The sequence below is a fragment of the Xenopus laevis genome, chromosome 7L (assembly GCF_017654675.1).
Source record: "Xenopus laevis strain J_2021 chromosome 7L, Xenopus_laevis_v10.1, whole genome shotgun sequence".
Taxonomy (NCBI): domain Eukaryota; kingdom Metazoa; phylum Chordata; class Amphibia; order Anura; family Pipidae; genus Xenopus; species Xenopus laevis.
The window spans coordinates 85,623,226-85,735,502 of record NC_054383.1 but is presented as its reverse complement, the minus strand read 5'-3'; the positions used below and the strand labels follow the sequence as shown (position 1 = coordinate 85,735,502).

General features: G+C 37.1%; 3 protein-coding genes and 2 long non-coding RNA genes across 6 annotated transcripts; 3 read left to right on the top strand and 2 right to left on the bottom strand.

Moving 5' to 3' along the window:
- Positions 1 to 3,980: 3,980 nt before the first annotated feature.
- On the top strand, positions 3,981 to 16,690 carry LOC121395547 (zona pellucida-like domain-containing protein 1). Its single transcript, XM_041569285.1, has 11 exons — positions 3,981 to 4,057; positions 4,395 to 4,527; positions 6,318 to 6,544; positions 7,088 to 7,275; positions 8,202 to 8,274; positions 8,795 to 8,892; positions 10,164 to 10,253; positions 11,681 to 11,852; positions 12,378 to 12,471; positions 12,577 to 12,603; positions 15,807 to 16,690. Exons 2-11 carry the CDS (start codon positions 4,428 to 4,430, stop codon positions 15,950 to 15,952), a joined length of 1,215 nt encoding a protein of 404 aa, XP_041425219.1. The 5' UTR covers positions 3,981 to 4,057; positions 4,395 to 4,427; the 3' UTR covers positions 15,953 to 16,690.
- A 10,733-nt stretch (positions 16,691 to 27,423) lies between these two features.
- LOC108696481 (zona pellucida-like domain-containing protein 1) lies at positions 27,424 to 35,700 on the top strand. Its single transcript, XM_018225906.2, has 12 exons — positions 27,424 to 27,483; positions 27,748 to 27,786; positions 28,194 to 28,292; positions 28,536 to 28,762; positions 29,276 to 29,463; positions 30,056 to 30,128; positions 30,907 to 31,004; positions 31,579 to 31,665; positions 31,970 to 32,141; positions 33,383 to 33,494; positions 34,645 to 34,671; positions 35,305 to 35,700. The coding sequence occupies exons 3-12, from the start codon at positions 28,199 to 28,201 to the stop codon at positions 35,484 to 35,486; spliced, it is 1,260 nt and encodes a 419-aa protein (XP_018081395.1). The 5' UTR covers positions 27,424 to 27,483; positions 27,748 to 27,786; positions 28,194 to 28,198; the 3' UTR covers positions 35,487 to 35,700.
- Positions 35,701 to 40,205: 4,505 nt separating this feature from the next.
- On the bottom strand, positions 40,206 to 100,518 carry LOC108696479. The gene is made up of 34 exons (XM_018225904.2): positions 100,339 to 100,518; positions 95,239 to 95,437; positions 91,744 to 91,880; positions 89,755 to 89,892; positions 86,702 to 86,922; positions 84,037 to 84,194; positions 82,224 to 82,451; positions 80,963 to 81,295; positions 78,717 to 79,127; positions 75,853 to 76,023; positions 75,225 to 75,373; positions 74,930 to 75,070; positions 74,656 to 74,794; positions 74,096 to 74,280; positions 73,186 to 73,311; positions 72,042 to 72,222; positions 70,170 to 70,314; positions 69,809 to 70,004; positions 67,355 to 67,633; positions 66,950 to 67,096; positions 66,252 to 66,488; positions 64,544 to 64,741; positions 62,807 to 62,962; positions 60,761 to 60,892; positions 59,543 to 59,722; positions 56,473 to 56,668; positions 54,229 to 54,318; positions 53,846 to 53,971; positions 49,262 to 49,413; positions 48,810 to 48,896; positions 48,230 to 48,376; positions 45,488 to 45,673; positions 42,491 to 42,618; positions 40,206 to 41,194 (listed from the first exon to the last, which is right to left on the bottom strand). Exons 1-34 carry the CDS (start codon positions 100,513 to 100,515, stop codon positions 40,963 to 40,965), a joined length of 6,108 nt encoding a protein of 2,035 aa, XP_018081393.1. The 5' UTR covers positions 100,516 to 100,518; the 3' UTR covers positions 40,206 to 40,962.
- Positions 76,939 to 81,153, top strand: LOC108696480. Of its 2 annotated transcripts, none has more exons than XR_005962544.1 (3): positions 76,939 to 77,147; positions 78,949 to 79,175; positions 81,014 to 81,153. It is a non-coding gene; the product is annotated as an uncharacterized LOC108696480 (long non-coding RNA). The 2 variants fall into 2 exon arrangements; XR_005962545.1 differs by lacking the exon at positions 76,939 to 77,147 and adding an exon at positions 78,141 to 78,220.
- Positions 100,519 to 101,130: 612 nt separating the features above from the next.
- LOC121395760 lies at positions 101,131 to 105,344 on the bottom strand. Its single transcript, XR_005962661.1, has 3 exons — positions 105,255 to 105,344; positions 104,121 to 104,241; positions 101,131 to 101,287 (listed from the first exon to the last, which is right to left on the bottom strand). It is a non-coding gene; the product is annotated as an uncharacterized LOC121395760 (long non-coding RNA).
- Positions 105,345 to 112,277: the final 6,933 nt, after the last annotated feature.

The following is a 112,277-nucleotide window of genomic DNA, read 5'->3' as shown; positions in this document are numbered from 1 at the left end:
CTGTTACATTTGCCATGCCTGTCTTTTGGAAACCCTAAGGGCTAAACTTCTCAAGCAGAATGCATCAGACAAGTAGATTGGGTCAAACTATAATGGGACTTATGCGTAAACTAATAGAAATTAAAATTTTTTTTTTCTTCCCCATGGAAGTATGTTGAATGTCTGTACTGCAGATGCATGATGAAACCACTCCGACATTCTAGCTATAGGGTTATTTGATTTCATAGCATCTTACAAATCTTTTGGTGTTGGTTGATAAAGATCTGACTCTCAAAATCTGACATCTAGTTTTAACCTAAGGGGAAAGCTGGGCTGCGCTGTTGGCCAATATATTTTTTGTTATTCATGCGGTTAGATGACAACTGGAAATGTGTTGTAAAAATGTTTCTGCAAAAGCTTTTGCTGGTCCCAACTATTCGCTTAAATAGGTCAATGGGTTCTCTTGATTATTACTAAAGGGAATGTGCACGTACAGATGCAGCCACTTTGGTTTGTCTGTTTGACACAGAATAACTAAACACAGATATCCCATTTATCTCATTTAACACAGAAAACTGTGACATAACATCCCATCTAATTAAAGCATTCACCATTGTGAACAATGGTGCTTTGGTATGCTAATGAAAAGGTTAAATGCATTAAATGAGTTAAGATAACTTTAGATAACACAGTTTCTTCAATTAACTCTGAGTCATGACGCATTTAACTCACAAATCCAAGTGGCTTCATCTGTAAGTTATAGGGAAAGTAAACTGATCTCAAAGATCATACTCTCTTTATATGCACACACACAGTTTTAGTACAAAATGTGGCCTTAGATACAGTGACAGTACATTCATTGTAACAGTTTGAAACTGATACCATTGTGTTGGCTATTATGGCCCTGCCACTTCAAAAAAGGAATAAAATACATAAATTGGCTATTGTTAAGCCAATATATTTCGGTGACTTTATCCAAGGGTGTGAACTGCAGGGATGATATGGTAATACTCAGTAAAATGCTGTATTGAATTAGGGACACCCATGGGAAAACATGTACATGGCATGCACCCAGGTCTGTATCATTGTAAACTTGTGTGATCCTTGTGCCAGTATACAGTACAGCCTTTTTTCTGAATAATGCTTCAGGCAGTTTTGGCGCAGTTTACTATTTGTAGTTCCATATAAAGTATCTTAAGTATTCTAGTTATAAGCAAAAGTCTAAACCCACATTGAATTTTTGTATATCTGCTATCAGTGACACATTTCTTGATCTGATACTTGATTCTTTAATATATAAAGGCAATATAACTTTATGAAAACAGAGAATTACAGCTGTGCCCTAAATGTGTGGTATGTCGGGGAAAAAAAGGCTATGGAATAATGTCTTCCTACTTCAGGAGCAAACACATACACACATTTGGTAATGCCTAATAAAGAAAATACTATTTTGGCAACTTCTAATTAATAATCTCTCAAGCCGTATCTCTACCCCAGTTATTTTCCAGTGAAAAGTAACACTTCTCTATGTATGTGTAAACACACCCAACCATTAAAGGCAAATGGTGCATCTGCTTTTTAAAGAACCTTTTGGTTAGAATGGTATGGCCTAATGGTGAACCAATGAGAGGTTAGATCTTGCAGCAACATGCTTGATTAATCCTTCAGGAGAACCTTGTTAACCTGGCCAGAGAACTTTAAGGACTCACTCAAAACCAAAAGGTACAATTATGCAAAGCACAGGAACGTTGGCTTGCTCTGTAGTTCATGCGGTCAGTGCCAAAATAATTTAATGACCATCTTTACAAATTCTCAGGCTGAAATGGTGCTTTAACCAAGGTACGAGTCCTCTTTTCCTTATTATGGCAGAAATTATTAATTGCCAGTCTACCATCCATACCACCCTTAATGACAAAATAGAAATGGGGCATGCGTATATATTTCTTAACTAAATCCAGACCTTCAGGTCACAGCCACTGAGAAATGAGGTGCTTAGTGTAATTTGCCTTAAAGGGGTTGTTCATCTTTGAGATAACTTTTAGTATGATGTACAGAGTGATATTCTGAGACAATTTGCAACTGGTTTTACTTTTTTTTTATTATTGAAGGTTTTTGATTTATTTAGCTTTTTATTCAGCAGCTCTTCAATTTGCATCTTAAGCAATCTGGTAACTAGGGTCCAAATTACCCTAGCAACTATATTCATTTGAATAAGAGACTGGGATATGAATAGGAGAGAGACTAAATAGAAGGATCAGTAATAAAAAGTAACAATACATTTGTAGCCTTACAGAGCATTTGTTTTTTAGAAGGGAGTCAGCGACACCCATTTGAAAGCTGGAAAGGGTCAGAAGAAAAAGGCAAATAACTGAAAATATAAAAAAAGAAATAATGAAAACCAATTGAAAAGTTGCTTAGAATTGGTCGTTCTATAACATAATAAAAGTTACCTTAAAGGTGAACCGCCCCTTTAACTGATCTATTCTATGAATGTAATTTTAAAGGAAGCTTTTACCCCAGTGATGCCCAGTAGGTAGTCCCTTTATATTTAGCTGGGGCTCCCATGATAGGACACCCACCAGTTATTGTTCTAACTTGTTTCCTACAGGCAAGAAAAGTCCTAAAGATTGAATATTAATTTTGATGACATACTTTTGTTGCTTGCTTGACAAGCATTGGTGAACCCTTGTAATAATGGTGTTCTACAGCCTCACTCAGTGAGACAGATGTAAAGAGTGCCACTTTTTCTCTGGTCCTGTAACCAGATCGTATTGTTCCTTCACCCCAATTAAGGTAAAGAAGAAACCACTGCCTTCTATGATGTCAATACCAGTACTTTGGTACAGCCTAGACATGCTTTTTACTACCGTTCTTGTGAAGACTCGCTATAGGTGGCAGAGACCACCCTGGAGGTGTACGTTAGCAGAAGGGATTCCCTCCATATATTAATAGCACATATATGCTACTAAACCAAAAAGTCATATTTGGGGGGGGGGTCATGGCTACATGTATTATACATTCTTCATGTACCACAGCCAGTTAGTAATTACATTTTTTCCATTACACTTAAATGTTTTAAGCCAGTTCAGTTTGTCTGGGAGAGAATTTCAAGTGTTGATTTTCCAATTGTAGAATCTGAAGAATATCTAGAAAACACACATTCACCCCAAAATTAACCCTAACTGACCTTCAAGCTGACCTTTCAAGTATATCTAGGAGATCAAATAGCATTCTCCCCCAATTCTCACCTTAACAGGATTTCAGGCTAGGCCACATCCCAAAAGTATGAAAAACACTGAATGTTGGTGTTTACCAAAGCTCAGTCTTAATTCTGTGCCTTACATATGTGTAATGAATTAAGCAAACACTCTGCACCACGCTCCCTAAGGGCTCTTACTGATGAGCGGTTGAAGCTGCGCTCCACCGCGTTCCGTTTTTCTGCTTTCAGCCGCAGGGGAGCGTAGGAATAGAAGCATTACGTTTTTTCCAATGGGGCTGTACTCACGCAGGTGTGTGTAGGAGCTGAACGCAGGTTGGGACGCAACATGCTGCATTTATACTGTGTTCGGCACCTACAGATGCCTGTGTGAGTACAGCCCCATCTATTATACAGGATGCTTGAAACCTGCGATTTTAGGATGCAAGTGTTTTTCAGTAATTCAGAGAATTATTCATTAAATCTACTAAAACCCATGTAAATGTTATAAAAAGGTGCATTCTTTGGCCATCAAAATGGATTTGTGTAAAGGATTTAAGTTATCAATGCAAGATACCTACTCATTATTACAGAGAAAAAGGAAATTTGTAAGAACATATGAAGAGTTCAGTTCTAAATGTAAATGTCAATGCACACATTTTTTCTTGGGTGTGGAAAGCTACCTGTGTGTTCTCATATAATATTTTTCCAGACAATAACGTCTGAAATTTAAACTGAAACTCAGAACTATCTTGCCTGCCAGTTAAATATCAGGTTTGATTTCTCATATTACCCAAGCCTTTATAAACTTTGCTGGGACCAGAATGCTACAGTGTATGTCAATATTTCAACCAGGATTTCATTAGATGTCTTCAGTTAATGGTACGTATTATGGTATATTTGTCTTGCCTTCCAAATGAAAAATATAGATGTGTTGGCCTTCCAAATGGTCAATACAGCTAAATTAAAAAAGGTGATTAGGCTGAAAAACTTCTTAAAGATGCATTTTTGTATAACTGACCCAAATTCATAGATGTGTTTCGTACTGGTATTGAATTTAAAGAACTTATTATCAGCATAACTTAATGTTAGAATTCAAAATCATCATTTCTGATATTCTGACTGCTCTTAAAACAAATTGGTGTCACCTTTTACAGATCACTGAACCTGAAATGCGATTTTTAATTGTTGTTTTTTTTTTATTTATTTTTTTTGACAGATCACTTGTAGATATTCTGTTCTGTGATTTAAAATGGGACTGAGACTTCTCCTGCTGCTGGTTTTCTCTGCTCAGAGGTGCATTGGACAGACCATTGGACAGAACTGTTCAGATGCATATAACAGGCTTCCAGGTACAAATACAATACAATTTCTTTCTCTAATGTTTGCTTTTACTATTAGTTTTGAAATAGTAGGTTCTCATCATTACTCTCAAAATATGCTGTTTAGTCGTAAACCCTCATGGATCCTTCTGGGTTTGATATAGTGTAGTTGCCTACCAGCACACGTTTATGCTATACAGTGCTTGGCTATCTATTTATTATAGCATCATCTGTATGACAGTTAATGTTTACAGGCTAAAATGTTCCAATTATACAGGCACTTTGTTTCCATACTGCCCCTAAGCTGTACTATACATACTGATAAACTCTGCTCTGACTGGTTGGCTTCTGGTGCTAAATCATAATGTCTCTGGGGCTGGAGGAGCTTCTGAATGATATACAAGACAAGAGGCTTTCAAGGGGATGGCTGTGTGCCTCCTCCAACCAGCTCCTCATGAATAAAGTGCTGAACAAGTAGTCATTCCAGTCAGCTTTTTCAATTGATCTTAATGTTAGTCTCCAGAAGAATGACTGTCATGAGTGCAGAAAGTGTTAATTGGTTTCCATTTGTTCTGTGGGTCTGTACCTACTGGAGGGAACACCAACACTAAACATAGACTTTTTGGTGTATTTTTATGCATTCAGCATTGGTAGCTGCCCAGTGGGTAAAGATCTACAGGGTAAAATTAAATTTAATATTCATGGTGGGAACCATAAAAATGCACTACAGAGCAAATGCTATTTTAAGCTCCCCTTGTGTGTACCCATATTGTTTAGACTAAAAATATGAATACAATTTAATTTTCATAAAAAGAGCACATATTTAACCTTTTACAAATATTCACTCAGAGGCACTCCAAGGGCTTTTACACATGGGTGTTTTGCCATGTGTTCCCCTGTTTTTTATTGCGTTTCACCCAGAGGACTGCAGGATGAAACACAATCTATTCTTTTAAATCATGCTATACTCACACAGACAAGTTCCACCTGCATTCAGTGCTTACACTTGTGTGTTTTCCTGCTTGCACATTGATGTTTGCCCTGCGTTCCCCTGTGGTCAGTTTTAATGCGTTTCACTGCAGGGGATTGCAGGACAAAACACAATCTATTGTTTTAAATAGCGCTTTACTCACGCATATCCCGATTTAGAACTATTGCATTTGTCCTGTGATCCCCTGCAGTTAAATGCATTAAAACTGACTGCAGGAGAGAGACCCAAGTTCTGGACAGTAGGAAAACATAATAAATTAAGGCATCATGTATGCTGAAATGCATACATGATGTTTTCCTGTTGTCGGGACTTCTAGCACCTCTAATTGTTTTCCAGTTGGGTAGCAGGGAAATACTGTCCAGATCTTAGAGCTCCTCAAATTGGACAGTTTGGGGTGATATGAATATGTTATATGACTAATAACTTTGTCAAGTCAAAAGACATTGAATGGGATAACACTCTGGTACTGGTGGGGGTATAGGTCAAAATTCAACTGGCGCATCCAACAACTGCCCAGTGCCATGGCTACTGGCACATCCAAAGGGAACCACAGTATGGTATTTGTGTTAGCAGGACTCTGTAACAGCCAAAATCTAACTCATATAAGGGTTATTCTTTCAGATAATAAATTGTCTAAGTTTATGTGATTTATGCTTCATTTGCATCTGTTTTTTTTCCCTTTTCTATGTAAGAGAAAAAAAATAGATTCATAATCCATCTATATATCACTTCAATATACACAGAAATTAATATATTATGTTGCTTTGTAAGGAGTTACCTGTGTACTTTTAATTTTCATTATGTTTTATTTTTTCCCTCTTTTAATAAGATAATAGTGATATTGCTACCGTGTGTGGAACCCAAGAGATTCAATTGTCAATAAAGGCTTGTCCTGTTTGGTATGCCCAATTTGAACCACAATCCCTGGCTCTCAGTGGTAAAGGGAACATCTCTAAATGCTTGGGAACTCTGGATACCTCGACAGAAACTCCAGTTGTAAGATTTACTCTTCCTATAAATGACACCAGTGGAAATGAATGTGGCAACACAATTGCAGTGAGTGCTCTCATTATCTTATTCAGAATATTTTATATGGTAAAATGAATTATTGATATTATGGCTCCTATTTATAAAACATTGAAATACTGACATCGTTGGAAGTTTGTACTTTTTATCCAGGGCAGCCCTGGTAACCTCACAAGTAGATTTCCTGTTAGCACTCATTTTCTGTTATAGGATACAGACAGGACCGGAACTAGGGGTAGGCAGAAGAGACACGTGCCTAGGGTGCAAAGCTTGGGGGTGCCAGGCATGTTCCCCATAAGCTGCCTACCCCTAGTCCGCCACTGGAAGGGGTTAAACCTGGGGTTTGTGGCTGGTATTACATGGCACTGCGTACAGAGAATTTTATTCTAGGCAGTTTATCTCCTCTGACCTCTCTGTCTGAACTCTGTGAAATGCCATTATATAAAGAAATGAGCTTGTTTTTGGGCAATACTAGAATGTGTGCACTAATGAGACCTTGGGGGCAAGTGTTTGTACATTTTGTGCACTCTTGTTAAATCAGAGAATGTAATTAAAACTATTGTTGTACTGCAGATTATAGAACAACCAGGTAGTGACAATTTTGGCGCTTATTCGCTCGTGCAGACAGTGGTTATATCTGGATTTGTGGACTCTATATCAGACACGGCTTCCGGAGTTGTCACATACACCACAAATATCCACTATAACTTTTCCTGCTACTACCCTCTCCTGTATTTGGTAAATAACACCCAACTTTTGACGTGAGTATGTTTATTTTTTATTTACCCATTGGCAGCAAAGGGTTTGCCAGCTAAAATTACTGTAAATTGTTGAATAGCCTTCATAGGGAATAGCATACATACTATTCCCAGTTGAACAAAAATATTTGACTGATTTTTTTATTAATTACCTATAAATGAGCATAGGTAGATCATCCTGTTTAGTAAAATTAAAGAATCTTGTTTTTTGAACCTACACATAAAATGTGTGGTTAGGGTTGCCACCTCACCCCTTTAAAACTGAACACATTGGAATCCACAGCCTGCATGGCTAAATAGCAATTTAACTTTTAGCCAAAAGTCCCCACTGGCCCCCTCCGCTGGACCGCATCCCCCTGCACAGTGCTACAGCTGATTATACTGTATTTCCCCTCTAGGAATAATGACCTGCACCTGCAGAAGAGCGCAGTGGAGCACAGGGTCGCCATGTTCGACAGCCTCGGCTTCTTTGTTAAGTGAGAGTCGACATGTCCATATATGGTGCATGTGCAGTTGGAGCCGGGAAAGCTCTGTAAATTACCAAGAGGCAAGAAGAGGATCCAGAAGAAGCCAAGGCTGGCAAACATGGCATCCCTGCGCTGTAGCACAGTGCAGGGGGGAGGTGTGGAGGTGGGCCAGTGGGGACTTTTGCCTAAAGGGGGGTTTAGTTCTCCTTTAAGACGTTTTATTACATCTACTGCACATTGACGCAAACTTTCTCCCCATCGGGAGTGGATGCTAAACAGTTTCTGGGTTTGCGAAAGCTATATAAAAATTCACGCAAATTTTTTTTCGCATTACGAATAGTATTTCCTTTACCGACTTTTATTACGTTCCACCAATAGTGTTTTAAGAAGTTTACTAAAATGTTTCATTACTCACAGAAGGTAAAATATAACAGAATCTGAGTTTTGCTTCTCTTTGTATAGATCCTTTGGAGCTGTAGCAGTGAACAGTAACAACGGCAGTTTTATCAGTACCCTGAGCATGAAGTTTTTCCTAGTGAGTACTCCACAGACTGTAGCAACATTAGTAGGGCACTACTAATTGAAATAGTAGCTTTTGGTTATGCAGAACTGTCAGATGATTTCTAATAAAACCAAATAAAGGAAAAAAATAGTCATATATTGCAATGTAGTTTTCTTAGACATACTGAACTCAATTAAAACTTACTACACCTGAACAGATAATTTTTGCCACATTTTGACATAATATTTGGCTGTGTGCATCTGTAGGAAAGACTCCGGTTTAGATTTGAATCTACGGAGTTCTATAATCTGATAGGACATACTTGTAAATCCATTTAGCCAATGATCATAGCAAAAAATGCATACTGTACAATCCCCAGCCATTCTGATACTATCGATTAGGAACTATAAAAGTTGGTTGATCATATATAGCCAAGCTCAAGTAGCTGTCTAGGCAAGGTATAGACAACTACATAAACCATTTGTTCTTTCTGTTCTAAAATACATCAATTAAAATATGTAAAACCAACTAAAATATAACTTTGACTTTTAAGGATGAAGGATTGATGAGCCCCATGCAGCTGAATGGGACAGTTTACAAATTAAATCAGAAAATCTTTGTTGAAGTCTTCCTCAATAACACATCAACAAGGTAAGAGTGACTAGGTGAAAAATAAGCGAAAAATAATCTATACAAATAAGGTGCTTCTTTAATTTTATATTATAAAATGGCCAATGCTGGAACATGTGGCAGATCTGCCTCTTACAGATGGAAGATTGACTAGATTGCTTATTAGTTATTTGATACTAGAGCAATGAATATCTGTCATACCAAACACATCTCCATCTTAATCTTACAGGTATAGGTATGCCTTTTAGGTATGACTTTGCTCATTGGTTTTAATTGTAGTTTGCTTGGAAATGCCGCAATAGGAATATGTTTTGGGCTTCTAAAAAATGCATCATTTAAGTCCCATGTGCATTAAGCCTTACAGGGTTATGTCCCTTGTTCTGCAGAAGGCAAATTGCTATAAAACAGCTGAACTCATATAGTGTGCCTAGCTTTGGAACCAACTGTGTCATGGAGGCACTCACATACATTTTGATATACATTCAAAATCTAAATAACCATAGTTGCTACACTGAAGATCTCTTTGTATAAAAATACATACGATTGCATGTAAAGATTGATGTGACAAATTTTTAGGTTCAAGCCCCATTTTATGGTTTAACATAGCTGATGGAAATACAACCATTGTATAAATTAACTAGCTTATCATTGCATTATTTGACTAATCTTACCATAAATGCCATTCAGGCTAGGGAACCAAACCACAGTTTTTTTTTTTTCTTAAAGGAGAAGGAAAGTCCTGTTACACTTGGGGGTGCCAAAAGTTAGGCATCCCAAAGTGATCGCATTTACTTACCTGAAACCCCGGGATGGTGCTCCTATCAGGAGAAAACTACACTGGCCCAGGATTTTTCCAGCAAGCACCACGGAGCGATCGTCTTTCGGCTTCTTCTCTCTTCTTGCGGCTGCGCATGCGCAGTAGAGCAAAAAGCCAAACTAAAAAGCCGACTATTCATTCTACTGTGCATGCGTCTGCCCCGGGAAATTTGAAGAAGCAGGAAAACGATCACTCAGTGGTTCTCGTTGGAAGAATACTGGGCCGGTGCAATTTTGTCCTGTTAGGTGCACCAGCCCGGGGTGTCAGGTAAGTAAATGCGATCACTTGGGCGTGCCTAACTTTTGGAACCCCCAAGTAAAAAGGACTTTCCTTCCACACATTGCAAACTGCTGATTTAGTATAACTGATAGAGGACAGGCATTGGAAAATGTCATAAAAGCACAAAACATACCCAGCAAACCGAATTAGCCATAATGCTACAGCAGTAACAAATCTTATTATTTTTTGTTTTTAGCTTCAATGTGCTTCTGGATCAGTGTTTTGCTACACCATCACCTCTGTTAACATCCACTTTACCAGATGAGAGACACAACTTCTTCACAGGGTAATTTTTTTTAAATGAATATACATTAGGGATAGCCTGGATTTCACTTATTTCCTGCTGATTCCAGATTGTATTATGATTGAATGGGTAAATGTTTAATGCAAAATGATTATGAACATTTTAAAATTAGGACTGAGTTTTCTTTTATCTTACAATATCAATATAGTGGATAGCCAGCTCCTCGTCAGCTCTTGGAGTCTAAACATTATCATAACTCATTATTGCTGAGGATTCATGCTACAATGCATAAGTCTAAAGCATAAAGTGCTTTTACAAAACTTGCATAACTAATTCTCCATCCCCATAATTCTGTTGCAGAAGGTCAACACAGTCCGTCTTCAGCTCAGTGGAGCACTATGAACTGAACCATAGAATATTGGAAGCTTCTTGACAGCATAGATAAAACCTGGCTTTAATGCAACTCATTTGCTTAGAGTCACATTCTCTTAAGCATTAAAAGTGTAATGTAATTAAAAGTCTAAAATTAATCTAACATCTAGTAACTAAAAGCAAGTGATTAGAGGTGTGCATTCAAACATGACCAGTAAATGTAACCTGCTGATTTCTACTAGACAAGAAGCAAATTTTACATTACCCCATAAGAATCAAGAAAATATTCCTGTAAGACAGGCGTTCCCAAGCTTTTATACCCATGGGCCACATTCAAATATAAAAAAGTTTGGGAGCAAAACAAGCATGGAAAAAGTTCCCGGGAATGTCAAATAAGGGCTGTGATTGACTATTTTGTAGTCCCTATATAAATCGGCAGTCTACAGGAGTCTCTGGCAGTACACCTTGTTTTTATGCAACCAAAACTTACATCTAAAATAAGCACCTGCTTTGAGGCCACTGAGAGCAACATCCAAGAGGTTGGTGTGCAACATGTTGATCCTGAGCCACTAGTTGGGGATCACTGCTGTAAGATCGCCGTCTAGTGTGGATAGAGTCTAGTTGTTTGAAATAAAGAATTTTTATTAAGAAGCTCTACTGCCCTGGAGAACAGTGTTACTGTGGGTAGAGACTAATCTGTTCCTCTTCTACCTTTGTATCAACTAGAGAATGAGAGTCATCTAAAACTATCTTTAGCACAGGTCTACCATTAAAACTCCCAAATTCCCACCCGGTTTCCATTCTTCTATTCTCTACAGGTGTACAACCAGTAGGTTCAAACTAATTGTGTGTACCAGCTTTGACTGCCATACTCTTCATAATATTATCAGCTGTTATCTTTTTATTTCTCAACTACTGCATGTGATATTATGCATTGACCCTTTACACTTCATTTACTCTTTTCAACTGTTGTAAAAGATCATGGCTGTTGTTGTTTGCTTGCTGATTAGTAAGTCTGAAATGATGTTCTTGCCAGATACTTGAATGCAATAATGTTATGATAATGTAATAACACAATGTGATTTTCTTTGCTTCAGCTGTAATGTGACAAGCAGGACAAATGTTACTGCCAATGGTTTAGGAAAATCGGCCAAGTTCAACTTTGACTCTTTCCGCTTCCTGCAGCACCAAGGACAGAAATCATCATCCATATATGTGCACTGTATTACAATCCTGTGCAAGCCAGAAACATGTCAGAAATATCTTTCTGTAAGTTGATGCAAATGTGCTAGTGGGTTATATCATCCCTTGATTGCACTGTCAGACTGGTCCTTGTAGTTCCCACCAGAGAATATGACCTAGAGGTCCACTCCCACAACAGATGTAGTAAATACTAGATCTAACAGGTGTCATATATACCTACTGATGGAAATAAGGACTGATGGAAATTGTCCTGGGATGGGGCGCACTAGAATATTATCTGGCATTCTGCCAGGCAAGTATGACTTATTATAATTTAGAAACATAACTGAGTTATTATGCTCTAAAAAGCACATGCTGGCCAAATGTGTTATTAAGGCCATCATAATGAAAACAAAATCAGTAAAATTCAGCAGGTAACTTCATATTCAGTAGTAAATGTCACCGACCCTCCTACAAGCTGAAGACCTAGACTACAGTTTCCACTTTCTGCAAAGTAAAAAAACCCCAGAAACAACTAGCACTACTCAACACTTTGTTTTAAGTTTAATAATAATTCACAATATTTACTATTATTATTTTTTGTTTTAATAGTCATGCACAAAGACACGAAGAAAACGAGATGCTACTTTAAGTGATAGTGCAACTCAACCAGTGACTGTGTCTTCAGGACCCTTCGAAATAGGAGGTGCTAATCATACTTTACATAATCCACGTATATTAACCTTTGCAGCATTTATGAATGCTTATTTTTGCTCTATTTTATTGACACTTTTCTTTTTTACATTTAAAGGCAGCACAGAGGATAACCTTCTAGAAGGTATGTATGTTCACCAAGCATGCGACAAACCCAGGTAGTTGTGCAAAAATTCCTCCATTCATTCTATTCTTTTGGGCAGTTACCAGGGCTTGACACATGTAGAACAGTGATTTAAATGTATGCAGAATGGCAGGCATTTTTGGGGGCTTTTTCACTCATGGGAGAGGAGATTTCCCATGGGTAATATAGCACCCTGTCTGTCATAGCCCTTATGTGGTAATATGTGATACAGCAAAGTGGAAGCTAGATATTCAGTACACAAGGGCTTTGTTAGGATAAACAAATATGATAAGAATAATATCCACCCAAGAACAGAGCTGCAGGATCCTTGAGACTAGACTAGACTGTTATGGACTCCCAATCATTGCCGTGAAGACTCTGGGCGAAGCTCCCTTTAAAAAAAGTCTCATAGCTCGGAGGGGTCAGCATTGCAACTTGAGTTAGTGGGGGACCTATAATAATGATAATAATCATTGTAGTTTGGATAAGTATAGGTTGGGGCTTTTATAGGGAAATATAATTATAGAAAATCTGTTTTAAAATGTATACAGTATTGCAAAAAATGCAATTACATTCCCGATCATCACACTGCAATTTCCTCTTAGTTTCTCCTTAATACACTGAAAGATGGTGTTCTGAGAAACTCAACCTGAACCCCTGTCAACTCACTTCTCTCCTTTCTGGTAGATTGTTTTAAAGGAGAGCTGAAGCCCCACTTCTTTTCTGCTGATTCACTGCACATGCTCTGTGATGCTGTCACTTACTGAGCTTAGGGACCCTCTCAAAATATACAGTACACATAGAATAGAAATGTCACAATATAAAGCTGATTAGTAATTAATACCGATAACTACTACATGGCAGCACAGAAACCAGTGCAATTAGCATCACAATTTAATAATCATATAACCTTGTAGCATCATCTTATATTACAGGCCAACCTCATTTTCTGCTTGATAATTTGTGACAACCCCTAAGCTTAACTTCTCAACAACTGCTCAGAGCCCACTGAGCATGTGAGTGTCAGACACTTTCCAAGATTGTGACCCCCTGCAGTGTCGGACAGGGGGTATGGGGCCCACCAGGGTTTCAATCTCAGGGCCCTGCCCAAGCCACATCCCCCATACACTTGTAACCTGGCTGGGTACCCAGCAAAGGTGCAGGCTCGATCCCTCTCATCCTCCCCTGTGGTTCAAGCAGTTTCCTTCCGTTTTTGTGCAGTTTTGGTGCCAGGATGATAGAATTTCGGGTTCCGCGTGTCCCCTGAGTCAGAGGATAAGTTGGGCCTTTGTGGTTCAGGTTGGGTAGCGGATTAGTGGCGGAAAATAGTGGTTTGTGGGTCAGGGGTCACACGTATGGGTCAGGTACAGGTCTAAGAAAATGGACCCACACAGGTCTCTACTATTGGTTCCTCAACTCACCCACTAAAATCCCTGCACTAGTGGCTTACACACCATGGGGTCCTAACCCCACTATTCCACCTCATTGGAGCGAAAGGCTGCTCTCTACCTTTCCTAAGCCTTCCTCTCACTCCTAGAGTGACTATAAGATAACTAGCTATCACTAGCTAACCCTATCTCAATTTAACACATCTGTAGCCTTGGGCTGTTACAACTTTCCAGAGAGGTGAGGTCACAGGAAAGACCCTGAGCACATGGTGCTATATCCTTTAATATCCGGACACATTGCCCACTACTGGGCAAACCATGAACTAAACTGGATTACAAAAGACCCAGGAAAAGGGACAATGCTAGAAGCAAGTCTGGACAACCTAGAGCCTATCCCCTGTACTAATATGGCCTATAGCCACCGTGCAGGAGGACATTCAGCAGGTAAAGCAGCAGTAGGTTATGGAGAGATGTGGGGCTCTTTGTGATTATGGAAAAGGGCAGAGAAGGTGCTTGCCTGGAATAGAATGTTTGCATCTGAATCAAGGCCAGTTAGCTATGCTAGAGTTATCATGGTTTACGTTAAAGGAAAACTATACCCCTCAAACAATGTAGGTTTCTATAAAATATATTGCATGAAACAGCTCATATTTAAAACTCTGCTTCATTTAAATAAACCATTTTCATAATAATATACCTTTTAGTAGTATGTGCCATTGGGTAATCATTTATAGAAAACTGCCATTTTAAAAAATAAGGGCCGTCCCCTAGGATCGTATGATTTACGGTGCACACAAGCACACCAAACAAACTATACTTGTTAGGTCACATTAACAGACATAGTTCTGTCTTTTGCTTCAACACTTCTTCCTATTACAGTTAAATTTGCAGTATTTCTGGTCAGGTGATCTCTGAGGCAGCACACAGACCATCACGAAATGGTGGCTCAAGGCAAGAGATGTAAAAGGGCAATATTTACTGTACTTAAGTATATAATGCAGTTTGATAAGATTCTTTAAAAAGCAACTTAATTTGATATAAACTATATGCTGCTCAAGTATTCATTTGGGGGTATAGTTTTCTTTTAAAGGGCACCTATTGGTGGGAAATTGTCAAGGTGAGGCGAACAATACCATTTTGTGCAAAAATGCTCCCAACAAGCGCTATGCCACCCAGTGAGGTCCACCAGTATCCAAGTTTTATTTGTTTAATGCCAAATATTTGACAGATATTCTTTAGAGTAATGGAGGAGGAAGGAAGCAAAACAAAGAGCAAAAAAGCTAAGTAGTGCTGCATAAAAATTAAATCTAGCCATGGACCTGCTAGAGAGTGAATACTTTTTTCAATCTGCTTGTGTGATGTTTTTTTTCTGCTTAAAAATTACAACTTTGAATGACTCACTTTACCCAGTGTTTTCCACTGTCTTTCATTTCTTGTTCATCTGTCTTTAAAATTGATATGTGCATGTCATTTTCATTGCTGAGACAAGTGTACCTGTCATAACATGTTTGTATCTGGGGGTTCTGGGAGCACATGACACCCAGTTTCTGGGCTGATCTAGTATGCTGATGGCAGCTTATAGAGGTTGGATAAGGACTAGGAATCACCAATTGATAATGCCCATTATACAGAAACTATGACATGATATATCACATTGGTTTATGCTTTCATTCCTATTTAAACTGCGTATGCCACAGGGCAAATATATTCTTCAATTAAATAGTAAACCTCTTAGATGATAAACTGCCATTTGTATTGTTACTTTGCTACACTGATAACATCTTGAATAAAAAAAATGTCATCTTCTTTCCTTAGTAATTCCAGAATTAAATCAGTTCTCAGACTCCATGACTGGCATCATCATTGGAATTGTCATCGCTGTTGTCATTGCAGCATGTCTTGTCTGCTGCAGCAGAATGCTGTGCAAAATGTACCACCTCAAAGCTCCTCAGGCCAAGTGATCCACATTTCATGCATGTTACTATTTGTATAATACTAAGAATTTAACTGGCTTGGGTGCCTTTATCATTTTAAGTGACTTCAGGGCAAATTCTTTTTTTTTTTTTTATGACAGTGTGTCCTACTTTTGCAATATACTTGATAAATGTGGTTGCCAAATAGTTTTTCTGTTTTTTCAGTGTGATCAAACGCTACATGCCTTTATAACAGTTTCACCTTGTTAGCAGATCTACTGGACTATGCCTAAAGCTTTATTTCCTATTCTTTACAGAAGATAATATAACAGTTTTATATTACGAATCACTAAATAGGCAATAAGCAGTCGTCTGTTTATTGTTATATGAAAAGGGTAGCCAAAATGACATTCTTTATTATCCAGTAAATAGGCACACCTTAGCGTGTCTAATATTCCTCTGAGAACTGCAAGGATCTAAGTCCCAAAGAGCACTAGAATAAAGTTGTATTTTGGATGACAGGTCTTTATTAGCAAGAGGACTTCTATGATGCTCTTTGGGAGAAAAAAAACATTATGCAATTAACATTTCTAAACCCAAATCAAATAAGTAAGACTGTGTCCATCATATTTGTTAGTTCTTTCTTCTTCTTGATAGAACAATTTCTGTAAATGAATGCATGATGCCTGTATTATTGAAAATCAACTTCTCTGTAACAAACATCATTAATTATGAATCAACTGATCAAAATAATTGTTGAAAAAATAAAATATTTTTGCCAAGTAATACCTGATTCCACTCAACAAGCTGCATTAAAAATGACGTATTTGATGATAAACTCCTCTCTTACAGTAAAGAACTTAAAATGACTAATTGTGTTCACATGGCACACAGTTTAAATGACCATTCATGCCTTTCTATATTTTTTTTATATTCAGGATACCCATATAAACAGTACAATAACAGTACAGTACAATTGCCTGATTTTTTTTAATAAGGTGTGGTTTCAGATATACAGATCTACTTATTTCCCTGACAGGACAGAATTTTTAATTTGCAACTCACAAGGCATACTACATATGAAGTGCTAAGAACTTGGTGAGCCAGAGCCACTAAATGTATCATGCTTACTTCTTGATAGATCTCTACCAGCCAGGCCACTTTAAGGTACCAGTGGGCTCAGGCTAAAGATCTTATCGTTACGCCCCCACTACACCAATGAATTTGGTTTAGCAGATGATAAAGCAATGCTCTGTGCTTACTGAAGTAGAGACATGGTTCTCAAGTGTGTACCTTCTTGGACCAACAGCCATGAGAGTAGAATAAACCTTAATATAAAAATGTGAAACCACAAGAAGGTCTCTGCTTAAGATACCAGTTTAGAATGAAAATGAGTAGAAAAGAGGTAAACAATCTTCCAACCATTTAAAATGAGGCATTTGCCATCTCTGAAGAATGTTTTTTGTCAAAGTTGGAACCAGATGAAATTTATAATCGTGGGCCCTGGGCAAATGCCCCTTTTATTCATTCATCAAAATGGTCCTGTATCTGGGTTGGACTGGGCAAGCTGCCACCAGGAAAAAACCCGATGGCCCCAGGCCCTTGTGGACCCCTATCAGCCCAGATCTGCCTGAAGATATGTACTGAAGCTTTGTGTGGCCCAGGCCAGATAAGGAAGGTATGCACCAGGGGGGCAGAGGGAGGTTATCGCAGGGGGCCTGCAGGGGTTGCAATTGGGGCAGGGGCCCAGGTGGGGTTTGCAGCAAAGTCCGTTGCTGCCCCGGTGTACTCAGACAAGTTATAGAAAAGCTTAGCAGCCTCTGAAACCCAAAGTCTGCATATCTTAACATTGAGTTGAGAGTCTCTGGTTATGCAACTACAATTATCTAAAATAATTTAAGCAAATGTCATTTTATAATTATTATAAGCAGTGGCCTATCACAATAGCAACAACATAACACAAATTTGGACACAAAAAGTAAAACAACAATGAAAAAAAACATGAAAATTGCTAATAAAAATGTTTTTGAAACAAGTTGACATTTCTGTATACAGTATTATAAGTAGAGTATATTCTTAAAACAGGGACTTTCCAGATGGATTTCTTTCCCTGTAGTTCTTGCCAAATTTTTATTGAAGGTGTTTGGAGTCCAAGGCATTCCTTATCAAGCCCAGGTTGGTCTGATGAGTGTTTCTGGAAACCTCACCAAAAGATAAGCCCTAAGTATTATTGCATCAGTTTCTTACTGTTTTGGTGGGTAACTAAAGTATCGAACAATCTTCATATAAATATGATCTATCCACGTGCTGGGCCAAAACTGGTAGGACATTTATATCCCTAGAGAAGCCTATGAGCACTGATATTATTAAAGAATTAAAAGTTGTAAATCCAAAACATACTAATTAAAACAGAACAGAGTAGTAATTTATGAAATTGAAACTTGGCGATGACCTTGCTGCTGATTGTGTTTTAACTTGAACATTTCTAATAGTTTTGTTTTTAATGTTAACATTTACTTTAGCAGGACCCTGATAAAGATCTTATAGTATAACCCATATGTGTGTTTGAGGGCTCTTCGGTTGTAGAGCTAACTGTATTGTACCTCTAGAGTTCAGCAGTAAGTTGATTCAACAGAAACTAGATTAATATACATGTTTAGTGCTTCCATAGTCATAAAAAATCAACAAAACATTATTAGATAAAAAAACAACTTAAGCACATGAGTAAATGCATATACTGTATATGAATACAAATTAGTTTCACATTTATAAATCAGGGGTTTTGGGGTCCTTAAAAATTTTAGGATTTCCCTGGGTGTGTAGGAGACCATGTTATCAGACCAACATTTGTCTAATGAAAACATACATTGATTAATGTAAATGTATATTCTGGAAAAGGCTTTCTATATGAATACTTTACTCCATAAAGATTTTTAACATATGCTATTAGTTGGGCTGGCCCTTGATTGGCAAGATCCGGAAAATATCCCTGGAATATTTTGATGCATGGTCAACGTTACCCTTGTGCAATTATCTTGAAAAAATCTTTGTGATATGTCTCAGTGATGAGAGGCATGACAAGTATGAAAAATATAATAAACTGCAGGTATACTGTATGGGGGAGCATCATGGCCCCTCCTGCTATGAGGCATAGTGAGAACCTTGGTTTAGGCAGCAGCAGGCAGTTACCAGGGGCAGCAAAAAGCGAGTCAATCTTCTGTTTTTTTAAATGGAAATCCAGCTCTTCTAGTGTCTAGCCTGCAATAGTGCATGTGTGCTGTACCCCTCATGGGCCCTGCCAATCCAGGTCTGCTGCCTGCCAAATACTGTGGTCGGGCCCCTACCCCTAAAATGTGTGCTAGCCGGTGAGCATGGGAGTGGAGGCAGTTTGGCCAGTCGGGTTTGATTTCAGTTGAACCTGGTGTCTGGGGTGTTGATAGCTCACAACTGGAGTGGGGAACCCATGGGGTGGCAGTGCCGGTGGACCCTACACATCCGAAGGATATGGAATGCCTTTGAGTTTGGCTTGGATGATTTCTTGAGCAAGTATAGTATTGTGATCCTAAGATCTACAGTTACTTTAGTATAGGTATCTCTATATAGTTTATATATGTAGTAGTATCATGTGACCAGACTGGAGTTCAGAAGAGATACAAGTAACATGTTTCAGGCTGTAGAGGTAGAGAATAATCAATTACTGAGGTCGTGGACGGCATTATGTGGACCTGGGGCTCTTCTTGCTCTTTCCTTAGTTGAGGTGAAAACTCCAGGGGGAGACAAGTGTCCTCTATGGATGCCTATGACTGGGACTCTTGGCAGTAGGACATTCAATGAGTCAAGCTGCATAATATACAAATATAGGTAGAGGAATTTTCTTTAATGATAGATGAAAACCAAAAATATTTAGGGGCAAATTCACTAAAGCGCGAAGCGCCGAACGCTAGCGTTAATTCGCTAGCGTTGGCCATTTTTGCTACTGCGCAAATTCACTAACGAACGCTGGCATAGTTTCGCTAGTGTTACTTCGCAACCTTACGCCAGGCGAATCTTCGCTAGCGACGAAACTACGCAAATTCACTAACTTGCGCAGTGTAGCGAACGCTACCTTTTACGCTAGACTTCCTTCGCCACCTCAGACCTGGCGAAGCGCAATAGAGTAGATAGGGATTGTTTCAAAAAAAGTCAAAATTTTTTCTAAGTCCCAAAAAACGGTGGCGTGTTTTCTACATGACGGTGATAGGCTGAAAAAGATCGAAAATTTTTTGGGGCTCCCCTTCCTCCCCCCTACATTTCCTGACTCATGGCAACTTACCTAGACAGTGGGCACATGTGTAGGGCAAAATAAAATTTTTATTGGCTGATTTGAAGGTTTTCTAGGCATTTGTAGTGCAGATACGTGATCCTCCATTGAAATTTGAATTTCGCGCCGTATGCAAATTAGCCTTCGCTAGCGCAACTTCGCTTTATATAGCGAAACAACGCTAGCGCAACTCCGCAACCTTTCGCTACCCCTGTGCGCAACTTCGCATTTTAGTGAATTTGCGTAGCGCTGGCGAAAATTCGCCCGGCGAAGTGCGGCGAAGAGCGGCGAAGTTGCGCCTGGCGCAAATTCGATTCTTAGTGAATTTGCCCCTTAGTCCTTTGACCAATACTGCAGTTTCAAGCACTGTCTTCTTATAATGATATCATGTTATGTACTACAATTTCTAGTTTCCAGCTGGGTATAATACAAAGGTTTTGGAATCCAACTGGGACACATTCGTAACCACTGAGTATGAGCTGTGAAGTTTAACTTTTTTACTTTTCCATGAACTCTTTGATTCTTGTTCTTCCATACTGCATTTCCAAACTTGAAACCATTCTTTCATATCTAGATTTTGAAAGAAGATCATTTCCTATACCTTCCAAATTAATGGGCAAACTGAATGAGGATTTATTAATAGCCTAGCTTAAGGAGAGCTCAAGCACTACAAAGTTTTATTCACTTTGCTTGTGCAAAACAGCATGTCTGGGAAGAAATATTGTGTTTTTGCAAAGGCTTCCCTGTACACAGCATCTTGTTTTTCTTATACACTTTCTGTCAAAGTATGCTGTCTCACATTGCTAATTGGATGAGCATAAAGCCTGATACAAGTGGCTTCATACCAGTTCTAATTTCTACAGTATCTATGACATGTATTTTTTTTAAATCCCTGGCCATATTTAGACTCATAGCTTTGAGTTTGACTATTTAAGAACTTTTATTTGCCACTAAGCCAACTAGCCTCAGAGAAATATTATTTTTGAGTTTTAATGGTCTTTCACTGCTATAGAAGGTACCTTGCTTGGTCTTTTCTTATCCTTTTTTATGAATGGTCCAATTTTTTAACTTATAGAATTGTGCCTACCCTTCATTACTGTATGTCATGAAGACGTGTGCCTATTTTGTGCCTAAATTCTGTAACCAAATAACTTCATTGTTCAAATGCCAATTTTTGTCACCAGTTTTGTCAATCGTGCTTGTGTTCAAGCATAAAAAACATGGGGAGCGTGTACAGGCAAAACACATGCTGTATAGAGAAACCTTTGAAATAAGACCATATTCCCTGCCAGAGAGGGGGTATAATATGGATTAGTAGATATGATATGATAAGAATGTATCTGTCTTTGAAACCACATGATGTTAAGTATGTTTTCTGACAGGGCTTTAGTAAGAATCTTGTATTGCTGTGCAAAAGGTATCATCTTGTACTAAACACAGTTTTTGATAGGAAACTGCAATCAAAGGATTGTTGACATTATATGTGCAATCACTGCATATTTTTCCTTTTATCCTATTTTGACAAGACATTGTTCGCGCAGGATTTCTTTATTTTGCACATGGGTTCAGAGTAAAATTTCAATTAAGAAAACAAAAAGTGCAAAATGTGCCTGCCTTACTCAAAAACATTCACTAAAAATACAATCCTACTGTACAAAACACTAGATGAAGGTTTATTAGAATAAAGTGCATATTTGTCACTTATTGTATTCCAAAACCCAGGACAAACCCCAAGGTCCCAGTCTTGGCTCAAGCTTCTGCCTATAGCAGCCACCTTTGGCTTCCGCTACTCAGATGCCATCAGGACTTAACGTGAGAGGACCAAGCGGGAAGTTCTGGGCAGGCAAGGGAACTGTAATGTATACAGGAGGAATGGGCAACAGAGAGAGTAGTTGTGAAACAGGCTGTGACAGTACCAGTCAGACAATGCAGTACAGGATCAGGAGTCATGAGCGTAGTCAGGATAAACAGGCCAGGATCAAAACAGTCTGTAACACGGTAATGAATCAGAATCCAGAAGCATAGTAAAATAGGCAAGGGTTGGTTCAGGCAGCGATATAGCAAAAGGTCAAAATGGGCAAATGTCAGGAACAGATGATAAGACAGGAATCACACTCAGGAAATAGGCCTATGTTGGGCCATGAGTCAGTGGAGTGTAGACGGATTTAAAGGCAGCCTAATGGCTTACACAGTGGCCAGAATGGCAACAGGTGAAACAAGCCAAGCCTACTAGCAATTACAAACGCAAGCAAACGGAGTGAACCACGGCCCTAGCTGTCTCCTCACACAGATCAGTGGAAACACCAGTTCAACTCCAGGCAGGTTATTACAATATTGGTTTGCTCCATGTCATATTTTTAAAAAGCTTCTTTTATATTGTTTCTTGCCCTGTATATATGTGATCTTTAACTGGATTCAGGATAACATGTGCAGAGGAAATTACACACTGTTTAACCACTGTTTAGCACTTTGCTCATTACAAGGTATGGAAGAACACATGCATGAGTGAGTAATACAAAGAGGACCAAAGCTTCATAGAAGAACTGTTGTTTTACAGGAAGCAGACAGAGCTGTGATTGGTTATCTTGTGTGCATGACTCATACAATATAGGTAGTGACTAGAATGAAAAAGCAGAGGTACAGTATAAGAAATTTGACTCAACATAGCAAAAAACTAATTAATAATGAAAATAATGGGTTAGAAAAATATTTCATTTTACCAACATTTTCAAATAAGCTAATATATAAATATTTTCCATTAGTCTGTCTTTAAGGAGAGGTTAAGACCCAAAGAAAAAATGTTAAACATTTGTAGGCCTCCGTAATCTGTAACTGAGAAAATACCTGAGTGGAGGCATTTTTACATTCATGAGAACAATACAGATCATGTTTTTATAAAGTTTAGGAATTTGAGCTGCCAGTTAAAGACACCCATTGTTTGGAATATGGGTGGTTACTGCTGCTCTGATTGTTAGGGACATGCAGTAGAAGTGTAATTGTATCTGGTAGACTAAGGAGAAAAATAAAGAATTACGTGAATATTTATGACTGTACATCTGGTCTGTGGGTTTTGAAAGAATTACATGACAGCCCCAAGGCGACCTGCTTTTTTTGGTCTAGTAGCATAGTCACCCAAGACCTTTACGTGGGCTATCTATGTCTTCTATAACATAACTAGAACAACCTACTTCTACATGTATTCCCTAGTCTAAGAGGAATATACCACTGCACGAAAGTTAACCTCATTATATCAGGAAATGGCAATACCACCAAGATTTACCTATAATCAATATAATTAGATCACAATATCCAGAAAAGTATAGAAACAACAAATCAACTTACATAGGCACAATGAGGCAACATAACCAAAATGAATTTGGGAACATTACAGAATTGTCAATATTGTGGGCACAGCATTTGAAGGAGCATAAAAAAATAAATGGGGGGGGTAGTGGTTGATGGTAAATAACAAAAATGCACCAGCCCTTGAAAGCTTTACTAAATAACATTTATTAAGATGACCTAAAATACTCATGATTTTCCTATGTCCAGTTGACTCCTGTTAATGTGGTAAGGTTATGAAAGAGATTAGCAATGATGTGAAATCTTGGTCAGTCTGGCCTTTTCACTGTGAGGGTCAGGGCACACAGGCAGATTCAGGGAGATTCGTCGCAACGATTCATTTGCCGAAGCCTCCTCGTGAGACAACTTTGGGCGACTTCGGAAAATTAATTGCTCCGAGTGCCATCAGTTCGGGAAAATTAGTTGCTCCAAAGCAGAGAACATTTGTCGCCTGGCGACTAATCTCGCCGGATCTGCCTCTGTGCCCTGTCCCTAAAAGAAGAGGGGCTGCTTTTCTTCCTCAGTAAATGGGAACTACGCACTTTGTTCTTTTGTTTCTAGACAGGAGTCTCTGTCCTTGAGCTTAAATTCTTTCAGGTTGTAAATTTTTTGCTGCTCATTTTGTACCATATGACAAAATTGCATACAGGAAGGGCTACACTCTTGACTTCATCTTGTCACACTATTAAAGTCATTTACATATGGGAATGGCTACAGTATGCCAGATATTCTTTATCAGCAGAGACTTAGGTCTCATTCCATCTCCCTCCATAACATAGGTATGAAATGAGAATTTATTATTTATTTTCTTCTTTGACTTGCTAATACAGCTTGGTCTTATAGTCTGCTCAGCAACTTACTGCTAACTAAAACAATCTATCTCATTCTTGTCATATAAAAGTAAACAATCCCTTTGCTTGTTTTCCTACTTTATACTTAAAGGGACTTCAGCACAGTGCGATCAGGAATCCCATAACAGTAATATTTGGGCACATTAGTGAAATGATCTGCCACTTGGTCTATACTGCTGGTCTACAGAGACGCGCTGTTTTCACATACTTCTTTAGGGCTGAAGGTGTAAATAGACATACTGACGTGCCAGTACAGTAAACTAAAGAAGTATGGCGTCTCTACGTTCCAGTAAGTGTCTATTGCCAACACCTTCAGCACACAGGCAGCAGTATAGACCAAGTGGCAGATCATTTCACTAATGTGCCCAAATATTGCTGCTACGATTACTCGATTCCTCTAAGTTAATGTTAATGGTTCAAAGAATGTTGAGCTGAATGGTCGGCCCCCACACATTTTCACCTCACCAAATCTGACCCTCTTTGCAAAAAGTTTGGGCACCCCTGCATTAAGGTATCAGAAAATACACAAGTCCTTATTACCAGGCTAATGGTCGGCGGCTAATAAACACAAAATGTTCCAGATATATGTCTTTTTAATAGTAAACATGTGCCCATTGTGCCTTAATCTGCCAGCCATCACCAGGCCATGATGTATGTTTTAGGAGGAGAATATCAAACTGCATCACATTTTTGCACTTTGCTCTCCTTTAGTATATGAACCCTTTGGGTAAAAGATCACACGTAAAAGATTTGTTCCCTGAACTTAGTTACTATGTAATGCATTACAGAAAAACAATACAAGTGGGTCAATACCACATGAAATACTATACTGTTTTTTTTGGTGTTGGGTTTTAAATAGACAAAATCTAGCCCTTTGGGCTTCCCCATCCATTTATGTGCATGGCGTGCAGATGTATATTGCTGATGTTATGCAGCTCAGTAATTAGCTGGAGGGCAAAGATGAGTAGAATTGAATTTTTGCTCATGTTGCTACCACACCAAGATAAGATAAAAAATTGAGAAATTGAGCATAGCATGCACACAGTTAATCCATATACACACCCAAGACAGTGTAGACTGGTGTGGGATTATCTGTTTTCCAGTAAGGCAGAACCATGCAATAGGCGGACATAGCAAATAGGTACAGTAATTGTGTATTAGACCCTTTTTATATGCCATACCCCACCCTGCTTTACTGCAGACTAGGCTTTCAACAGCTCTATACATGTTAAATCTCTGGCTACTTACTGTATATGTGGCTATTTGATTATGAAAATTGTCTTTTTCCTAAAATCACACATTATTCAATGTCAAGCAAGGAAGCAAATTCACTAACATTCACCAATGACGGTTTCGCTTACACCGCAACACTTCACCAGGAGTAGATTCACCAGGACAAAGATAATTCACTAAAATCCGAAGTTGCATCCAGGGCGCCGAACACTGGTGAAGTTACCATAGCATTACTGTGCCAATCAAAGCAAAATTGTGCTAACGTTGCCTAATTTGCATACAGCGGGAAGTTAAAATTGAATGGTCGTATATGTTGCAGCAAATACATTACACTACACAAGCCTGGGAACCTTAATAAAAGAAAAGTTGTTATATTGCCCTACACATGTGCCCAGTGTATAGTTTATGTGCAATATATTAGGAAATGTAAGGGGGAAGCCGGTTACCCCCAAAAAATTTTGCACTTTTTTTCAGCCTATCACCCTGAAAAAAGGAAAAGATGCTATCTTTTTTGGGAATTAGAAAAATTTTGCAACTATTTTTTTAGGAACTCCTATCTACTCTATTGCACTTCGTCTGGTCTGAGGTGGCGAAGGCAAGTCTGGCGCAAGAGGTAACGTTCAGTAAAATCCAGATCTAAGTGAATTTGCACAATTACATCCCTTCACCAGAGCGCAACTTCGTCTGGTGATTGAGTGAGAATGAGCGCCAGCGTCAGTCTCCTTCACTAGCGAAATTACGCCTGTGCCCGTTAGTAAATCGCTAAGTACTGAAATGATGTCACGCTGGCGAATTTTCGCCAACGTTAGTCACTTCGCCCTTCAGTAAATTTGCCCCCTAGAGTCTATCTACTCCTCTAGCGAAGTCACGCCAGAGACCGTTAGTAAATTGGCGAAGTTCCGAAATGACGTCACGCCAGCCTTAGTCACTTCACACAGTTGAACGTGACTCACGGGTAAAAAAAGGTTGGGGACCTTTGCCCTAAGCCCTAGAGGGCACTGTATAACTTTTATGGCTACATAGTAATGCATTTATCTACATTGTTTTGAAGCTTTTAAGCAAGCACATAAAGGCCTTATGCTGTAGGCCACTCTTGTTAAAGATAGACATCAAATACAAGGCTTTTTTGCATCACGTGTGCTGTGCAAGATTTTTTCTCTGGTACAAGTGGGCCTGGATTTGTGGGTAGGTGGCAAAGGCATGGGCCTAGAGCAGAAAAGTTCAGGGGGAGGCAGGCCGCCATTTGAAATGGGGAAAAGTGCCAGCAATCAGGAGGAATAGCACTGGGGGAGCAGCATAGAGTAGCTGAGGGCTTGCACCTACCATGGGTATTGAGGGAAATGCTCTGTGTACGCACCCCTAAGTGCACCAGCACTTGCATTAGTACCCATAGTAAATTAATATTTATTATAACTGTTACAAGTTACAAGGCAATTGCATTTTACTTAATTTTACATTTTAAAAAATAACTTTCTTTGGTTTTACTACCTCTCTTTTTACTGGTCTTTATTTTCAGCCTGGGAAGAAGCTTCTGAGAATTGTAGTTCAGCTGGGAAGATACAGATCCCTGATCAGAGATCTTTGCATTTTTCTGAAAAACAAAAGTAAATAGCGATATCCTTTGTCCTAACTAGTGATACTTATGTCAGAGATACAGTTGCTTTAAATCTGATATCTGGCCTTTATGCGAGAAGCTATGTTCAACAAAAATCTGGAAATTGAGACTGAAATGTAAACCTCTCTTAAGCCATGAACATAAGACTGAATGCCCCGTCCTCTCTATATAAATAGAGTTCCACTGCTTTTTAATTTTAGAGGAATCTCACAGCAGCTCCCAAAAAGATCTCTTCAAGGTAATGCTTGGAACAGAATCGGGGCTATTATTGGACGAAAGGCTCATTATTTTTTTCATATAATCTTAAAAAACTCTCCAGTATTTTTCTATTACAGTTGAGCTTTATCACACATTGAAACTGATCTAAGACTTTAGTTTTCTTATTTATATTCCATGTTGTGACCCTTTAGACGTATATCAGCTTTTTCGCTATCACTGGATTTCAAGTTTTCTATGCCAGAATAACAAAGTAACAGCTGAAGATCTTTTTCTTTTATTCTAGGTCTCCATTCGGTATAACCTTTCTGACGACTTTCAAAAAGTAGGTACAGTAACAACTTACCGGTTCTAGAATAGAACAATATCATACGATTTGCTCATATACCCATAACAGGGTTGAATAGAATTAGCCTAGTAGACTGATTTGATAGGATCATTTGATGCTGAAAGCTAACGTAATGATGTAGGTTTTGTTGTTGTCAGTGTAAATGAACATTCTGAAATAAACTGTTAAAACTGCTCCCTTTGTCCAATAATATCATCACCAGATTAATCTCTATTTGAGAGAGGAAAGGAGAGGATCAGAGAAAGACTGACAGTAAAAATGATGATTTATATATAAAAAATATAGGAATGCTGGTAATTTTAATAAAAAAGGTATCAGTCCTATTGTAGATATTAGAACATAAATCATTATTAAGATTCATATACTCAACTTTTCTTTTTTAGGTACAATGATAACGGTTGCCATTTTAGTGCTTGCAATAGCCGCAGAACAGTGTTTTGGACAAGGCTTAACTTGCTCATCTGCCTATGATAGGTTACCAGGTTTGTCATATAATCATAATACCTATAATTTCTTTGTGATTTAAAGTACATTACTAACACACTGCTTACATGACAACATTATCACAACTACACAGCATGCTGTGCCTAGATTATAACGTGTGACATCACTAAGCCCCATTTATAAGGATATCATTTACAGAATAGGAATGCCTCTTCAAATATATAAATGTAGATGAATATATCTGTCTCCGATTTATAAATTGTATCCATCTCATTCTCCAGAAAACAATGATATTAATGTCAACTGTGGCCCTACGATGATCACCTTAACCATCAATGTTTGTCCAGTGCAGTATGCAGTGATTGACCCTTCAACACTGGCCCTTAATAGCATGCACAATTTGACTCAGTGCAATGGAACACTGGATACATCCGTCGATCCTCCGGTCATTAAATTTGTCTTCCCCATAAATGATACATCAGAAAATGCATGTGGAAACAGCATTTCAGTAAGTATCATCTTGTATAATCATGAACATTTACAACTTTATTTGTAATTTAATAATAACAATAACTCCTCAAGTAATGCAAGCCCTCATCTACAGTAAGGCGCCTGTACTCAAGCAGAATTTGGCTGTTGGTTTGGCAGCAACTAACCAGCCTACTGGTATCTTGTTTTTACTTAAAGTGATTCTTTGTCTGTTCATTATCTGACTGGGGCTCAGATATCAATCAGACTGGTTGTTATATTGTATCAATCTTTGGAAAATAAATCTGAAGGCATCTCCTGCATGTTCAACTCAAGATCGTCTGATTGTGGCTCATTTTATGGGCGAACAAAATTTCATTTTGACATCTGCCATATATGTATCTAACAGAGGCAAGAGTTGAATATCCCTACCAATGCTACATTAATCATCTTGCTGTTATCTAATATAGGATATAAAGAGCAGCCCAGGCATAACAGCACCAGATGGGCATAAATAATAAATGAATTACAATGTTTGCAAATTTTCTCTCAGATAGAGCAAAGTGCAGGAAGCGGACTCTTTTCTCAGTACTCAAAAGTAGAAACAGTTGTCATCGGTGGATATGTAGACACTCCAGTATCATCGAATACAGGTCTCATAAGCTACAGTACAAACCTAAACTACAACTTCTCTTGCCGATACCCTCTGCAGTACCTTCTTAACAACACCGAGTTACTGACGTAAGTTTCATGTATTGCAGCCATTATTAATGTGTAAGGTGAGGAGTAAACTTGCTAAAGGTGATGTGGGTGAAAGCGACTGCAAGCTGGAGAAAAGTCTAGGAGATAAAATAGGAGCAGCTAGAGCAGAGTAGAACCAGCAATGCCATCTCTTCATTGGATGCTAGACTAGAGGGTGTATTTCATAATCTGAGTTGAGAAAAACTGAGCATGCTCAGTTGCCAAGAGCTAAAGTAAATTCCCAAGGGAGGGAGCCTAGTGGGTTATAGGAAGAGAATGAATCTGAAATTATGGAAATGGATGCTGCAGCCTTACTATTTACATCAGCCTGGATAATATGTTACAATAAGCTGAGAATACATTTTACTGACAAAAAAGTGTAATCAAATGTGATAAAAATGTAAAAACCTGGCATTCATTCAGTATTCCCTGGTTTGAATTTTCATCAGTCCCTATAAACAAGTTTTAATATAACCATGCCCCATCTTTGATCCAGGGAATATACATCTCAGACGATTTACAACTAGGCCTAAAGATAAAATAGAGGGTCTCCTGGAAATTGGTGAATTACTGTTAATTCTCTGTTTCTTAGATCATCAGCAACAGTTGCCATAAATACAAATAACGGGAGCTTCATTAGCACTTTGAGCATGCAGTTGTCCATGGTAAGTGCTTGTTTTTTTGTAATGTTATGTAATTAAAGGGTTATGGGCACACAGGCTGTTGTCAGCCTGAGTAGTTTTGCAGGCTGAGAGAAGTAGGACTGCTCAGTTCCCCTGCTCCATTGAATTGAATCTGAGCAGTCACACACAGGCCGAGGTCAGCCTAATAAGGCAGGCTAAAAAACAGCCGCTGACAACGGTGTGTCCATAGCCTAAAGAAAACTTTCTGCAGAAGGATAATGGCACTCAGAGCTATTTAATCACCCAATCACATCTTGGCAAGCAGGTGTGAGAATGCTCCGACTTGAGCCCATTCATTCTTCAGAATTATATTCCTAAATGTAAGGGAAGTTTTTAATAAGTTGACTCAATTATCAAAACACATCTGTGTCAATTCATAAAAACGCATTCACATTTTGTGGGACAAAAATGCTTACACATATTAGAAAGTTGCATAGAAATAAGTTTGCTTGCGCAAAAGTTACCATTTGGATTTACTACCCCTTTATAGCCAGGGGCAATCCTGGGGCTGCTGTCGCCCACTGCCACCCCCCTCTCCTGCTCCACACTTAAAATTTCATTACAGAGCAGGTCAAAGGGGGGCCTAATTGCTAGAACAATGATTGCTATAGTGCTCTCTGCACTAGCTGAGGGTTGAAAACCAGAAATTAATCTCTAAAAGTTACAAGAAGTGGCTTTTTGCCTCCCCTTGTAACTGCCTGCTCACTGCAGCCTGAGGTTAAGCTTTGTTGGCTTCATTTCTGCTATATTTTTATTCAAGGATTCAAACTTCTCATCTTCGTATCAGTTTAATGGAACTGCTCTTGCACTGAAGACGCCTATGTATGTTAAAGTTGCTGCCACAAACCTTACTGCTGAGTACGTATATTTTCTAAGTAATTTACTAATAGACCTGTAGTTCTGCATATTATTCTCCGACATTTAAGATCACAGCTTGTTCATCCCATAAACCCATCTAAACACAAATGCTCTGTAAGGCTACAAATGTATTGTTATTGCTCATCTTTCTATTCAAGGCCTCTCCCATTTATATTCCAATCTCTGGGACTTTAGACCCTAGCAACCATATTGCTGAATAGAAAGCTAAATAACTAAAAAACTACAAGTAGTAAAAAATGAAAATCCATTGGTGATTGTCTCAGAATATCTCTACATCATACTAAACGTTTATTTAAAGGTGAGCATTCCCTTTAAAGAACTAAATTACTTTGCTCACAGTATTTTTCATAGTAGTTTAATTGGACCAAACTTCAGCACACTCAGTTTCAGGTCTTTTTACATTCATCATTTTACACAGCGTTTATAAACTTAATTAACATTGTTTATCATTCACTTAATTCCATGGTAATTATATACAGATGCCAATAAAAGCCACTAAAAGTTGACATATCTACAGAATCATCCTAACCACTTTATTTTCTTTGTTTCTTAGCTTCTTTGTGGTGCTGGATGAATGCTTTGCTACACCAAATGCTCTGATAACAACTATACCTGCTGACAGATACAGCCTCTTTACAGGGTAAGGTTGTTAAACCATATTTTATATCTGCTAGGGGTTGCTAATGACCTAAATGCTGCAATATTATAACTTTACATGCATAAATACAATATCTTTTAAATCAAATTGTATGGAGTGGGTCTTTTAATGGAATCAACACTGACATTATTTTGCTCATATATGCTCTATCTTCTGATCTCTAGGGGAAGAATAAAGATTATTGTTAGTACATTTTTGTCTACTAGACATTAATCTATTTGTAGCATAGTTATAAAAGGAAATATTATGTTTTTTTCCAAACTTTTAACATTTGTCTTCTACTTAGGTGCGATGTTAAGAATAAGACAACCATCATATCCAATGGGCGTGGAAAATCTGCCCAATTCACATTTGAAACCTTTCGGTTTGTTGTGCACAATAGTCTGCCAACTTCCACAATCTTCCTACATTGTGTCACACGTTTGTGCCAGCCAGACAAGTGTGCCCAGTATTTGGCAGTAAGTTCATAAAATCCAGTGATATAAAACAAATACCTGTTTGCAAACATTGCATAAAAATATTGCATAAAACGGCTCTAATGCTCACATCGGTGTTGCTATATGAATGCAAGCTTTATAGTATTGTCAGCTTAGGGGTAAAATAACTCATACTACGTATAACAGTGTTGCCTCTAGGATTGGTACACATAGGGGCACATTTACTTAGCTCGAGTGAAGGATTAGAATGAAAAATACTTTGAATTTCGAAGTTTTTTTTGGGCTACTTCAACCTTCGATTACAACTTCGACTTCGAATCAAACGATTCAAACTAAAAATTGTTCGACTATTCGACCATTCGATAGTCTAAGTACTGTCTCTTAGAAAAAAACTTTGACTACCTTCTTCGCCACCTAAAACCTACCGAGCACCAATGTGAGCCTATGGGGACCTTCCCCATAGTCAAGAAAATTGGTTAGTCCAAGGCAAGAACAGGAAACTATTGTCTTTAATTTTTAAAAAAAAAAATCTGAAAAGTAACTGTGATTAAAAGTAATACATTTATCCCTTTATATTCTCTGCATTCATGGCTCTGACTTCGGAAACAGCGTAACAGAAGCTAGTTGATTAACAGACCTGAAGGAGAACTGACTCCTGTTACATCATTTTAAGAGGCAGTCTCACAGAACAGAGAGGGATAAACAAAACTACTTTCAATATAAGGACAAGGGCACATTGAGTGGATCATGCACATTCCTCACCCTGTGTTTTGTATGCAGGTGAAGAAAGCAAATCTGCTCTTATCTGCTCCTTCGCTTAGCCTTATTGACAGGCATGGCGCCGGCCGGTGGGCGTACACTGAGCAGATTTCAGTGCAAACATGCCAACTTTTCTGTTTCTGTGCCAAAATCCTCTTGGCGTTGCTCCACACAGGCTGACGCAGTGCCTGCCAATGAGATTACACAAAGGAACAGATTACAACAAATTTGTTTTCTTCGATCTGCATATAGAACAAAGGCTGGGGAAAGCAGATCATTCGCTCATTGGCCCTTGCCCTAAATTACATTTACCAGTAACATTAAAACTATTGAAAACATTTATTAATTATTGTATATTAGAAAGTTTTTTAGAATTATGTTTTCTTTCATTATGCAAACACGTTTTTTGTGTGCAGGACACCTTTAAATTTCTTAGCCTAAAATGTTGTGGGGGTTTAAGCACATTGTTTTTTACCAAATGTCATGATTTCTCTCAACACTAGAGCTGTAATAGCAGTAGTCCATCTTCAAGAAGAAGGAGAGCAGCAGATACCTCTTCTGGGACATCAGATCCAGTCACTGTGTCTTCTGGTGCTATATATACCGTGGATCCTGGTAATATTATAAGACGAATTAGCACACCAACCCAAAGCACATGAACTAGAATATATACTGGGACAACTCTGTTAAAAATCAGAACACATTATTATAGGGTTACCACCTTTCCCTGCTGGTAACTCCAGGCAGGGGGGGTGGGATGATGACATTGAGAGGCCGGGCCTGTGGGCGGAATTATGATGTGACGATTGGCAATTGGTCAATCTTAGAGAATCCTGACCGGTTTTTCAAATTAGGAATACTTGACAGTAGGGATGGGCGAATTTTTTCGCCTCGTTTCGTCGAAAAAATGACGCCCATAGACTTGTATGGAGACGTGCGTCAAAAAAAAAAGACGCGCAACAAAATAATTTTGCCGCGCGACAAATGTTTTTTGACGCCCATAGACTTTAATGGGCGTCTGCGACATTTCGCCAGCGGCGAATTTTTGGCGAAACGGGTCAAATTCGCCCATCCCTGCTTGACAGGCAGTTTTGACATGGATAGCCCGGTTTTCAAAACCAGCCAGGTGGCAAGCATAAGTTCTTAATGTTCTTCCATGTTTTTCTTAGCAGGAAAAAAAAACTTACTTTCCCACTGTTATTGGTGCAAATATTTTTCTTCCTGTAATCCAAAAAATATATTAAGAATTTATAATCATATAATAATCACACACAAGATGATAAAAAGTAGCATTTTACAATGTAATAGATAAATGTGGTAGACTGTTATTGCATTGTGTATTTAATTTAACATTGCACACATTTATGGCATACTTAAAGGGCTCCTGTCCCCTGAAATAGTTTCCCCCACAAGTGGCGTGGGCTAATAGATCCCCTTTTCTGCTTACTGGAAACAATAGATAAAAAAAAGCCCCTGCAAGCGCTTTGCTATCGTACCTTAGCAACCTGATAGCAGATGAAATCTCAAACCAGAGGACTTCTAAAACCAAAGCTTAATAATTTAAAAACAAATAATAAAAAAAGGAAGACCAATTGGAAATTGTCTCAGAACAGCAGAATAGATACATATTCCTACATTTATTTTTAAAAGTGAACAATCCCTTTAACATCATGAGGGATTCCACAGAATTAGGGAACAGTGTTGTATTTCCAAAGATAAAGTATTTTTCTCAGCAGTCTTGATTGTTCTATTCATTTTCTTTTAGATGCCATATCCCAGTCTTCCATCCAGGGTAAGTACTTGTGTCATATTATATATATTTTTATGTTGTACTGATATCCTTAGCTTCTGATTGATAAGTAAGGTTAGTCTCTATTATTTTCTGTTATTATTTAATGTCAAATCTAGAGGCAGACTCTTATTTTCATCACATAAGCAATTTATAGTTGAGCAGCAGCATCAATGATCCACACGACCAGCAATGCAACAGTTTTGCAGCACTGAATGTAGCTACATTGGACAGACCTTCAGTTTTCTAAATATATATATATATACAATTATGGGACCTGTTATCCAGAATGCTTGGGACCTGGGGTTTTCTGGATAATGGATCTTTCCGTTATTTGGATCTTCATACCTTAAGTCTATTAGAAAATCATGTAAACATTAAATAAACCCAATAGGCTGGTTTTGCTTCCAATAAAGATTAATTATATCTTAATTTGGAAGTACAAGGTACTGTTTTATTATTACAGAGAATAAGGAAATTTGTTAAAAATTTGGAATATTTGGATAAAATGCAGTCTATGGGAGATGGCATTTCCATAATTCTGAACTTTCTGTATAATGAGTTTTTGGATAATAGATCCCATACCTGTATAAATAAAAATATTAGATTTATGAATTTCGCTCTTGTCTTCCCAAGCTTTGACGGAAGTTAAAGAAATAAAGGGCACTTTGACTGGACTCATTGTTGGACTTGTAATCGCTGCCATCTTGGGAGCCGCGTTGGTAACTGGAAGTGTACTTCTATATAAAATGCACATCCTCAAGGCCCAGCAGGCACAGAAGAATGGAGCCGACAACTTTGCCTTCAGCGGGAAATAAGCATTTCTCTTTATTTCTAATTCGATAGAATTTTCTATACCCATAGTAATATATTACAACAATATTCTACTTTTTGCTTGATTGTTTATATATATCTTAGACAATAATTTCATTTTAATCTTCTTTCAAATGTATATAATGGAACAAGGAAATCAAGTAAATATGAATTGATTGGGATTTATATTAAAATGCATTGTTTAATAAAAATACATGGTGCCAAATGTGTTGCACAAGTGATTCATTTTATATTCTTAATATTTAGTCTCAACATTTTTTATATTCTATGTGCTAGTGTTAACACCTTTGTAATGTGCCTAACCATCCCTTGCATTAACCTTGGATTTTAGTTTGTTCAGTGCATTTACTCTCTAGGTATAACATAGTTGCTGCCCCATCCTTATTTACTGTATACTACACAAATGAATATCCTCTAAATCAGGGATCCCCGACCTTTTTCCCCTTAAGTAAACATTCAGAAGAGAAAGAAGTTGGGGAGCAAAACAAGCATGAAAAATGTTCTTGAGATGCCAAATAAGCTGTGATTGGCCATTTGGTAGCCCCTATGTGGATTGTCAACCTACATTGAGACTCTGTTTGGCAGTACACCTTGTTTTTATACAACCAAAACTTGCCCCCAAGCCAGGAATTTAAAAATATGCACCTGCTTTGAGGCCACTGGGAGCAACATCCAAGGGGTTGGAGAGCAACATGTTGCTCACGAGCTACTGGTTGGGGATCAGGCCCGGACTGGCAATCTGTGGATTCTGGCAAATGCCAGATGGGCTGCTGTAAGATGCCATAGGCAGTCACTATTTAGTGGGCTGGTGGGGGGCTATTTGGGCCTCTCTGTACTTGAAATGCCAGGGCCTGTTTTGAGTCCCAGTCCAGGCCTGTTGGGGATCACTGCTGTAAATGATATCCTTATAAATGGTGCTTACTGATGTCTTGTTATAATTGTGCTGCATGACTCACTGAAACTTGTGTATTATAACAAATAATGTACCCCTGTTGTAAAATATAAGGATCTTAAAAGACACCTCCATGAAATTCAGCTTTGTGCCATTATATGGACCTGAATCTCCTCTGTTATATCCTAATATTTTACAATAGGGGTGCATTATTCCCTATATATTGGATTAAGGACCCACTAATCAGCCTCCTTTAAACATCCATTCTAGCAGTAGAGGTCCAACTTCCTGTACGTTTATTTTATGTTCAGTTCTACAGCTGCTGTTGATGAATAAAACAGTATAGACTCATCTGCCCTCCTTTGTACAAACCACATTCTGCCTGGTATTGCTAACACTTTGATTCTCAGTTGAGAGGAGGTGTTTAACTTCTTCTCTATGTAATCAAAGCCACGTTTAATAGGGGAGGACATAAATTAGAGGCTGAGTCACAAAGTTGTGTGATTACAATGCACATGTGCTGCCCGGTATGATTAGCCATAAAGTAAAGGCTGTGAAACTCATGGGTGGCATTTATCATCACTGGGCATATTTGCCCACGGGCAGTAACCCATGGCAACTAATCAAATGGTTGCATTCATTATTCTATCTGCAGCTGGCTGAAAAAAGGTACTCACTGATTGGTTGCTTTGGGTTACTGCCCATGGGAAAATTTGCTCAGTGTTGATAAATAAGCCCCAAAAATTGTGACTATGGACTGAAAGTTGTGTCCAGGAAAAACATTCTACTTTGTAGATAAAACCATCTTTCTAACTTTTAGTGGATTTTGACGTTACTACACAGGCATCATGATTAGGTCTGTTACCCAAAACGTTATCAGTGCTGTTACACTAAGAAAACTTACCCTTAAAAACACAGATATGACTGTTAACTCTTTAAACACATTAAAATGAACAATTTCTGTTGCATGATTTATTCAAAATAAATGAAAAATTGCTTTTCAATCAAAATCAAGTTTTGTATAGCAATGTCCACTGTCCAGAACAGATAAACGATCAGAGAAACAGTGGCATATGGTCCCGCAAGCATCTGTGAATTCTAAAGCTATCAATTGTATATTTCTGTGGCAATGACATTTGACTGTAGAATGTCCCAGAAATACATGTCACCTAGTAGTGCTCTGTGACATACAGTATGTATTAAGGACAAAGTGCCACAGTGGGCAATATTAAGCCTTTAGGACTGGTAAAAAGATTCCTACACACCCATTGCTCCTATTGGCTGTACCAGCAGTCCATTGTATTTGTACTATAAAGAACACTTGTCTCATTGTATCTGCATTCTGTGCATGTGTAAGAAATCTTACAGTTCTAAGGCCAACAAACAGCTCAGAAGCACCACCCTTAATGAACACTATTTATTGACTGGACTCATGGGATCTTTTACATGACCAAAGCTGGATTCAAGCCAAGCCTTTTCCCATGGTAATAGGAGATGGGAGTGTCATGCTTTCTATTGAGTTTTAGGGGTTTGAAAAACAACAGCTTTGTCTCAATGTATTTGTCTAGTAGAATCTGCAGATGGTTGGTAAAAACAAAGTGTATCTTATTTGCAAGTATTTATTTAATCATATAAGATTAGATTGCAGGAGCTGAACTACCAGGGCTCGCCGGAGATTGATAAATCCTGCATAAAAATTGCATCTGGAGAAGATTAAAAATATATGCACACGTCCTAACTTTAGTACACCAAGGGGCAGATTTATCAAGGGTGGAAGTGAATTTGAGTAAAAAAATTCAAAATTCAAAGTAATTTTTTGGATACTTCGACCATCGAATAGGATACTACGACTTCGACTTCGATTAGAAGTAAAATAGTTTGAATATTCGGCCATTCCATAATCGAAAAACTGTCTCTTTAAAAAAAAACTTCAATACTTGGCCAAATTAAACCTGCCGATAGTGCTGTGTTAGCCTATGGGGACCTTCTAGAGCAGTTTTCTAAGTTTTTTGAAGTCGAAGAAAAATCGCTTGATCGATCACTAAAATCTTTCGAATCGTTCCATTCTTCTTCGATATTCGAAGTCGAAGTAATTCAATTCGATGGTCGAATTTCAAAGTATTTTCAACTTCGAAATTCGACCCTTGATAACTCTGCCCCCAATTGTGTGAGCACAATTGCACACAGTGAATACAGTATAAATGGTTGTGGCAAATGTTGCTTCTTCTGCCTTCTTCATGAGAAACAAGTGGATATTGATAAACGCAGCTAATATAGAGTGCAAGTAGGCATAAGTGCATTGTGTATGGCATTTTTAGGGGGAAAACGGCACCCCTTTTACCTTTAATGATAATGTATGAGTTCTAATTTCTCTGCTAGAATGGCCAATTCTAAGCAACTTTTAAATTGGGTTTTAATTTATTTTTTTTATAGTTTTATAGTTATTTGCCTTTTGACTCTTTGCAGCTTTCAAATGGGTGTCGCTGACTCCTTCTAAAAAACAAATGGTCTGTAAGGCTACAAATGTATTGTTATTGTTATTTTTTATTACTGATCCATCTATTCAGGCCGTAACAACCGTATTGCGGAAATTGCAAACTGTAGAAGCGCTGAATAAAAAGCTAAATAACTCAAAAACCACAAATAATAAAAAATAAAAACCAATTGCAAATTGATATCAAATTGATATTATACTAAAAGTTAGTATAAGGGGTGTTCAAAGGTGAACACCCCTTGAACCTCATGAGCTCATCCTATATCTTAGAAACCAGGCACATAACCATTTATTTAGCCTTTTTGGTGGGCATTTTTTTTTTTTTTGCAGCACAACCTGCATGTTTTCATTTGTTATATTCACAATGTAATAGTATAGTGCCAAAATGATTCCCTTATTAAAAATTTGACATCTGTTTCTAACAGCATATGCAGAGTGGTGTATTGTTAATTATTAGTGGGTGAGATGGGATTTCTTCTTTTGAGTCTAATTGGGGAAGAAACGCCACCAAAAAACTCACAATTCACCACAATTTATGAGTTAGAAATTAGCATCATTAAAAGGCATGTAAAGGCAAAACAATAAAATCCTATTTTTACTTTGTTTAATGAAAAAGAAACCTATCTCCACTATACTTTAATTAAAAAAATGTGTACTGTTTTTATAAGAAACTTGACTGTATGCTGTGAAATTCTCCCTTCATTTACTGCTGTGGATAGGAATTGTCAGATGGTCCCTAACTGCTGAGCAGGGAAACAATCATACTTATGAACAGAAGGGGGAGCCCTGCCTTACTTCCCAGCCATGCAGAATTCAAGCAGCTTTGTTTGTTTCCCCATAGAGCAGTCGGCGACTGTGTAGAGATTTGCATTGGATTTTATTTTGGCTTTACAACCCCTTTACTGTTTCCAACTCCAGCTGCAGGGACAAAGATCATGCAACCAGATTTAAACAGATAAACTGGGATTCTATTTTATTTTATTATTTTTTTATTATAGGATTATTTTGCTGCAGTCACTGGTTCTGCAGAGTTGGTGAAAGTTTGTATTAAGCAATACAAAAACAATAAAATCCACAATGGATTACATGACAACACAGTACTCCGTGCAGTCTGCATATTCTGATTATTAATCAGTCTTGCTGTATCAGCTTCTGGCTGATGTTTGATAATTTATGACGATCCCTAAACAGCTCAGACCACACTGAGCATGTGCACAGTCTTGGTCTTGCAAAGATGTTTAACAAAGTTACAAGATGGTGACCCCCTGTGGTCAACTTGGAATGCATAAATCATTTGTTTGATTAGGCTTGTGGTGCAGTAAGTTCATGTTTATGTAAAGTATACAAAATACAGCATTTCTAGCCTTATTCTATTTTAGATAATGACCACTGAGTTATAGACAATTTAAAAACTTTAGGATATCTGATGGTTAGGTGTGATTCAGGGCTGCCTGGTAGAAATTGGAACCATCAGAGGTGATAGAGTACAAAGGAGCACAAGATTACATCCCTGCACTCATTTGGTAAGCACTTACATCCAGTGCCTTGATGCACTGTGGCACCTCACACTGGTTCAAAGATCTGATGTGATGTGTAGAGATTAGTCCTGTCCTTACCTTACCGCCTGACATAAGGACACACAAATTAGGGGCCTGGAAAGGTGACACCTACATGCCTCCACCAGCCTGCCCCTCATACAGTACATACAGCCCTTCTTGCACTCCATTCTGGAGCCCAGAGGTGATGATGGTAGTGCAGGGTGTAAAATGCAGCTTTTGCCAAATATAAACAATCCCTACTGTTTTCTGTAAGAAGCATATTGTGGCATGCTGACATATCTACAACATTTGATCATGAAATATAATAAATGTACTAAATAACAGACTTATGGATTTGGACAGTCAAAGGATTTATATACTTATGTGCATGCAGACAACAGTCATCATGGATCTAAATCCACTTTGTAGATCACAGCTACATGTACTACTTTGCATGAGCAAACAATAGAAAGCATTGTTAGATATAGCAAGCATTGTCTATAATAAACTAGTTGTATTAGTAAGTACTGCCATAATTACAACATAATGTTCATTTCAGAAAGTTTGTCTTCCACTTTCTTAATTTTCTTCTTCAGGCATTCCTTTTCCAACAGTAACACCTGGAAATAGCATTGCTGCCTATCATCATTTTTATATTTCAATTCTTTTTCCAGTATCTTTATTAAGTCAGCATTAAGTTGGTCTAGATATTCTTCCATGTGCTGTGGACTGATACTTTTCTTTAGATCATCTCTGTCCTGTGGTGTCCTAAATAAGACAAAATGCAATTACTAAAATGTTCAAGAATGAGCCTGTGGGATCCAGATACTAGAAGACAATGTCATCTATTTCTTCACACATCTCCAAAATCTGGTTGAACTTGTCATAATCAAGACTCAAGAGCTTTTTTACAACTAATTGGATAAGAAAAAAACTGCAAAAAACAGACTCAAAGCAACACAGCTTTTGGACAGTACTCCACTGTTGTGCAGAACTTTGAGCTCTATTGTAGAATGAGCTGCACCTCACTGTCAATGCAGCAGAACCTCATTCAGACAAGACAGGTGATGAGGAGCATGTTTGCATAGCCCAGTTTACTGGCCTGAAACCCAGAGAATATTGTCTTTTCTAATTACCATCTCTTTCTAGTGCTTTCTGTCCTACACTCACTGTCTTTTATATTATTAGGCAGTTTTACTTGATGTTTATGTTTTAATTTGAAAGATTGTCATAGCCATTAATATTTATCCTGGCTTAGTTGACTGTGACCAAGTTCCTGTTCAACTAAGTAGTGATGGGTGAATTTATTCGTCAGGCGCAAATTCGCGGTGAATTCCTGCGATTCGCTGCCAGCGAATACTCTTGCGAAAATTCTCCGGTGTCAAAAAAAAATGGACGCCGACGTTTGTTTTTTTGGGCGCCAGCGAATTTGCGCCGTGTCCAAAAAAAGGACGCTGGCATCCAAAAAACAAGATGCCCCAAATTCGCCCATCACTACTGGTAAATCCATCTTTTCTGCCTCAACTTGTAAAATTGTCTATTCTGTTGTTCTGCTTTTAGCTTGCTGATGAGTTCACTTCTATCTCTCCAGAACATGTTTTCTTAAATAGTGGTCTCCCTGGGATACTGCTGCTTATACTCTTTTTTTCAAACAGAAAAACCCCGCCTGCAATGGCGTTTAACAATACCCTTTTGTACAAACATCATGCAATAAAAAGACACGGAGCAGGAACTGATAAACAGAAGCCAGCTTGGGCAGTGATACCAAAGAAAAATTTACTTTTAAGGCCACAAAAAACTCTAGAATTAAGGTGGATGTCAGGAAATTACATCCTGGCACCAAAATGTGCATCAAAAGTGTAGAGATGTGAATGTCTGATAACTAGTGATGTTAGGACTCCAGGTGTGAATTTGTGTCAAATTTCCCACATTTCGGTGAAAAATCTGCTGCCTCAAAACAATGTGGGGAGCGCTAGAATAGTTACGGGAGTGCGGTACTACTGTTTCCCCAATCATAAATCGCAATTAAGTAATACTGGTTTATGAAAATAACAGGGGTCATACCAGTTGAAATGCTGGGTAGAGTTCTTGCTGGTCTGTGTAAAAAATTCTCTCTTCATAGTAGCCACTCTGTGTCTGAGAAACATCTCAACTGTTTGCCAGGACTCTATTTCTTTACAATTATTCCACATCTGGTCAAAAGGAATAAAGAAAGTAAATCAGAATAATCCATATATTTGTATTATGAAAGTCAACACTACATATCCCTAGTCTCCTGTGGCAAGATTAAACTAATGAAGTTATTGTGACCTGATATGTGCTGAGTACTGGTTAAAAACCAGGAGAATTCAACCGTTTAGCCAAAAAAACCCTACCCCCCACCCCACTTAGACCCCCTCCCTCCTCCCCCCAGGCTAGCTGCCCCACCCCCCCGGGCAAATCCCCCATACTTTATACTTACCCCTTGGTGCAGATTCAGGCATCGGACTTCACGCAGCATCTTCCGGGTCTTCAGTAAGCTGAGTGGGCGCATGTGCAGATGGAGCCATTTACTGGTTTGCGACAACCGTGCATGCGCCAAAATAGACAGAAATTGCTGAAGAGCCGGAAAAAGACCCAGAGAATGGCTGTGGTGAACTCCTATGCCTGAATCTGCACTGAGGGGTAAGTATAAAGTTATGGGCATTTGCCCGGGGGGGGGCAGGGTTTTTTTGGCTAAACGGTTGAATTCTCCTTCAATGCCCAGTAGTTATTCTCAAATGTGTCAGAGTTATAGATCATCTTGGATAATCTTTCCTCCACTATTCCTGCAAGAACCCTATTCCTCCAGGATCCTCTACATGAAAAGCAACATACTTTCTCTGCCTTTCCTCTTTAAATGGACATCTGAATTCGGGAATAGGATCCATTATCCAGAAATCCATTATCCAGAAAGCTCCAAATGACAGAAACGCCATCTCCCACAGACTCAATAAAATCAAATAATTAAAATTTTTAAAAATGATTTTCCAGCTTTAGGTCGTACTTGATCCTAACTAAGATATAATTAATCCTTATTGGATGCAAAACAATCATATTGGGATTACTTAATTTTTTAATGTTTTTTTTATTAGACAAAGTATCGAGATCCTAATTACGGAAAGACCCCTTATCTGGAAAATCCCAGGTCCAGAGCATTCTGGATAACAGATCCTATACCCGGATATACTTTTTGTGTAATACAGGTATAGGATCCCTTATTCGGAAACCCGATATCTAGAAAGCTCCGAATTACAGAAAGGCTGTCTCCCATAGACTCCATTTTATCCAAGCTTTTAAAAATTAATTCCTTTTTCTCTGTAATAATAAAACAGTAGCTTGTACTTGAGCCAAACTAAGGTATAATTAACCCTTATTGGAACCAAACCCAGCCTATTGGGTTTATTTAATGTTTAAATGATTTCTAGTAGACTTAAGGCATGAAGACCCAAATTACGGAAAGATCCGTTATCCGGAAAACCCCAGGTCTCGAGCATTCTGGATAATAGGTCCCATACCTGTAATGTTCATTCTGTAATAAGGAAAATGTTAAAAACTATTGAAAAGAAACGCAACAAGAGTTAATTTGATCACCATTCCAATGTTTCTTTTATTTTTTGTTTCTATTACTTTGCTCCAAATACCAGTTTCTAAAGATGTAACCAGATGTTGCCAGAGGGACCAAGAAACTTGCACCAAATATCATCAACTACTTCTTTTCTATTTATCAGCCAGTGATTGAATAAATTGATTGGTGGCCAATGGTTACTAAACCTAGAAAAACGTTCCTCTATTTTTTTTATATTCCTTATCTGAAACCAGAATCTGATGCCTCAATTGTATGGTTCAGGTACTACATGCTGATATACTGTCATAAATAAACAGGCTTAATCAAAGCTTCAGGGACACATAGCCATACCTCTTTCCCACAAAAATATACAGTTTTTTCTTTTGTATTTTGTGCACCCAATACATTAAGGCAGGGATCCCCAACCTTTTTCACCCATGAGCAACATTCAGATTTAAAAAGAGTTGGGGAGCAACACAAGCAGGGAAACCGTTCCTGGGCGGTGCCAAATAAGGGCTGTGATTGGCTATTGGTAGCCCCTATGTGGACTCTTCATCTACAGGAGGCTCTATTTGACAGTACACCTGGTTTTTATACAACCAAAACTTGCCACCAAGTCTGGAATTAAAAAATAATCACCTGCTTTGAGGCCACTGAGAGCAACATCCAAGGGGTTGGAGAGCAACATGTTGCTCACGAGCTACTGGTTGGGGATCACTGCATTAAGGCAACAAATATAAGTTCAGACTCAATTAAATGAGAAAAGCATCTACTAAATTCATTCCATTTTTTCCCATAGTGCGAGATGCAATCAACGAGAAAAACTTATCTCGGTGTTTATCACATAGAAACTCTATTGAAGCCTATGGAAAACTGGAACTGAAACAGAAGACAAGTTTTTTTCTCTTCAAACTGAATCTCACACATAAGTTTTCACGTGATAAAGCATAAAATAAAGTTTTTTTAATTGAATTTGAACTGGATCTTAATGAGATGCAGGACGGTGGCCTGAGATGAGGGTTTTGACTAAAGAGATGAAATTTAGGTAGAATTGGAGCTGTAGTGATGGGAGAATTTGTTCCGGCAGAAAAACGCAGAAATTCACTGCAAATTCATGCCTGGCAAATTTATTCGCCCATTACAAGAGCTGGGTTATGCTAATTTTTTTTAATTCCTTAGCACTGTGTTAGCAGTAAACCTTAACCTGGATGAGTTGTTTGAGTAGAAAATGCTACAGAACAGACCTGAATAATTATGAGGACTAATAATGAAATGCAATATGAAGGCTTTTCTGCATCAAAAGAAACCTCATTTAATAAGGTAGTGGCAAGATGCTAACGGGATTGCTGATTGGTTGAGAAGAGCTAGAAGAGACTAGACCTGTAGCAAACTTTGCACTTTTTATTACATAACTCCCAAAGTTTGCATCATTCTGCCCCTGTATCATAAAATGATGTCAGGAAGCAGTTCCTCACCTCTTTAAAGAATGGTTTTTGTGTGGATGGTTTCAATAAAATAAGCTTAGTGAGGAAATCGGCACTTGTTTCTGTTTGCTGTTGTTTTGTCTCTTGGGTATCTTGCAGGTTGGAAAGGGGTTTATGCACTAGTGATGCTGTTTGAAATCTGGCAGCAAAGCAGTCACCGAAGCAAATCTTTAATGCCTGGAGAGATAATAAATGCACTTATGTTAGCAATTCTGGTTCTGTTATTGATTGATGCTGGGAAGAGTTCCAGGAGCAACTTTCTGCAAATGTTAGGATTTATAGTTACCAGTCTAAACATATACTGTAAAAATATTTCTAAGCAGACAAACATGCATGTAGATCAGAAATTCATATACACATAAAAACTATACTATCCATATCATTGTGTAAGGACACCGCATTCTTTATTCTTGTATAATACATAAAAACCCTGAATATCCTTCAAATTATATAGGAAATAAAGTAACCCTATTGTAAAATATAAGGATATTATAAGTTACAGAGGAGTTCCATGACCATGGATTTTGGCCCCCTGATCGGAGAGGATCAGGAGAGGACTCTATCAACATGCTGGATAGGAATTTTAAAACCTAATAGGTATCTGTCTAATCCTGCTTCCTGCTCACAAAATATTTAACATGTAACCTAAATATTTCAATAATATTAAAAGCTTTAGAGCTGATGCTATAAAAAAAAAGGTTATACAATGAATAAAGTACCCCCTATTGTAAAATATAAGGATATTGTAAGTTACAGAGGAGTTCTATCACCAAATAAAAGCACAAGGCCTTATATTTTACAATAGGGTTATTTTATTACCTATATAACCTTGTGATATTTAGGTTACGTGTAAAATATTTTTTGATCAGCGAACAGGATCAGACAGATACCTGTTGGGTTGATGTTCATAGAGTCCTCTCCTGATCCTCTTCAATCAGGGGTCCAAAATCCAATAATTTGGTGACCTCACCAATTAAATCGAATCAAGTTGTCATGTTTGGTATCCAAAACTCACAACAAACGCCAAGGTTCCGGTCTGCCTATAACAATCACCTTTCCTGATGGGATTAGCCCTTTCGCTATGCGATTTTTGCCAGGTTTTAAAGTGAGAGAACCAAGGCAAGGGTGCTGGGCTGGCAAGGGAACAGCATGTGGGTCCTGGGTAAGAGTAAGAGTGGTCGTGGAACAGGCAGGGGTCAATACCAATCAGTCAGCGCAGTACAGATTCGGAATGGTGAGTACAGGCAAGGGTCTATGAACAGTAAATCTGATAAGAATTCACACCCCAAAACTATCTAGAATAAACCTACATTGGACAAAGAGAAAATAGTTGTGGTGCTTTAAATGTTTGAATTTTGCTCCAGTGTGATGACGACAGGCACGATGCGCTGAAAGAAAAGGAAGTGCACATCAAAACCCAGAAAGGACCTGTGTACCACTAGGAAGCCCAATGATGCAGACGTTCCCTCACTGAGTGCTGCGGGCATCCATGCCTCTCTAATAGAACACCAGGTATTACACATGTACAGCCCCAGTCAAGCAGAGGCCAGGTCTTGGTCCTGTGAATGAGAGCTCGAGAGAGGATTTTCGTGCTGCACTTTTTAAATCATTGTAGAACCAGCTAAAGTATGTTTTGCCAATGATAAGGGTCTCATATTCCATGATTAAGCTTTTGCATGACTTTAGAAATCAATGTAGTGTGAAAAACATGCCAGGTCTTTGATTCAGGTCCAACTCTCCCCATATAAAATCTGAAAAAGGGTGTTGGAAGTCCTGGTACTTACAATCACTAGCCATGGAAAATTCTGGGATTTTTCTGAGGGATTGTTCAAGAGGGGCAAATAATAATAAGTCAGGGTATTATTCCAAGTGGACTTATCACTTGGTGTGCACCATAATTTACCATATTTCACAAAAGTCCACCATACATGTTTGGACCAGCCAGAGAGGGGTCTTTTGTTAACCAATGTCCATATCTCGTATTGTATAAGAAACTTGTTTTTCACAGTGTATAAATTCTGCCTTATATAAATTCAGAATTGCCAGGTAAGACCAACATCCTTCCAACCCTTCCGTTGGCTAATCAAAAACACATTACAGCAGAGAGCAGCAATTCAAAACACAATTTGAATGGCTTCATTCATCCATCTTACCTTAGAGCAGGGATCCCCAAACTTTTTTACCTGTGAGCCCCATTCAGATTCAGCAACACAAGCATGTTGTAGTGTAATATGTTCCTGGGATGCCAAATAAGGGCTATGATTGGGTACTTGGTATCCTCTATATGGACTGGCAGCCTACAGGAGGCTCCACATGGCAGTGTACCTGGTTTTTAAGCAACCAAAACTTGCCTCCAAGCCAAGAATTCAAAATATGCATTTGCATTTGAGCAACATCCACAGGGTTGGTTAGAAAGATGTTGCTTGCAAGCTACTTGTTGGGGCTAACTGCCTTAGGAGCATATTTATTATGCGTGTAAAAAAAAGTGGGACAATACATGACACATCGCCAGGCTTTGCGATGAAAGCAATAAAAAATAACAGAGGCAAGTCTGTCGTTCGCATGGAGTAAAATTACACACACCTTGATAAATTCACCATTAATTTTACACAGCTTTTTACACCATTCTGTTGGCTAATTTAATTTTACATAGCATAATAAATATACCTCTAAGAGTATTGTTAGGAGCCATTGCCAAGGGGTGTATTTTTTGTTAAACTTCATCACCTTTACCTGGTAGAAAATTCGTAGAAAGCAGGGATTGGAATCATCACTGAAATTTTCAGAAGAAATATGAGATACACAGTGCACAAGCAGCAGAACGAAGCTTCCAACAGACTGAAGATACTCACGGGACACAAAAAGATTATTCTCTGAGCTCTGTATAAAGAACATAGACATTACAAAATCTCGAAAAAAAAGGTATCGCTGTAGTACCTGTTAGAACTACTGAAGTTAATAAAAGCACTTTTTGTTGATTTATTTTCATGTTTGTTTTGAGACATTTGGAGAACCAAACCAAGATAAAAGAAAACATTTTGCCTAGAATTAAGGCAAATGTGACTTTACACAGAAGCATATTTAACACTTATGTGCAGCTTCTATACACCCAAGTGACCCCGTAAAGTATTATATGTTTCTGCTTGTATAAATGGGGTAGAGACTCCCCTTTCACCCTATTTATAAAATGGAGACAGTTCATTTATACAAATTATAAAGGCTGAAAGGCTGAAATGTGTGGCCTATAATAGAAGTCAGAGAAATATGGATGCTGATGTAATACAACTACAGATGCATTTGCATTTAAACTTACCTGATAATAAAAAGAGTGGCAGAAGGCATTCCCTTTATGATCATTCCCAGGCAATCTGGAGGTAATGTGCAGATTTATTTCTTTTTCCTGACAAAATAAGAGGACATTTTGAAAACATTGAAAATAAAATTTGGTTTAGCTGAGTAATGCTAAAATTAAAATATATATCTACCAATTATTTATATCTAATGGTAACATTGGAGGAATGTCTCCAGTGTTAATAACTATGCCCTTGCGGAGGAAAAGAACAATTTACAAAAGGCAAGAAAAAAAAAATCAGAACCCTAAAAGACAGTTACAGCACCCTTAAAAATACAGTTTTTTTATTGAGTCTTTTTGAGTGGTGATTAACTGATATATGAAATATTATGAAATAATTCAAATGATGTGTGCACTTTGGATACAGTGATGATATGATCTAGATAATAACTGCATGAAGTACTGACACTTACTTGAACATGTGGCTGTAGCAACTGCAGGATGTAGTTACCATATTGGTAAATCACAAACTCTCTTATAGTAAGCTGTTCTGGATTTATTGGTGTCATGTCTTCTTTAAAGGTCTGTTGCAAATCCATTATATCTCTAAATTCATTCCCTTTATCTTAAGAGAGAATAATCACACAAGGTAACATTGGAAAATGTTTCTTGAGCCAAATTTATTGTAACTGTGAGACATCAAGTTACAGCAGATCATGCATTTCACAAATATAATATTCTATGGACATATATTCTGTCACTACCAACCATTATGCACAATGCAGGCATGGGTTCCAAGATTTGTAAGACAGCTACATAAGAACCTGCATAGCAGAAACAGGCCAAGTAGTATTCGCACAATACTAAGGTCTGAACATGCCTCTATTGCTATTGGCCCTGCTGCATAAAAAAAAAACTATCTGATCTTGTTTGATACAATCCCACCACCAACATCCAGTGGCTATTGCTTATTAAACATATGTTGCTTGTATCTCTCTATAAGTATATTTTTATATATATCTACAGCTTGTTATGTATCTTGATACACGTGTGTCATCTTCTTGCATAATCAAGGGTATTAATATGTTGAATTTGTGCCTCCCTTTGTGTCTCTGCTTTTCTGATAAATATTTTTATTAGATGCAGGAAAACTGTTGGTGGGATGTGCTTCCACTGAGCCACAGTAGCATTAGTAGGGATAGGCAATGATACTGGGCCATCAGGCCTGGCCCAAACTATAAGGCATGCAATTGTCAACTATGTCATTGATTGTGATACAGGTATGGGGCCTATTATCCAGAATGCTCTGGACCTGGGGTTTTCCGGATAAGGGACCTTTCCGTATTTTAGTCAACATTAATTAAACCCAATAGAATAGAGTTGTTTTGCCTTATTAATGATATCTTAGTTTGGGTCAAGTACAAAGTACTGTTATATTATTACAGAGAAAAAGAAAACAATTTTAAAAATATGAATTATTTGATTAAAATGGAGTCTATAAGAGATTGCCTTTTCATAATTTGGAGCTTTCTGGATAAAGGGTTTCCAGATAATGGATCCCATACCTGTACTATTATAGGTTGCCTTCATTTGAACCAGAGGTCAAAACCATAAACAATAGTCCAGACCATTATTTCTTCTCCACCAAACATTACACTTAGGGGGTTATTTATCAAAGTCCGAATTTATCTCAATATTTTCTGCTACAAACTCCGATCAAATCCACTCAGGTTTTTTACGCTTATTTATTATTTTATTTTACCAAAAATTTGCTTTGTGGGTAAAAATCCGATTTTCATGATTTTTTTCAGATTTTTTTGGATTTTCGCAAATTTCACAATTTTTTCGGAATTGTCACCCGAAAATTCAGAAAAGTTCGAGGTATTGCACGAAACCCAGCGTACATCAAAAAATCATTGGGACTTCTCCAATTGACTTATATGCAACCTCGACAGGTCTGAGATGCCGGATTTTCAGATTCAGACTTTTCCATCCTCAGGGTTTAATAAATTCTGAAAAATTGGTGATTTTTTAAAAGACTGATTTTATAACAAAAAAAATCACGAATTTTTCGTGATTTTTGCATTCAGAGTTTAGTATAATAATCCCGTTAGCATTATAAATTCAGGCAGGTGTTCTCTTGACATCTGCCAAATCTATATTCATGTATCAGACTGCAAAATGGTATAGTGCAATTCATCACTGCAGAATCCACCTGTAGTGACCGTAACACCACATTAGCCCACAGTTTCATATAGTGATTGTTAGGATTGTATAGCTGCTTATTCATACAAATCCATGCTCCAATTAGTTCTTATGTTTTCCAGAGACAGTTTGGAACTTGGCATCACTGCCAAGTTCCAAACTATTCCAAACTATTCTAACTGAGGACTTGTAAGTCTGCATGCTAATTAACAAACTAGGGGTCATTTATTAACACTCTGCATTAACCCACAGCAACCTATCAGAATTTTGTTTTCAGTACCCGCAACAAACAGATTAAAGAAGAAGGAAAGCTACAGAGGCCAATTATTGTCAAAAGATTAGCTGCAATAGTTAAGATAGAACACTATATTTATTTTGTAGAATGCTTTACCATACCTGAGTAAACAGCTCCATAAGTTCTATCAGGTTGTTTAGAATAGCAGCTGACATATTAGCTTGGTGTGACATCACTTCCTGCCTGAGTCTCTCCCTGCTCACTCAAAGCTCAGGCTACAACAGGGAAGGGGAGAGAGCAAACTGAGCATGCTCAATCCCAAGCCCTGGAGGTTTATGTTGAAAACAGGAAGTCTGATACAGAAGCCCATGTTTACACAATAGAAGGAAATAAATGTGGTATTTCTTTTGACAGAGGACTCAGAGCAGCATTACCTAGAGGGTTTATTGCTGTATATATATAGTCCTTTCTGACAAAGCTTACTTGGTTTCAATATTTCCTTCTCCTTTAAGCTGATTCTTTGCTATGGGTCACTGTACTGAGGTTATTTGTCCCATTCTTAATATAAAACCTCATCCACAGTGTGTGGCAATTTTAAACTCCCCAATACTGAATAATACGATGGACTACAGATAAAACAATTAGGAATATTTGAATCTACTGAATTCCAAGGCATTATCCACAATCCATAATATTCTGCAGTTATTAATTCTCTATTACAGAAAAAGGCTTCATTTGTTTTAAGATGCTGAGCACAAATCAATGCCTTATTATGCAAAGTGCCCCAGCTTGGCATATTGATGGATCTATAAAGATATATTATTCACTCTAGATATTAAACTCCTAATTAAATTAATTTTCTTTTGTACAATAAATTGGATGGGACCATCCTACATGTTATATGGATTCTGCATGTTCACAAGCTGTAAGGAATAAGATTAAGCGCACATCATACTTTATATCATACTGATAGAAATAACTATAGAAAATTAGGAAATTGTTAGATTGGAAACAAATGATTTTACACAATAGATTTTGTATTTTACACCTCAGCACAGCCCACAGTCAAAAGGCCAATTACAAATTTGAGTGGCAAGAAATTTATAGTAAGGGAAAAGTTACTCAAATTATTCAATAGCCAGAAGGAAATTCAACATGGTACAAATAAAAAATAAAGTAACTTGATATGCAAGGAGTACAATAAGTATAGGGCACCAACATTAAAGTGTAGTGCAATTTAACAGGAAGGAAGTTGTATATACTTCAGTGTATTGCTATACCCTAGGGCCTTGGTGTTAGGTTTATTGCAATGAAATGCAAGCACAAATACACATGTGCACATGTACACCCATGGGCAGGGCTGATCCTATCAAATGTGGGGCCCAATTGGGACCATGTTGGCGGGGCCCCTAGACAAAGTGTTGCTGGCTACTGACACACCAAGTATTTAGGAAAATAAGGGCATACAGGCACAAAATAGAAAGGAAAGGGGCAGACAAGGTAAGAGAGTGAGAGGGATGAAATAGGGGCACATAATAGGGGCACACAGGGTAAGAGAGAGAGAGGGAGGAAATAGGAGAGTGGACTGGGCCAATTAGTTTGGGGCAGGCTGGGCCGATTCAGCTTGGGAGCAGGCTTGGTTGGATTGGGGGCAGGCAGGGCCTATCAAGGTTGGAGGAAAGCTGGGCCTATGAGAGTTGGGGGCAGGCTAGACCTATGGAGTTGGGGGATAGGCTGGATTATCAGAGTTGGGGATGGGCTGGACTCTCAAAGTTGGGGGCAGGCCAGGCAGCATCATGTGCTGAGGGAAATATTATCTGTGCTGCCCTCTGGTGCGGGGCCCTATTGGGCCCAATCGGTCCAATAGGCCTAAGCCCTGCCCATGGGTATATGTAAGCACACATACATTCAGTTAATAATAATACCGTTATAATAATAATAATGCAGTAAAAGTATAGGAAATTTAAGGTCCACACATAACATGGAAGTAATTCACACACTGGAAGTAATTTTCTGAGACCCTAGATGCAAGTACAGGGGCAAATCACACCCTGCCAAATGCACAAAGCATGTCAGCACTGTGTTCATGGGGTAAATGCAGGTCTCTGTGATTTGCATTCTGTGTATTGGAGTAGTAAATGACCCCTATTACAGCTTGTAACACTGAGTTGACTTAACTGTATCATTACAATATCAATATCATTTGGTAGCTAGGAACAGCACTTAACTGCCCTTTATAAAGTACATACACTTCCATTGGTACATCCTTTTTTTCCATAAAGATTTTCCAAATGGAGATATTTACATGATTGTACACTTGTCATGTTTTTGCTTTATTTATATAAACTTCAGTGAAGCTATCAGTGCAAGATAATGTATCTAAGCGATCCTCATCGCTCTTCTCACAACCTGCTTAAGCTTACCATAATATAATACGAGTTTACTGAAATATACAACAGAATCATGAACTAGGTACTATAAGCTACACAATGGAGTGAGACACAACTAACTTTGCAGAAAGAAAATCCCCTGCTCTTCTAGTTCGATGTGCCACACAATGAGAAGAGCAATAGCACAAACATTATCAATATAAAGGTTAAAGATGGATAATACAAACCTTTGCCTGCCTCATTACAACCTTGAATTATTCGAGCTCTCTGAGCATTTGCTCTTAGCTCTGCATCCACTTCTTTGAGCAGGGTAAGGGCAGGAGATGAATCTAGGGTTTTGGATACATCATCACCTGTGTGAATAAACATACATTAAAATATGTTATGATATCCATAACTGACACAGGTAAATGGGTTTGTAAATGAAAGTAGATTCAGGTAGTAAACTGCAAACACATTGGAGGAAATGAAGAGATGCTTGAGAAAAAGAAATTGAATGTATTTAAGAAAGAAAGATTTAAAGATAAAAGGTCTGTATTCCAATTTTTTGATTTATAAAAAATGATTTCACTGGAAGGACTTTAATGGTTACTGGTTAGTGGCCATTTACCTGATGTTCCAATTGAAGAAAACAACTGTGGGCCCAATAGAGTTATTCTTGAAGCTGCAATTTGTTCTGCTTGCTGAAATATGCCGATATCTATAAGGATAATACAAGAATAATAACAGTCTCTGATCATGGATCAAATATTCTATGTAAGACTTATATGACATAAGGTACATATTCTTTGTGGGCTAAGGTTGCAAAACAAAGTAGTAGGCGAATTAACAAGTTTAAAGGAAGCTACGCTGATTTTTTTGCATAAGGAAAACAAACATGGTGCTAAGCAGCTTCACATTATTCATTTTGCCATTGTTGGTAACTTGCCACGCAATTTGGGGAAGAACTGCCCTGTTTTTCTGAGGACCCGGATTTGATGTCTCAATACCTGCCCACCCGAAGCTGCAGATCTCTATCCGCGCATGCACACTTTCTCCAAAATCCATCCTGGACACTTACTACACAGCTGGATTTTAAAGAGAACTTAAATTTGGAAAAATGTGGTAGAATGACAAGAAGGTGGGAGGACCAAATCAGTTCTGCACATACCGGTGCCTGAGGCATGGTTGTACCTTGCTTGCCACAAGTCAGAAGTGGCCCTAGCTGTGAAATTGTAGGCCACAAAAAGCCTTTGGGGCATATTTACTAAAGTGTGAATTTTCTCTTCATTAAACTTCATCAAAGTTCACCTTATTTTACAAGGTGTATTTTTGCAACACATCTCACATTTACTAAAAAGCTTAAGTTCAAAAGAGAAATGTGGTGAATTTTCTCCTGGCGAAGAATTCTTTGTTAAGATTCAACAGTACATTTTTCCCTATACAGTTGTAGTTGGGACAATACTCTAGAAACAATTTACTAGATAGTTTTCACCATGAAGAGATGTCATATATGGAAAATTAGCTTGGAAGGGGTGATGCATATAATGAGATTCAGAAGTGACTGCTCTATTTTTTATCATGGTAGTTTTCCAGCCTGAACCTGAAGAAATTTCTCTTGATGAAAATGTGTTCTTGTGCTCTAAGTAAATTAGAGAATGTTCACCTGGAAAAAAAATGTGAATTTTCACCACTGTGAAGTTAATGCTCCAATACTTGTTGTATTCTCATTTTAGTAAATTGGTGATGTTGAGGGGAATCTTCATTTTTAGTGAGATTATTCAAAATTTTCACTTACACCCCCCTTTTGCCCCTTTGTGTCCTTGCCCTTACTAGCTCGTCAAAAGAATGTTAATTGTATTATTTTGGTTAAATGAAACATCCTCACTTTTGTAGACATCAATTATAAACTCAGAGCCTTATGACTCAATACATGATTTAAAGGGGGTGTTTAACTTTGAGTTAACTTTTAGTATGATATAGAGAGTGATATTCTGAGACAATTTGCAATTGGTTTTCATTTATTATTATTTATGGTGTTTGAGTTATTTAGCAGCTCTCCAGTTCGCAATTTCAGCAATCTGGTTGCTAGGTTTTTTAAGTTATTTAGCCTTTTATTCAACAGTTCTCCAGATCTGGTTGCTAGGGTCCAAATTATCCTAGCGACCATGCACTATTTGAATAAGAGACTGGAATTTGAAAAGGAAAGGGTCTAAATAGAAAAATGAGCAATAAAAAGTAGCAATAACAATACATTTGTAGCTTTACAGAGCATTTGTTTTTAGATGGGGTAAGTGACCCCTGTAGCTTTACAGAGCATTTGTTTTTAGATGGGGTAAGTGACCCCTGTCTGAAAGGTAGAAAGAGTCAGAAGATTAAAATTAATTAAACAAAACTATAAAACAAGACCAACTGAAAAGTTGCTTAGAATCAGCCATTCCATAACAAACTAAAAGTTAACTGAAAGGTGAACCACCACTTGGCACAAATGAACTTCAGTTTTTCTATTTAGTTCCCTAATGTGTCTTATGTGAACTCAAAGTCGTATTAGAGATTCAAGCAATGGAGATTTAAACTGCTCCATGTTTGGTCATAACAAAGGTTATATAATTCTATGACTACTCATTATCTGTGCAGCCTAGGAATATTTTTGTGCCTAGAATTAAATGATGCCATAAGTTTAGAAGTATCAGTTTTACTTTCATTTACCACTGCACTGGAACATTTAATAAAAGTTAATGTAGACACTGCCCAGTTTTCAGCCTACAATATTTACATTTTCAGTAATTTACACTGTGAATTTCTGTTGAACGTATAGTAGGAGCTGCCTTCTTTTATGAGTCTATAAAATGTATACTTAAGATAAAATGCCTACTGTCTGCCAGAAGAGTTAAAATATTCTGATGAGGATTCTGTAAATCGCTTGTCTCTGGTAATGTGTTTAAATTGATCGTTTCTTCCTGCCTCTTCTTCACCAGTTCTTTTTCTAGTTCCACATTCAGCTTCTCAAGTTCTCTCTGTAGAGTTTTTTCCAAGAATGCGACTGTTTCATCATGATCCTTAATAAGTTTCTATAGTTGGTAAATAAGAAAACAATATATTGTACGGTACTGCTTTTAGATTTTATAATAAATGTACCACTGTTTGCACCAAACCTAATAACCTATAATACCTCAGGGCAGATTTATCAAAATGTTTAGAGTTTAGAGACTAATAATTAAAAACTCAGCGGGGGTCATTTATAAAGTTCGTGCAACGCATATTTTTCGCAAATGGTTGTATTGCGCATGTTTTTTCCTGAACGCTAATATATTGCACTGCTCTGCCCGTCTTTCAGTTTTTTGCTAATTGGCAGTGTGAATAAATTTTCACAAATGGCGCGCAAATGAGGCGGGAGTTTGCGCGAGCGCACCGATGTGCGAGGTTGTTGTGCGCAAAAATATCGTTAACAGTAACTTAAATTCGCAGTTTGCGAAACTGTTTTGCGAATAATTTATCCACCACCAAAGTTGTGGCGTAACTGAGTCGCAGAGTGTGCGCATAGAGATTCGCAATTTGTGAATTGTGACATATTTAAAAAGCTCCTAGAGACGTTCACATTGTGAAAAAAAAATTCTGTTTGCACCCTCTTATTCAGCTTTATAAATATAACCATGCCCAGGGCAAATATATTCACTTTGCGAACCAATCTGCCCTGCGCAAAGTTTACAAATGATCCCCTGCATGTTCTATTCATTCCAATGGGATTTTTCGAATTTTTTTTATCAAAAGAACTCACTATAAATAGAACGTGAGTATTTATCAAGCTCTAAACTCATATTTTGATTAATCTGCCCACTAATCAGCAGAAAGCATTTACTGGTCACCTGTAGTGTGGAGTGAATTTTTTTGCCAGGTATGGATTTTGCCGTTAGAATTTTTGGGCCAAAAAATTGCAGCAACAAAATGACCATAAACTTCCAATTTATTTTGCATGAAAAAAATATCAAGAGTGTACAGGTATGGGACCTGTTATCCAGAATACTCAGGACCTGGGGTTTTGGATCTTTACACCTTAAATAAATCTACTACAAAATCATTTACATATTAAATAAATCCAATAGGCTGGTTTTGCTTCTAATAAGGATTAATTATATCTTACTTTGGATCAAGTACAAGCTACTGTTTTACAATTACAGAGATAATGGCAATTATTTTAAAAAAATGATATTATTTGTATAAAATGGAGTCTATGGGAGACTGCCTTTCTGTGATTTCTGGAAAATGGGCTTCCAGATAATGGCATAACTCCCAACTTTTTTGTGGGACAGTCAAGATTTTGACAGCTCAACTCGCAGTGCTGGATTGTTAAAGAAATGTCCCGACTTTCTCTTTGATCTCCTGCAGTGAACAGCCAGAAAAAGATACAATGTTTCTAGATCTTAATTGGCTTTTGGAAGAGAGCCCACACTATATGGCAGGTGCACTTAGATATTGTACTTTTGTTACAATTTAAGATAAGCAAAGAAACAATTGTAACAATTTAACATAGGCAGGTCTCTTGGGGAAACTGTGACTTGCAGCTTAAAGGGCAATTCACCTTTCATAACATTTTGTAATATGAATATGGTAGTTAGGGGGTGTGGCCACAAAAATGGGCATGGTCAAAAAAATTTGCCCGCACTCTGCACAGCAAATCTTTCTGTTCCACTTTCTATTTCCAAAATGTTGAGAGGTATGTAATGGATCCCATATCTGTATTAGGAATGGGAAAATTTGCAGCAGAAAAAAACTGGCCACTCATAGACACCATTGTATTTTGAACAGAAAAAGTAAAAAAAGGTACTTGCATCCAATTTCGCCCCTTGCAATTTAACATACTTGATTTTGGACACAGGGGAACCCTGCAACTGCCACCACCTTCAAGCTGACAGTAACTCTAGGGGGCCCATTCACTAAGCTCGAGTGAAGGAATAGAGGAAAAAAAATTTGATTTTCGAATGTTTTTTTTGGCTACTTCGACCATCGAATTGGCTACTTCGACCTTCGACTACGACCTTCGACTTCGAATCGAACGAGTCAAACTAAAAATCGTTCGAATATTCGACCATTCGATAATCTAAGTACTGTCTCTTTAAAAATTTCTTCGACCCCCTAGTTCGCCACCTAAAACCTACCGAGGCCAATGTTAGCCTATGGGGAAGGTCCCCATAGGCTTTCCAAGGTTTTTCTGTCCCTTCTTGCTCATGCAGAAAGCGTGTCCATGGTCTGGTTGCACTCTGCCAGATAAATAAATTCAGTTCCAGGTGCACAAGATGCACCATCACTGCTCTGTCTGACTATTGCACAAGTTAGGCAACACCTATGTGCCTTCTTCTGCCTGCCACTCATGAATACAGTGCAGCCAAACTGTCATGGTGGCGGTCGCAGGTCTCTGTACTCCAAAAGAGAGTGTACTCCAAAAAGAGCAGAGAGAGCAGAGACATGCACCAAAGAGAGTTAAAGACAGGATGAAGGTGTAAAAAAAAATGGTGCATTGTACTTTGCACCTTACCTTGACCTTGGTAAATAAGCCTAAATTATTTTTACACATGCTTAGCTCATCAGGGGTAGATACAAAGTTTGTGGGGAATATGTTGTATAAAATAGACAGTCTGCATTCTAACAATAGCTTGAAACAATCCTGGCCAAAGTGTTGCTAAAATGATGATTGCATCATGAATTTTTCTGATAAATATGATCATCGAATCACAATCTCATTAACTAAATAATGTCTGCAAAATAGAGATAAAATTGTAAATTGTAATTTAAATATTTACAGTTTAATTATACTTCACCCATTCCCTATTGGCAATATACATGTATTTGTAGTCTGAGCACTGATCATTTGTGGTACATTTAAATATATGCAGAAGTATCTCCCTATATTACATAGTAAATTATTGATCTGTGCATCATGCCATTACCTGCTTCATCAAACCATTAAGTTCTCCACGTTCTAACTGGTCTTGAAGGGCCAGCCTCTCCTCTGAGATCTGCTTCTTGTGTGCTTGTTCCAGTGTGGCCTGCTTCTCTTGCAATTCTTTCAGCATTTCTTTTTCTTGTTTAGCTTTTTCTTCCTTTGCTTCTAACACTTGAGAGCTAGACTGAAAATAAGTGGCATGCTTAATTTACTAAAACACTAAAATAAGATTAATAATGTTTGCTTATAGACTTTAAACCTCATTTATGATCACAAGGTCATGTGAGAGGTGCTAAAGTGGACACAAATTTTGTTTAGTGTAGTATGATAATAAAACATTTCAGCCATTATTATTTAAGGTATACATCACACAGATGTTTTGAGGTCTCAGTATAATCATTCTGAATGATCAAATCTGATACCTCTAAATTAGATTGAAATAGCTTGGCCAACAACCCCATCAGTCATTGGCCTTTCAAAAGTATTTTGAAAAGTATTTTGAAAAGTATTTTGCCCAGATCATTTAACCTGCATATAAATGGTTAATTCAGAGAAAAATCACATCAATATTTAAAGGAAATTATATACTATCCAGTTTTTTTATCCTGGAGACTAGACAGTTCCCATGCTTATTGTTGGTAAGATCTGTATGAATTTTAGGGGGTTATTTATTAAGGATTGAGTTGTGTTTTCCACACAAATTCAAGTTTTTGAGTTTATTTTTTTTGTTCAAAATTCACATTTTTGGATTTAAAAAAACCTCGAATTGTACGATATTTATTATACCCCGACACTGGAAATAGCTCAACTCTGAAAATATACCATCTAAAACCTGTCAAGGTAAGTAGGAGTCAATGGCAGAGGTCCCTTGAACCATTAGAAGATGTTAATAGCCTTTATGATATTTGAGTTTTGCCTAAAAACTCGATCAATTGGAGCGATACAGTTTTTCCCCCTCCGAAAACTTGATCAATTTCAAGTTTTTGGGTTGTTAACCCCAAACTCGCTGATTCGAGTTTTGAGTTGTGAGTTCATTGGAGGTAAATAAAACTCTAGAATTTGACTTTTCATAAATAACCCCCTTAGATTCAGGGAAAACACTGTTGTCAAACGTTGCATAATTCATTTTCCTAATGAAAAAAACATTAATGCAGATATCCACAATCTTTTTTTGTTTTTTAATTTGCAAACATGTTGTATATATATGTCTCACAGTAATTACCTTTTTATTTGCTTTTAGGTTTTGGGATAACTCTTTCAGTTCTTCTACAAGTTTCTTTAACTTCTGCTCTCTTAAGATTTGAAGTTCATTGGCCAAGTAGTGTGCTTCTTCCACACAAGGTAGAATAGGGACCTACCAATAAAGTCAATGTTTCTAAAAATATGTCACGCCAAATAAAGATACACATGGAAATAAGTCATATATCTACTGGTGTGAAATGTCAACATTTCAAAAAAATCTTTCTTCTTGCATACTGAAATATTATTCAAAATCAACACATTCTTTTTCTCATTATATATGCATAGGGACAAATTCATCAAGGGTCAAATATCGAGGGTTAATTAACCCTCGATATTCGACTGGGAATGAAAATCCTTCGACTTCGAATATCGAAGTTGAAGGATTTTGCGCAAATTGTTCGATCGTATAATCGAAGGAATAATCGTTCGAATATCGAACGATTCGAACGTTTTCAATCCAACGATCGAAGGATTATCCTTCGACCAAAAAAACGTAGCCAAGCCTATGGGGACCTTCCCCATAGGCTAACATTGGGTTCGGTAGCTTTAAGGTGACGAACTAGGGCGTCGAAGTATTTTCTTAAAGAGACAGTACTTCGACTATCGAATGGTCGAATAGTCGAACGATTTTTAGTTCGAATCCTTCGAAGACGAAGTCGTAGTCGAAGGTCGAAGTAGCCCATTCGATGGTCGAACTAGCCAAAAAACACTTCGAAATTCAAAGTATTTTTTCTTCTATTCCTTCACTCGAAGTTAATGAATTGGCCCCTTAGTGTTTATCTGAAAGGATTTTATAACAATGATAGTTCATTGAACAATGCAATTGTTGCAACTTATTTACTGAAGTGCACTTTTACTGGTTCTATTGTTCATCTGGTTTGATGAATGACTGTCCAGATGTAAGAGAATAGACGCATTTTGCAGCCAAAATTATTTGGAAAGGTTAGCAATATCAAATATGTTGACTGAGGTATAGGAAGCTTCACATGATGTGTATTATATTACCATGTACTGTAGCTCTACTTTCTTTAAAAGGTGCTCTCTAAAAAGCCATTAATTAGTGGCTTAGGGCATGAGAACATTTTGAAGAGCTATTTTAGGTCTAATTAATTGCCCGATAAGACATATGGGGTTATGTAATTAAAGGCACTAAGTTTGCCATGGGGCAGTAACCTATAGCAACCAATCAGCAGGTAGAATTTCCTGGTCACATGTTTAAAAGCAAACATATTATTGGTTGCTACTGGTTACTGCTGCTGGGCAAACTTAGTGCCTTGTATTACATGTGGGGGTATATGTTATATCTCATAATCTCACAAAAAAACATCCACTCCAGAGGAGTGCAGTTTTCTTTGGGGGGGGGGTAGAGATAAAGAGGCTGATGTATTTGTGGAGAAAAGTAAGGTGCTTCATTTATGTGAGGAGGGGTACAAAAGGATGGTAACCTAGGATATATTGAGGGGTTGTGGAAACCTAAAATTTCTATTACCATGGAATAATTTCAAGGCTGACGCTTACCCAATAAGTTTCAAAGCCAGGGTAGTACAATGATCATATTCCCAAACACAGACCGATTTCACCCTTCTTGTAGCTCATCAGTGCAGTTTAGGTTTTATCTAAGCAATATATGTAGAGCCAGGGAAATGGATCCACAAGAATAGCATTGTGGTTCGGGAGATACCAGGTATATATTTAACCAAAAAAGCTTATCTTTGGAAGATAATGAAATACGGTAGTTATCCTTGTTTATAAGACAATGAGGATGGTGTATAGGAAACGGACTAAAACAGTGCTACTTCATAACATTGTATACAAATTGAGATTTTAGCAGAGATGGTTGAATAGAAGGGGCCTAGGCACTGACTATGATAGGTAAGTAAGTGGCCGTTAACAGAACAGTCTGAGGATCCCTGCTGTACAACTAAATTACAGCTGATCCTGATCTCCCTTTTATGTTGATGAGTAAACAAGTGTGGTGGTTAAAAGCACAATCCTGTGATAGTTAGTTGTTTATTTGTGCAGACACCTTATCAGAGCAGTATTCTTTCAATGCAGTTGCTATTTCTTCAAGATGGCATTCTCTTAGCTGTATCCTTTTCAAAAGATGACGTAGCTCCACAAACAGCAAACTGGCTTCCCCTTTATCTTGAAACAAACTTAAAATATCACTTTCACAATTCCCCTGATGAAAAAAAAAGAATAAATAATTGTTATTACAATGTTAATGAAGTGTGAGAAGAAAAACACATACAGTATACAGCAGGGGACAGTTTATAAGATGCACAGATACTGTATATTTGACTGCAGGCTTGTTCCAACCATAGGGCCCCTCCCAAGTATTTTTTACTTTTCATTTCTTTCTAGCATTTAAAAACCTCAAGAATGTCTAACCTTTCGAATAGCATTATACTGCACCAAAACTATATTAACTAATTACCATCTATATAGATATATATTGATGTGATTTATCGAATACCACTACATAGCAGTTCCTTTTTTCAAGTGAATAAGAGAATCTAAAAAAATAACACAATAAGCCTAACACACTAATACAGGATTTAAATAATATTCTAATACATCTCACTCCATATGTGTATGTTCCTAAACATTTTGCAGTACAATGTTTAATACTGTATGAAAATCAAAATATTCATACAGATAGCAAATTGCTATATTTTAAAAAACACTTAAACTGAATTTGCCCTGTTTGATTTCCACTACATATATAGATTTCTTGCATTATTTGCTTACATAATTTTCTTAAAGCTGCAGAATATTTTAAATACTCTTACTTAATAGTGGCTCCCAGAGAAAGGGTAAAGTTTATTGTGTGTGAGATAGAATGTTCATTTTCATAAATTAAGCAAGCCTCTAAACTAAATATTTTATAAAAAAAAAGGAAGCAGTACATTTTATTAAATTTCCGTGAAAGTCCTTTCATTATTTAGTGTTTCTGGTCCTTCAAAGACCCTTAAAATGTGCCAAAAGTAGAAGACACCAAGTCAAGCTAAAAAGATAAAAAGAACCCATTTTCCCTGGCTCTGGCTATGCCCATCATTTTATGCTGCATAAAAAAGTTGTAGAGCACAACATCAATGGGCACGGTTTAGCCCTATGGTAAACAGTAAGTACAGGGCCTCCATTGCGGCATTAATCCACCATTCCCTAAATTGCACATCTGAATGATTAGCAAGTTAGTGGTCAGGTGAGGAAGGAGGCGTTACACCTACAAGCCACCTCCCTCTCGCCTCATAAATACAGCACTGGCAAGTGCAAGCAGCACTGTATTCCTAAGGCTGGGTGCAGGTCTCTACGCTCCGAAACAGGGTGCAGAGACCAGTGGTAATTCATTTAGGCAATGTGATAAAAAAAGTGCCTGTTTTGCACTTTACACCCTGCCTTCCTGCTCATAAATCAACCCTATATCTGCCTTGGAATATCCTTATATTTACCTCTTTCTGGGTAAAGACACAAAGTGGATTTTTTTTTTTTGTAACTACCCTGTACCCAAATTCCATTACAATGCATTCCAAAATAATATGTTGTACTTCTACATCTCATGCAATTCTTTTTTCCCCTTTATTTTTTTTATTCTCTAAAATGTCAAACCTTGTAACTTCCACTCCTATATAGCAGATTGTGTTACCAAATTGTCTGTATAGTGCTTCAACATTAGCTTGTACTTTGTAGGAAGACTAAAATTCCTCATCCAGTATACTATAATGCTGTTACTATGCAAAATAAGTATAATTAAAGTTACAACCATTATGTCTTCATAGAATTGCCATTTTACTCCTGTGTTTTCCTCTACTTGTTTTGGGGTTTTGAATGCATCTTGGAGAAGTGTAACTATCTGGCGAAGGTGTCTGTGAGACAGGACAGAACATACAATGTGCTCCACATTTCTTCTGGTTTGTGAACTTGTCAGCTCATTGAACAGAAGTGTGCTTTTCTCCTGAAGCTATAAGAGTAGACAAAAAGACAAAAAGTAGGGGAATTAGTTACATGGGTATAGTTAGTGCAGTCATAAGGCCTATTCAGAGCTGAGTCACATATATAGCGTTCAATAGAAAATTGTGTATTAGTGTTGTGGAGATGGTGGGGTGGTCGAATAAATGTTGTCAACACAGATACTGATCTAAGCATCAAAAAGAAAGATTGGATTCATAGAGACTGATCAGATTATAAAACACTATGGGGCACATTTACATTTCAAAGTGAAAATGCTTTAGAAGAATTTTAGAAGTACGATAGTCTAATTTTTTTTTCGATGGAATATGCCCGTTTTCGATCGAATTAAAATCGTTCGATTTTAGGATTAAATCCTTCGATTTGAACGATACAAATGATTTTACAAAAAAAACCTTTGACGTCTCAAAACTTAGCCAAAAGCTCATATAGGTTCTAGGAGGTCCCCCATAGGCTAAACAGCAATTCAGAAGGGTCGAAGTCTAAGTTTTTTTTAAAGAGACAGTACTTTGATTATCGAATGGTCAAATTTTAGAGGTTTTTTTCTATTCGAATCGAATTTTGGCTTATTCAATGGTCGAAGTACCCAAAAATTACTTTGAAATTCAAAGTTTCTTTAATAGTAAATGTGCCCCCATATCTCCTCTTCTTAAGTGTGATTACAGTCATATTCTTAAGCGAATAGTATTGTACTTGGTAATCCAAAAATGCTAGTTAACAGTAAGATGACTAGTGTAGTGCTAGTAGGGATGATTTTCTATGTATCTGTAAGTCTGTTTATTAAGCCTATTTTGAAGAGATATGGTGTTCCCAAACAATTTTTAGCAATAACTTCCATAAAGTTATTTCACATAACCTGCAAAATATACCAGTCAATCTACTGATAGATATTAGTGCAGGACCCAACTCTTTGTGCTCCTAGAATGAAATGCAAAGTAGGGATGCATTGGTCACACAGGGGACCCCAGTGGTGGCAAATAAAAGGGCAACCATTTGAAAGGTTTAACCCTGAAAGCAGGGAAGCTGCAGTTAAAACTAGTCCCTGTGTAAAATGTAAAATGAAGAAGTAGATTTTTTAATGAATGAGATTACAGTGTGTGTAGGACTGGCCAGACCAGGGATGATTTTGAAGTAGTTGGCCAGCTTAAATATATTACAATATATGGACAAACAATCCCTGTTTTGTTAAAAGGGGAGAGTATTTTAGTAGCTTAATGCACAGCATGTGTTAATATGCAATTATAGATAGATAGATAGTCAGACAGATAGATAAAAAGATAAATAGATAATAAGTGAATGCAGAGGACCTCTTGTCTTTGTCCACATATGACCCAAACCTGCCTGGGTTCAGCATTCACCCAAGCCTACATACCCCTTACAATTGGTTAGTTTGGGTTAGCAACAAAATATAACTGATATGTATATTGCATGAACAAATGTTGGGAACCAAGGCCAAGAAGAAAATAAAAATAACAGTATTATCATGTCTCTTCACTATTTACCAATTGCTCTGTTAGTGAATGATGTTCTTCTTCTAGTTGAAACTGCATTTCACCGAGTGATATCTGACTATTTGGGAGCTGTTCTTCTTTGTAGGACTTCTTTAAGAATGTTATTAGCTTTTCAATATGATGTTCTTCTAGGCTGTTTGCTGCTTTCTCTGCTGCTGTTTTTCCTGACCAAGGCATGTATAGTAAACTGGACAAACTCTTCTGAACTTCCTCAGTACAGTTGTCAACCTGTACAACACACAGATACATTGAGTTATTGGTACAAAAAACAAACTGCATAAAGAATTACTATTCTCTGAGCTGTGTGATAATGTTTGCAGTATTGGATGTGTTGTGCATATTGACTGCATTTTCTTGGATGCTGGATATATAACATTAAAGGGGCTGTTCAACTTTGAGTATGATGTAGAGAGTGATATTTTGTGAAAATTTGCAATTGGTTTTTTCTTTTTTCTGCTCGATTTTAGAGAGTTTTTAGCGATCTAATTAATTTGGGTTATTTTATAAATAAGGTCAAATCAAGCACTGGATTTTGGTCATAAAATATGAGAATAATTTGTATTTTAGTAATTGACTCCCTTAATATCTGCACTTGAGAACTCACTTCATTAGAGCAGGTGAATAGGAAGAAGAGTAGCCCTTGAATAAAGTAGCTTGTGGTGCCTATGGACTCAATGTACCCCAATTACCTGCAGTTTATTGTATTCATCCAATATCTCATAGGTGTGAATTTGTGTCAATAACTCTTGCTTTACACATTTTGCAGCTTTAGTTCTAAGGTGATGAAAATGATGGTCCTTATCGTCTGGGATTAATTTAGCAGCTGAAGACATTGCCTGACAAAATATAAATTCAACATTGTACAAATCATTTAAATATATTGCAGGAAAAGTGTAAATATGTATGAGGAAAGGTTGCCGATCAACTTAAATCGGAACCATAGTTCCAAATACTGAAAACAGATTTAAATGGAATGCTCAGCTTCTATCTAGATTCTAGAACATAAAACATTTGTCTAAACAGTGTCTGAATAGTCAGTATGGCTGTATCCCTAAAATTGTATGTAGAAAGGTTTCTATACATCATCAAAGTACCTGCATTTTTTGAATGTCCTCATAGTATGGGTATTCATTTACTGCTTGCATGTCTGTGGCAAGCTTGACAAGAGCAGTTTTTATATCTCTGGTGAAATAGTTTCCAGGTATTACAGTGTCTGGGTTCAGCCCCATACTTCTGACTTCATCCTGGTGCCTTTGATACAACATGTTTAGAGCATTTCTGTGCACACCAGCCAGATCCTCTAAAAGTCTCTCCCACTCAACAAATAAATCTGGCCTCTTTTCAGATGCTGACAATGCTGCTTCAATAGTCTCCTAATGAAAAGTGACATGAGAAAATGTAAGTTCTTTCCTGAATTTGGAAGGTTTAGCACCGTTATCAACATTATGTCATAAAGAAATCATGTTATTGCATGGCATAGCATAAGTGTCTGTCCTATACTGGTTTGCAGTTATTGGTAACTAATCATTAAGACATTTTAAAACAAAAGTACAAAGCACTTGGGTATCCAATGGATTTAAAATCTATTCACAGTATAAGCGATATCAATATTTGGCAGCATCTGAAGAGGAACCCAATGAATGTCATATATATTTTTCATTTATATTATTATGAGACGTATGCCATAAAAATACAGGTATGGGACCAGTTATCCAGAATGCTTGGAACCTGGGATTTTCCGGATAACAGGTGTTTTTGTTATTTGGATCTTGTTACCTTAAGTCTACTAGAAAATCATGTAAACATTAAATAAAGGCCCCAATCCAAAAGAGGGGACCGCTCCAAGCGCACCTCCCTAAAACTGTTCCTTCATTGCTCGTCGGGTGCTCAGTCCGCATCGTCCCCACTGCTAACTACATAGAAACCAAAGGAAGGACGGCACTCCAATGTAGCATTTTTATATATTATATACTTTTGTGCTATCAATATTTGAAAGCATATTTTTTTTTTAATATAAAATTTTCTAGCAAGACTTTTAGGACCTCCTCATGATTATGTAGTTTATAAGGCTCCACTGAACACAATAGACAAGGTGAGGCTTTGATTAGATAAAAGATGGTTGAACACAGCAGTGCAAGCATTTCATAGAAAATGTTATACAATTGATATAAATATCAGAAATTTAGAAATAATAGGTGCCATTTAAAGAGCACAGGGGCAGATTGGGGTTGATTAAATTAGCGCACACATGCACATTCTGAATCCAGTGTGAACATATATGCTATAATTTAAACAGTAGCAATGCATCTGTAGGGTGATGGTTTGTATTTATTTGAAATACTGCAGGACTTGTTATCCTCCTATGTATGTCTGTAAGCTACCTGCACACTTACATTGTGAAAAGTTATGTGCAGGTCGAGAAAAGCTTGAGTCTAAGGTCGCCAGCGACCCGCAAGAGGCGCAGCGGGGGGTCCTGTGGGGCAGGCCCGCACATCACTAATTGTAAGCTCTATGGAGCAAGAACCTGCTTCTCTTAGTCTCTTTAACCCTTAGCAAGTTTAATGTAACTGTACTATGGGGCAAATTCACTAAGGACGAAGCGCCTAACGCTAGTGTTAATTCGCTAGCGTAGCGCATTTTCGATAATTCGCCGATTCACTAACACGCTGGCGTAAATTCGCTAGTGTTACTTCGCATCCTTACGCCTGGCGAATTTGCGCAACAGACGTAACTACGCAAATTCACTAACGCGCAAATTATTCTGAACGCTACCTTTTACGCCAGACTTCTTTCGCCACCTCAGACCAGGTGAAGTGCAATAGAGTAGATAGGGATTGCTTCCAAAAAAGTTAAAAAAAATTCTAAGTCCCAAAAAACGCTGGTGTTTTTTCTTTTTTTATGGGTGATAGGCTGAAAAAGATCGAAATTTTTTTTGGGCCTACCCACCTACCCTCCTTCCCCCCTTCATTTCCTAACTCATGGCACCTTAACTATACAGTGGGCACATGTGTAGGGCAAAATAAAAATGTTATTTGCTGTTTTGAAGGTTTCCCAGGCTTGTGTAGTGATGCTACATATACCTCCATTGTAACTTCAATTTGGCGCCGTATGCATAGTAAGCATCGCTAGCGTAACTTCGATTTGCTTGGCGAATTAATGCTAGCACAACTTCGCAACCTTATGCTTCCCCTGGGCGCAACTTCTGATTTTAGGGAATTTGGGTAGCGCTGGCGAAAATACGCCTGGCGAAGTGTGGCGAATCGGACGCTGGCGCAACTACGAATCTTAGTGAATTTTCCCCTATATATTTCTTATTGTAATGGACCTAGTTTATTCTATTTATCTATTGTTTATTATTATTAAAATGTATTTATTATTCAATTTACTTATTGTTCTGTTGTGCTGCATACATAAGTATCACTTTAGAAAAAATAAACATACACAAAAACAATTAGGTATTTTTTCATATACATGCCAGATTGTTACTTTTGTTTTAGTAAAATAACATGGTTTAATTTCACTGGAGATACTAAACTGAAAACTGTCACCTTTCCAGGTCTGAAGTCCAAAGTCATAGAGTGACTTTTGCATGCAGTTTGAGCCACTTTAGGAGAGCCCTCTATTATTGTTCCAGTTATATTTTCTTTATAAGTTTCATAAAAGTTCCAGATCCTGTTGATCTCTTCCACCACAAGCAACTGTTCCAAATGGACAAGCTCACTTGCATGCTTCTCAATAAGAAACCTTTTAGTGAAGAAGAAAAAGAAACAGTGTGCTGACCAAGTTTACATCTCACTACAAGCATAATCTTAATGTCATGTATCATATAGTATAATCTTGTGACCTCAAATATTTATCAAACTTGAAATAATCCAAAAGTTCTTTTAGACTTAACAACATTGTAATCACCTAAAGAGATAATCTTGGTGCCTATAAAAGATTTCAGAATTGTTGAGCCAGGGAGCACTCGGCTGAAGTTTGGATACTCCGCTTGATGCCTCACGAAAATTGCAGTTTGCTGCTGATGCTTTTAAAGTACTTCTTGAAGAGTAACCTAGAGAAAAATATACAGTATAACTATATAAAAATATATCAGCATAACATTCACTATTGTAAACTTTGCTTTGGATATACTATAACAACCCCTGTCCACTTTGGTGACAAGATTCATTTAATATAAAGTTATATATGTCATGCCACTTCTTGAAATTCTGATTGTATTTTATATTGTGATAATATTTATATCATATTCTTGAAACACACAGAATTGTTGACTGTATATCTAGTGATAAACAAATATTTCAAAAATAAATGCATAATCTATGATAAATTCTGCATTGTAACAAATGGCAATTACAGCTGGGCTTTTCATAGGAGGAGTTTTTTGAATTTGAAGACAAACACTTGTTGGGGAAATGCTTCGGAAACATTTTATTGTACAATATTGATAAGTATCCAATCCTGATGTTGCTAACCTTCATAATATGTTACATTATTCTGAGAATTGTTGTCCAGCAACAGCAGAGTAAATTTGGTTGAGCAGTGCAGAGTAGCAGGGTTTAGGACCCTTTAATGACGCAGGCTACAAATAGAAACAACATAAATGCAAATGTTTGCAGATGTTTATATTTATACATGATCCCCATTATTTCCATTATAGTAAAGATAGTATATAAATAGATACATAGATACTAATAGTGCATAGTATCTATAAAATAAACACATAAAAATCTCATATGGCAATTATTCTAATTTTTAGAATTCTTATATTTTCTTTACTTTACTGTTTTTATTTCTCCACTCTGTCATCCTTTTCTGAGCATGGGAATTGGGTTTGGGGATTCAGTAGAAATGGGGATTTCATTACTCAGGGAGGGTGGGGTATGGGGCCTGGTATTCAGAATGCTCAGGACCCGGGGTTTTCCGGACATGGGGTGTTTCTGTAATTTGGATCTTCATACCTTAAGTATACTAGAAAACTATTCAAAAATTAAATAAACCCAAAAGGCTTGTTTTTCAATAAGGATTAATTAAATCTCTGATCAATTACAAGTTACTGTTTTATTATTACAGAGAAAAAGGAAATAATATTTAATTAAAACATTTTAATTATTTGGATAAAATGGAGTCTATGGGAGATGGCCTAACTGGATAATTGGTTTCTGTATAACAGATCTCATATTTGTATTATTGCCCTGGTTCTACAACTCAGACAATATAGGACTGGGTAGCACCAAGAAAAAATGGACTAGTTATTATGGACCATTTTACACCACTTTTAAAGCCATACTGGAATCTGTTTCATTGTTCTACTGACTTCATTGGGTTCTGCCGAGTCTAGAGTTGAGTATAATAATTGTTGGCATTTGTCTAGTGTAAAAGTTCACACCTTTATAAATATTACAATTAGCTGTTTGTTAAAGGCCACCTGTTGGCTGCAAATAATTTCCATCTAATAGAGCCTGCACCCCAGTTGGGGTAATAGTAATTTAAAAAAAAAAATGGCCTCGCCAGTGCTAGGACACTTGCACTGGGAGCGCAAAAAATACTCCTGTAGTTTTTCTGGTAAGGCTTTTGGGGCAGATGATGAATATGTATTATATAAGGCTCCACTGAACACATTAGATTGAGAAGTGGGGTTGTTTCCAGTTACAGTACATACTGCTGGTATCTGGGGGGCTGATCTTTCCCAGCCAATTCAGGGGAGCCCATGACAGACTGTTCCTAATATCATACTCTTGTATAATAAAAATACTTGGGAGCCTTGTGCCATTACTTTACCTGAGACTGGTAATTTCACATCAGATAATAACACAGAATTTTTCTTGTCTTCCATGATATGAATTATATGTTTCAGCAATGGAATCATTGTTTGGTGAATATCTTTAAAATTTTTTCCTCTGGCATTCCAATATGTTGTTTGCGGATTGATAAAATAGGGTGTTGCACCTAATAAAAATGACTAGGAAAAAAAAAAAAGATGCAAACCTTAGTAATTACAACCCAGAGTTTTGCAGACATGCCCAGAAATGGGCAAAGGAAAAAGCTAATGATGCCTGGATGAGTCTGGATTGGGGAGATGCCAGGAGATTGTGTAATGCCCACTGTGAAATTTCTTGGAGTAAGAATAATGGTCAAGAACCAACGCCATATTAATTCATCCATATCATTTTGGAAGAGATCTTCTTGGGCAGGCAGGTGTCTGGGTATTTTTGGTAATATAGTATATATGCTCATCATAAAATCCTCTGTAGTTGGATCTACCTGCCAATTTGTTGCAAGTAGCTCACTTCTAACCTCAATTTAACCAATCAATGTTTCGTTTTACTATTTCACCAATATATAACTGTATTCTATTTTTTTTTTTAAAAAAAAAAATATTTTATAGTGTTACTTTTCACGATCACCCTGGTTGTATACCGCTCACTACATGGGAAATAGTTCATGAAACATACATTGTTCAGAGGTTGTAAAATAAATGCAATAGAACATTGACATCTATAGCTCCTCATTCAAACTAGTCACTAATTAATTTATGTTATCAAGTATAACTGTCTATTTGATCCCAATCTATTATAATTAACATTTGAGACTCATAATAGGTTGATAGTGTTGCACTCAGTTATTACAGGGGAAACATATGCTTTTAAGACATTTGGTTTTGTATTTGCCTCCATGCTGACATAGGTTATTGTATGCACCACATATTTATGTTTATTTATACAATTGGAAGCAACCATGCTTTCTCTGTTGAATAAGTCACCTCCTGTGTCCACATACTTATGAAACATGGTGGAAATGTGTCTCTCCGACATGGGAGTACGGCAGTTTACTTGGCAAAAAACACCACCAAACATTTATTGTTTTCTAATAACACAAGTGACATCTTGTGATGGATTATGTGAAACTAGTTTTAAATTGTCACCTTTGCCAAAAGTCCCTGTAATCTGTCATGTTCTCTTAAATACTCCAGTCTACAGTAGGCAAAGTCCACACCAGCAAGTCTTTTCATGATGTGATCTTGAAATTCATCAACTAATTGCAGCAGAACCTGGAAGGAAAACATGTTGTTCATTAATGTTTTAAAGGTAAAGTCTCATCATGCAGTAATGTTTTAAGAACACATTTATATAGTACTGAGCTGCTCATGCTCCTTGACGAATACCCCCTTTAACTTCTCTCTGGGGCACAGAGTAAGGTACCCTCCCCCACCTTTAACAATAAAACAATTCACCTCATAGGGAGGGATGGTGTGACATTAGCTGCTGATCCTCCTGCTGTTCGTAGCCAGCTGAAGGTAGGATTACATCCTTTTGCTTAACCCTCCCCCTAGCCAAACCCGGGAAATTTAAACTACCCAATAGCCAGCAACTTCAGAACAAAGAGAAGGGAAGGGGTTGGGTTACCCTGCAAACCATGTCATACCCCACACTGTGTTCTGGATCATTGGGTTCCAACGAATATAGAGTACCCACTGGGGCCTGAGAGGTACAGAATTTCAATTTATATTTGTAACAAAGGTTATGGTTGAATTTTTGGGGGTCCTGGTAATGGCCAAAAACAGCATTGGCAAAATTAAATGTTAAATTAAAAATGTTAAAAGTGGGGAGGGTATTTTGCTATATTTTAGCTGGGTACCAGGTTTTAAATTGAGCTCTTATGAAGTCTGCCTTGTGCCATGGGGCTCCCACTCACTGCCAAAATAGCAGGGTTGTCAGAATAACAAATGAACCTCATAGTCAAAGATCATCGTCCTGCTGCAGACCCGAGAAAGTCAGAGTTCTGTGAATGTTCTGTTTATAGCTTATTTTTCCTCAGCCCTATATAGATGTTACCATCCTGTGTTTGGTGTTCATTGTGTCCTCTGCAGTCTTTCTGCCTTTATGCCATTCACTCAGTTGTCTGTGTAGCCTCTCAGTCTCCTGCTCCATCATGTCAGCAAATTGTATTAATCTTTCAGTAGTTTTCCTCACAACCAGGGTCACCATCACCTGCTGCTCCTTCTCTTCTGTACCATCAGCTGTGCACAAAATATACACAGGAAACTCCTCAGTCAGTGAAAAATGCAAAATATGGGCTTTAGTATTATCTACCATAAAGAAAACTATTTTAAGACAATAGGCAATTAGTATTGAATTGTATTCCTGGTTTTCCATTTCTTTATAATTATTTATACATATATTATTCAGACTGATATCTGCTTGCTAGGGGGGTTAAATACCAAACCATGAAATTTGATTGAAGGGTTTCTGTTTCATTATAATTTATAGAGGATGTTACATTGTACTTAAATTCAGTATTAGAGCTCCCACACTACTATAAATTACAATTTTCCTATATCAAAAGTACTTTGTCTACCCTATATTATTCTGCATAAAATAAATACTGGTCATACCAAGAAAAGATACATGGCCAGCATTAAGCGTTAAAGTAGTTAGGTTCTTAGCAGCTCTTCTTTGGGTTTCAAACAAGGACGTTTCTTCAAGTGAGTGACAGGCTGCTTCAAGTGCTAACATCCTCTCTTTCACTTTCACCTAAAAAAAGCAATTGAACATATTAGGATTTGTTTTTCCAAAATTATTTTGATTTACTGTGGCTTTGAATCAAACAGTGAGCAATAGACATGGAGTACTGATTTGTTATATGCAGTGACCCTGGCACCATGTTACCTTATGTGTCTTCAGCTCTCTTGCTGCGGCAATGATGTACATTGTTGTAACATTCAATTCCTTTATTAGATCGTCTTCTTTATCCTTCTGGCTATGCCAAAATTCCTCCCTTAGGGACAGTTCTTTCTCAGTGACCTCCAGCTAAATTATACACAAATGTTCTTAACATTAGTTTTAGCCTTTACACTTACAGTTTATAATGTTAATCGATATATATATATATATATATATATATATATATATATATAAAATAATCACCAAATCCAAGTAGGCAACATAGACCATTGAGACCTACCATGTAAGAATCCCTTTCTCGTACAGATGTTGGAGGTACAACAGGCACTACAATCCCTGTCTTTGGATTTATTCTCGCACCAACTACAGGTCCTTTGTTCCCTGTTAGTGGATCTATAGTGTTTGCTCCCATTTTGATGGGAATAAGACCTTTTAGAAAGTAGAAATATATGTTAAATATATAATATATTAATGGCTATCATTGCTTATATTCCACATACATTGTAAATAAATAAATATAGATACAGTATAGCCTTTCAGGGGAGATATTATGTAGGGAAGTTACTATGACTGTGTAAGACTTTTTTTCAATTACCACTTTCCCTATGACATTACCAATTGCAGCAAAAACAGAATGTACAGAAGTTCACCTCCAACGAAGTACTTCTGAAATGAGGCCTTCTGTATTTACATGAAGTAACCAGTTGGCTTTGCGATTTGCTACAAGGTACAACATGATTGACTAGTGGACTGTTCATGAATACCTCATTTTTAGCTCAGTATGTATGTAATTTGCATATTTGATGTATACATCCTGCCCATTGTTTCTCTAAATAATTTACTGAAACAAATAAGAAAATGCACAGAAAGATACATAGAGACAAAGGGAGAGAAAAAGAAGAAGGTACCATTTCCATCAGAGTCTACCATTGTTCCTGCAAGGGGAATAAGGTAGCCTTTGTTAAAATCATGCTCCACTCCCAGAATCGGCACCATCAGATCCGAGGGTCCGGTGTCAGGAATCTCCATTCCTAGAACTGCAGGTATCCACAGTTCTGTTTTAGGGTACATGATCATCCCTGAAATATCAAAATATTATATTTGAAAAACTGATTTGGCAAATTAAATAATACAGGTATGGGACCTGATATCCAGAATGCTTGGGTTTTCCGGATAATCCATAATTTGGTTCCCATGCATTAAGTCTACTAAAAAGTCAGTTAAACAATAATAGATCCAATAGGATTGTTTTGCCACCATTAAGGATTATTAAAGTGATACTGACACTAAGAATTTTCTTTTCAAAATATTGATCTATAGTTATGATCAAAAGTTATTTTCTTATCATCAATCATGTACCATCCATCTCTGTACATACAATTATTATGCAGTTTTGTAAAGGCAAAAAATAATCATTGCATTTGTGTTCACAAAGTACATTATTACCTGCTAAGCCTATGGGTGACAAATCACACAGTTTAATAACAGCTGAAACCCAAGGCACTTTCCCAAGAAGTCTCCTCATGCTGCAATTACTGTAGATTCTACAGTGTAGAATATTATTTATCAAGGATAATTATACAGTAGCCTGATGTCCTATCATCATGTTATATATGACTTACATTCGTGCTATCATTATAATGGCTCATGCATGTGAATTATGATTGTGCATGGCAAAAGGTGCAGAAAACAGAACTGAGACTGCAGCATTGTGCAAACTTGATTAATCAGAAGTTATAATTACAGGATTCACGCATGCAGAGCATCTTCTGTTTACAGAATTCAATCCAATGTGATTTATGGGGGTGAGAAAGTATGTTTGTATAACTCAGAGGGCAGGTGTGAAGCAGCCAAAGAGAATATTTCGGCACAGACAGTTGTTTGCAATTCACTTCATCTAATTTTTTCCAGCAATGGAAGAGTTAATATTTCCAAGAGTGTTAACCAATAAGCTTTGAGGGGAAGCTTTAAATATCCCTTGGTCAGCTGATCACACTGCCTGAGTTACAGGTTGGGAAGAGAGTGAAAGGTGGATTTGTGTTTTAGAGACTTGGCTAAAGTATATTGTTAGATTTCTAGTTACTGAGTCTAATTCCTGACTCTACTTTAGTTACTGCTTTGGCAAGTTGCTGTTTCTGAATCTCCTGAGCTCTGTCTATCTCCCAGCTTCAGCTACACTGCTCTGCCCAGTTTTTTTTCTTATGTAAGTTTTACTTTTCAGCACCTGTTCTATTTACCTGGAGTTCTCCAGTACTTTGATACTTTATTGCAGATATAGTAGAACTAGTTTTGTACTGTGTGACTAAGCATTGAAAGTGTTTGTCTGATTCAGTCTACGCTCTGCCTGCTTTTGCAGCTTAACCCTATCAGCTCACCTTCTGCTAACTACATGCTAGTTTTTTTTTATACAATACTACTGCAACCGCTTGCTCCTTGATAATTATTGTTCTGGGGCTAAGGCAACTTGGCTTTCATTGCAGAATAACCTTATCTAACCTCAACTGAAACTCTAATAAACCCTAATCACTTTCTATCCCTAAATGCTCCCTCCTTGCTGCAGGGATCTCATTGTGTTCCTAACAATAGTAACTGAACCATATATTTATATCATTCTAGCTTTAAAGCAGTTGTCCACTTTTTTTTCCAGTTCAGTTGGTTTCAGATAGTTTACCAGTTTCATTAAAGGGAAACTCCAGCTTCCAAACCAAAATTTGATAAAGAGGCCCACATAACCCAGAAACACCTAATATATCCATCACAGTTACCTGTTTTTCAAAATGTATGAATAAATGCCATTTCAATGCTGAAATCCAGCTGTTTAATAGTTCTTCTCTTTCTGCATCATTTGAAATCCTGGCAGGGAAGGAGGGACTAAAACACTGATGTTACAAATTGTAACAACTTCTCCGCAGCTTATAGACAGCATGCAGGAACTACATAATCCAAAATGCATTGCACTGTGATGTTCCATTCCTTGTTGAAATCACATGTGCAGGGAATTGTGGGGTTTGGAGGATGCAGACTGAGGCTGCTGATACAAAGTAACAGTAGACAGCTCAGCAAAGTAGTCAGAGAGATCAGCAGGAGAGCAGATGGCTAGGCTTAGGGAACTGTTAAACCATTAAAAATCATGAAAACTCTGCATATTTTTTAAACAATGCAAAGTTGCTTGAAATTATGTTTATTTTTCAAAAAGCTTAAGGGTAGGACTACACAGATGTTTTCCGAAGCACTGCGCCAAAAGGCATGCGACAAATCGCCTGCGACGGAAATAAGGTAAGAGATAGAAAAGTCGGATGAAGTTGCAGCGTCGGATCAATACAATTTTTATGCACTCAAAAGTTGCCTCCAAGCCAAGAATTCAAAAATAAGCTCCAGCTTTTAGGCTACTGGGAGAAACATCCAAGGGGTGGAGCGCAACATGTTGCTCGGAAACCACTGGTTGTAGATTACCGCCTTACAGTATAGTTACTGTAGCTCTTACAATTATAGAACCTGAAGTTGTACATTATCCTTCCATTAAATATCTAGCATAAAGAAATCACTTTGGGTCAGAAGCAATTGATATTTCATTTTTCGGATCATGTAATGCTATTAAATGCTGGGCATATTCACTAAATATATGATCTAGAAACCCCTTAGGTTGCAAGTCAAACAAATGCAGCAAATCTAATAATAATCTGCATAGAGCAATGTTAACAAAGAGAATATCAAATAATTTTAAATCTGGTGCATAGTTATAACTTCTATTAACACTGAATTTATTTCTTACCTAAGTTTCCACCACAGTGTTTAATATCACTTGCTACTTTGTGGTGGATTCTTAGATTGTACATTCTACACATATTGTACTTCTCCATAATCGTCAATGACTTCTTCATGGTTTCCACAGCTTTATTTAGCGTTTTATGCATGTGATTAAAATCCTCTTCCGAAGCTGCCACATCTTCACAGAGTAAGACTTTGTTTTTCTTTAAAACCTCAATCACTTTTATTTGAGACAGGAGCATGTATGTCTCCAGAAGGGACTGGTAGCTGCCTGCGTGAGGTGACAGTTTTCCTTGGTGGAGAACAGCACCTTGGATTTTGGACTTCTTTCCACTCAAGGGCTCCGTGAAGATGTCTCCTAGAACTGCAATCCTTCCAGTGGGAGTCAGCAATCCTCCTAGTGGAAGTACATGGCCTACAGAAAGAAACAGCAAATAACATCATTGATATTTTTAAATATAATGTAAGTTACACAGTAAATGACATATGATTATTGGCAAGGCCTATATGTTTGACAAAGAGGGATAAACTAAAGAGGGGCTGAACTGTTCCAAATGGAACACGCTGAACATGGATTGCGGTTAAGTATATAGTTTATATTAACTTCAACCATACTCAACTACAAAGCCAGAGGAGAGTTTTAATCTTAGTTATGTTTGATGGCTTAATGCCTTGGAGCTACTGAGAAATAAACATGGCCCTTTCAGGTCTTAAACAAACATATTTATTTAGTGCCCAAAGTTTTGGTTGTACCTGGTAGCTTTTGTCAAGGGAAAAAAACAATCGTTTTTTTTGTTATGCTGATGAACAATCTGACTTTAACTAACTATTCGAAGCTTTAATAAGCCACATTAAAGTAAAATGAACACCCTTTGAGGAAAGGGGCACCAAATTCTTTATAGTTTCCTATTTCTTTATACTTCCAGTTAGCTAATTCTTTTGGAAACCCATTTCATATGAATTCAAGCTATAAGTGCTAAAATCTTTTGGCACAGAGCACAAAATGATTTATACGAGTAAAATAAAAGTTTTATAGACAAATATGGACTAAAAGCACTATTACCACATCAATAAAGGCAGAAACCATGGCACATTATTATAGCATTCTTTTGAAGGGTTATTATTTTAATAGAACTCTTGAACTCCCTCCAAAATTATCTGGAATAACCGGTTTCTGAAATAACAAAGAAATCTAGCAATTATAATTTCTCTATCACAATTTCCTGCTTTCCTTACTTTTATCAAAATTATTTCTACAGGGCTATATACAAACCTATTGTCTTACTGAAATATTCTGTTACATTTGTGGCTCCATCCCATGTGAAAGCACCTCCATTAAAAGAATAAATGGCCTAAACTAATTTTCTGTGGCAGGGGTGCCAAGAAATTAATTGGTAGCTACTGTATTGTGCCATTATGCAATATATAGTTTAAGGGTTTTAATATCACTGGATGAGAAAATATTGCAGTAAATGGTACCTGAGAATGGAAAAGGTATACAGCAAATAGATATCTTACATTAACAACATTGAATTGTAGCAATTGTTAATTCATCTCTACCGCAGCTGCAAAATAGAGATGAATTATTCAGATTGAAAGAGAACTTTATACTTATTTGTGGAGCTGTTTTATCATTAGTCGTAAAACTTTACCAAGCATTTTTTTGCCACTTTTTTTGTGCCAAATGTGTTGTAGACAATTTTTGTGCTGTGTTTTTTATGCAAATGCATTGGAGGTAATGCTTGGAGGGACTGCTTGCAGTTCTTCCGGAGCCTCAGTAAATCAGCCCCAGTATATTGTTTTATTCAAGGAAAGCCTTTCAAGATTCACATACATTCAAAGAATCCAACAGAATTGATCAGTATGTATCATTGTCTGACTCATTAGAATTTCTTATCCCAGTCCAGCCAAAAGAATAACTAGTTTAGGAATCCCATAAAAGGATAGGGGCAATAAAATGGTTTCATTCATTTCTTCAGATATCCAACCAATCAGATATTTGCTTTCATTATTTAAACTAAACAAGACTAGTAAAAGCTAACTGTTGTTGTTTGTATGGAATACTAGAAATGTTACCCATGTTACTGCATATATACTGTAAAACACAATGTTTTCTCCCACTGAAGAATACTTCTTATGTGAACATATTACGAGTTTTATTAAACAACTTGATGATTTTAGGATGAATGTTGATGCTGCAAATCAATATACTATGACAGTTCCAGATCTGTTTTATTAGGACAAACTAACCTGTGTTGTCTAATTCAACTCCTAAAATTGGGGAAATGCTCTCTTCCTTAGCATCCATCACAGGACCTCCTATTTCAATTGGTGAAAGAAGCCGTGTTAGAGGATGAATATATGTCCCCCCCACAGCCAACCACAGATGAGTTTGTGGATGTATTGTCACTGCCAGTATTGGTACTTCCATCCCAGATGTGGCATCCACCATGGATTGAAAGCCTTCACCTTTTCCTTGATGGTGGAAACTTGGAAGATTGCACTTTACTGGCAAACCTGTGTCTGGGCAAACTGGATATGGAATATAGAGAAGTGTGGGTAGTTCTGTCTTCCAAATGTCACCTATGGTATATAAATGATCACTTATGTTTAGCATTACAAAACAAAACAATAGAATGCATTTTGACTCTTGGGGCCTAATTAACCCATGCCTTGATGCCCTGAATGTATAAATGACTAACCATCATGTACAAATTCAGATACCTTTACATTTACAAAGTTCAATACTGCTCTAATGTGTAACAAAATTAAAGTTTCCAACTCATGAGAAAATTGGGGTTGCTTCTAAAGAAATGTCCATGATCTGGTAAACTTATGTTAAATGCAAAAGCTCTTTGATAAAAAGCCAGGTCCTGAAAACACAGCAGCATAATGGAGAGTATAATGGAGAAATAATAGAGTGTCTCCAAATCATTGCAACTAAATTCTGCATATACAGTGATTAGTCCTGCACTATAACATTTATCTAAAACAAATGTTTTCTCACTCCCTTAACATCAGGGCAACCCCCACCCCCCCCCCCCAATTTGCTGAACTGCCATGCTGACTTCTTGGAAATTACATTATTGCAGGGTAATGGGTGGAGAAACAAAGGAGTGTTAAGCAGGGCTGAAACTTCAATCTGAGCAATTGATACCATTAGGGAAGCTGCAGAAAATGAAGCAAGAAATACCTTTATGTGCATTAACCTTTCCATTAGACAAAGTCAAGTACAAATGAGAATAGTAGTTCTTTAACTTTATGTACTTGCTTTACAGATGCACATATATGTTTTCGCTTATTATGTATCTATGTGATTAATTGAGAAAAAATGATAATTTTCCTTAATCATATTAATTTTAAACAAGGAACAAGAGAATCATCAGTATAAAAAGACACTGAAAGAAATAGTGTATACACAAAGTATGTTTGCATATGTCATAAAATGTAATTTTTGTTAGTGGCAAAAATGATTTCTTATTTTCAATTTTCTGCCATTTCTTTTACTTACCAACGGCAGAGTCTACAGTAGGGATCAACTGGGAGGAGACTGGATCATATCCAACATTCCCAGCAATAGGAAGGACCCTCCCTGTTTCACTGTGCACAAAGTGGTCACCAGGAACCGGGGTTAGATAATGACTGGGCAGCATCATGACAGCATGCTTAGTAGGTGAAATGAGTCCATGCACTGGATTTATAAATGCAACATCACATTCTCTCAATGAACCATCCAAAGCTGAAATATAAAATATATATATTTATACCATTACTAAAATGAGGAAGTGGGTTTGTTATGCCTTCAGCATTGTTTTATTGTTTGTATAGTAACACCTACTGGTTTAATTGCTATTTATGTGCATTGCTTTTAGAAATATCTTTCTTAGGTTACCATATCTCTACCATGTGACCGTGAATAATCCAGGAAACAATTAGTAAGGCTTCATCCTGTTTACAGCTAAAACAACACCATCTGCCATAATTAGGGTTGCCACTTGTCCGGATTTCACCTGGACAGCCCAGTTTTTGGAAGGGCTGCCCGGGTGAAAAGGAATTCGGAAATAAGGAAATCCGGACAGGATATTGAAGTGAATGACATGGCGCTCAGCCAATCACTGATTGCCACGTCATCAGTACTGGCCCTGACATCACCACCTGCCCCCGACATTACCGCCCCGCTCCCCTGCCTGGTTTCACATAAAAAAAGGTGGCAACGCTAGCAGTAATCCTACCCCATCCAGACTTGTGGTAGCATCATTGGTAGGTATTACTAATCCCCAGTGGTGTTGTAATAATATAAACACTTATTTTCCAGTTTTGAACTTTTATAATAAGTTTATAATCCGTTATTTACCATCACCTTGAGAGCCTACTATATACCTCATTGCTCAGGTATTTAGGCCTTACTTGCACACAGATGCCTCTCATTCTTTATGCATCCATGTATATGAAACACAGTGAATTTATGCATATGAATCTTCACCAAATATTTCTGGTTTGCTAACGGATAAAGGAATAATAGGGAGGAAAACCTTTGGTCTGTACCAACACACTTACCAGGATTTGCAATGAGAACTTGTTAATGCTACTGTTTATTAGGACCAAAACAGGTTATTAGTGATTTCTGACAGAAGTTGAACCTCATTGTTTGTTATTATATTAAAGTAACATGAATTTTTTTCTATAAAAAATTAGTTTGCCCTTAATGGAAAAAACCCACCAGCACGCATTTTTACTTTACATTCGCAAAGACTTTATTAAGAAATATCTTACCGATACGCCACTTGCGTAAATTTCTGTGCCAACTAGAATTTGATCTCAGACTAAATTAGAAGCCTTAGTATACCCTTTGTATTTTAGACCCCAAAGTCCAAAGAAATATGCCTCTTACCTAGAGCTTTAAAGTATAATTCTTAGGTATTATAATAAGAAATAATTACCTATTAGGAAATATTTACAGTTCATTATGCTGAGCCGCAATCATTCAATGTAATTAAACATTGTAAAAATGATCTACCCTTTACGATGTAAGACTTTAAAGTTAAGCACCATTTCCTTCCTCTATACCAAGGATCCATCATACTGCTCACCACTCAGCACCTTCCTAATTATACCCAAGAGATCACCTAAATCTCCTCACTTTCCCTCTTCTCCCAGGAAACATGTATGGGTATTCGGGTACACATTTTAACATAAGCAGAAATGGAAAAATGCAGCTACTGTTTACAAAACATAGAATAGTCAAAAAATAAATAAAGCAAAGAAAAAGTAATGAATAATGAATTAAAATGAAGAAAAGGTGAAAAGCAGATTAAACAGGTTACCTATAATATCCCGTTTTGAAAGCAGGCTGGTCTTTTCCTTGTTCACAAGCTGTGCTCCTGTTCCTTCTCCCAATAATCCCCACAATTTTAGTCGATCACACTCCTTCATGACTGCATTGTACATGCTATTGCATACTGCTTCATACTGCAGCATGAGTCTGGAATATGCAAGAGTTTAAGCACTAGTCATAAAGCCATGTACACTAGAGACAGGAATCATGAAACACTTCCTTAAACCTTTAAACAAGATGGTCAACTACAAACTAACATAGCTATGAATAGCCTAAAATATAATGTCATAAATAGTGCTTGCCATATGATTTAAATATTTTATGTAGCACAGTAACAATGCAAACTATACTTTTATAGCTCATTAATTTACTTTATAATTTAATTTATTTCATTGTGTTGTGTAGGAGACAAAATGTAGAGGAAAATTCAATTGCCGACTTTGGGGTAATATAGAAATGCAATTTTCTAACTACCTTCTAACTACAGTACCTCCTACACCAGGGGGTGTAGGAGGTACTGTAGTCATAGGTCCCATGGCAGAGCGGACTTCAAAAGGCTTCAAAGTGTGATTTTTGGGTCATAAAAGGGGATGTTTAGGGAAAACAAATGGGATTTGGGTGGTTTATAGGCAGGTTTCGGTGTAATGGGCATGACTGGGATGATCACCATGCACCTGTAGTTCATTTGTTTTCATTGGGGCCTGCTCTACTTATTAGCAGGGTTCTTGGTTCAGGGCTTAGGTGACCAATGGTTACCAATGGTTACCAATGGGTTAATAATTGAGGCCCCCTTGGGGTAAAGGCCTTGCAAGATGCTGTGTTTAGTCACTCCAGGAAATAGGCAAGGCTACTCAGTAGAGCAGTCTATAGCTCCACTGAGGATTGTAGAAGTTTAGAATGCTAGGCATGTTTTATAGGTTAGGAACTCAAGTGTGTAGACTAAGGATAATGGAGAGTTCCTTGATAGCCCGTTCTAGAGGCGGTGTGCTGTGTAGTTTATAACAGAGCAAGTAAAACCTTAGCGTGTAACTAAGCAGTACTAACATAACATCTTGAAGAAATTTAAGGGATTCTATAGTGGAAAACCACATTTTTTCAATACACATCAGTTGATAGTGCTGCAGTAGAATTCTGCACAGAAATCAGTTTTTCAAAAGATCAACAGATTTTTTTATATTTCATTTTAAAATCTGACATTGGGCTAGACATGTTAGTTTCCCAGGTGTCCTCAGTCATGTGACTTGTGCTGTGATACACTTTACACAGTCACTCTTTACTGCTGCACTGCAAGTTAGTCAGGGGCGATCCATGGGCTGCTGCCATCTGATTCAACAACTCGATGCCGCCCCCCCGCTCCACGCTTAGTTTAGTGTCAGTGCAGGTCAAAAGGGGCTGCATCAATGTTACTTAACGTGATGACACGTTTGGAATCATTGTATACAAAACACATGGAAAGCAAACAATATACTCGTAAAATGTATGACTGTTTATTTTCGAACCAGAAACAAAATAAAAAATATTTTGAGTGAAATAAAAGGGGCTGCATCACTAGCGCAATGAACCCTACATCGCTTTCTGCACTAGCAGAGACGAGTTTCTGGTTTAAAAAATGGAAATCCAGTTCTTAAAGTTACAGGAGGCGGCTTTTTGCCACCCCTTGTAACTGCCCACTCACTGCCGTCTGAGGCAAGTTTCTCACCTTAGTGATACCACCCGCTCTCTTTATAATTGCTCCTTGAAACCTGCATTGCTACATGTAGATATGAGTAGTAATAAGTGAATTTTTTTCAAAAATTTTCCATGACAAAAAAGTTGCCATTCAAATAAAATGCCTATTAATGCTAATTCATTTGTACATAAAAGTCGTCATAAGAAAAAACACCCATTGACTTTAATGCGTTTGGACATGAAAGTCACCATAAGAAAAGCACCTTTTGACTTTAATGCATTTGGGCAGAAAAAAAATTCCTATTGACTTTAATGCATTTGGAGCGAGAAAAATAGTTGTGCGTCTAAAAAATTGTCACATGTAAAAAATTGTTGACGCCAGCTTCAGTTTTTTTGCGGTTTCGTGGATTTTTTTACAGTTTCGTGATTTTTTCAGCAAAGCGAACCGATTCCCTCATCACTAGATATGAGAATAGTGCCCATAGTAAAATTCCAAGTCTCACGCCGACTCCTTTACTTACATTGAGTAGGATAAACAATAGGTTGTCTGAAAATAGTTCCATTGTGAAGTGTTGGCTCTTTATGAAAGCAAAGGACCTACTCACCAGCTAAAAAATACAGTTGTTGATTCAGGAATAACATTTTATATGGTAGAGTGCATTATTTGTAATGTAAAAGGTGCAATTTAGAAATAAATCTACACCATATGAAAAATCAAATCATGACAGAATCCATTTAATTCTGTTACAACATCTGTACCACCAAAGTTCTAGTGAATAAACATTTTTAAAAATCCTGGTGAACAGTTATTGACCCATAGCATCCAGTGAATATAGAATAATGACACACACACTTTATTGACTTTGCACGTGTACCGCATAATCCCATTTAGATGTCATATACTAAGGTGTTTATTAGACATCAATACAATTACCAACGGATAATTCTGCTACACACAGGAATTCGAATTATTTTGCTGCACTTACTTTTGGTAGAAATGTGTGTTGTTCTTAGTGTCAGACTCTTCAGTGCAATATTTGTCTTTGAGCATGTCTAGTATTCTCACAGATTCTCTCAGTGCTCCATTAAATCCGACATAATGTTCTTCCTGGGATTTCAGATCCTGATGTAAAATCTGCAGTTGCATATATAGAACATCTTCATATTCTGCAGCAAGCTTCTTTCTCTTCGCTATCTCCAATTCAGCCTATTCCAGAGAAAATAGGGAGATATTGATTCAAAGCATTGAGAAACTAGTAGTACTTAGCACAGTTTACTGGTGCATGGGTCTCCTAACCGAATGAAGCTGTGAAGAAGAATGGGCCCCTACAATAAATATCTGCTCTGATCAGGTCTTCTCCTATTCATATTTCAGTCTCTTATATCAATGCATGGTTGCTATGGTAATTTGGACTCTAGCAACCAGATTGCTGAAATTGCAAACTGCAAGAGCTGGCTAAATAAAAACCTAAATAACTCAAGAACCACAAATAATGAAAAATGAAAAACAATTGTAAATTGTCTCAGAATATCATTCTATATATCATATTAAAAGTTAACTCAGAGGTAAACTCCTTTAAAAAGACATGTTCCTGGCTAGTAAAGCTTATTTTCAAAATGAAGGTGTTAATGTTACCACTCAATATTATATTTCTGTCCTTATTAATTAGATATCAGGGCTGTGACATTTTTAGATTGTGTAGTAGCATAAAAGGCATAAAAGATCATTGTAATTTCTACTTATTTCCATGGGCACCCATATTAGCATTTCAGCTTTGGATAGGCATGACCCATGGGTGTGGTATGAACACAAAAGGAAGCAGGTTTTTACACCTTAGAGGGAGTTACATAACCCTTGAGAAAATCAAAGATGGGATACTACCTTTAGGCTAATGACACATGGGTTATTGTCTCCAATAGTGTATATACATCAAGAAAAAGTATCCACTGCCTTATATATCTTGTATGTACATTGGCAGGCACAGCACCAGCTGACTGAGCAGATTTTTGTGTGTAAAGGCTAAAGTATCCATTAGACCTGCGTGTTATTAGCCAACTGGTGACATTTCAGGAAAGGGGCAGATTAATGAGAGAGAGAGAGAGAGAGAGAGAGAGAGAGAGAGAGAGAGAGAGAGAGAGAGAGAGAGAGAGAGAGAAAGAAAGAAAGAGAGAGAGGAGAAATCCCACTGTTACACAGAGAACTGTCTACCAGTAACTATAGATCTCACTTTTCAATTAAAAAATGTAAATATCAGGAGTAAAAATGAGTAACCTCTGCAGTCTGCTTGCTAATGCACTGAGCTTCTAAATCAAAATGGGAAAACTATGGGAATAATGGCATGTAGTGAAATTATAATATCATTACCATTTTTTGAAACATGGTGGGGTGAAACATTTGCCTGTGAATTTTGATGGTTATACCCTTTTTAGGTAGGGCAGAGGGATTAAAAAAGGCATAGGAGTTTGTATTTATATAAGGCCAGAATAAAAGCCACGCATGAAGAAATTACCAAAGCTACAACTTGGGTCTGTGTGAAGACCCAGTATAAGTTAGGGGAATGGAGCTTTACTCATTTTGCTAATGGAGGAGGCTTAACAACTAGATCACATTGTCAATATGCCTAACTTCAATCATCCAGACATTGACCACCGTTATTGCCAAGTGAGAAAAAGTTGGTTTGGTACATATGCTAAATGACAACTTTTTATTTCAGACAGTTCATGAATCTACTAGCGAAGATGCTGTTTTGAATCTTGTAATAAATAATACGTTTAGGGGACAATTAGGAAACAAAGATCATAACATTGTTTTCTTTGCAGTGACATAACTAAAGATTTAGCCCCCCTTGCAGAGGAACTTTAGGCCTTCCCCCACTTATCTAAACATATATTAATATTGAATGGGCTAATAAAGGTGGCTATAGACTCATCAATACTATTGTACAAAACAAATTTTCATGTGATACTCTGTGAATGTATGGTGGGAGACGAACTGACCGATATGGGCAGAAGACTAGTAAATCGGTCAACTCGTCGATCAGTCCAGTCAGAAAATTTTGATCAGGTGCCTTTGAAGGCACCTGAACATCGCCCATTGTTAGTGCCACGTGTCTGTATTGAAAGAACGATCTTTCTTGGAAAGACAGTAATTGTAACGTCTATGGCCACCTTAAGTGCAGTAACCCTCTATAGATGATTCTCAGTGGCACTGTTGAAAGGAGCAACGCACATGCCTGGGGGTGGACATGATCCACCTTTGGAGGAGGCTACTGCATTTTTGAGCTAATGGAGATGAGCCAAGAAGTGGCTGTTCAGCTTGTCATTTATTGCATTGGTCATATACAGTATATAGGGGTAGATTTATCAAAGAGTGAAGGTAGAGATCTCCACAGTCCGCATAGTGAAATACCGCCTCTCTCCATTCATTTCTATGGGATTTTTAAAGGCGTATTTATCAAATGGTGAACTTTCACTATCACCCTTTGATAAATACGCCTTTAAAAATCCCATAGAAATGAATCGAGAGAGGCGGTATTTCACTCTGCGGACTGTGGAGATTTCTAACTTCAGTCTTTGATAAATCTACCCCTATACGCAAGTTGGGCAAAGTTTGCCTAACACTATGCAGAATAACACTATGCAGACTAACACTATGCACTAAAGTATGCAGAATAAGGGTGGAGTGAGACTCCTGGGAAAGAGGGCAATAAGAAGAGAGTAAGCAGAGATTTTAAACAGATATTTTTGGTCTGTCTAAGCAACTGTCTGAGTTATTGGTCCCCAGGCCCTTGGTGTCATTAGTTGTAGCCTTTCATCAGCCAAAAGATGCTTGGGCCCAGTTCTCACTCCTTTTTCAGCCTTCTAGAGATTATAGAAGATTCCCAAACTCACACTGCCATCTAGTGACTGGAACATGTAGCAATACCAACATAAAATACACTTATATCCCTTACAAAGGAACTGTAACATCAACTGCAAATACTGTACACCCATTGCACAGAAGTGGCTAAAGTGCTCACATTCATGCCATACATAGTACCTCGTCCTTTGTTCTTGCGTAGTCTTCCATAACTGAGCTTTCATAATGTTTTATATAGCCAGTGATGCTTAGACGTTTCATAAAGATTTCTTTGAAGCCGCTCACTTCATATACAAGCTTTTCATAGAAAGCCTTTACCTGTTTAACATAAACAATTTACATCAACACGTGATTTAATATTGCGAAATGTTGAAAAGCAAATAGAAAATTGAATTGTCTTCCTAATCTAAGCAGTTACAATGTAGGAATATGCATATAAAATCAATATCCCGATTCGTGTTTAAAATCCTCCAAATGGAACACAGTTTATCAGTTGGGGATGTACAATTTACACTTAAAGTATTTCTTACTATTTATTATAAGTGAAAAATGAATGCTGGAAAAGCATGTCACACATCTACGAACGAAAGTGTCAGCAGCTGTTGTTGGCATTCCTGCTATAAATTATATTCTGTACCAGAGTATAACTGTCAATATGGTTCTACAGATGGCAGATATTACTATAAGCACAGTATCTCGCTACCCTGTTTTAAATTACAGCTCATAAAGGTGTGCCTCCAGTACATGTGAATATACAGGTTTTTTCAAAACTTGAGAGCAGACATTTAATGAGCTTTCACAACGTCTAGGGGTCTATTTGCTAACATTCACATTTCTATTATTTTTTAATAATCTTTTTTTTTCTCTAAAAAAATTTTTTTTTAAATTTCTCTAAATATTCAAGATTTATAAAGTGTAAAAATAATGAAAACCTGTCTGCAATTTGGTTTGCTATAGGTTACTGCCCCAGGGCAAACTTAGTGCCTTTAATTATATAACCCCCATGGCATTTAATCATAGTTTTAAAAAACTTTAAAACCATTCGAATGTTGATAAATGGACCTCCCGGGGTGGGGTTGTTCACCTTTGACTTAAAGGGATTGTTCACCTTTAAACAACTAGTTGTTTTCAGATAGATCACCAGAAATAATGACATTTTTCAATTACTTTCTATTTTCTATGTGTTACTGTTTTTCTAATATTGAAGTGTAAAGTGTAATTTTTCACCTTCTAAAGCAACTCTGGCAGGGGGGGTCGCCGACCCTGTAAACTGTTCTAAATTGATACATTTAGTTGATACCTTTCTTATCTTTGTCCCTGCTGGGCAGAATCTCTGGGTTTCATTACAGTCAGCTGTTAGAATTGATACAATTGTTGCTAATACTCCAGAGATGCTGCTGAGAAATGTATCAACTAAATGCTGCAAAACTGTAACAGTTCAGAATCTGCACTTGAATTACTGAGCTGCCAGACTCAAAACATCAGAGACAGGAACATTAAACTTTAAACTTAGATTTTGGAAAAATAGTAAAAAATTAAATAATAGAAACTAACTGAAAAAAGTCTTTATTTCTGGGGAACAATTTGAAAACAACTGAACTGAAAAAAAGTGTTTTGAAGGTGAACAGTATGTAGTAAAAAGTAATATTCTGCGAAAAATGCAATTGGTTTTCATTTTTTATTTGTAGGTTTTGAGTTATTTGGCTTTTTATTCAGTAGCTCTCCAGTTTGCAAGGGCCCAAATTACAGTAACAACCATGCATTTCTTTGAATAAGAGACTGGAATATGAGTAGGAGAAGGCCTGAATATAAGTAATTAAAGGAGCAAGAACAATCCATTTCAAAGCTGGAAAGAGTCAGATAATTAAAAAAGTATACAAAATAAATAATGAAGACCAAATGAAAAGTTGCTTAGAATTAGCCATTATATAATATACTAAAAGTTAACTTAAAGGTGAAGTACCCCTTTAAGTATTGCCTCACATTAGCAAGTAATTCATAAATAATGTCTGGATCAGCTCAGATTCCAAATGTGGTCAGGCCAACTTGCTGTGAAATAAAGATAGTGTTGCTATGCATGTAGACAGTAGAATCATGAAGTCAATGATCTAGTTAATAAGATCTCCAACTCTGTCATATTTGTTTATACCTGAACATGCACACACCTACCTCATCCTTAAGCTGACCAAGTCTAGTAGCAACCAGAAGAGATTGCTTTAATAAAACATCATAAAAGATTTGTGTGTTGAAACATTCCATATCTATCTGCTGCTCATAGTCCCAGAACTCATCATCTTCAAGCAATTCTGAAATAAAAAGTTTCTTTTTAATATTGTTCTTGGAGTATTCATATATTAGTTGGGGTGAACATATTGCAGCAGGAAATGTAACTACAGGTAAGGTCCTTATCCGGATCCCTGTTATCCAGAAAGCTCAGAATTATGGAAAGGCCGTCTCCCATAGACTCCATTTTATCCAAATAAACCAAAATATTAGAAATGATTTCCTTTTTCTCTGTAATTATAACTCAGTAACTTGTATTTAATTCCAACTAAGATATAATTAATCCTTATAGAAGCTAAACCAGCCTATTGGGTTTATTTAATGTTTAATTAATTTTCTAGTAAACTTAAGGTATGAAGATCCAATTTATAGAAATATCCATTACCCAAAAAACCCCAGGTTCCAAGCATTCTGGATCACAGGTCCCATGCCAGTTTATTACAAGTTTCATGGTAACCTATCCAATACAACATGGTGATCCATTTTGGGTGCAGGGACCATAGCTTTAGGAAATTGGTGTCCATCAGCTGTTGCTGAATCTGCTCATAAGATATAGAACAAAGACACACTATTGCAGGGACTCTGACTACTATCGTTTGTGTTTTCACTGTATTATTTGTTTAAAATATTTTATTTGATTTTCACATTATTCACTGTATTATTAATAAGCATTAATGATACAAAAATGACGAATTTAGTCACCAGTTGGTAGATGGACCTCAAGTGCATACTGACAATATCAGATTGAGCTGGTGGGATACTGGGAAAATACTTGGTGGGCCTGAGGCCCTGCCAGTCCAGGCTGTGACCCCTACAAGTTAAGGAGAATGAGGGAGGTTTTGAGGAGGTGCTTAATAATGTCACTGCTGACAAAAGTAGCATAATTTAGTATAAACACTTCTTTATTGTGTCTTTAGCCATGTATATGTGTCCATCTCCTAATGTATGCCTACCAACTGGGTAGACACTGTATAATATAGGGGTGCCAAGACATCACCAACATGGAGGATACTTAGTGAAGTTATGACATTTGGGTCCATCAACACTAGTGTTATACTGCAATGAAATATTGAAATATAACAATATTGCAACATACAAACTGTTTTATTTAAATGGACAGGGAAAGGTTTTCAAATGAACTGTTTCTGGACACTACCTGCTGAGCACCAGCTTTACTAGTAGATCTACTGGAATAACACAATTGTGGGTAGACAGAACAGAACACCCCAAATTTCCCTGGAAATTATGAAAAGGTTCTTGATGACGACAGTTATTACCTATGTCACTGTCACTTTTTTCTTTTAATGTGTTTTGTGTTCTTAAATATTTTAAGTATGTACCAGAGAAATGTATATCATTATGTACCTGGAATTAGACAAACTAGAATGGCAGTAAGAAGACAAGCTTTTCATTCTCAGTCCATTCAACACAGTATTTCTTACAGAAATATAAAACTGTAGCACACTGTTCAAAGTAGTTTGAAAGAAGACACTGTGGGACACAGTTAACCTTATCATAGTAATATAATATATTGCATTGAGAGGTTTAAGCATTTTTGATTATTCTAAACAATATGGATGAAATATTATCATGTGGATTGAAAAGAACATTTGGTTTCCAACTTCATTGACAACATCTGAGAATTTAACAGTATGCCAATATAAATATCTTTGGAAAGTACCTGGGGAGACAACATGAAAGTAGCAATAAAAACACGCAAGCTGCACCATTTGTTAGTACCAAATAAGTGGGGTCATGTTCCCCAAGGGTAGAATGGTGCTATAGTAGGGAAAGACATCACTACATTAGGAGAATATCTCCTACTTTTTACCAATGATATAGAGCAATATCCCTCTCACTGCTGCTCTGAACTTTGTCAGTCTGTAAAATATCATAAAATTCTGTCCTGTTTTTTTTTAACAAGAAAAATCCTGCCCTGTTAAGAGTGGCTTAACTTTACGTTAACTTTAGTATGTTAAAGAATGTCCTATTCATAGGGGGACATTTACTAAAGGGTGAAGTGGCTAACGCTAACGATTTACTAACGGGTGCTGGCGTAAATTCGCTAGCGAAGTGGACCTACTCTAACACAACTTCGCATCCTTATGCCAGGCGAAGTTGCGCTATGGCGAAGGGACGTAACTACACTAATTCAATAACTTGCGGATTTTACTGAACGTTACCTCCTGCTCCAGACTTTACTTCGCCACCTCAGACCAGGCGAAGTGCAATAGAGTAGATAGGGATGGTTCAAGAAAAGTGAAAACATTTTTTAAGTCCCAAAAAAACGCTGGCGTCTTTTACTTTTTATAGGGTGATAGGCTGAAAAAGATTGAATTTTTTTTTTATGGTACCCTCCTTCCCCCCTACATTTGATAACATATGGCACCTAAAGGATACTGTGGGCACATGTGTAGGGAGGGCATTAGAACACATTTATTAAGGTTCCCTGGCCTTGTGTAGTGTAATGTGTTTGCTGCTGCAGATACGGGCGTTGTACTTTAACTGCACGCCGTATGCTAATTTGCCTTCGCTAGCGTAACTTCGAACCGCTGATCGTAACATCGCTAGTGCAACTTCGCAAATGATCGGTAACTTGTGCGCAACTTCGGATCTTCGTGAATTTGCGCAGCCCTGGTGAATCTACACCTTGCAAAGTCAACGCTGGCGCAACTTCGAAGGTAAGTAAATTTGCCCCATAGCATCTTTCCAATTGGTCTTTATTATTTTTTTTTATATATATTTTTCACATTGTTTGTTTTTCACTTCTGCATATTTCCAAATTTCTCAAATGGGGGTTCCTGAAAATATTGCTTTGTGAGCTTATAATTTTGTTATAGTTACTTTGTATTACTTATCTTTCTATTCAGGCACCCTCCTATTGTTATTCTAGTCTCTCATTTAAACTACTGACTTGTTGCTAAGGTAAACAAGACCCTAGCAACCAGATTGCTGCTGAAATTCCAAACTGGAGATCTACTGCATAAAAAGTGAATCAACTGAAAAAACACTAAAATAAATTAAGACCAATTGCAAATTGTCTCAGAATATCAATGTCTACATGATACTTAAATTTTATTTAAAGGCGAACTGAAAAACCCCTTTAAGCTCTTTAGACCTGGAGTTGGATAGCATTGGCCATGTTTTTTTAATTACAACATATATAAATAGAAATGTGACAGTGTTATTATTTATCCGATACTTATTAATCGCTTTGACAAAATCAAGTTATACTTCATGCTCTTCCTTTAAGGCATACATATTGCTGATTCACTGTACCATCTTTATGTTTATATAATAAGGAGTGAGGACAGCATTTTACTTTAAGATATTATAAGAAAAAAATTATGTACGGAAAAAAAAAACTTTTTAACTACTTACTATGACACTTCTTTTTATCAGATTCATCACATTTTCTGCTCATGTGGCCTTTGATCCTCATTCTAGGATGCAGCTTTTTAAGTATTGTTACAGCAGACCCCTTAGATGAATAACTATCAAAGTTAAATTTAAGATGTAGCTTTCGGAATTGGGGGTTTTCATTAACCTTCTGTGTCCAACCCAAGTCTTGAAACCAAAGCTGCAAACACAGGAATTCACATATATTATGCTAAAAGCTCACTGTCGCAGGCAGATGGAAAATGAAAGTTGTTCCTTTAATTCACCAGTACCTAGCACATACTGTAAATGTAATTCATTTGGATAATAACTGTACACAAACTGATTTGGTTAAGATTGTTGTCCTTCAGCTTGAGAAACATAAATACATATACACCACTTACTAGGAAATTGGCTCAGTTATTGATTCTGGTGCATTGTTTCTATTAAAAGTTATTTAAAATTAGCTATATGGTTGATTGATAAACTATAATATTAAAGGTCACATAAACAATGTCCGTTGCTAAAATATGACCACTCATGTTATTCCTACTTCTATTTATATAATCTGTAGCATCATTAAGATTGAATACTGCAATGTGAATCACAAACAGTTAGTAAATTGTCAATCATCGTTATAAATCATCAATTATAAATTGCCAATCCCAATTTGATTGACATGTTTTCTGCATGTAAGATTATAAAGTATGCCCCCAAATAGTCTCATATAATGGTTAGGTACTGGGGTAAGTGACAAGTGAGGATCCTATTAGGCGGCCTCTCTCCCTGCCCAACCAGTGAACTGCTGCCTAAACACAAGGGATGCTCATTCATTAATGTCTCATCATCAACATTATTGACATTGACATCTGGTGTAGAAGAATGCCACCTGTAATGCCTCCTGCATTAGCACGTACAACTGTATAATTTGAGAGAGTTGCCCTGCTCCCTGCTGCCACTTTGTCTGTATGTATATTGACCCCTCCTTTATGTATACCTCTTCATTCCCTCCTTATCCTTTCCCAATTCTTGCACATTGCCTTGCTTTACCGCCTTGCTTATTTAAATAACTTGAAGATGCAATTTGTCAGCTGAGTCAAATTTCAATTTTGCCAATTGCTATGGAATAGTGACATCAATGATAAGGGTGCAAGGTATTAAATAATGAATGTGGCAATTAAGGAATGTATATTTATACAGTTGCAATATGGCAATATGTATATCAATTTACAGGCTATTTACACATTAGCATGAACACATTTTAAAGGAGAACTAAAGCTTAACTAAAGAAGTAGGCTAGAAATGTTTTAGACTATGCTTTGAGCTTCTGTACCAGCCCAAGGCAACCACAGCCCTTTAGCAGTAAAGTGTCCCCAAAGATGCCCCAGTAGATCCCCATCTTCTTTTCTGCTGATTCACTCACTGCACATGCTCTGTGCTGCTGTCACTTACTGAGCTTAGGGATCACTCACAATATACAGTACACATAGAATATAAATGTCACACTATAAGGCCAATAAGTAATTAATACAGGTAATTACTACATGACAGTTCAGCAACCAGTGCAACTAGCATCAGAATTTAATAATCAGTCTTGCAGCATCAGCTTATGTTACAGGCCAACCTCATTTTCTGCTTGATAATTTGCAACAACCCCTAAGCTTAACTTCTCAACAGCTGCTCAGAGCCCACTGAGCATGTGAGTGTTGCAGACACTTTCCAAGATGGTGACCCCCTGTGACTAGTTTGAAGTTCTGTATCTTTGCAGGTATTGAGAAGCTGAACCTTTACACTGGTGCAATAAGTGCAGTTTATAAAATATAGTATGTTTGGCCATATTTATTTTTAGGGCTAAGTTCTCCTTTAAGGCCGCAATCAATGTTAAAGGGACACTAAACCCTACTGTGCTGCTGTTCAACCACACTTTACTCGGATGATGAAGGGCTTCAAATGGCAGCATATTTTAATTTATTATCAAGGTTAAGGCATGCTGGGAACTTTGGTCCAGCAACATCAGGGTTTTAGCCCTAAAGCAATATTGCGTAATAAAACTTTGCCCAAACTCTCCAGGGCTTTCAGGTTGCAGATTTCCAAGATAATCTTCCAATGAGAATCCCACCGGATCTGTGTAAATCTGCCTCCATAGTCTTTGTTCCTGCTGTTGGAGTTGGAAGCTTAAAAGGAACAGTTCAGTGTGAAGATAAAAACTTGATAAATAGAAAGTTTGTGCAAAAAAAAAAAAACATTTCTAATATAGTTAGTTATCCAAAAATGTAATCTAGAATATTTAAGGCTGGAGTGAGCGTATTTTTAACATAACAGAACAGAACATAACTTCCTGCTTTTCAGCTCTCTAACTCTAAATTAGTCAGAGACTTTAAGGGGGACCACATGGGACTTAACTGTTCAATGAGTTTTGCAATTGATCCTTAGAATGCAGGTCACATTCAAAAGCAAAAGTTATGACCCATGTACCCCCCCCCCCTCAAATCACTGATTAGTTACTGCCTGGTAACCAATCAATGGAAACCAATGGAGCGGCAGGAAGTTGTATTCTATTCTGTTCTGTTAGACATCCAGTCACTCCAGCCTTTATACATTACATTTTTGCCTAACTAACTGTATTAGAAACATTTTTTTATTTTGCGCAGCCTATCTATTTACCAAGTTTTTATTTTTATACTTAACAGTTCCTTTAAGCACAGTTTTCCCAGCCCTGAACAAGTCTGTCCTATATCCCCATGTCTTATTTCAGAGTAACATAATAAAGTAAAAAAATGACATAATAATCTCCGTATGTAAGGTAACAGCAAAAGGCTTACCATAGTGCTGGTAAATAGCATTCTCACTTGGTGAATTCTTCACCCTCAGTAGGATATTCTAACTTTTTATCCAACATTTGCTGAACATACACACTCTAGGCCAGGGGTCCCCAAGTTTTTTTTTTACCCATGAGCCACATTCAAATGTAAAAAGAGTTGGAGAGCAACACAAACATGAATAAAGTCCCCGAGGATGCCAAATAAGGACTGTGATTGGCTACTTGGTAGCTCATGTATGGACTGGCAGCCAACAGGAAGCTCTCTTTGGCAGTACACCTGTTTTCATTCAATTAAAAGAATTTCAAAAATAAGCACCTGCTTTGAGGCTACTGGGAGCAACATCCAAGGAGCCACTGGTTGGGGATCACTGCTGAAGGTGATGAGGACTCCTTGACCCACACTTGCAAATATTATGAAAATCTTATTGTATTATTACCTGGAGGAATTATTTATTAACCCTGTAGCATCAGCTTCTATGACAGGTGTAACCTGACTTTCTGCTAATGATTTGATTACCCGTAGCCTCTCAACAGGAACAAAATCACACTGAGCATCTATAATGCCATTATAATACACAAAAGCCATGGATATCTTGTAAATTATATCCTTATAAACGGTGAGTTCTGATGTCATCAGTTATAAACGGTGAGTTCTGATGTCATTTCTGTCACATGACTTACTGAAATTTGTGTATTATAATAAATAAAGTACCCCCAGTTGCAAAATATGAGGATATTAGAAGTTACCTCGGAGTTCCATGACCTGTATAAAAACACTCGGCCTTCGGCCTCGTACTTTTATATGGTCATGAAACTCCTTGGTAACTTATAATATCCTTATATTTTACAAGAGGGGGTACTTTATTCACTATATTATGTTACAAGGCTGGGGAGCTACTGGGCTGGTACAGTAAGTTCAGTATATACAGCATTTAATTTTTTTTTAAAAAAATCCTTTTTAGGCGTGAGTTCATTAACCAATTTATGCTCCTTATTCTACTACTCATATTTAGTTCTGCTCATTGCTCATTGCATTCCCAGAAGCTTTTGTTTATATTGTTTCTAGAATTTCTAACTGCACCCTGCAGCACTTGTATCAGAATACACTGTACTAAGGCATGCTGCTGCAGAACACAATAGCAACAGTGTCACACCTAATTGTCCTCACTACTTATTGTGGTCAGATCAGCTTCCTGCACTAAAGAGGCATTGTGCATAGTCGATATACAGTATACTAGCCAAAGAAATTGCCTATTTTTTTTTTATCACGCATTCACTGATACATGCAAGCATGGTGTCATTCTGGAAAAAGATGTTCTATGCAACAGATGTGATGAATTGTAAGTGAGAACGTGCATATAATAATGTTTAAGAAGCTCAACTTTAAGGGGCAGATTTATCAAGGGGCATATTTATCAAGGGTCGAATTTTGAATTGAAAAAACTTCAAATTCGATTTCAAAAAGACCAACGGAAATTAAGTCGAAGTTTTTTTTTTGTCAAATAGGTCCGTTTTCGATCTAATAGGTCCGTATTCAGCCGAATTTGAATAGTTTGAATCAAAGGAATATCGCATTCGATAGAATTCGATACGAAGTTTTTCCCAAAATAAACTTTTGGGAAAAAAGTCCACCAATTGACTCCAAATAGGTCCTAGGAGGTCCCCCATAGACTAAAACAGCAATTCCGCAGGTTTTAGATGTTGAATTTTTAAAGGGATACGTTTTTTTCAAATTCGAATCTAATTTGGACCATTCCCTAGTCAAAGTACACAAAAAATAGCTCGAAATTAGAATTTTTTTCATTCGAAAATTCACCTTGACCATTGATAAATCTGCCGCCAAGTGTCAAATTTTGAGTTCCTGGTAGTTATTTAAAACTCCCATAAATTAGAAATTTGGCCAATTGCAATTTATTTAAATTTGTGGAACTCGGGTGAAAAGAATCGACCCGCAAACTCGAACTGAATTTGAATCCAATTTGGGGTTTAAGATGGCAAGCAGTCGAATTCAAGCTCTTAAAGAGCCAGTGTATGATAAATCTCGAGAATCAAATTCAAATTTTTAAAAAAACTCAAATCAAATTTTAACAATTCCCTAGTCGAATTTCACAGTTTTGGCTATAAAATTGAAAATTTTAATTTTCACTTCAACCCTTGATAAATCTACCCCTGACACTATAGGTAATGCTAATTTGCAATATCTAAATATCTGTTACTTTATTACTGCAGTATTTTATAGGAAATAGCACTAAGAAAACATACAGTATACTTATTCTACTTACTAGAAAGAGAACACTGATAATCAGAATCAGCAAGAGACCTGTAGTTATACCAATGATAGCAGGCCAGTCTGGCTTTAAAAGAAGAGGAGGGATCCTTGCAATTCCATTTCGGATTAAATGCCTTGGAGAAGAGGGGAAAAAGGGACCTTCTTCATAGCAATGTCCTCCAGATAGCATGACTCTAATGTACTAGAAAACACAGGTCATATGGGTGACATTAATACAGCAGCACCAGGAAAAGATACAAGGACACATAAAGCCAGCTCTCTAATAATATATAGTACAGGAGGTAGCACACTATCATTATCTATAATCTCAAAATCAAGTGCAGCTATTGTGCATCCAACTTTCAGCAACTTTCATTAGATCATATATGCAGAATTTACAGCTACAAACAACAGAAATTAAAATATAGGCATGGGATCTCTTACCCAGAAACCTATTATCCAGAAAGCTCTGAATTACAGTAAAGCCATCTCCCATAGACTCCATTATAAGCAGGTAATTGTATTTTTCTTTTTACAAATAATTACATTTTTCTCTGTAATTATAAAACAGTACCTTATACTTGATGGCAACTGCTGCATACATCCATATTGGTGGCTAAACAATTTGGTTTATTTAATCTTTAAAGGACTTTTAGCAGATTTAAAGGGGTGTTGATCCGAATTACAGATCCCTTATACAGGAATGCAAAATTAATTTAGGCAAGGTGGAGAGATAAAGGGGAGTGATGTATAAAGAATGGGTTTATTTTGTAGGACTTATCAGAGATGTATCACTTACCATCTTTTTATAATGGTTGCTGCTTAGCTTTATGACATAGACTCCTGGCTCCTGGAACTGATACATGAAATAAAGAAAAGGCTTCGAGGAGAGCAATAACTTCTCTGCGATTTCTCGAAATTTCCCCCAGTCAAAATGAGGGTTTGAGTTGTATAAATTGTTCCTGAAACATAAACAAAATGTAGGATAATGATTAGCTTTCTATCGGCTGTCTGCAATCACCACTAGACGCGCTATCATTGTGCACCAATATATGTACAAATGTTTCTGTATAGCAGTTCAAAAAGAAAAAGAAACTTAAAGAAACACACCTAATTTTACACTCAGTGGGACACATTTAGAATATGAGAACTTCAAATTAAAACTGACCAGAATTGTCCCCTAGAAATGTGAATTTAATATCAAGAGAAACACACTTTAAATTACAGTATTCACACTGCCCCGGAAAAAAATATGATTAAAACAGAACTGGGAATAGACAATATTTATTTTGCAAGTAATGTGCCTTCCAGATGGCAAAATCCATTATTTGCTATGGAAGCTTTGGGTCACTTATTTTGTTTCAATACACTCAACATAGGAATATTGATCTGTAGAGTGAGGCCTTCCACTATGTCAGGTAGACAGGGAAACCATATTAAACAAATTATATTAATGCTGCTGCTAAACAAAGTACATGCAGTACTATATGACAACATTTAAATGGTACTTTTACATACCTAGATTTAACCTGACCACACATCCAGATTTCCTGTACATTTCTGTAAATGTTTGAACAAAGTCTTTAGGCCCCAGTAACATGCAATTCAGCAAGTCTGGAGCCTATAAATTTTAATAAATAACTCCCCCAAGATACTACCTGATATCCTAAATGATTTTACTGGATGTGCCATATAGACATTCAAAGCTAGATTCCTAGGGGTCAATTTACTGATATGTGAATTTGCACTTTGGAAGTCTTCACCAGACTTCGTGCAAATATGTCAAACGTTTTTGTGACTAATACGTGTATTCATCAAAATGTCAAATTACGTCCCAGCAAAAGAACGTTGGCGTACCTTTGTCAGTGATGATTCGTTGGCATGAAAATTTCATAACAAATTTTCTCTAGGGTTACTTTCTTCCTAGCGAAACTTCGTTAACTTACTCTTATGTCAATTTAAATTCAGTGGGTATAAGTATATAAAGGTCATATGTATGTATTTAATAGTGATGTTGGTGAAATTACTGGAAATAATCACTCTTTATAAAAAATGTCCAAGGAAGCAAAATGAAGACAGAGATCCTCTATTGTCCTAGGCCATGAGCTCACCCTAAAACAAATGTTGCATGAGCTTCAAATGTTAAATAAAGTGTAAATAAGATATTTTTAACATTCACAACTTGAAAACATAATTCCACTTTAAATATGAAAAAACACCAGCGTTTTGATTTTTTTATGGTAAAAAAGTGACAGATATTTACATATTGCAAATTTTGGTGAAAAGGGTAACAAATTGAAATTTTGATAAATTAGCAGATATACAATGGTTCACGTGAACAAAATTTCTCCAGCGACAAGATAATTCACTAGCGAAGTGTGTTTTTTTAGTGTGTTGCTCATCTTTTTTTTTGTATTATTTCAAGCCATCATAGTCCCTTATGAATTCATCTTGGAGAACTAAACAATTTAATAATTCGTTTTCAGTATTCAAAGTGTTCCCAGTGTTACAATTTTTGAAAAGATTCAGAAAATGGAAATTTGATCATATTTATTAGTGATTTACCTCTCCCTGTTTTAGCAAACAACAATACATTCACAAGCAAATATTACATTACATCCAGGTTTCAATATTCATCTGTGTCAATTTCACTTGAATTCCATCTATCTCTTATTATCACTCATTATACAACACTGACACCAAGTGGGAGTGTAAAAGCTACAAGAAACTGTGAATTTTACAAACTCCCAGCGAGAGTTTAATAAGCACATAGCTATTTTAACAATCCAGACAGTTTTAAGGCTACAGAAAAAGTATATGCTAGACAGGACAGATGAACCTAAATAATATCAAGGTCATTATATCATATTCTACAGGTATGGGACCTGTTATCCAGAATGCTCGGACCTGGAGTTTTTTGGATAAGATGTCTTTCAGCTTTCTGGATAACAGGTTTCTGAATAACGGATCCCATACCTGTGTTCTAGTCAACCCATTCTAAAATAACAAAAATACAACATATAAAGTAATTCATTTTGGTGCAAAAATTGACTGCACGACCAGTAAGAAATCTCTAATCCCTATAAAATTAGATTAAAAACTACAGGTATGAGACCTATTATCCTGAATCCTTGGGACCTGGGGTTTTATGGACAAGGGGTCTTTCCATAATTTGGATCTCTATACCTTAAGTCTACTTAAATATAATGTAAATATTAAATAAACCCAGTAAGATTATTTTGCCTCCAATAATTGTATCTTAGTAAGGATTAATTACAAGGTAAGTAGTGATGGGTGAATTTATTCGCCAGACGCGAATTTGTGGCGAATTTGCGTGATTCGCTGCCAGCGAATAAATTCACGAAACGCCTGCGAAAATTTGCTGGCGTCAAAAAAATTTGACACTGGCGTCGAAAAAACGGACGCCAGTGTCAAAAACAAAAAAGATGCCGGCATCCCTTTTGTGAATTTTTTGCCGTTTCGGGAAATTCACAAATTTTTCGCCAAAGCTCACTAAAGGTAAGGAAATATATATAAAAAGTTGAATTATTTCATTATAATGGAGTCTATGGGAGATGGCCTTTCTGTCATTTTTTTTCCTGGATAACAAGTTTCCGTATAATGGATCCTTTACCTGTACTACACAAATATAAGATACAATTTTTATGAATACACATATAAAAATTTAGAGGTAAGGGGAATTTTTTAGTGCAAATGCAGGATCACTTAGGGGTTATGGAAGTTACATTAAGCAAGTCTATTCAAAAGAGTAACTATATCATTATTGGTACTTACACATCGTACATGGGGAAATTGTGTTTTGAAGCAATAAACATAATAACGTCATTAACATTTATACATGTGGTTGGGTTCAGGATGCCAGAAATTTGTGGCGATCTTCTTAACTTTTCTTCTCCTAAAATAAATAAAAAATATTAAATATCTTTAAGTTCCACTGGAAAAATTTTACTACCATTCTCTAGTACTACTGAACATAATAACAGAAATAACATGAAATAATTTTCTTTACCAATAATCATGTATCGTCGGTGATCTTAGTTGTTAGACACTTGGAGGCCTATTTATCAAAAGTTGAATTTTAGTGGTTTTAGAGGTTTTAGAAACCACAACTAAACTCACTTTCTCTAAAACAACAAATGTAATTACATTTATTTAAAAATCCATATAAAAGAGGTACTAACAGAAAATAACACTGAACGATGTGCAAAAAAAACTTACAAATACAAACAAATACTTCGAAAACCTTATGAAAATTTGAGTTTTTTGAGAATTCATAGAGAAACAAAAATGAGAAAACCTTTAGAGATTAGTGGAAAAAAACTAAATTCAACTGTTAGTAAAAGGGCCCCTTAGAGGCCTATTTAGCAAAGGTCGGATTTTAGTGGTTTTAGAGGTTTTTGGAACCACAACTTAAACTCACTTTCTGTAAAACCACGAATGTCATGACATTTATTAAAAGATCGGAATAAAAATTATGAATAGAAAATTACACTGAACCATATGCTAAAAAATATGAATATTTCAAAAACCTCTAAAAAGTTTTTTTGGAGAGTTCCTAGTGAAAATAAATCCGAAAACCTCTAAAAGTTTGAATTGATGAATGAATGGTCCAATACTATCAGTGTAGCTCCCACTGACTTCTATAGGACCTCTGCAACTTTTACCTGGCAAAGTTTTGTATTAGTGTTTTTCGTGGTTTTTACACTTAATAAATCATGAATTTTCAAAGCTTTTTTAAAAAAATAGGAAAACCACAGATTTTTAGAGATTCGTGGAAAAACAAGAAATACGATTGTTAGTAAATGGGCCCCTTACAGTATATGATAAATTCAAGTAGTCTCTGTCTCGAGAGAACATCCTATCTGTGCTGGCAATGTGCTGAGGGACTGAATGTTAACATAGACTTACCTGATAGGTTAAATAAAGGTGCATTCAACTGGGTATCCAAAATAGCTCTAATTAATTGTGGATTGGCATTGTAATTGTCTCCATGTCCTTCCCCTGTAATAGAAAATTGGAAAATTATTTCTCAATCATTGATCAATGTTTGATTTCAGTAATGATATTATACTTTTTTTTTGCAAATATGCAAATTAGATTGTCTAAAGAGTAACTGAAGGAGCAATATGAATGTTGTGAAGTCAGATGAGTAGAATTTTTTTTAAGCAGAACATTGGGGTGTTATTGTCATGTTATTACCAATACAGCAGTGGTGCAGGGGAATAACTATAGAGATATCTCCCATTTCGTCCACACTCCTGCATAAGAAAGTAGGGATCTCTGAATATATTTTTGCGGTTGGCCTGGCCCACGCTAGTTATGACGCTGTCTACAGCCTCTCCAATATGTAGAGCCAGGCCAGTGAGAATGGTGCCCAAGGCAGGAGCACTTGTTCAACAACCCTCCATCCCACAACATCTTTCCCCTGTAGCCAACTCACTCAACGACGCTACTCCCACCTCCCGCACTGTCTCCAAACTTCCTGAAGAGTAGCTTCAGTCTATATTCACAGGGCAGTAGCTCTGCCTCTTCTGCCTACTCCTAGTTACAGACCGGCCAATATGCCTTAGAGGGGAAACATCAACTCTGTCTTTAGTGACTGCTATAGGCCAAAGGGCTTCTTAACACCCTGTGCCTGCCAATGCTCACTGGTATAACCCTGGGCCGGTGCAGTTTCTGCTGATAGGAGCACTGGCCCAGGGTTCCTTTAAGAGACCAGCACCCTGAACTAAAACTAAAAATGATTGTAGCATTGGACATAGAGTTGTCACCTTTTCTAGAAAAAAATGGCCTTTCTATATAATTATTACATATACTGGAGACCCTACTGATCTCCTCCGTTTCCACCAGCAATTAAAACAACCACTGCCTGCTGCAGATTACTTCCCATCGGCATTACTGGGAAAACGTGTTAATTATCTTGCAGGGCTTGTCCTGATTTGATCAATTTCATTGATTACATTGATTAATTGATAATTACATTGATTCATTTACATTGATAATTACATTGATTCATTTACATTGACATCAACATGTAGCTGCCATTGTGTTGGTGTATACAGATTTGCAGAAAACATAATAGAAATTAAAGGGTAATTCCTACCTGAGTGGTTGAATAACGTGAAATTTACTTGCCCGTTTAAAATATTTTTGATTAATTGCAGGTTATCATTAAGAATGCCCCAAAAGCCTTCTCCTGTAACAAAATTAGTTTCACGTTAAAAATAAAAATATTCATGGAAATAAAATACAAGAGCATACCTCATGTTTGTACCCGTTTTAGTGCTTAGCCCAGCCGCCACTATCTACCTTTTTATTTAATTTTTACTTTGATTTATTTTATTTTATTCTAATTCAAATCACAATTTGAACTTATCCTGACATCTTATGCTTATCTGTTTTGAAAACCCAAGCAATGCTGTGTTGAACTTTTCTTAGGAAAACCAATAAAACATTTCAGTTTAAAAAAAGAAAAGAAAATACTGTATATGTGAAGTAGCCAAAATTGCTGGAAATATATTGCTAATTGTTCGTTATGCATTTTGCAGTCAACAGTGAAGTAACATAGACAGCGCCTTACCTTCTCTATAAATGAATTCTGCTGACTTACTTTACTCTCATAACTGTTGAATAAAGGCAGTGGATCTTCTTATAAGCTCAAAAAAGTCACTGGTGCACTGATTATTACTAAGGTCAATTCTGTAACTAATAATAGCTTAAAACATGAAGACTCTCATTGAACAAAGCCACACCTAAGCAAGTGTCAAAAAGGTATGCTATATTAATTGCATTCCAACCTGATTTATAACCCGCATGTAGAATCACACATTAAAAACATACTTCATGCCCATACCCCTCCTGTAACATATCCCACAATAGATATGAGATCCATTATCTGGAAACCTGTTATCCAGAATTAGAGAAAGGCCATCTCCCATAGACTCCATTTTATCAAAATAATCCAAATTTTAAAAAAAATAATTCCCTTTTTCTCTGTTATCAGAAAACAGTAGCTTGTACTTGATCCAAATGAAGATATAATGAACCATTGCTGGAAGTAAAACCAGCCTATTGGGTTTATTTCATGTTTACATGCTTTTCTAAGAATTATGGAAAGATAAAAATCTGGAAAACCCCAGGTCTCAAGCATTCTCAAGCATGAAAAAATTCTTATTAGTTATATGTTTTAAACACTTGCATAAAAGCCTTCCCAGTAGAAAATTGCCTGTCTTTGTTTCCTGTGGTGTCTGGACTCTACATGAATTAGCAGGAATCAGTTCAAGTAGTGCATACGTTTGCAAAAAGTAATCCAAACAATACTGGCCTATGATACAATATCAATAGAGTACTCAATATCTGAAACCTCAAAGTTGTTTTTATATTTGGGCCAATGTACAAGCAGCTTTGAGATCTTGGATACCGGAGACCCTATTGATCTCCTCTGTTTCCACCAGCAATGAAAAACACTTCCTGCTGAAGATTACTTCCCATTGGCATTACTGGGAAAACATTTTAATAACTTTGCAGGGCAGGTAGTGGTGCTTGTCCTGATTTGACTACAGAATTACTACAGGTATGAGACCTGTTATCCACTGGGGCTTTCTGGATAATGGATCTTACCATACTAGAAACTCCTGTAAACATTAAACACACCCAATAAGCTGGGTTTGCTTCCAATAATGATTAATTATATCTTAGTTTGGATTATAAACAAGGTACTGTTTTATTACTATAGAGAAAAAGATATTTGGATAAAATGGAGTCTATGACGACCTTTCCGTAATTCTGGATAACGGGTTTCTGAATAATGGTTCCTATACCTGTATAATACATGACATTTCTAATCTGCGCACAGATGACTTTTATAAGTAGCAGTACACTTTTCTGTTCGTATGCTTTTATTGGCAAGGTGGAACATACCAGATGTTAATATCATATATACTTGATGAATGCTATTCTTCCTTGAGGAGCAAATGTTTCTATCCATAAAATGATCATTATAAACTGCTGCAGACGCTTCATCCGTTTTAAAATCAACCTAAGATAAAAAAATGTAAAAAGAAAGAATGTAATATGCATTGAATATTGATAGACTATATTATTGAAATACGAAGAGTAGTGGTGGAAGAATAAATCTGTCAGGCACGAATTGGATGCGAATTTCCGTGTTTCGGCGGGGAATAAATTAGTGAAACTCTTGCGAAAATTCGCCGGTGTCAAGAAATTTTGGACGTGCATCAAAACCGTTGCGCGCCAACACTATACGGATGCCATTGACTTTAACGCTGGCATCAAAATTGACGTGGGTGTAAATGTTCCAGTTTCGCACATTATTCGCCGTTTTGCGGGAAATATTCGCCCATTACTAATGAAGAGCAATTATTGTTGTATTGTTGTATTGTTAATGCTTTGTTTCAAATATAAAAAAGAATATTGATATTAAGTCACTGGACCAACACTAAATAATGCATTTAGTCATCAGCTTGGTACACCTCTTGATATAATATTATCCTTTTCATTTGTTTCCTACTCATTTGTTCCTATATAAAAGTCTCTTTGTTTTCAAAATATGTATTTTGTTGTACAGCACAAAAACCACAAGCAAAAACCATTAGAGCTCATACCAAAGAGTACTAATTGTATATGTTTTGTTTAACAATTACCTGTTCTCCATTTGAACTGATAGCCTGAAGTTGAGGAGATTCTTCTGTACACTTTATCTCTAAGGTGTGCTTTCTTCGACTTCTGCATTCTGCATTACAAGCATCATTAGGCTCCTCTGTTTGACAAATGCAAAGTCCAAGAACCTTATCATATCCTTGGTAATGCTCAGGATGGGCACAAACCTGCACAAAGATGCACAAATACTATCTTGAGTGATGGACAGAGGATGTGCAAATTATTTTTGAAAAAAAAAACAAACTAGCTCAACTAGATTTTAGGCAGGTTTCATTTGAACAAACTGTTGAACTTAATAGTTATACAGTAGTTTAACCTTTGAACTATACTATGCTAAGTATTAAATGTTTGTCAGGATACTGTAGTAGACTGGAGAATAGCTTTGTACATACATGCTCCTGAATTACAATGCACCCCTTCAGCCTGCTCTGATGATTAATACACAAGTGCATTCATTGATGCAGAAGATGCCTAGGGTCAGCCTGGACCTGGTGGCAGTTGCAGGGACCCTTTGCCAGATTGCAGCAATAGCCACATCTGACTTGAGTCAAGTGAATTGAACAATAAGGGGCAAATTCATCAAGGGTCGAATATCGAGGGTTAATCAACCCTCGATATTCGACTGGGAATGAAAATCCTTCGACTTCGAATATCGAAGTCCAAGGATTTTGCGCAAAAACTTCGATCGAGCGATCGAAGGAATAATCGTTCGATTGAAAGATTAAATCCTTCGAATCGAACGATTAAATCCTTCGAATCGACCGATTCGAAGGATTTTAATCCAACGATCGAAGGATTATCCTTCGACAAAAAAAATTTAGCCAAGCTTATGGGGCTCATAGGCTAACATTGACTTTGGTAGCTTTTAGGTGGTGAACTAGGGGGTCGAAGTTTTTTCTTAAAGAGACAGTACTTTGACTATCGAATGGTCGAATAGTCGAACGATTTTTAGTTCGAATCCTTCGATTCGAAGTCGAAGTCGTAGTCGAAGGTCGAAGCAGCCCATTCGATGGTCGAAGTAGCCAAAAAAACACTTCGAAATTCAAAGTTTTTTTTCTTCTATTCCTTCACTTGAAGTTAATGAATTGGCCCCTTAAAGTCACAAAGAATTCAATTCACACCAATAAGAAGAAAAATACACATCTCGCAATGTAATATTCTTCCTTAAACTGTTATTGCATTGCAAATTTTAATTGTGCATTGCAAAGTTTTGCCCACTTTTAAGAAATGCTTGAAGGTGTCATAATTTTTCAGAAAGAAGTTTTATTACATTTACTGCGCATTGGTGCAAACTATAAAATTCGCAAACTTCCACTGTCGGAAGTGGTTCTCAAAAGCTATATTAAATTCATGCAAAGCAAAAGGCATAACTTTTTTGCATTGTGAATGGTTTTTCCGTTACCAACTTTACATTCCCCTATAATTCTATTATTACTGCTGAGCACTTAGGAAGTGATGCCATTTCAACACAAAAACAGGGGAAATACTATGTGTTACAACTTTGACATAATTTACCAAAATGGATGTTACTTTGCACCCATGTTAGTGCAGTGCATGCAAGTTACAGTGGACTCAGTTTTGATTATGTTCTAAAATACATTGGATTTCTTTGGAAAAACTCTGCATTGCTGGTAAAAAAAAATGATGATTTATGTCCAAAAAGTACACTTTACACATTGCGCTGCCTTTGTAAATGCCCCTCCTGTTGTTGTGAACAGTGCCCTGGTCATGATAACCCAACAGCAAGCAATGGTCTGGAACAGGTGGATGTCAGATGTACACAGTAAACAAACCAAAGCTAAGAAACTATTTCGTTAATGGTAATTGGGTGCACTAAGTATTTATGTAAGTGAGACTGACAAACGGGCAAAAGCCAAAATTAACTTGTATTATATTGTAGGACAACTGTGTGGAAATGGTACTATATTGGAGGAGAAGATGTCCATTAACCAAGCCACAAGATCTTAACAAATGTGTAAATATAAACTATAACAAAATGTTCATCCATAAAAATAAGTGTATTCAAACATAAATATGAGCTGTAAATGCCCACTGGTATATAAAGATAAAAAATGTAAAGCTTCAGTTTCACTGAAGAAATACAACCACCCCTCAAGTAATGTTCAAAAGAAAAATCCCCATTTATTGGTAGTCAATAATGAAATATAATGTTTTGAGGAGCTCATCCAAATATAACTACCTCTATACTGGCAAGATAGATATGAAAGCAATAGCCATAGAAAGAAAGGTTAAAACTAAGTAAGCTTTATCAGAAAGAAAATACACCAGTAAACCGTCATAGTAAAATAGTCCTCTGTCTAAAGAAACACAGCATTTCTTTCCTTCTATTGTGTACACATGGGCTTCTATATCAGACAGGCTGTTCCACTTGGGCAGGACAAGGTGGATGATTCTTAAATAGTATCACAGTGCTATAGGCTTTACATTAGTGAGGGTTGGTCACATTGTAGTGAGTATGAAATTGTGTGAATTCTAATTACAACAACAGACTGATTCCTTCTCACATAATGGTGGATTGAGGTATTTAAAGTCTTTTCTCACTTTCCAGGCTTGGAGACAAGTTTTGGTTGCATAAAACAGGAATACTGCTAAACAAAGCCTCCTGTAAGCTGCCAGTTTACATAGGGGCTACCAAATAAATAATCACAAACCTTATTTGGCACCTCCGGGGACTTTTTTCATGCTTGTGTTGCTCCCCAACTTTTTTTACATTTGAAAGTGGCTCAAGGGTGAAAAATGTCAGGGACCCCTGGTCTAAATAATATTCTCAAATGTCCGTCATTATGAGACAGGCAATTATATACTGCCAAAGGCATGTACAAGGATAATAAACATGTGGACAATTTAGCCTAAACACTGAATTGTAGGTGAGATTTACAGAAGTGAAGTTAGTTAGACGTGACAGTGTAGTTAAAGGGATACTGTCATGGGAATTTTTTTTTTTTTAATGAATCAATTAATAGTGCTGCTCCAGCAGAATTCTGCACTGAAATCCATTTCTCAAAAGAGCAAACAGATTTTTTTATATTCAATTTTGAAATCTGACATGGGGCTATACATATAGCAGCCAAACAACAGAACAATGGGAAGGTAACTAGGGATGTAGCGAACCGCCGATAATGTGTTCGCGAACGCCGTTCGCGAACACCGGCAAAAAATGCGAACAGTTCGCGAACTTCGAACATCCGAAAATCGTTCGATTCGAACGATCGAAGGATTTTAATCGTTCGA

What these genes read in the sequence shown, in the direction of transcription:
- LOC121395547 (XM_041569285.1), top strand. Translation starts at nt 4,428, where the DNA reads ATGGGACTGAGACTTCTCCTGCTGCTGGTTTTCTCTGCTCAGAGGTGC. An exon ending in TGCATATAACAGGCTTCCAG is followed by an intron (nt 4,528 to 6,317) that starts GTACAAATACAA and finishes TCTTTTAATAAG; the next exon opens with ATAATAGTGATATTGCTACC. An exon ending in AGAGGATAACCTTCTAGAAG is followed by an intron (nt 12,604 to 15,806) that starts GTATGTATGTTC and finishes TTCTTTCCTTAG; the next exon opens with TAATTCCAGAATTAAATCAG.
- LOC108696481 (XM_018225906.2), top strand. Translation starts at nt 28,199, where the DNA reads ATGATAACGGTTGCCATTTTAGTGCTTGCAATAGCCGCAGAACAGTGT. An exon ending in CATGTGGAAACAGCATTTCA is followed by an intron (nt 28,763 to 29,275) that starts GTAAGTATCATC and finishes ATTTTCTCTCAG; the next exon opens with ATAGAGCAAAGTGCAGGAAG. An exon ending in AGTGTGCCCAGTATTTGGCA is followed by an intron (nt 32,142 to 33,382) that starts GTAAGTTCATAA and finishes TCTCAACACTAG; the next exon opens with AGCTGTAATAGCAGTAGTCC.
- LOC108696479 (XM_018225904.2), bottom strand. Translation starts at nt 100,515, where the DNA reads ATGCTATCTGGAGGACATTGCTATGAAGAAGGTCCCTTTTTCCCCTCT. An exon ending in ACCTAAAAGCAAATAAAAAG is followed by an intron (nt 59,723 to 60,760) that starts GTAATTACTGTG and finishes ACTTATTTTCAG; the next exon opens with TCTAGCTCTCAAGTGTTAGA. An exon ending in TTGTAATGAGGCAGGCAAAG is followed by an intron (nt 49,414 to 53,845) that starts GTTTGTATTATC and finishes TTCTCTCTTAAG; the next exon opens with ATAAAGGGAATGAATTTAGA.